Source organism: Trachurus japonicus, chromosome 3, assembly GCF_045865225.1.
Source record: "Trachurus japonicus isolate A0001 chromosome 3, Traja_1.0".
Classification (NCBI taxonomy): domain Eukaryota; kingdom Metazoa; phylum Chordata; class Actinopteri; order Carangiformes; family Carangidae; genus Trachurus; species Trachurus japonicus.
Window position 1 is genome coordinate 7,390,219 of NC_140909.1, and position 110,656 is coordinate 7,500,874.

At 40.5% G+C, this 110,656-nt stretch overlaps 4 protein-coding genes across 4 annotated transcripts; all 4 read right to left on the reverse strand.

The window, feature by feature from the left end:
- Positions 1–7,267: 7,267 nt before the first annotated feature.
- On the reverse strand, positions 7,268–8,315 carry LOC146989497 (BTB/POZ domain-containing protein KCTD12-like). The gene has a single exon (XM_085806136.1). It carries the CDS (start codon positions 8,219–8,221, stop codon positions 7,352–7,354), a length of 870 nt encoding a protein of 289 aa, XP_085662262.1. The 5' UTR covers positions 8,222–8,315; the 3' UTR covers positions 7,268–7,351.
- An 11,812-nt stretch (positions 8,316–20,127) lies between these two features.
- On the reverse strand, positions 20,128–26,211 carry LOC146989498 (high-affinity choline transporter 1-like). Its single transcript, XM_085806137.1, has 9 exons — positions 26,088–26,211; positions 25,218–25,443; positions 24,833–24,946; positions 24,324–24,479; positions 24,058–24,206; positions 23,801–23,944; positions 22,783–22,936; positions 21,590–21,807; positions 20,128–21,455 (listed from the first exon to the last, which is right to left on the reverse strand). Exons 2-9 carry the CDS (start codon positions 25,399–25,401, stop codon positions 20,784–20,786), a joined length of 1,791 nt encoding a protein of 596 aa, XP_085662263.1. The 5' UTR covers positions 25,402–25,443; positions 26,088–26,211; the 3' UTR covers positions 20,128–20,783.
- Positions 26,212–28,639: 2,428 nt separating this feature from the next.
- arl6 (ARF like GTPase 6) lies at positions 28,640–33,917 on the reverse strand. The gene is made up of 8 exons (XM_085806138.1): positions 33,737–33,917; positions 32,187–32,340; positions 31,903–31,964; positions 31,708–31,776; positions 31,519–31,613; positions 31,169–31,298; positions 30,614–30,669; positions 28,640–30,141 (listed from the first exon to the last, which is right to left on the reverse strand). The coding sequence occupies exons 2-8, from the start codon at positions 32,304–32,306 to the stop codon at positions 30,116–30,118; spliced, it is 558 nt and encodes a 185-aa protein (XP_085662264.1). The 5' UTR covers positions 32,307–32,340; positions 33,737–33,917; the 3' UTR covers positions 28,640–30,115.
- Positions 33,918–34,838: 921 nt separating this feature from the next.
- LOC146989500 (ephrin type-A receptor 6-like) lies at positions 34,839–90,353 on the reverse strand. Its single transcript, XM_085806139.1, has 20 exons — positions 89,708–90,353; positions 78,645–78,709; positions 68,705–68,833; positions 67,947–68,096; positions 67,687–67,848; positions 67,354–67,582; positions 57,235–57,390; positions 55,503–55,853; positions 45,311–45,435; positions 44,452–44,614; positions 43,020–43,125; positions 41,048–41,118; positions 39,172–39,297; positions 38,135–38,320; positions 37,959–38,020; positions 37,629–37,838; positions 37,384–37,533; positions 37,034–37,227; positions 36,322–36,471; positions 34,839–35,646 (listed from the first exon to the last, which is right to left on the reverse strand). Exons 1-20 carry the CDS (start codon positions 89,784–89,786, stop codon positions 35,532–35,534), a joined length of 2,979 nt encoding a protein of 992 aa, XP_085662265.1. The 5' UTR covers positions 89,787–90,353; the 3' UTR covers positions 34,839–35,531.
- Between the last annotated feature and the right edge of the window lie 20,303 nt (positions 90,354–110,656).

The window sequence follows — 110,656 nt, forward strand, 5'->3', positions numbered from 1 at the left end:
CAACCTGGAATCTGTTTTTACGACCCTCACTTCAGATGTAATCATGGCTGGATATCAGGCCTATAGGGCCATAACTCACGTACAGGGGCTAAACAAGGTGAACACTTGAGGACAACTTTTTTTTTTTCAGTTGCCCACACAAACAATTCCTCAACTGCTGTTTATACAGAGGGCCTGGCAAGTAGCATCACTGATGTGTAATAAAGATCTAACAAGAACCATCTAAGGCCATGCTAATGGGTCAGAGAGATGATGCCAGCACCACAGCAGGCACAGTGGCACATATTAGCAGCTTTAGCTCACTCAACAGGTGTATTGATCATTTTTATTTATGACGTGCCTTTGCAAGTGCCCAAAGACGCTTACATGAACCAAATTCAGAACAATGTACAATGTCAAAAAGAAATAGTGGTGGTCGCATGACGTCTGTCCGACTACCTATTTCTCCGACTTCCCATTTCTTTATTTTTGCATCCATTAGTCCGACCTCCCATTTCTCCGACTTAAGTAAACCTAACCCTAACCCTAACCGTAACACTGTAGAATAACTCAGGTTAATGGGTAGTCGGAGAAATGAGCGTTCGTAGCCTACTTTTGGGCGGTCGGACTGACGTATGCTCCCCAAGGGTGGTGTGGAGTTATGATTTATGTTAAAGAAGGGATAGTGTAAAAAAAAATGGATTTGCCCCTGCCATACCTTAGAATTTGTAGGCGTCAATATTGTTTCATCTGAATATTGTTATTGTTCTTACTCACCTGCCCAGGGACTACGGATGGAAAGTAGCTAGTAAATCCGGTACAAAGCATCTTCTCTCATCTCGAGACAGTTATTTTGTACATTGTCCCTGATACAAATAATCTTATTAAACTAAAACTAAACTAGTGTAGAACATGTTTGCCATGTTTACAATGTTGCATTGTTTTAGTTGTTAGCGCTGTTAGCAACTGAGGCAACAGGTATTTGGTTGTAAACCAAGGAATGTGAGGAAGACATGAATGTTGGTGCTGGAAATATCATAGATACCATTGCTGTTGAGATTTTTCACTGAAACATTTCAAGTATCCAACCCTGGCAATGGCACAGGAATCCATAGTAATTTGTTGTATTTCAGTCTGCGTCAGTTGGGGAAAGAGGAAGGCCTGTATGCTTTTTGTGTATTTCGAGGAACACCGTCACGCAACACCAGACTAACAGTGACAGACAAACTCAAATAAAAATTTACATAGAAGCTAAAAATAAAACACATCCTTCAGTGTCGGTTACTAACAGGAAATACTGTTTTGTTGTTGCACAAAAGACAAAAACTGTGAAGTGTTTAAGGTTTCATGAAGTGGTGTAACAGCTTCAATTACAGTAACCTCCGTAAGACACACTTGCAGAGAATGATAAGATGTTTCCTCCACATCTTGCCCTTTCAGACAGCCCTGATGGGTGGTGGTGGTGGGGTGCGGGGGCAGTGGGGGGGGGGGCTGCACCTCTTGGGAAAGGAAGCCATGCTGCAGACACAGCAGGGGGAGGAGGATGCTCCCTCTCTTCCTCTCTGCTCCCTGCAGCTGATTGATGCTGGCAGCCTTTTACCTTTCAGTTTCCCGGCACAGTTGCACGACTCGGCTTTGTCACTGGGAGCCGCACCAGTCTCCGGTGTACCGCTGGGTGCTGAGAGCAGCTCAGCGGAGACTGGCAACATTTTGAACTCCCTGCACCCCCGCCTACTCCCCCACTCACCCCCCCCCACCCCCGCACACACACACACCCCGACCCAACAAAACTACACAGAGCAGACAGGGAGAGGGGGGGGAAAAAAAAGGTTTCTGGGCAGAGACACTGAGTTGAAGTCCTTGAAGGAGGCGGTGAACACGGCCGCTGGAGGATCACACACTTTCATGTCTCTCTGCAGCTGCTGGAGGATGAAGGAGGATAAATCCCAGGTGCAGCTGCAGTTTCCAAGGCATTGTATTTTTCTACGTGCAGTCGTGCACCTTTTTATGTGTTTCAGAAGTTAATTTTGAAGATTATTTCACAACTACTTTATCCACTCAAACCTACTGGACTGTGTATAATTTCAAGCAGCTGAAGTTTAACTCATATTTGTGAACTTATTTCACTTTTATTAAGGTCCTCTTTAAAGATAAATCCATTCAACCGAAACACAACATTGTGCTTCTTATACTTTTTAAGCAGAGATTGAATCATATTTGTCCTCTTCCATGCAGCTGGTAGAGATGGTCTTTGGTCTTTTCTGGATAGATTCAGTTTCAGATGTGCCAGTTTAACGGAGGGTCCGGGTGCACTCACTCACCCATAAAAGGACATGCAAAGTGGTCGCTGACCTCTTGGCAAAACGGTTTGCATCGTTGCGGGAGACCAGGGTTTGAATCCCACCTGGGGCAGTCCGTACCAAAACACAACGCAGAGGGCCAGACAACATCGGCTACACCAGTGTGATTTGACAGTATTGGCTGTTTTATACCAGGAAGTTCCTTCAGTTAATTGATTAAGTATGTTGTAGTATGAAGGTTTAATGTGATGCATGTTGTCGTGCATGTGTTCAGCAGCAGAAGAACCACAACTTGTTGCTTTCAAGTTTGTATGTCGTCTCTTATTGCTGGGATTCAGTCAGATGAATCAGGTTTATCTCAGGTGGTCCCTAACATAAAAAAAAAAGTTATGCCTGGAATGTATTATTTCTTTCATTTCCTGTATCTTTTCCTTTTTCTGGGGGCAGTGATTGAATTTCATCCTCTGCTTGCACACAAACCCCCCACCCCCCCACACACACAAAAAACATTGACCATAATATGCAGTTCCTGCTAATCTATCACCTCTGGTAATTGAAGAGGAAATGAGGAAAAATGTAGCTGTAATCTATTATAACAATAACAAAACTGTCAGAGTGTAAACCTGAATGATGCTACTGAATAAAAGATATCAGCATCACATTGTTATAGATTAGAGTGTCACAATTCAGGAGCACAAGCTTAGCTCTCAAATGATGGATTGTGAGTTTAAACAGTGTTTTAGTGGCTGTTGCTGCAGGGAAGGATTTGTGAAAGAGGATGTTTGTTTTTATGTGAAGTGTTGAAGAACTTTAAAGAAACTAAAGGGTCACTCATACATCTACTGATACCACATGCTACACAAATCAACGCAGCAGCATTTCTTTTTTTAGTTTAACTAAATTCTGGGAACTGTTAATGATTCAAGGAATGTATGGATCCGTCACGGCTTTGCTGCTTGGTAACGCAAACATTTAAAAGGGCTAATTATGGTCAGCAAATAGTAACAGTCTGCAGTGATGTATGCCTGTGTTGGTCTGTTGTAATATGTGTGTTTTTATTAGCAGTCAATGGCTACGCAGCCTCTCAGGGTTTAATCAAACAAGTGTTTGCCGAGATAATTCAAGATTAAAGAGCTATGGGGAAAAAAAGCTCAAGAAGAAGTCAGTGGGTGGACTTTGAGTTGAGGTTGTTTTGTCTGTTGTTTTTTCTGTTTCCAAGGTACAAGAACGAAATGCAGAGTTCAACTTGAAAATTACTTTATGAAGGTGCTCAGTATCACCCTCATCCATGCACATGGATTTTCCCATATTTTCTTGATCAAATCAGTGGGCTAACACAGACCATGTGCCGCCGTTTGCTGTTTGCATGGTCAAGAGTCAAGCTTTGTTCTCAGGATATTTACAGACACTTAAATGGGCAGTTTGTCATTCATGAGGGTTTCGGAGACACATCACATTAAGCCAGGTTCCAGTCCTGCATTGAAAAGTTAAAAAAAAAAAACAAGAACCTTTTGCTGTATTCATAATATCATCAGTGAGGTTTACAGGGATAAGATTAACTCTCATCTGACAAAGCTAAAGTCCGGTCAGCCTGCCTTTCATTCCTAGTCTTTGTGCTGAGCTGAGTGAACCTGCAGCTGTTCGCTGTAACCCTAATGTCTGACACAAACACATGAAAGTGGAATCAGTCTTCTAAAGTCCACATTCACCAAAATGTCAAACTGCTCCTCGAAGGGAGACTTTTCATTGTTTTCAATGTTGCAGTGACAGCCTGAGGCAGTTTTACTACTCTGACATATAAATACAAATGTATCCACACTGCAAAAGAAGACAGCTTTGGATTGAAATCCGTGTTTTTAATCAATAAAGACTTACTGCTTGAGTAGATTTGAGGCGGATTGTGAAATATTGTGATGTTGGTTTGCTGGTTCTCTTTAATAACACGAGGTCCAGAACTGTAATGCCTGTACAGTAGTTTCAGCCTCTTGTTGAAAACCTCATGTGAGAAAACCATATCCTCACTTCTTTCTATGAATTTCAGTGGCTTTCGGTTCATTTTTTCTTGTTATTGTTTGTAGAAATTCTTAGCCAAGAGTTGTTTGCCAAAGGGGCTAAGCTGCATCTTTGCAATCACATTTTTCATTATGCTTCACAAGTAGTTGAGGAATCCTGCAGCACACAACAGTGATAGATGCTAATGCAGCAGCCACTGCTGTCATCGCTCGCTGTGAAGACAACATGGAAATGAACCAGGGGAAAGCGTTCTTCCACTTAGCTAGTGGCCATTCTGCTTTATTCTCTGCACTCACACCTGAACTATACAAAGAGAGACACAGTTTGAATTAATTATTCATATGTTGTTCTCTCTGTGAACAGTGTGATGTATCTAGCCTATATCAGAGGAGTGGGAGATGGGAATATAAAAAAAACAAAAGTAAACAGTGGGCCTGTTAAAGACATGCAGGTTAGGCCGAGCTGGAGGCAGACTGTGAGAGGAAAGTGTGAAAGATTTAGCGTGCAGAGGCTGATATGAAGAAAGCCAGCATGTCTGTGTTATCTCCAACTCTGCAAATGGGCTAATTTGGCTCTCTTTATCTGCCTCCCTCCTGCGCTCTGTGTGTTCCTGTGTGAATGTGTGTGTGTGTGCAAAATTTAGCATTCGGTTGACAGAGTTTTCTTGCCGGAGAAAAAAAAAGAAAGAAAGCATACATAGATTGAAATGTGTTTTGGAGGTGTTTTATCACCAAGGACATAATACACCACATGCATGCATAACAAGGTCTGTATTAGAAATAGCTGCCTGGCAGAGAATCGCATCATCACCTCACAGGGAACAAAAAAAAAATGCACTGAGGTGTTTTATGCATGACCAGTGTTTGTCCTCGTCATTACACATGCTAAATCAGTGTAATGTGATGGATGTGAAGGTACTAAAGGACATCTTTCCTGCACGGATCTAGTATTTTGATTCACCCATTTAGCTTTCTCATCATCATCCATGCAAACAAAGATATGATGATGAGGGACAAATGTGTCCGATTTCGCTGCGGCTCAGCTGCTGCGTGTTGGTCGAGGACAGCCAGTCCTACATCCTGTTTCTGAACATCACACATAGAGGAAGAGTCACCGTGGATCCTTCCTCTTTCCTGTCCAGATGGCAGCATCAGCTGACAGCAGATACGAGGTCTCTTGTTTAAAACATGCTCATCTCATGAAGCTCTTTGCTAGCAGAAGAGTGTGTGGGAGGCTGGTTTGTGTGTGTGTGTATGTGCATGTGTTTTTTTTCTTGTTTTGCAAAGGGGTTAGCACATATGTGCATGTGCATCTTTGTGTACATGTCTTTATGACTTTGTTGGCATGCAGGGACTTGAGGAGCAAATCCCACATTTATGATTCATATTGCTGTTTTGTTTTTTTGTTTTTTTCCTTCACACATTTGTATTCCAGCTCTCTATCTAACACAGCCCACACAGAGCCTTTTTTGTGTTAAAGCTGATCCTGGGATATCTTGGATTTGAGCCCCAGATCCCACAAGAGAAGAGACATTTGATTACTGTACTTGTCAGCCAAAGAGAAACCCCCTCCTCCTCTTTTGCATCCTGTCCAGGAGAGATAACAGAGCTCCTCTGTGCTGCAGACAAGGACACTCTGCTCTGCTCTGCCAGAGAGACGACAAACTTCTGCTTTTGGCCACAATACGTTGGCATTCACTGGAGTGTTTTCGCTTGAACTGGGCATCACAGTTTAGAGTGAATTACATAACTCAAATAGATAGATTTATGTTGAATATTTGCAATGAGACATGAGAAATCAAATAAATAAAGTATTAGATTTGTGAGTTTAATTTAAAAGTCTGAAAAATCACTTTGTGCAAAAAAAAGACACAGATCTTAAATAATGACAGTGAACTCAAGAGGACGATGAGGTGGTTAGTGTTAAAATGTCACACTTTATTTGTTGTTTATATTATATAAAGAAAAAAACTATGACAACAGCTCATAAATGACACTCAACAATGCAGCACAGTAACAACGTCCCAACGTGTACTCTTAAAAAGCAGTGACTCTGTGTTTGTGATCAATAAATTCAAATTCAACAACAAAAATAGAACAATTTACCGTCTCCCTTTTCCATCAGCTCCCAAAATTAAAACACTGGAAAAAGTTCAGAGGAGAATAAAGCAGGAGCTGCAGGACAGAACCAGACCCAACATTATGGGCTATTTACAGTGTGTGTGTGTGTCTGTGTGGTCAATGTGTTCAGAACAAAAATGTGACTCAGTGAGGATCAAAAGACACCATCTGCTAAAATTTCTGCCAGCCCGAGAGAGACCATCTATGTCATTTACCTCAGAACAAAGCGGTCTTTGTGGAAGCCATGAAGGTTGGGAGGCTCAGTCAGCCATGAAAACTACACACCCAGTGACATATCAGTAGTTTTTTTGTTATAGCTCCTCACTTTGTAATGTAATGGGGTAATTTGGAGAAAGTTCTCCTCTTGCAGATCAGTGGAGAGGAGGTGGCAGGAAGGCTGAGGTGTCTGCAGCCTGATCACACTGCAAAAACTCAAATATCTTAGCAAGAATATTTGTCTTATTTCTGGTCAAAATGTCATTTCTAGTCAAAACAAATCTCATTATACTTAAAATAAGACTCATTATATTAAAAAGTAGCTTGTTTTTAAGACATATTTTACTTGTTTCAAACTAATTTTCACTTGAAATAAGTAGAAAAATCTGACAGTGGAGCAAGTTTTTCTTTCTTATTACAAGCACAAAAAAACTTCCTTTCACTGACAGATTTTTCTGTTACTTTTGAGTCTTGTTTTAAGTGGAAAGAGATTAGTTTGAATAGAAATCAGACATTTTGACAAGAAATAAGACAAATATTCTTGGAAAGATTTTGAGTTTTTGCCGTGCGTAAACAGAGGAAAGTGAAACTAAATGACACTGACACTTTATGATGTTAGTTCATGTATAAAAAAATAAAGAAAAAAAACTACAGATGGTTCTTCCCAGTGTTGATGGATGTAGGCTATTCTCTCCTGCAGCCCCATGCAGGCTTCAGTCCCCTTCACCGGCTGAACACGTACTCGGTGTAGCTGGTCCACAGTTTGTCCTCCCCCTGGTCGTTCCCCCCGTACGAGCAGGTCCCGGTGGAGTTGCAGGCCACCATGTGGAAGCCCACCTCGGCCAGCCGGTCAAACGCCTGCTCCAGAAAGTTATACTTGAGGTAATACCTGGAGGTGTATTTGTCGGGGGGTCGGTCCGGGTCCCGGCTCTCGTTCAGGGTCTCTCCGAACACCTCTTTGGCCAGAGAGATTTTGCTGCACACGGTTATTCTGGCCACCCTGCGGAACTTGGCGTCCGCCTGGATGTCCCTGCCAATGGTGTAGCTGCCTCTGTATCCGATGGTGATGTAGCCGGCGCAGCCCCCGGGGGAGCGCGCTGTCCGGTCCGAGGCGGAGGTGGAGGTGGAGGAGGAGGAGGAGGTGGAGGTGGAGGTGACCGGGCTGGTGAGCGCTGCTGCTGCTGCTGCTGCTGCTGCTGCTGCTGCCTCCTCCGGATCCCCGCTGCTGTCCTCCGCGGAGGAGGAGCAGCTGTCCTTGCTGGCCGCTGTCAGGCGCCTGGAGAGCTCTGGCAGCTGGAAGAAGTCCGCCTCCTTCTGCAGCCGCCGCTTCTCCTTGAAGAACTCGGGGAGAAAAAGCTCCGAGTCCCGTAAATAATCCAAAATGTAGCGGAACAAGAAGCCGTCCCGGTCGAAGAAGAAGCGGCCCTTCCCGTCTTTTGGCAAGTCGCCCGGGGAACTCTGCGTAAACTTGGTCCACAGCAGAGACTTGGGCACCGCCGTGAGGGTCTCCAGCCGGGTCACGTACACCTGCCCACCCACGTTCAGCTCCACTATCTCCGGGAAAGTTGAACTTAAACTGTCGCTCTGTGCCATCTCTCCCTCTCTCTCCCTCTCTCTTTCTATCTCCCTCCTCTTCTTGTTAACTACAGTTGTGTTTTCTGCTGTTTCTGCCCTAACAAGGAAGGACAGTGGTGTAGTATCCTCACTGTTACAGAAATGTTTATATTGCCCTGGGTGAGTGGGAGGAGGAGGAAAAAGGACGGCCGAAAGAGACTTTTAAGTGTTCAGTGGAAAGCTCCGAGAAAATAAAATGCTGCCTTCAAGGACTCCCTGTAAGCTGCAAATTCCTTTAAAAAAAAAGACTTAAATGTTTATATTCAAGTATATTCAAGTGTTAGAATAAATATAGATTTGTTCCTATCCTGAGTACACATAAATAATACCAGTAAGAATTTACCAAGTGGTCATCTCTCCTGACAGTCTTTTTCTCCTCTGAACACAGTTAGGCTATAAAGGGCTTGTAGCTTTAAGAGTTGTTTTATTGAGTGGTATTGTTAAAAAGAAAATCAAATCAATTCTTCTCCAACCATAGCCAAAAGGGAAATAGCCTCTTCTAAATGACCATTTCTAAGTTTTCTATGTCAGTGATTGTAACTTGACTCAAGCTATGGCCATTGTTGTGTTTACAAGGGAATTGTAGCCTAATATAGGCTACCCTTTATATTTGAGCACTGCTTCTTCTCCAGGTCAGATTGTAGACTGTAGTGGTAGTGGCCATTGGGAAGTGACAGACAGGCGGGTATTAAGCATGAGAAAGTTGTGACTCATCCAGATCTTGACTCGACTGACATGTGTTTCCAGATTTTGTATTTGAGAGGGGTCATTAGGCTGCAGTGGAACGTATAGTTGTGTGTCATCAGCATAGAAATGGAACTTTATGCCGTACGTATTCAGCAATTATCCTACCCAGAGGGAGCATGTAGATACAGAACAACAGAGGGACCAGGACAGACCCCTGGGGCACACCAGATATAACTGTAGAGCATTCGGACAAAGAGTTATTAAAACTAATGCATTGGGTTCTGCTAGATAAGTAGGACTGGAACCATGAGAGCGCCGGCCCGTGAACACCAACGCAATGCTCCAGTTGGTGTAGAAGCACACAATGATCTACAGTATCGAAGGCCGAACTTAAATCAAGAATTAAAAGTAAGGAAGCTGATCCAGAGTCAGCAGTAAGGTCATCTAGTTAGGGCAGTCTCAGTAGAGTGACAGGAGCGGAAACCAGATTGTCAAAGAGATTATTGGCAGAAAGGTGGGCAGTCAGTTGATCAGCAACAATTCTCTCAAGTACTTTGGAAAATAAAGGGGAGAGTGGAGACAGGTCGATAATCAGCAAGAACCAGTGGATCGCTGTTGGGTTTCTTGAGGTGTGGTTTGATGATAGCAGATTTATAGGATAAGGGGACACACCTCGCAGAGATCAGTAAGTTAATAAGTGCTGACAGCTTAGTAAATGAATGAACATAACATTTCTCCTTAAGTAAACACCTGTTAATGCGAACACTAGGTAGCAATTAGTAAAACTTATACATATCTTCTGAGGAATAATGGTAACATTTTCAATTAAAGCCATTTAAACAATGAAATCTGTATAATGTATTAGGTTGGGCCAAGTCAGACACTTACTTATACTTTATTCTAATTTTTCATGACAGGAGCCAAAGACCTGGAAACATCATAGAGCTTTTTTGTGACCACATGTGGTAGGTTTTTACTGCCTTTAATTTAAGTATTGATTGATTGGTTGGTTGTTATCTTTAAGATATTTGTGCTTGCTGTATGTGACAGTACTGCAGCAAAGGTCAGTCATAACATATGTTAATGTAAATATTCTGTCTGGCTGCAGAAACGTTGATATATACAGCAACCAATGCACCATTCACTGACTTGAAGCAGAGCACGCTGCTGTTATGTCGACAAAATTATTATGACAACCATAACGACACTCTCCATTCGTGTTTACATGAAGTCTGTTAAAACACATTATTACCTGTCACATAGTGGAGTGATTATTAAAAGCTCTAATACTTATGGTCAATTATACATACTTTCAGTGCTGCAGGTGTTTTTGAGCTTCTGCTTTCAGAAAATCATTGATATATATATTTAAACATCTTCAGTAAATGACAACTATGGAAACTAAACTCCACCTGCAGGAAGATGTGTGTGATATGATCAAAAACTCCTGTACAGCTACTAAACAGACCTTTAGGTGAAATTTCTTGATGCATTATTCATGCACTGATATGTGCATAAGCTTCAAAGTGTTGCAAAAATGAGTGAGAGTGGCTCTTCTTGCAGAACCCACACAGTTAAGCTGCATTGTCAAAGTTCAGGGAGGTCAGGGGGAGTTTACATTATAGTTGTCATATTTGCCCTGGAGCATTGTTTTTCTACTTCCTTTGGGCCTTGCAGGAATGAAACTCATCCTCAGGCTTCCCGTGTTTCAGTTGAAGGATTTGAGCTCTTTATATGAGGTAAAGCTACACCGTGTTTGACAAGAACAATCAAACTCTGAGGCTGAAAACATCACTTTGCCTTGGAGTCAGACCTGTGTTGCAAAGATGAAATGCAAGAAGTGGAAATCCACCGGTGAAGCCTTGATTTTCCTGCACAAACTGAGAAAAGAAGAGGCATCAGAAGACTGCCTGGGGTCTTTGTGTGTACACCCCCGAACTGAACAAGAATAACAGGCAAAGTTCAGTATGCTGGGTGCACCGAGCGCCTCTGGTCTGTCTGATCTGCAGTGCCTCCAAAATCCCCTCGAAAAGAAGATGCACTCTTCTTCAACAAACCCCTGTACGTCTTAACCCAGGATTGATTTCATCTAAGCACCAGAGAGCTCTTTGATCCACTCTGGAAGTGAAGTTGTAAGCTGCGCTCATATTTAAGTCCACTCACGACATTATTATTGCACATAATCTCAACAGAGAACATAATTGGTCTTATCTCAGACGTGGTTTTTTGTTTGATTCACTCAGAGCACCCTCACAAGGCAGATTGTTGATTAAGACCCATCTGTATTATGGAAACAACTCTTGTCATAATATCACTTAGAAACAAACAAGGTTTGAGGGAACATGAGCATCACAGATACAGCTGGAGCCTGCAGAAATGGATCATTGACACAGGAAGTAATCAAGACCACTCAGAATTGTGTTGCAGCAAATTTTCTGTTGATACAGCTCCACAATAACATGTTGCAGAGACTTAGATTGATGGCAAGTGCTGATTCAAGGAAACAACACAAAACACAGTGGGAATCCTTGATTTTTGATGAAGCAGAAGGCCTAGAGTAATGTTGGTTAAATAGCCTAATCTCTGAACTTAAATAAGATAAATGCTCAAACTAAACAGGAAATAGACTTTTGAACCTCTTATGTAAATATTTTATGGCAATAAAATAAATTGGACTGAACATGCTGAAAGGAAAACACTTCTCACTTTGCTCAAACATAAATGTCATTCTGCAGATATTTCAGTCGTTGGATTAGAGTGACATCTAGTGGACAGTACATGAGGAAGCAGGTTGTTTATTTTGTGTTACAGGAGAGAACCCTCTTCTCTTTTTTCATTCATTTCTTTCCACATTTACATTGTCTTACTTTATCTTCACTGTGTCAAATAGGAGCAGCATGTTTGTTCATCAAGGATTTTGTGTTTTGTTCCCATCTTATCAACACTGAAAAATGTGTATCAGACACTTTGGTCGAGTCTCTCTCCTTCTCTCTGCCCTCGCTGTCTCATGTCTGTGTCATCGTCAGTAAAGGTTACCATTTCTCCTCACAGGCTTGTGGGAGATAATTGGATACAGGATGTTGTAAAGTTTAGTTCTCCAACATTTTTCTAGATAATATGACGGTTACCAGTAGCAGTGTGGCAGCTCATTTACTGATCATATTCTCCCTGTCGCCCTCTCTAATAGAGACCACATCCCACCAAAGACCCAGCTGATCATGTAGAATATTTATATTATACATTATACATTTATTTCTTATTTCATGTGACTCCTATTGAGTGTTGTTGACTTCATAGGTTTTATTGCGATGGGTTTAAATGTTTTGGTTGCTCAGGGACAGAGAAAAGATAAGGATGTAATTGGTGAGTTTAAAGGTCCAGTGTGTAATAATTGGCAAGGTTTATTGGCAAAATCTGAATATACTGCCCATGAATATAAGTGTATAATAAAATATAATATATAATAAAAAAAATTTCGTAGCCTTATAATTCTTCTTTTATAGCAAGGGTCTTGCTTTAGAGTGTCACCATCTTGCGCCGCCATGTTTGTACGGTTTTACACACTGGACCTTTAAGTTACAAAATAATTATATGATATAATATTCAATATTATGTAAAACAAACAGACAGATCATTTAAGAAACAAACAACAAAAATCCCATAGTAAATAATAGATAATCATTAATAAATAGACTCCTTATTTTCTGCAGAAACGTCATAAATCCACTGAAAAACAAACATGGCTCAGAGCAGCAGTCATGTGACCTCCTGATGTGACACCCAGTCAAACGCTGTCACTCTGCAGTGTACTGGAGTGTGACCCCTTCAACACTGTCTCTGTGCTCTCTACAGCAGCGAGGCCCTTCATCCACATGTTGCCCCTCCGACTCTAACCCTCACTCAGCTCCTCTCCAGTGATTCTCCCCCTGCTCCCGTCTGACACACAGACAGAGACGAGAGGCAGAAACCTTCTCTACTCATCTTTATTCATCGTCTTTTTTCTCCAAAACACACTTTGACCTATTGTGCTTGTTTTGTTCTTGGTTTGATTCTTGTCTTTGCTTTCGTCTGTGTTTTCCTTCCTCTACAGAAAACAAATAGTCATCCTATGCTACACAGTACACAAGTTATGTATGTGATTGGACAAATCAGGGAGCATGTAACTATTTTGACCACAAACTACAGTATCATAACTAAGCCAGTTAATACAGAGGATAACACTTCATAAACTATGATAGCTGTTTTATTTTAATTAGCTAGCCCCCTTTAGAGTAAATTTAAAAAAAAACCCTACAGGACCAGTGTGTAGGATGAAGAAGGATCTATTATATAATATTCAGTTGGTTTAAGTCTGAAAACTCACCACAAGATGCCACCAAATCCTTCACACTGGTCCTTTAAAGCATAACTTGATATCTGCTTGTGCTTTACTGCCCCCTCAGGCTGCAGGTTGTAAGTCAGTTTCACCTCTGACCACACTCTGGTGCACTGGTGCTCCTTCACACCTGTAGACACACTGATGTCATGGGATCCTGAACCCACCTGTGCAGCACTGTGACATAGTGAAGCGGAGTTAAATGCAGGTAATCAAAGACAGATTTCTTTAGGGGTGTTTGGTTTCTCGTTAAACTTGCAATAACTGATTTCATTGGCCACTTGGGGGCAATGGAAGCATGCGTTAAACATTATATAGCAAAGTTACATGTTCGCACACTCAAATGTAGTCATTAGTAGCCATGTTTTTGATCATATAATGAATTTAAGTGTAGTATTTTACTCTGATTTGGTTTTGTTCTGCAGGAAATATCTGTGTCTTTAGCTGCTTTGCTCAACTCTTCTTGGCTGAAACTCGCTAGCGGTGTCTGTCTGATGTTTCCTGCTTGTTCTGGTCAGCTGGTGTGCAGCTAAGTGTGGTGGTGTTGTATCATTACTCAAATGTATTTCACTTCATCCAATAGAAAGTGAATGCACCAGAGCTCAAGTGCATGATAGTACGATACTTAGAACAATAGTGAATTCATCATCCATCACACTGCTCACAATAACTTCCCTATTGTAAAGCAACTGGAAATGCATCCATCCCTTGTCAGAAAAGTCAGTGATAGCGCACGTGTCTTTGTGCATGTGCACGTGTTTACATAGTGTGTGTGTGTGTGTTCTCGTCACCTTCTCCCAGGGTGAAGTCTGCACCCTTGTGCTCCTCAATCAGCTCTAATGGATCCTCTGGCTCAGACTCAGCCAGGGGGACTGATTGTGATACTGAAGACACACACACACACACACACACACATGGACGCACACACTCACTCACTTACTCACACACACACACACACACACACACACACATAGAAGACAGGGCGGGGCTGGAGGCTCATGTGCGTCGTGACTCGTGATGAGCAAAGAGGTACGACGACCCTCCCAACATTTTCTCCCTGTCTTTGTCCTTTATTTCTTCTCTTATGCTTCACCATCACTGCTCATCAACGCTGCACCTTTTGCAGTCAACTGAATGCAACACTGAATTAAACTATGATCATAATATTTACAATTAAATTATGTAAAATTGGCAAAAATCTCTAATATTTTGTGACATTGAAAAACTTTTCTTAATTCCTTACCCATATAAAATATTAAAACATTCATAAAAAATAAAAATTTACACAGTATATTAGAGTATTTCCATTAGAAATATTGTATCTTTCCTTGTATCTTGACTCACCCACCCCCCACATCCATCCTCACCAGGACCCCTGTGTGTGCATATGTGAATGTGAATTCCCATTGGTCCTATCCGCCTCCCTCCCTCAGCTCCTTCATACGGAGAGAGAACAGGTCCCCAGGGGCTAATGTGTGCTTTTGTATGTGTGTGAGGGTGGCCACTACATTATTCTCCCCACTGACTTTCTATGGCATGAAAAAAAAGAAAAAAAAAGACTGTCCATCCAGTCTGCCCCTTGCTTCCTTTCTTTAAAAAAGAGATGGGCTGAGGGGAACATGTTGTAAAGCAGAGCAGGCCTCGTATGAATAAAGACACACACGTCAGAATATAGAGATGGAGCTGTTGCATTTGTCTCAGTTTTCAGACTTTTAACATGAAATGTTTTACTCCTAAATGTGCTCTTTATAGGAGATGATGTGAAAACATAAAAGGGAATTCATCTAACAGTAAGTTTATCAGAAATTATTAAACCAAACACCAACAAATGAACATTGAAATCAAGTCATTTCAGGTATTTTAGGTTTTTTTTTTTCTTTTGCTTAAATCAACATTGTGAAAACTTAAACTTTCATTTAATGATATTAATAAATGCTGTTTTACAGCCGTGGAACATTAAATGATGATGACTGTTATTTGGCCTGCATCAGTTCAATTTTTCATTTCTGTGTAAATGACAAAGTCAAGATGCTGCAACATGATGACAGAAGCCAAAAGAAAATGAATTGTGTTTCCTTTATTTTGCTGGTGGGTCTGTCACCAGACGAATGTGGAGAAACTTATGCTGCATTTATTGAGTGAACTGGACTGACCTTATCTGTGATCTAAACACAGCATCTTGTGTTTAAAAGTAAGTAGTAAAGCTTCTGGTGAGTGGAATCATAAAGTTTTGTGCAGCGAAACTCAAACTCAAGCAGAAATATTGAAATATACTGTATCTTTTTATAACATGGAAGAGAAAAAAAAACTAAATTAAATAAATGAATAAAAATAACCAAACACATTGTGATGCGCTGTTTCTTGTGCACTTGAACCCCACATGCCAGAGCTTTGTTTCTTTCATTCTGTGCACCACTGACTCTCCATACGTCTGAGGGAACAATTGAATTCTCATTGATCCTCTGTGGCTGTGTGTGACGGCCAGGCCTCCACCACATCCAGAATCTAGTCTGTTCTTAGTAACAGTTTGACTCACAGCTCTAATTCCTCGTCACTGAAGCTGATTCATGGCTCTGACTTATTAAGAACTGTTGCGTTTGCTGATTTCAGCACAGCGGCCTCATCATCGCTGCAGTGAGTGGTGGAGGCCCAGACAGTCCAGGTCTACCTGCAGCCGGCCCGAGTGCAACAAAGCTGCTTCTATAATTAGGTTCTCGTGCATGATTTGATTAGAGCAGCTGCTACATTCATTTTGCTAAAGATGCTCCGACCTCAGCTGCATTTGGGAGGGGGGGAGGAGGGGGTGTAATGGAGGAGATGAAGAGATACAATAAGACGTGACATCATCATATGGTGTTTTTTTTGTGTGTTTGTGCATGGGCTTTGTGTCTGTAGACATTCACACTGATACAGTATAGCACACACACATACACATACATTTCCTCCTCAAACCTGTATCACTTCTTTTTGTTCTCCACTTCTCCGTCCCTCTCCCTCTTTCCAACTTTCAATTAGCCGTCTTTCTATTACATTACAGAGGTCATTACTTAGGAAGGACATAAATAGTGGCCTGCCGACATGATGGTGGTGCCACAGCCTCAGATGAGATACGATGTGTCTTTGTGTCACGATGTCTGGAGCACAGACTGATCCAAAAACCACATCTGATCCACTACATCATGATCTGATCCACTACATCATGTCGAATCATCTAGTTAGAAACATTAAAGCCTTGGTCCTCTTAAAAAAAATATGTTTGCATATTGTTTCTATTGCTCTTGTGGTCAATTATATAACAGCACAAGTGTAATGTGGAAACTGGAAGCCTCCAACACACACATAAACTCAAAATGGACCTTTTAGCCAAGTAGGTGTCTTGTAGTTAAACTTTTAAAATGAAATATAGGCCTACTGTTATTCTCAAGACAGAAGGAGAAGATGTAAGTGTTCTTCTTCATATCTTAAATCAACTTTCACAAGAAAATGTCTTTCTTTATACAAAATATGAAATAGAACCGGCCTGTTGTTTCAACTGACACAATGTTAACAGGACAAAGTGTCAGTGTCAAACTGAGATGTAAACAAGGGTTTTCCAGATTGTTATAATTTAAACAGCTGTTGTTAATGCGTTGCTCTGGTGATTTTGTATTGAACTTTCACACAGTTGAACGAGAGATATTGTTTTAAAGAGTGGGCAAAAAAAATTAAACAAATATTGAGAGTGTTATGAGAGGTTTTTTTTGTGTGTATTTTGTGTGTCAAATAATGACTTGATATTACTAAACATATAACAGGGGTTCCCATTTATCCACTTTCTCTACAATAATATTGCTCAGTAGGCTATATTTCTTCTGCTATAAATTGATCTAAGTGTTAAACTTTTGTTGAGACAGAAAGTTGTTGACATTTCTTCGTACATTTTCCTGCTATTTTACATCTGTCCAACGATGTTCTTAAATGTGTATTATTTTTGTGAATTGAGATTTTAAAAAATCTTGTTAATTTGTGTCAGTTCGGATCTGATCATACATTAAAAATAAAGAGTAAAACAATACAACCATAAATAAATAGATAGATAATCACACGTCATTCCATATCACAAAGCATTTCCAGCAACAGTCTAATGCTGGAGAGTCACCTTGTCCCAAGTCTTTTCTCTTAAGTTATCCCTGACTGCAGCACATTAGATGTCTATCTGAATGCACCGTCTCCTCTCTGTAATCTCATCTCCTCAGGTCCGCATTGAGGGAAAGTGCTCTAGTGGGACTTAGATTCCCAGAATTCCCTTTTTTATCTGTTAAGGCTGGTGAAAGAAAAATAAGTCCAGGAAGAAATTAGAGCAGACAGCCATCACAGATAAAAATGTAGTGAGGGAAAATTGGTTTAATTTCACCTTTTTAAACATGCTGTCTGTCCATGGGCCAGAGCTCAACGTCTGCTAATTCCCCTTTTGGGATCTAATTAGGTTCTTACAGGCCGAGACGGAAAGTAAGAATACAGGTTGGGAGAGCGGTTCTCAGTCTGTATGAGCGGGTCATTAAGTCTTCTAGGGTTCTTACTTAATGCAAAAAAGTAAAGAATATATATACTGGGATCACTTACTGGTAAAAATGATATTAATATGAAACCTCATGAAAGAATTGCAGAAGATAAGAACATGTTCTTTGGAGATTTAAATAAATTCAAGATAAATAAAACTATATATTGTATATAGCCTGTATATGTCCAAGCAATGAGGCCTTGAAAGGCATCATAGGACGTTCTAAATATATCTGGTGGTTATGAATGAATGAATGAATGTGTTTTGGTTTGCATCCAAAAGGCTTTCTAGAAGAGAGTCCTACGTAAAAAACCACCACCGCCCCCCATCCCCAACCATCTCCACGTCACCCGAAAATAAATGGATTGACTTTTGGACGAGCGACAGTTTTCCTTCATAATTGTTAATTATCATGAGTGCTCTCCGTGCTACTCTCTATGAATGGAGATGGGACACTCACTCTCTCTCTTTCTCTTTCTCCACCCTCTGTTCTTTTTTATGGGATTGGTCTCAGTTCTCAAGGACGCCCAAGAGGACGACGGAGGGAGGAGGTGCAGTGGATGGGTGGGGCGCCTGCGTCACTCCTGCCTGCGCATCGTGGGGTTTATGGCTGTGGGCGCCAGGAAGCTACACCCCCCCTCTAACCCCAGCCCAGTCCATCTTCTCCTGCACTGACCAGCTGTAACCCCACCCACCTAGAAACCCACCCAGCCCCGGGTGGCTCCTCCCAGAGTCTGAGACGGAGAGAGAGAGCACTAGCACTTAAGGTAATGTAAATAACCAGGGAGGAAAGAGCTATTTTAAGATGCTGTCTTTCTCTGTGGCCAACGGACGGGGACAAAGATGCAAGCCAAGCGATTGTAATGTCAGTCACGTTTTCGGAGACGTTCTCTTTCTCCGTCGTCCATCCTGCTAGCTGAAGGGCCCGGCTCACGACAAAGAGCTAGGGCGGCCTGCAGATTCTATGACAGCCTTTTTTCTAAAGAAACATGTTTTTAAAACATATTTATATATATATTTCTTGACTGGCCGAGCAGCTGAAGGACTTTAAAAAGTGAGTCAACAAGAAAACATAAAAATGACTCAAATGTTTCTGATCTTTGAATCTAAAAATTCCTGTGAAACAAAGACCCTCCAAATGGCCGGCGAGGAAAATCGGAGGGGTCACATGATGACTAAGAGATTAGGAAACCAGGAAAACTTTGACCTTTTGACCTTTCCAATCTAGTCAAATGATAAATGTCGAACACTCTGACCATGAGAGGTCACATTTTAGTTGAACCCAGGCCAACGAGATGCAAATCAAAGTGTGTTTTAAGAAATTAAAGGCCGTAAACTTGCTACAAAACCAACACAACAGGACCTGGTTTAGAAACACTACTACGCAAACACACATCTCAAGAGTCGGCGAACAACAAACGTGAAATACAACATTTTTTATCTTCTTACAAAAGTAGAGTTTATATATTCTCCTCAAATAAGTTATTTTTTATTGTTCCATCTTTTATGACATCAAAAATAAATAAACATTTAAACAGCATCCTCTTCATCTCTGAATAATTTTTTCTGTATATATTTGGCCCCCCCTCCCTCATACGTATACAAACATACACGTCACAGAGAAAATGATCTGTACACTGCAACAAATAATGAAACCGAATTGTAAAACAGAACCTGCTGCCACATTTTTTTCCCTCCTGCAACAGTTAAAGTTTGACTTTTGCAAATCACAAACGAAAACATACACAAACATCAGTGGAAGTACACTATTTGATATAATTAGATCTTCTTTCTTTTTTTTTTTTGTATGGGTTACATTCATATTCAAGTCCTTTGCTCGCTGCAGTCTGACCTGAGTCCAGTCAGAGCTGTGGGAATAAAAGTTTCTCCTCTTATGAGCTTGATTAAGGCAGCTGAATACAAGATCATCTTAAACACTAATTTACACTGATTCAAACTGTTCTCTACACCTGACATTAAAGAGAGTATTAGCTAATGCTTCAAGTCAACTACCTTTACTACTGCTTGTATATTTTCTACTCGGCGTGATGGATGGATGTCGTTTCCTTTCTTGATTTCACAGTCATGGTCACGTGGTGTTCAGTGATCAGTGATAACTGATAATATATACGTGAGACGTGATGATTGCCTGTCTGCATCGAACAAAAGGAGTTATTTCTGGGTTAATATGTCATTTTTATGACATTAAAGTCTATTTAATGTGTTAATTAATTTATTAATCAAAACCCAATTATCTCAAATGTGAATTAGGTTCCACACTACATTAATTAATTAGCTTGATATTTCACATTAAAGCTATAAAATATCCAGTTTCCAATCGTTTTCCTTTTGTTGATCTATTTTACTTCGATTTTCTTAGAGTCATATTTTTATTATAATTGCTGTACATGTGTTTAAACTTTAAGTGTGTGTATGTGTGTGTGTTATTGCTTTAAACTACTTGGTACATACAGTATTACCTCCTTCCAAACTATGGTTGTGCTGTCAGTCACTTCTGATACAGTACCAGTCATCATCTGTTTGGTTTTTTTGCACTTTCTCTAGTATGTGGAAACTGTATGCTGCATCTCTTATCACCAATCATCTGCAATGATAAAAAATAAAATCAATTAAAATCTCTAAACCAGTTTCAAGAAAGGACACCCAACTATGTTTAGGTACTATATGAGTGTATATGTGTGTGTGTGCATGTGTGATGTACTTCACAGAAAGAGCTCTATGTCCAGACAAGCAGCAAGTTGCTACGCTATATATCTACATCCTGACATGTGGCCGTTATCCAGTCACCACAGATGGGATGTGGTCCTTTGTAGTCCCAAGGGAGGAGGATGATTTGACAGAGTAACCAGTTCTCTGACAGTTTAGTCACAAGTTTATCTTTTTTTTTTTTTTCCTTTTTGAATCACATCCTGAGTTTGTCATTCTTCGTCGTGGTGGGAGGAGTCGGGGCTGGACTCCTCCTCCTCCTCCACCGTCTCTGCCGGCAGCGTGTCGCGGCGTGTGAAGGCGGCCGCCAAGGTCACGCTGAGGCGCGGTCTGGCCGACGCCATCTCCGACAGCCCGATGTTGTTGCCGCGAGTCACGAGCGTCGTCTTATCCATAATCTCCCCGCTGTGCTTGGACACGACGGCGTCCAGAAAGTCGTATTTGTGTGAAATCTTGCCGCTTTCGAACAGGTACTTGGCCAGGTGGGAGAAAGCCACGTTGCCCAGAAAAGACGCGAGCATAGAGACGGTCTTGAACGGGAACTTCTGAATGACGAATTCCTCCATTTTTCCGGTTGTGTGGTGCTTCCGCAGCTCGGTGGTCCAGCCGGGGTAATAGATGAAAGGGGGCAGCTGCAGGTAGGGTTCGCCTCCGCCGATACGCAGCACCATGCCGAACAGGTAGCCGGCCACCGAGCCGTACGTGTTGGTGCCTTTGACAAACAGCACGCTGATCAGCTGGGGGAAGATGATGACATAAACTAGGTCTGAGCTCAGGTACCAGAGGCCGTAGACTGTCCCGGTTACCAGCGCCATCACTGTGGCGAGGCCCCCGAATACAAAGATAGTGATACGCATCACCCACACGATCTCACGGTCGGACGCCTGGAGAGAAACAGAGTAGAAAAATAGTTGTAAATATATGCAGATCAACCAAAAACCACGCATAAGAGAGAAAAACAACTGCTAGGAAATACATTTGATGCCTGATACCAGAAACACACATGTAGCCTACTCACTGACTGTCTAAAGGCGAGCTTGTAGATGTTCCTCGCGAACATGGAGCTCGCTGAGAGGATGGAAGAGTCTGCCGAGGACATGACGGCGGCCGACACCGCGCCCAGGCCGAAAAAAGAGACGAACGGCGGGCAGAGGTGTTGGAGCACGATGGGTAGAATCATGTCCGCTTCATCCCTTTCTCTGGGAGGTTTGTATCCATAACTGGTCTGGTTCCAGTCTGAGCAAAAGGAAGAAACATTTCATCTTTCATGCACACAGGACATGATATAAAAGAAGAAGAAACCGCATGTTATCCAAAGAACCTTTACTTCTGCATGTTTCTCTGAAGCTAAAGCGATTCACAATCAAACCATTTGATTTCTTCTCTGATGCTAAAGAAGATGGGAATAAAAAACGCTTGAACTTTAAAGGTGTACAGAAATGGCCGTTTGAGTTTATCCGAGTAAGGAAAACAAATTTGATTGGTCGTTATCGAGCGGACGGGATATTCAAAGCTTGGGGCGAGACCGAGCTCCGTGTGTGTGTGTGTGTCTCAGACGTTTGAATGACGGATGATGGATCCAATATCAGTGGCTGATGAAGTGTGATGAATTGTGCGCAGGCTGACGTATAATCCGTGCACCTGCATTATCCAATGCGAAAAAAAAAATACCACACTATCATCCCGGATTTACTCAAAAATATAATTTTGCACAAAGTTTGGCCTACATCGTCTGATAGATGAGTTATTACACTAATTTTATGACCCAGAGTGGGCTCAAATTCAATTTTCTTTTCTGTACAGCTTTAAGCCTGATAATAAAATATCAGTGTTTGCAGCGATATATATTTCACCTCAGTCTTTTTTAATGATGAAATGACTTCTCATTTTATAAGACGAGACGGAGCTGAGTTGTGTTCGCACTTGTTCACCAGGGAATTTGACTCCTAGAAATCTGGATCTGGAACCTCTAATTTGGTCCCTCGCCTCCCTCTAATGTAATATTTACACGACCAGCGTGGTTATTAAACGGACTGCTGCTTCATTATGGATGAGGTGAACCAGCTGCTATTTACCAGGCTATCTCAGATCTAAGGGCAACATGCCCCCTCCTCCCCTCCCACACAAATACACACACATGCACACACAGCCGGCACCTCCCGCAGAGATTATGCATATTCAAAGAAACGTGTGAGCTGTGAGCTCTCCAACCTGTGGAGGCCCCGATGGCTCCGATGAGAACGGAGGGCACGGCCATGACCAGGCACCCGAAGGCGGCCAGGAAGGAGAGGACCTGGGCGTAGGTGGCCGAGGAGGCCGACAGGACTCTCTGGAAATACACCTGCCAGGGTATTCCTCCAAGCATCTGCAGCACAATCCATTTTAGTTCATTTTCATTTCATAACCTTTATTTAAACTCAGAGATATATTGAGGAGCAACCTCATTTACAATATAGCCGAGATGAAACAGAGAACATATAAAGACAGAAGATAAAACAATTGAGACATACATAAATATTCAGACATAACAAACATACATAAGCATAACTTGAATACATAAATGTAGTTAAAAGCAGGAGCAGTTAGAGGTAAATGATATGTTAGAGGTATGATGTAATTATGGATTTAAATTGCCCTATTGGTAAAAGTGAGGTAAGTTTCAGATGAGATGAGAGTTCCAGGTTGAAGGTGCACAGTAAGAAAAACTAGTCTTTCCAAGTTCGGTGTTGACAGAGGGAACATGCAGTGTGAGCCAGTCTTTTGAGCGTGTGCAATGGGAACCTGCATTAAGAGATACAAGCGAGTTAATATAAGATGGTAAAAGACCAGTGAGAGCCTTAAAAATAAATAAAATCCAGTGTCGATCACGCCTGGTAGATAATGAGGGCCATCCAACTTTGGAATACAAGCCACAGTGATGAGTGTTGTAGCTGTCACCAGTAATGAACCTCAGGGCTGAGTGATAAACGGTGTCAAGTGGATGTAAGGTTGTAACTGATGCATGCTTATACAAGATGTCTCCATAGTCTAAGTTAAAGTTAAGTTAGTCTAAATTAAACTTGAATTAGGTTTATTCCATAATAAGCATCTTCACTTCATGAATTACTTCAATCAAAATGATCACTGATGAGTTTTGGGACTGAACAACAGCAGTCTCAGAAGGATGAAGGCTTTCAGTGCAGGGAAGTGACTGATAATGTGACAGATGAGAGAGATGAGCTGCTCGTACCAGGAGGCAGAAGTTGTCGATCCAGACCCACGTGTCGCTCCTGCGGATGCTGCCTCTCCAGGGCGCCTGATACACCTGCTTCACCGCCGTCACAGTGATGTCTGACACCGCAGGGTTGGTCAGAGCGAAGGGGACGCTGATCCACTGCAGATACAGCACACAAACACACAAATGAAACCCAACAAATCACAAACATAAACTTACAGAATTTAAATCCTGTTACTCTGTTGCTCTGCCTGAGCTCAGCGTGAACTCACCAAGCCAACGAAGATGCAGAAGAGCTGCACGACGTCGGTGTAGGCCACTGAGTACAGCCCCCCGACCAGGGTGTAAAAGATGGCAATGAGTGCAGAGATAACCACGGACATCTGGATGTTGATGTCCACGATGACGCTCAGAGTGGCACCTGAGGTCATGAAGGAAACAGATGGACAGAATAGAAACAAGGCACCATGAAGAAACAAACACTTGCAGCACATTGTGATTTGATTTGATTACTTTCTTGTAGAACATATGAACTCACCCAGAGCGGATAAGATGGCAGCAGACCAGAAGATCTCGCCCATGAGTGCAGGTATGAAGAGAAGGCCTCCCATACGTTTCCCATACAGCTGCTGGAAAGGGTCCAGCATGGTGACGTAACCTTTGGAGCGCATGGGCTTGGCGAAGAAAAGACCGCCTGAGACAATGAGAGCGCACGTAAGACTGACTGAGACATCACAGAGAAGATAAACAAGTTCTCATCTGTACATTTAATTATTGTTTTATCTTTTAATTTTATATATATATATAAAAATGGTAAAAAAATAAAAAATAAATAAATAAATAAATAAAAGTCAGTTTGAACAAACAAGGATCACAAGGATTAACAAAAGGATGAACAGAAGAACAGACACGCACACATCATTTTAAACTGAACTTAAAAAATAAGTTCAAATTTGGAAGGGTGCATTTCATCCAAAGGAGATATACGGTACATCATCTGACTTTTGAAACTATTTTAAACATGAGAAACATTTTTGCATCACTCACCCACCACCAGACTGAGGGCATATCCAAAGGGAGCTTGTGCCCAAGCCAGGCCAAAATCAGGTAGATACACATACTCAGCTGTGCCATTGATGTATCCTCCTCCAACCCAGGTGGCTGGAAAATCACAGAGGAAAAATTACAACTACAGAATATACAGAATACAGAGAATACATTTATCTATCATTTAGGCGTTCTTATAATGCTGTTTCCTCCACAGGGGAAAACCTGTGATATACTTCTGGTTGCTGGTCTTTCAAATTGCTATAAATATGCGAGACTCAAAAAAAAAAAAAAAGATCCCATGCTTAATAGAAAAAGATTTACACTTCTATTTAAAATCCATATGCAGCCGCTGAAAGTTTGGACCGATGAACACAAACTTCACCTGTCATCGTGAATCCACCGACAAATAATCCAATGTCTCTCCCGCCGACCATGATGGTTTCGCTGCGGTCGGTGCCCTCCGCCTCCCCGGAGTGTTTGTTCTTCCATGCCGCCCAGATGCCCACGAACAGGATCAGTAGGTAGAAGACCACGATAGCCAGAAGCCCCTCTATATGGAAGGTCATCGTCGCACCGGGCTTCCGCTAGGAACGGGGCGGCATGGAGACCTGCTCGGGAGGACGCACGGAGGAAAATGACAAGGTAATAAAATTACAACACTTCGGCATTCTTCGATTTTTTTTTTTTTTAATTCATTCATCTTTGCATTTGGACAAGATGGATTAAGTGACTAAACATGTTGCAATAAACGCGTAATCTGGAAAGAAACGCAGCACCACAATAAAAGAAAAAGAAAAATTCAATTGATTTAATGATTTTCATGTCCTCTTCATTATCTAAGTGAAGTGAAAACTATTTTAATGAGAAACCTTGAAGCTCGACTTGAGTGAGGTTTTTGTTCCTTTTGTGCAATAAATGCAGGCAAATACCAAACGTCCCCCTCTTACTGTAAAATAAATCATATCAATTAACAAATCTGAGAGAAAAGGTTTAAAATAATCACAGTCAATTCTCTGCGTGACTGTGGAGTTTTTGGTCAAACATGTCCTGTCCTCTCTGTCTCCTCTCTTGTCCTTCTGTCCGGACACATGTGCGTAAATTTCAAATTACGCACAGCACTCATGCTCCTAATGGGACTCTGTAGCTGGATATATAATGAATAGCTCCACTTAAGTCACACGAAAATTAAATTAAGACATCATGCAGTAAAATGCAAATCGATAACCCGTTTACAAGAACTTGCAAAACTCACCTGAAGTGTTTCTAGAGTCATGTGCTGGGGCAGCTGAGGCGGAGCAGAGCACAGAGACCAACAGTCAGGCGGTTTGTGAAGATCCGCGTCCCCACTCTGCACCGCGAGGAACCGTCAACTGGAGCTGCTGGAGGTCTCCAGGGTGACTTGCCGAGGCTTATAAGAGGACAGGTGCCGTCAGAGGACCCGACACGCACACGTCAGAGACTCAAAACGTCCCCATTAATGAGGACCGCGCATGAGAAGACGTCAGAGTGCGCGCGCTGATGTGACTGGAGGAGACTGGAAGAGATTCCTTTACTCAATAACTGCGATGGATGAGCATCATACTTTTTTTTTTTAAATGATGGATTACGTGACATGAATTTTAATATTAACTTTGCATTTTTTTTTTTACACACATCAAACAATCAATATCAACATTTAGTGGAGCCTCACGTGGCTGCTGCTCCTTCAGACTCGGTGCGTAACCGCCGCGTAAATGCGCAGCCATTCTTCATGTGGCCTTTTATCTGCTGTCACACTCACTCCAGCTGGCATTTTACCTTACAACCGCAATTAACTGTCCTCCACACCAACTGTTGGAGGACGAGAAACCATCCCGTATGACATCTTTGCTTTGTACAGAGGAAAACTCAGTCCACGGGTTTAGTGGAGGGAAAAAAAGAAACTATATACTTATATTCAATTATCCATTTTTTCCTGGCCTCCTTTGGGCTAAGTATTTAGTTTTCTCCCCCTGAAAATCAATAAATACTCCACACCTCTCATCAATTGGACTTCATTTAAATGCACTATATCTGCCACCTTCCCTTCAGGATATATATCAGTGTAGTGTAGAGTCTACTTAATGGTCTCTGCTGCCTGACGCCATTTAATCTGGCGGTGCTCCTCTTGTCAAAACTGACAGGCACCCAATTAAGGATGGATCCTGAGGAGCAGCACAGAGATTTAATGATACAGGAAGAGTCGGGGAGAAAAAAGTGGCACAAGGCGTGAAAACAGCTGTATGGAGAAGTTATCAGGCAACAGGAGAGAGAGGGACACAAGTTTATTTTAAAACACGCCCCCTGCTGGCTACGGTCCAGTTTCAGCACCATGAACAGAGACTAATAAACTGTCTGGTTATTTTATTATGCAATAAACTCATGTTTATTTCTGATATTTCATTTGGAAAGAGAATATGTTCACTGGTAGGTGTCTGAACTAAATAAAAGCTTTTCATACAGCTCCATGAGAAACATTTTCTCATTTTCTCTAATTAAGCTTTTTGTTCATTTCAAAATAACGATGACAATGAGTTCTCTTTGAACGGTTTAGTTACATGTATTGTTTCAATGGAGAAATCCTACAGCACATTTTGGAAAGTTTTCACATCTAACAAGTGATGCTGCGTGTTACTGATGCCAGAAGCTAACACACCCACGAAACAGCTGGAGATGTTTCTAACTACATGTTTGACAGATGGCTGGAACGCAACCTCAACACTTTTCCGAGCCAAAACAGTGAAGCCGAGCCACACATTCCTTAATCATGTCATTATTATCAGCGTAAAGAAAACAACCATCACACAATTTGCAAAAAATTAACAGTGTGCTGCGGTGCATGACAGCACAAGTGCTCACAACTGGTATAAATGAATGCTCATGTTTCACCAAATAAATTGTTCAGCGCCAAGGACTTGAGGTTTAATGAGCAGCTGTTCCTGGCAACGCTCAAGATGTTAGAGGGAGAGACAGAGAGAGAGAGAGAGAGAGATACAGTATAAAGGAACCATCATTGTACCACGTCCCTAAACATAATATATATATATTAGTTTTCCACTGCATCTATTCTGTAAAGTTAACACATAAGTGTGACACAGGTAGCTTGTCTGATGAGATTTGGAGGAAGAATCTATAACTTGTACTGACCTACAGGGATCTTAGTCTCAAAAGGTTCAGTGCCTGGAACCAGGACAAGAAACATGATCTCATGTGGATAATAAAAAAAAATATGAAGCAAGATGTGTGAAGGTTATGAAAGTTGACCACATGTCTCCCAGTAAATCACCACCCAGAAATGTGCTTCAGATAGGAATAGACAATATTACAAAGAGCATGTGGTGTCCAATGAGCCAAAGATTTGAATATTTTGGACTTTGGTGTCCCCCAGTGGCCGTATAAAAACACAGTGGCACACATAATAAGGACATTTATTTTGAGTAGAAATGTCTCCTTGCAGTAGAAACGTATCTCTAGCTTTTAGGATGAAAAACTTTAAAAACCACCAGACAGCTGAATTTTAGTACTTGATGATATAAAGGTTTTATTTTTAATTTGTTTTACATTCAATGTATCTGTTTGTTAAAGATGCAATATTTGCTGTACATAGCATACATGTATAGTCTTGAAGGACTGGACTGTAAAAATGCCCAAAATTCAGAAAATATCAGTGAAATACACCAACTGAAAGTCATCAATTCCTACAGTTTGTGACATTTTTAGTATTAAGAATAGGATTTACAGGTAAAACATGTCAGGATATTAGTGAATATATAAAATGAGCCACTATTATTGTGAAGTTTTTATTTAAAAAACAAACAAACATAGATCATCTATTTCCTTTTGCCTTGAAACTTCTCAAAAACCGTGAAACACTTGGCAAAACACATCAGACAAACAAGAAGCAGCCACACACTGTGATCTGTACAGTTCTAATGCAACCAGGGGTTTACATTAGAAACTCTGTGGAGACTGGGCTGATGTTTTTTTTTTTTTTTTCAGTTGTCTGCCTTTAAATAACTGAATTTACCATGAGTAAATTGTAAGAAGCATGTAGTTTAAATACAGTTTGTTTCTTTGAGCAATGGAATAAGGCAAAGATGAAAACACTAGTTGAAAATTAGCTTTGTAGATTTTAAAGTTTTGACTTTTAAACAAACTTTACAGGCTAACTGATTTGACATTCATTATAACAATCACTTTATCATCTGTTACAGCTAAGGTAACCGATATCTATATTCACTTTTACATTCATATTCACAAGTAATAATATGTACAACAGAACCTACTGGGCCCTAGAAAACACTTGATTATTTGAAATTATAATATTCAATATGCAAAATAGATTTTCACAGCTACTAAAAAAAAAAAGAGCAACATGAGCAGAGCTGCATGTAGTTATTAGCTGCAGTCAACAAAATGTAACTGTTGTTTTTAATGTGACAGTGAGATGGTGTTATTTGCAAATTAGAGAAAGGCGATGTAACCTGGAATGAATCAAACATTTTGGTAGTATTCAAATAAATACCAGTAAATTTGCCTCTGCTATTGAAGTAAATGATAATTGACTTAACTGTGTAACATAATATCCACAGAGGCCCTGAGAGACAAGAGGAAAATGTCAATAAATATTGAGAATTTGGCATATTTTAGAGTTTTGATTGTTTTAGCTCATAACACACATATAACGTGTACTTCCCATGTTAGAGTGATGGAGTATAATCAGAGTAATTTAGTTAATATCATTAATATAGTGCCACTGCCAGTCAAAACCAACCAGCTGTCACATTCAGGGAAGGCAGCACACACCGTCCAATAACAGACATCCCAGGTATTGATGCTCCTTAGTAAAACAAAGACAGCACCATCCATAACGACTTGTTTAAGAGCAGCTTGAGTTTATCATGACCTCTGGTACACAGAGATATTGAAAAATGGACAATGTAAGTGGAGGTAGACTTTCCCTCATTGATTTTTTGTGTTGTTTTTTGGAACTTATATTCACCAGTTTTAAGACGATATGGGAAATAGTTGATGTTTCTCACTGACTTAAAACTGTCAGTGGAAATGTTTTTACGGTTCTTATTGGTACCAGAGATGCTATTTTTTATACTGAACAACACACATCCAATAATAACCTAGAAACCTTATTAAAACTCCCACTATCCACTATCCCACTTTACCTCTCAAAACACAGTCAACACAACTTTCATTAACACGACTTCCATGGATGGCGTTACTTCAGGCATTTCCCTCCTCAGGCCCTCATGTTCTCATTGTTTTGATTTGATCTGGAAAAAATATGAAGAATTCAGTTAGTCAAAGCAAAAAAAAAAATGGAGCAGGTTACCCTAACAAATGAAATCCTGCACATCCAAACTGAGGATGACTGCTGTCCTCCGAGCTAGAAGACTTCATCTGGATTGTTCCCTCAGGAATTTGATATGAAGACATCAGCATGAAGATGAGAGGAAGAAGATGCTCAGGAGTTTTCCACTGACTTTAGGCTCAGAATAACACACAAGCTCACTTAGCTATAGTCACAGTGACAGAGTAAATACAGTAAGGTAAAACTAGGTTAGTTTACACCATCATCTACAGCTAGGGAGGAACACAACATTTATAAAACACCCAATACTCACTGTATAATTTGATCTAAGGAAGGATTTGAATGAGAAAATGAAAAAAAGGAAAATATTGTTGATGTAGTGGAGCAGTTTATACAGGTTCTCTCACTTTGATTCACATGAAACTCTATCATACCTTGTAACCAGTCGACTCCTTCCTGTAAACCTTCTCCTTTCAAAGCATCTGTGGCACTGAAACATAAAACAACAGTGTGTCTTCAAAATGTAGTCACATCCTGCTGCTTTTGCTGTAAAGGAAACTGCAAAAAATTGTAGCATACCGGTAAGAAAATACAAATAAATATGTTGCTGCTCTCAGTTGAGTCTCTAAACTGTAGTAAACAGTGGAGTACTTTGTCCAACAAGTCTACACCACAACTGGGCTGAAGATTCCTCTTTATTTTCTCATAGAAGCAAGCTTAGCTGCAAGACTCAATGTAAGTGGTATAATCTTTATACTAGTAGTTCAGCCTAAGTGATCAATGACTACTTTCTTAAGCAGCATATTTGTTCTCACATTCTGTTTGTTTAGAGTAATCAGCTATAGAAAAAGCAAGGCTTAATGAATAAAATAAAATGTCCACTCTAAATCAGCAGATTCTGTGTGCTGACAAACCATTGTGTGTGTGATTTGACATTTCATCCGTGATAGTAAGCTAATAAAGATGTATGGATGTATGGATGCTCATACCAAATGTGCCAGGGTTTGTCTTTGATGTTCTCCAAACAGAGCAGCTGTGAGACCTTCACTGATGACAGAGCATCCCTGACATCCATCTTGTTGGCGAAGAACAGGATGGGGATCCTCCTGTGTTTGATATCTGTTGAGACAGAAGATAAGATAGTTTTAGTGTTGTTCACTTCAAACAATAAAACAAAAACAACTTGAAAGAAAACCTGACAAAGCCTTTATGAAATAAGGTTATTTTGGGGAAAACTAAATGTATACTACTTATCACAAAGTGTAAAAACCCATCTTGACGTATTCTGTACCAAGGATAAGATCAAGAATCATGTTAAATATGTACAGTACAACTTTACCAGGATGATTTAGTAATGTGTCCAACTCTTCTTTGGCCACAACCATCCTCAATTTGTCTGCACTGTCAATGACAAATATGATTGCCTGACCTTCCCTGGGGAAAACAAAGAGATTGGAAATATTCATATGTATATCAACTGCAAATATGACAAATGAGATTACTGTTTTTGTGTCATTAGTACACTCACTTGTAATAATGTTCCCAAAGGTTTCTGTATCTGCCTTGACCAGACATGTCAAATACTGTGAACGAAAGACTAAGAGAAGAGAATAGAAGAGAAGAGAAATATAAGAATTTGCAACATAACATGACATAATTAAATTGACTTTTAATTAATTTTACATCATGTCCAACAAGCTGTCGTTTAATGATGAACAGCTACCTGGAGGTCTTGAACTTCTCTATGCTGAAGCCAATGGTTGGGACGATGTCTTGTGCCTGGGCCTGAACGACACATATTTAATGTTATCAAGTTAAGAAGTTTCTCTCTAGTTAACCATACTGTAAATATGGAAACACACGCATGGCATAATTACAAGATATGAAGGAGGAAAGTACACAACTTAAAACTCATGTAATCACAAATTAACGTGGATCATACACAAAATGACAAGTGTAGCTGTGTGAGTGAATAAATGTCTCTATGTCAGGCACAGGCAGACTTACATTGGAAGGCTTGAGCTGGTTGATGATGGTGGTTTTTCCACTGTTGTCCAGACCGAGACACAGCACGTTCACCTCCTTCTTCAACCCCAGCCATCCTGCCAACTTGTCAAACAGCCCCATTGGCTATCCAGCAACCATCAGCTGTCTGTCTGATCTTCAAGACAACATGAAAAACAAAAAAACACACTTTCAGATCCACAACATCAACACCCACAATTATACATTAAGGTATAACAAATAATAAATACATAATAAAATAGTATAGCCTAGTATAGTGATATCACTGACCACTTCTTTGTTTGATCACCTCAGATGTTTATAACTACAAGCAGGCTGTATGTACACATGCACATACAGCTCATTATGGTGGTCAAACTTTCTGTTAATGTCAACAGTTAAGCAAGTGGAAGATTAAATTATCTCTGAAATGTATAAAGTTAAATATGAAACACTCTTTTTAAAGCAATATCAGTGTATTATTTTTGTTTTCTACAATTTTTGAGGGGAAAGGGAAAACAAAGCAGCAGCCTGCAAAATAATGGGAAACCCAGGAGACTTGAGCTCTCAGATAACTTTGACCAAGGTATCAGACAAGATATTTTCTATTTACATGCTGTGATAATCTCCAAAGAAGGGCTACTAGGTACTAACTATGCAGGGTGGCCCAACCTTTTCTGTTGGCCCTTTTTCTTTTCTGTCATTTTGAAAATGTAAAAGTAAAATAATATATATATATATTTATATTGAGAATGTGTCATCTGTAACTTCATGCCTTTTGGAGATCATTTCATCTTCCACTTGCGTAACTGCTCACTTTAACAGAAATTTTAACCAGAGGTGCCCTAACTTTTGCATGCCACTGTAGATACATAATATAGGCTACTGTCTACCAGATCTATCTGGACAGCGATAATTGCACGACTTCTTTGACTACAGCAGTGAAAGAACAGTTTGGTAATGAATAATGAATAAATGAATAAGCGTGTGTTGACTGGAAAACCATTACATTTGCCTTCTCATTGCGTGTCAACTGTTGTTGACCCTGACGTAACAAGAGGCAACAGCTTCTGCAAAGACTCTGCAAGTTTGCATTGACTTCCAGCCCCTATTTAAAAGTCTTTATGTTAACCTAAAGAGGACACTTGCTGTGTGTTTATTAACATGACAGTACAGTAACATTACATTAGCATTAGCGACGACTTTTCCTCGCTATCCGTTAGCTCAATAAGCTAACATGCTAACCGGGTTCTAACGTAATTAACATTCGTTTAGTTAATCTCTTGTTGTTAATGTTGCTAGTTAGCCTTAGCTAACGTCAACGTTTAGCCACTCATCACTTCGGCTTTTTGGGGTTACACAGACAGAATCTAATGTTGGCTAAAAGCACGGTTATATTGCCATTCTTATGAGAAAGTCAGAGACATAAGACATAACGAGCGACAGCCGATTGAAAACATAACTTTTGGGTTTCAGTCACGGCTAACACGTTAGCTGCTAACGTTAGCTTGTATTATCCTTCACCGGACCGTCTTGTAGCGCTGGGGTTTTACCTGTAATTTTGACTTGGGATCTTGCTTCCAGGATGCACTCAGCGCTCAACAACAACAACAACACAAAAGGACACGGTCAGACAAGTGTTTCATTCATTTCTCCTTCACTCTCATACGCTCAGCGGTCTACAGAGGGGAGGAAAAAAACCCTGGGTTATTTACACTGTGTTGCTGGGAGACCGCTGAACCGACTCAAGCCTGCCCCCTACAGGACAAACAGAGCTACACCTCTAGCCATAGTGATAGAGTACTAACATATCTGTGCAATAACACCATCAGCTCAACCACACATGAGCACCTGGGGCTTTAATACGGCTTTAAATACAATATATATTTTATCAATTTAACTACCTTGCCAACAGTAATAAGATTTAATACTGGCCATGCATCTTTTAATTACACAGAGACAAAAAAGCTATTTTGGGGCCCTTCTAGTTCTTTTTACAGTCTATGGTCCACACACAACTACCTCCCTTGGTAAAATGTTTTACTACACCATGCAGAGTAAAGAGTAGGATGCAGAGTGCATGAAATGGATTTAAAAAATAAAAGATGAACAACAGACTGGTATCACCATGAAAAGTAAACTATTTTACTGCAAACATGTCCTTATGGTATGAGGCAAATATTTATTCTGTTGTGCAATAATCACCCAACTTATATTACCAAAAATAAAAAATAAAAATCTGCAGCTGAATTTAACTTTGCTAAATTATGCAAATTACATTGGACAAAACAACATAAAAACAAGTTGGAAAAATATTTACCTTCGTAAATGGCTAAAATACCACATTAAATATAAAATGTTTTGGACAAAAAGAATTTACCACACTTGTTGCCATTGTCTTTGGCTCATGAAGCCTGTATGTCTTTGATCTATAACCGTCCACAAACACCTGTTTGACAAACTCACCTGACAATTCTTCATGTCCAGAAAACGTGTCAGTCTCTTGAGTGACAATTAAGAGGACATCGTTATTGTGTGTGTGTGTGTGTGTTTGAGAGAGAGAGAGGGCATGCATCCATGGATACCTGCACTAATGTGCACGAGAGATAGAAGCCGGTTGCCTGGGGTGGTTAAAGTCTGAGAGAAAACGAAGTATTAAAATAGGGTTGTTTATTAAGGAACAAACATACTGAATAAAACATACAACTTTTCACAAGACTTTTTGTACAAGACATACTGCATTATCATGAGGATAGAACATACATTTCTATAAAATCTTTTGACATTCAGCGGTCTTCAGCTCAAAAAACATGATTGTATTTACCATTCTGTCAATCTTTATTTCTGGTGAGTTGATTCATAAACCAGCTGGATAGGTTGTTATTAAAGTCACACACTGTACCTTACATTACCATACCATATATTCTACCCATGTCTTCTCTGGTCATGAGGTAACAGACTTGAGACCATTCAAAGTCAATAGAGACCATTGGATTGTCACTTGGAAAGAGAAGAGGTATTGGTGAACACTTGAATAGACACTAGAGAAAAGAAGTCCTTAATTCAAGTGAATGCTAGTAATTGCTGAGATAATAAAGAGACCGCATTTGGCCAACGCTGACAGAGGTTGATCGTTGTGGAGGCTGTATTGATAATGATCCATAAGATGATGAGTGTGTGTTAACTAGACCGCATGTGGTCTCCCAGCGGATCGTTCTCTCGTGAGCAGCATGTGGTACCTGCTACACCTAACAGTCTGGTGTTTGTGCAATTAGTCGAATGACGATGCAAAGGAACTCTTCCAGCTCAGTGTGCAGCACACACACAGTCTGTCTTTGTGCAGCGGTCTCACACTTGGAAGCCGCTCTGTTGGATATGGTGAAGCTGTAGGCGCAGAGACTGTATGCTGCTTATAATTCTCCTCTGGTGACCGATCAAACAGACTCCGATACGCCTGATGTCGCTGAAGGGGGACGAGAAAAAATTCAGGCAGTTTGAAATTAATGGTTTGGTGGGAGCAGAAGATAGACATGACATAAATGCAATGAAGTTGGCCATGTCACTTTTAACTGCCACAAGCACATTCAGAAAAGTTATAGATATCAAGAACAATAACTACATTTAGCACAGCAGGATACATGCTGTAATGATAGTAGTACTAGCGAAGCTCATAACAAGACAGAGAGAAACTCTGCTACTGGGAATTACATATCTGTAGCTTTATAATGACACAGTTTAAAGCCAAGAGAAGTAGTGTTATTATATATTTATCCATCATAAAACAAACATTTAAAAGCAGTTTGAATGTTCCCCTATGTAATCTCTTCCGGCCACTCCAGCTTCCTCTCACAATCAGAAAATCCATGCTCATTAGGTTAAATCTAAACTGCCCATGTGAATTTGAGTGTGACTATTGTTCATCTCTGTATGTCCAGACTGTACTCTGCCCTCGCCAAATGTCAGCTGGGATTTCCTCTTGCCCCAACTGTGACCCTATAAGGATGAGCAGTATATACTGATGTATTATTTAATTTAACAGTGGAATCATTTCCATTACAAACATCCACAGTCCTCTGTTCCTTAGGTGCTTCTTTGTTTGCTTTAAGTGTGTGTTTGAATACTGTGTAACGTAACTCACTCTATACTCATGGTTGAAATGGAATCCAGTGTTGTGTATCCTGCAGCGAGGAAGTTGTTCTTATACTGGCTCATTTTGATGGAGTCAAGCCAGTCGCCGATGGAGATGAAAAGGGGGTAGTCTGGCATGTCCTCTGGGGAGTCGGGATAACTAGGATGACAAACAGTTAAGTTAAGCATAAGCTTACTTGTACATCATTTAAATGTTGCACGATATTTTAACAGTATTTTTCTAAATTTGTGCCTGTGAGCTGGAAACCTTGTAATAGGCCACAACCTTCTACTTTGATGCAATCTGCATCAACATGACACTTGGAAAATGATAAGACAAGTAGGGACTCAAAGTGAATATGTCATATGTTATTTTTGACAAATGTATGTAATGCTGCAGGATTATGTGAATAATGCAAGAAATATTTGTGGAAAACTTTCTGCTCCAGAAATAAGATGTACTGTACTTAAACACAAATTTGTTTTATATTCTAAAAAGTAGACTGCAAAAACTTTATGCGGTGCTATTATGCACAGGTGCTATGGTCAGCTATTCACAAGCACCTGAACACACCACCAGAGGGACTCTACTTACACTGAATTACCTATACTGACAAAAATCTAATATTCCTCACAGTGCTAAATCTCAAGTTAATACGTGCAACATGATTTTTATATCCTACTGAGACTGAAAGTATGAGTTTGTCTTAACCAGCGCTTACCTCTCAACATCATTCACCAAAGTCAGCAGACTACTGGGATTGATTATGAGTTTGTCAAGGAAGGAGAGCACGTCATTGAAGCGCGGGCGCTGGCTGGACTCCTTCTGCCAGCAGTGCAGCATCAACTGGTGCAGCGTCACAGGGCATCCCATCGGCGCCGGGAGACGGTAACCCTCTTCAATTGATAAAATAACCTGCGACAGAATTTTTTTTTTTTAACTAAAACAGAGCAATAGCAGCTCCAGTGTTAAATTGAGTTATTCTATAAATGATTGAATAAAGTATAAATGGTATACTGGGGTCACCACACTTCAGTGGTTTTAAACTTTTTAATGGGATCAGCAGCTTACGTCTTGATTGGACATCTCCCAGTAGGGCCTCTCGCCATATGACATCACTTCCCACATGACGATGGCGTAGCTCCACACGTCACTAGATGAGGAAAACTTCCCATAAGCGATAGCCTCTGGTGCCGTCCAGCGTATTGGGATCTTTCCTCCCTGACAACACAAGCAGCACATAATAAACTTGTTAAGTCGATATTAAGAATTTAGCATAAGAGCTCTCAGATAACTCCTGTTAGATCCACACTCACTGTGGCAGTGTAGGCTGCTTCAGTCTCATCCTCAAGGACTCTTGACATCCCAAAATCAGACACCTTACACACCAGGTTTTCATCCACCAAGATGTTGCGAGCAGCCAGGTCCCTGTGAACGTAACCCATTTCTGAAAGGTACGTCATGCCGACTGCAATGCCACGCAGCATGCCGACCAGCTGGAGCACGGTGAACTGACCGTCACGTGTCTGAAGTAGATGTGAGAGAGAGAATGAAACAGAGAGAGAGAAAGAGAGAGGACAAATGTGGTGTCATGAAGACATTAACTCCTCAGAAAGTGTAAATCCGGGAGCATGAACTCATCTCACCCGGAGGAACGAGTCAAGTGCTCCATTCTCCATGTACTCCACCACAATCATCACTGGTCTGCCTGAGGAAAAAGTAAAACACATGATTTAAGTGAGAAACAGAGAAAAGAGGCTGAAGTAAAGAGTTTCAGGAGAAAGAAGAATGCACACTCATAGACATACAAAGGAGAGCTTACTCTTAGTGACTACTCCCTCCAGCCTGATGATGTTGGGGTTATTGAACTGTCCCATGATTGAGGCTTCGCGCAAGAAGTCTCTCCTCTGTTGTTCCATATAACCTCCTTTAAGTGTCTTTATTGCCACAGATATGCCCATCCTTCCAGGTTTACGCAAACGACCACTGCAGACTTCTCCAAATTCACCTGCAAGAACACAATACACACATGCATGCATCAAGTCTTGCATATCATACAAGATATTCACATTCTGCAACAAATGAATATATAAAATATGCACAGTATAAATCTCATGGAAAGATTATGTTTTACATCTTTTTCTGCAGAAGTCATTGCTGCCTTTATTATGATGTTTATTGTTCTATAGTAAAGGAGTCAGTCAAGGAGTTTACATCCCTGTGTGTCCAGACTCATGTAATGCATATGGTGATGACTTTGAAGGTATTAAATAAAAAGCAATAGTATAAGTGTATTTATGAAGGAGGTCACTGTGACCAAACAAATTCATCCTTATGTCCATGTGGATAAATTCCCTCATGCCAAACCTCAAAAACATAATTCTACTGACCATGGCTGTCGCTGGTGTGGAAGAATAACAGAAGTGGACAAGTATTAAACTACGGTGTTCTGCATTTGCCGTGCAATTTTGAAAATAGGTCAGTGAACACACCCCTCCACCAGATGGAGCTTGTGTCATAAGAACCAGACAAATACAAGACAACTTCACTTTCACTCATGGGCTAAATGACAGAAACAATCTGTTCAGTTTAATGAACCATCAAACATTATTATTCACAGTCTGCTCCTCCAAGGTACCATATCATAAAATCAGCTTGCTGAGAGACTATAATAATTTTAAAGTTACTTCTTGGGATTTAATATTTCTAATAAAATAAAATTGTTTCTCAGTGTGAAGCCACTGACACAAATCAGTGTAATATCAATTTAGCACAAAATACCCAGATTAAAATAATGACATGCAGAAAATGACCTGATCTTTTGCTAGAATTTATTGGTTGGTACTGTATTGATTTTACCTGCACCAATCACCCTTTCGATGCATATGTATGTGGGGTCTATCTCTCTGGCAAATTCCTCCACAGCCTGAGTGGGGTCTTCGTACGTATCTGGATCCACATAAGTCTTTATCCCAGAAAATGGGACTGGAAAAGAAGAAGCACAAACACACAGTGTGATATTTTGCATATTATTTTGGAGCAGAACAAACAAAACAAACAAACTGCAGCGCCGCAGCAAATTTGTGAGATTTAATGACAGCATTGAATCACAACATTGGAGCATATCCAAGACACAGCATATGCTGGCTTGACCTTGGTACACAACTCTCTCTCTCTATATATATAAACAACTTCACATATATTTTTATTAAAACACAGATGCTTACCTTCATAATACCAACAAATTAACAGCATGTGTTGGCTCTTTAGAAAATATCATTCCTCTTTTAAGCTGACATTTAACTTATCTAGAAAATGTTCCCAAACATAGACTGAATCTAATTCCTATACTAGTTTTATGTTTTCTCAAATACTCGTACTATTTTAATGCATTAAACATAAAGTATTTGTCTGCAGAAAGAAGTAACTACACAGCTCTATGTCCCCTATACACACATATAACTCAGTTTTGTGGGGACTGAGCCAGAAAAGTTGATCCTTGACTCTAATACAGTATTCATTACTACAGTATGAGTCCATAAGGATTGGTGTATTTGCTCCGGTTACACTGCAAGGGTTCAGAAAGAGAGAAAGAGCAGAGAAAATGCCCCAGAGCACTGTGTATAGAAACACTGCAGGCAGCCAGACTTCAGCATCCTCCTCTCCGACTGAGGCTGAGGACGACGCTGCTGCAGTGAGCGCTGTGCATTATGACTGGCACAAATGATAACTTGAAGCAGCCCGTGGTACACCTCCAACAGACGAGCTGGGGACTAAATGTATTTTATGGCTGTGTCAGCTCATATTGCGCCGGGTTGAAGGCTTCGTCTGAGATAGATTCCATTTTGGAGTCTACACTCCAACCTCTGTCTCCAGGGTGTCTGGGCTCAGCGCTGTAATAGAACAAGACTTTTCTACCAGTTTGTTGAGCCTGCTGGCTTCTGCCCCCCCACCCCCCCTGCCTGGGGTGATGGCTCCCCAGAACACAACAACAAAGAGCAAACAACAGAAAAAGACTAACAAAGGGAAGGATTACTAACTATTCAAATAGTTTTCCTAATATTTGATAAAAAGGCTCATAAATGCAAATTTGTTCTTTGTCATTTAGCAAAATTAGACAGTCATATGCAAAATTAAAATGTATGAGCAGAGAACAGCAGCAAAACAGTTGCACACAAACAGTAATAATGGTGTAATGCTGTGTGTGAGTGTGTGTATGTATGTTACAATATTGTATTCACACAAATCAAGGCTATAAATGGTTGAATGGGAGCCACGCTGGACGCTGGTGCTCCTGCAGGCCTCGGATCGAATTCTACAAGAAATCTGTCTGCACTGTCTTTGTAAATGAGACAACACAGTTGTGTTCTCCAACAATGATACACCGCCCCCGCGGGGCAATCAATGTCCATGTTTTTATCTGTGATTGTAGCACCACAGTTGTGTCAGCTGAGAACAGCGGTTACCAGGGTGTTGTCAAAATGTATGAGAAAGTGTATGAGCTCCTGTTGTGTATGGGTGAAAACATTTAACACTACAAAGGGGCCAGTTTGTGTAATTCTGGGGCATCAAAGGATGCTTAAAATTTAAAGTTTTTAAACTTTAAAAAAAAAAAAAAAAAATGCAAAACAGAGCATTAAGTAGTGAAGCGTTGGAATAAGTAGCATGATATCTGTTGCAGCATGCATCCTACCAGTATGTAGAGCCACACACTGAGACACTAAAAATACTCTACCATGTCCACTGTGGAAGCGAGTCCTCCTCTTCTCCTCTGATTTCATCCTGGCTTTAATGTAGCCTTGACACCTGGACAGGTGGACCAGATCGCAAAATTAATTAATTCATTTATTCATTCATTCAGTCAGTCATTCATTCAGATGCTAAAAACAAGCAAAAAAGTATAATGTGTAAAGAAATTAAAGGGATAGTTCACCCCAAATTCAAAGTTCACTCATTATCTACTCACCCTCATGTCGACTAAGGGCTGGGAGAATTTTCAGAGTTATCCGTGCCTTCTCTGAGTTACGGGGGGGTCCGCGCAGCAGTATTTGTCCATGTAATGGTTGTGAATGGGGCTCACTTTTCTTCATCCAAAAAGACACACCAAAAAACATCCAAATACCTCCATAGTGCTCGTCTGTAATGTCCCTCTTGTATTGAAGCCCCGACATGAGAAATTGTTCCGCCGGTCAGGAAGAGCAGTGAACTGAGACACTGGGAGCTTCCGCTACAAACAAGCTTAAAATTTATACTTATTTAATTTTTTTTCGGAACAATTTCTCATGTCGGAGCTTCAATACAAGAGGGACATTACAGACGAGCACTATGGAGGTATTTGGATGTTTTTTGGTGTGTCTTTTTGGACGAAGAAAAGTGGTATCCATTCACAACCATTATATGGACAAATACTGCTGCGCGGACCCCCCCCCCCCCCCGTAACTCAGAGAAGGCACGGAGGACTCTGAATATTCTCACAGCCCTTAGTCGACATGAGGGTGTGTAGATAATGAGTGAAATTTGAATTTTGGGTGAACTATCCCTTTAATAAGTTTACTCCCCACAAAAGGTGGAAAAGTGAGCTTTTATTTTGAGAGTCAAAACTGCATTAGCCTCTCAGTTCCATTAGGCCTTTGTGTGTAGCGCCAAGTTACAAGTCTTTTGGTTTACAAAGATGTCTCTGCACCAAAAAAAAAACCCCCAAAACTAAACTAAACAACTCCTTTTAGAGTTTTTTTTTGTTTTTGCCTTTAAGTTTTTCTTTTTATTTTCTCACCTCCCACTTTCATCATATTTGCAGTTCCACAAATTTTTTCAAAGTTTTTCAAAGCTCAGTCTCCTTAGAGACGAAGAGTTTGGACAACAGTAGTAATCAAACACTCGTATTCCACAAAAAGAACAATATGGATCCTCCATGGGAGAAAAACACACAGGAGGATTAGAATACACTAATGCTTTGCAGCTTTTTACTTTACTAAGAGTATTTATTTATATAAAATAGTTTTTTAAGTTGCTCAAAAACCTGGGTGGAAGAGAAACAGGAGATGTGTAGAACTTCATTCATTTTTAATGGAGGGATGCAGAGGCACGCTCCCATGCAAAACCCAAACACTGAAGAATACCGTATATTCATACTGATGTAACTCACAGGTAGCCTTACTGTATGTAACAACGGTAGGTATTGATCATGCAAATGTAAATGTAATTTTATGTGAATTGATCAGATATTTTCAGCATGACATTCGCAAATTGTGTGATCAGCTTCATCTTGTATCACAATTAAGAATCCAGACAAAGTGTGCACTGATCCTGAGCCATTTTTCATTGCGCTTTAATAAATGTCTCTAATGGTGAAACGCTGTGAACCAGAGGCAGACTGAAGACAACAGTCTGAACTAACCTGGAGAAGTTAATGGAATGGAGCAAACTGCTGGTACATGCATTACAAGCTGAGTAATTAGGCAGAAAATTGGTTCAGCCATTTGGAAAATAAGAGTGTCTGCTTGCTGGCAAAAGAGAGTCCATTAACAGAGTTCTGGTTGTAGCAGCACCCTGGAGATTATGAGAAGAAGCACAGGGGTGTGTGTGTATGTGTGTGTGTGTGTGTGTGTGTGTGTGTGTGTGTGTGTGTGTGTGTGTGTGTGACAGAGAGTATGTGTGTGTGGTGTTAACGACAAAGCTGCACCAAAGAGTCACAGGGGGTGTTTTACCGTCCAGTAATGAGCAGGAAGAGCGTGAGGATGACCAACAGGGAGAAGCCTCCTACGGACGCCGTGACGACCACCAGGACTTGACCCTGATCAGCGATATCAGGATCTGAGGGAAGGAAGAGACAAAGCGGAGACTAATAAGTTCCCGTGCACATTAGCCACTCTCACCGACACAGTACCTGCTGACACCAGGCTGTCGCAATTTACTGAACACAATGAATAGAAAATGGGACTCACTTACTGTGGTGCTAAAATGAAACTTTATCCATTTTGATGCAATAGAAGACATCCTCTCATTTTACTTTGTACTGACGCTCATCCAGGTTTTCTGCCTTAACAGTGCAACCACATTTTAATCATATGAAAAAAAAGTCAATTTTAAAGTTTTGCAATTCTGCTTCTGCTCTTTATTCAGGATCTAATTCTGATAAATCAGACTGAGACTGAATATTAATCATGTTCATTGTAAAAATAAAAAAATAAAAAAAGGAGCTGCTGCTGCACGGTCAGTTGCACAGAAATCTATTAAACCAATCATTTCTTTTCACTTTCCACTGATATGTTAGAAGCTGAGTTTAGCCTGTGAGATCACATTTCCATAACATGACAGCTCCTTACCAACCAACCAACTCAGCTATGACTTGATGGCACCTCTGATGCATGATGTAAGATATGATGAGAAATATAAGCCTATGATTATATTTAGTGCTGTCAAATCTGTCTGCAGTATATGTTTGCTTTAAGTCACATTCACTGAATTGCGCACATTTACTCATCTTCCAAAGTGCCATTTAGTTTGATGAGTCATTAAACTGCATGTCCTTCCAAATGTCTGCGTAAAATTAAGGTAAAAAACTGTGTTTGCTGTGAAGCTACAGGAGAGTGTGCACTGCATGGGTTGATTGAGGTGAGAGAAAGTGGCACATACTGTATGTAGATGCACAATCCAAGTATGTAAATTGACTTAAATCAGAAGTATGGGTATATGGGGGTATGCGAATATGAAATCTACATATTCATCACCGAAAGTGTGCGTTTTGTAGGCGGCCGTGCATTCCTGCATATTTCAGGATTAGAATCAGCAGAGCGTTATGCGTTCACTCAAACTGCAGTTAGCACAATTGCACGGGCCTGAATCAAAAAACGTATAGAGCTTATAAACATTTAAATAAACGCTTCATGGCTGAAGAGGCCCTGATGAGTTTCACAGATCCTTACTGTAGCAAAGAGTGACCATAAAATGTCCCCCATGGATTTTATGGGGTTGTTGTTGGTCAACACAGATGATTCGCTCACTTCTTCCTCTGTACATTGTTTTAAAACTAAACTTCATAATCACTGGGATTTCAACACAAATCTGTGCCATTCCTTCCTCCTATATGAGCACAAATAAACCCACAGTTCCTTCATGCCAACGCCCCCACAGTCTTACCCTCAGCTGCTGTGGCAAACTCAAAGTTGGAGCTGTAAGCTGTGTAGCCAGCGGTGGTGCGAGCGCGCACGTGGAAGACATAGACAGTGGAGGGTCTGAGGCCTGTTACCACCACGCTGGGGGTTTTGGTCCGTGTCGACGAGTAGCTCAGCTGCTCTTGCTCCTAGATAAGCAGAAACAGAAACAGATTTTCCAGAGATGATAAACAAAAGTTCAGGCAAAAACTGTTTTTTGAGGGTTTTTTTTTTTTTTTGCATAAACCTGTTATCACTGCACCGTTTGTACAAAACACATCATTTATCCTATTAACTACCAGAGCAGATGGTGAACAAAGCAGAGATAGTCATTTACTTTGGATGCTGTACATTTACATTTGGGTTTCTGTAAACTAACAACGCAAACTGCCCCATGAGCATTAATAATGTGTGCATGTACTGTATGTAGATCTCACTATGCATTTATGTGCTAAAATCACTGTACTACAAATCAGTGCTAATAGCCTACTATGCAATTAACCCAGTGGTTCCCAACCTTTTTTGGCTTGTGACCTCATTTTTACATCATACATTTCTGGCGACCATCAATCAAGATGCGCCCGCTCAGATATTTTTATATGCTGCCTTTTATTTGAACTCAATTTGTATTTATGAAAGTGAAAGTATAGAATACAGTTGTTTAAGATTGTGTGTGGTGTTTTTAATAACAATTTAAAAAAGAATAATAATTAGTTTTTTTTTAATCAATTACTAGACATTTCAGGCGACCCCTTTTCAATTCGAGGCGACCCCATGTGGGGTCCCGATCCCAAGGTTGAAAAACACTGAATTAACCTTTATGGCATGAAAACGTGGGTCTTTACCTTCTCATAGTATTTGATCTCATAATCCACTATGTCTGAAGGAGGCTGTTCCACCTCTGACCAGGAGAGGGCGATGCTGTTTTGAGAGGCCCAGTCCTTCCTGACTACACCCACCAGAGCAGGACCTGAGGATGCAGCAGAGGAGGTGCAGGGATTTGAGTGCAACTGAGGGAATAAACCTTTCAGAGGAGCGGCTTGTTTGGAGGAGAGTTCAATAACAACAACACCAACAAAACTACACATCTTTCCACACCATCGATATTTCTGTGGATGCACTAGTGTGAGTCTCTTACTTCTAAAATACTTTTGTAATGGTCGACTTATTTGACTCAGTTAAAAACTGATGTGTTAAAAGACTAAAACGTAAAAGTGACTTTTGATTTGTAGGAGAAACCTGAGCAAGAAAAGTGTCATTCACACTTAAAGGGATAGTTCAACATTTGGCAAATTGCCCCATTGCCATAATCCCTATAGTCATAGCAGTAGGTTTGTTACCTTTAATTGTCGGTGCAAGCTATTTTTAGAACAGCGGAGCAGAGCTGCGAGCTGCTCAGAGCTACGCTACAGAGGCTAATGGGATTTCTTGGTTTCCCTCATCAAACTCATCAAATACACAATCCAACAACTCCAAAACGCTTTGGTGGGCAAATTGTGACCTGCACATTCACCACGCTATGGGAGTTGTTTTAGGGGTAAATGCAGAGACTGCTTGTCGGAAAACTGCCACCATCGGGGACGCACATCAGCGGTTTTGCATGAATTTACCTCGAAAACAACTCTGTCTTGTAACTGTTGTGGCAGAAAGAGGTGGAACAAAAGAGGAATCAGACGGTCGAGACACAGGTGTCAGATGGGGATCTCTTTATTCCTCTTTATTGGCAACCCAATCTTGTACTTTGGTCACGTAACTTGGCTCTTATCACTATGTGTGTGTGTGTGGTGTAGCTAACTATTTCCCAATATTTCCTGGGTTTCCTGTTGTTGTTCTCAACTTGTTCGGCGCCTGTACAGGTCATGGTGGCCTAGTTCAAATCTTGGATGACCTGGGTTTCACAATCCTAATGCCGCCCTACCAGGGACATGATGTGATGTGATATGCACTCTGTTATTCTCCTACATAATGTTCTGTTATTATCTCATAGTGTGGTGAATGTGCAGGTCACAACTTGTCTATGAGAGCGTTTTGGAGTTGTTGGATTGTGTATTTGATGAGTTTGATGAAGGAAACCAAGAATTTCCATGAGCCTCTGTTCTAAAAGCCACCGTTCTAAAAATAGCTTGCACCAACAATTAAAGGTAACGAACCTACTGCTATGACTATAGGGATTATGGAAATTAGCTAATTTGCCAAAATGTTGAACTATCCCTTTAAGTGGATCAACTGAGTTCAGACACATAACTGCAAAACAGTCTTCAGCATCACCTAAAAGACATCTATACTGACCAGAGCAGCAGATGGACACATAAAGACAGAGACAGGATAAGAAACGATCATCTTACTGTCCAGCTGCAGTGTGTCCGTTAAACAAACCACACCCACAGCAACTGTTTATCATGTTTACCATTACTGCTGAATTTGGGGGGATATTTTAAACAAGGTTGCTGAGAAGACATAAAATCATCTAGCAGAGATTCAAATATTTACCATCAATTATTCATAAAGCCAGGGCTCGAACAGATTTGACAAACTAATGGATCCAGTCCCTCTGTTGTTCGGTGTGCTGTTCGAGAGCTCATTGTTGGAATACAAATGCAGGAGCAGGTTGATGTCTTAAACTGTCCTCGTGCTCAGATAAGCAGATAACCTACTATTCACAGGAGGGCACGGAGCGGATGGGGGCACTTCAGAAAAGTGACGCGTCGCTGCATTGAGTTGGACATACTGTGGGAACAGATGCGACATTCCTGTCTTGTCAAGAAGCCAAGATTTTCTTTCAGCAGCTCAGCACCAAACACGAGGACTCAAGGTCCCGCAGCTCCATCATTTCAACTTGTCGTAAAACAAAAACAAAAGTGAACATAGGATGCACGGGCTTGATGCTGACTCCTGCAAAAATGCACACTCAAGTGTCCAACTGTCACATTAAAATGCAGTAGTCTCGACTTCAGTCTACTTGATCATGCATTTCTTCAAGGATCTAAAACTCAAAGTCATGTCCAATGAGATTTAGACACAAAAACCTGATCTCTGTATTCGTACACGTCACAACTCTGAAAAAAGTAAATAACTAAACCAAGAAATTAAAGGTACAGTATATCAAGTTAAAATCTTACAGAGTTATCAAAAGAAAACAAAAATCATCATAAGAGCATTAATAATCATAAAAGTACATCCTAAATATGCAATAGGATCCCAGTTTGGACTCTGATGTCATGTTCTTCCGGGTAACATGTGCCCTTTACTTTCTATCCAGTTAGCAGCTGGTGTCAGAGCTCCACCAAGCTCCTAAAGATGTTGTGGGAATATCTCAGACCTCTCAGTCTGGCTGCCTGCTGCCGTTATTAACGGCAAACACCAAACACACCAACAAATATATATACATGCATGTATTGACAAAACTAAATGAACCAAATGTCATCTGTCCCCACCTTAATTACTATTTTAGCATAATAATGAGCAGTTTAATGTCTGCCAAAGTCATTATTACAAGGCCCTCGATTCTTAACACAATTTACTTCCTCTAAATCTTTCAGCAGGTGAAATATAAGCAGCTGAAAGCATTTCAGATTTAACTGTGGATAAGTTATTGTTTTTTTCTGACTGATGCATAATCACTCTGCCAGTGCAACATGTTCACTGTAATCCTAGAGAAGAAAAATTAAAGGTGCACAGCAGGGCTGCAGCCAGCAACTACTCTCCCAATCAATAAATCTTGCAATTATTTTACACAATAATCAATTCATCTTTGGTGTAGAAAAGGTCAGATATTGGTCCCAGTTTCCTAAATTTCAAGTTCACGTCTTAAAGCAGTACTAAAGAACTTTCAGTTTTGCCTTTTTCACCTTGTCTCCTGCGCGTGAGTGCCTGAAGTAAGCCTTGTGCTTTTCTCGTCTCTACAAATATTTTTAACTTCAAGAGCACCCCGCAACACCTGGAGTTACCTTTGTATCCACCACGAGCACTCGTATCCCCCCCCCCCCTCCCCCCGCTTTTGAAAACTTTCAGTTTTGGTTGAGTTTGGCGGTGCCTGTGGACCAAAGCGGTAGTGTTTTGCCTGAAGAAAGACTCCATTTCCCATGAACACTAGCGTGAAGCCCTGTAATTATCCTGCATTAAAATTAACAGAAGACATCAAAACTAAGTTTCTGTTTCCAGTGGATCATTTCAAAGTGAAAACACAAACATAATCCATTGCTAAAGTGCCGTTTTGCCTGTTCCCTCCTTGTTGTGACTCGCAAAAGTGAAAGTGAAAGTAAAGTGAGAGCAGGGTTCCTACCATGCTCCTCAAAGCTGCTTAGTGCCAGAGAAAGAGATACAGACCCCCTCAGGCCATGACAGAGGTGTCATTCAACTTGTTGTAAGTCGATGTATCATCACAAAAGTTACGAAAATATTTTATGAAGGTTGAAAAGTTCCTTAGTGTTGGTTTAACTCACTTGTTTTCAGAGCAACAGCACAAAGCCAAAGATGTTCTCAACTCACCAAAACAAGAAACTAAGACTAAAAAGAAAAAAAAACAGTGTAATTTTGAATTAGTTTTCTGTAGATTGACTGTAGATCACTTAGAATACTATATTCCATCTGTTTTGCACAGAGACACATCTGTAGTTGCCCTCTGCAATAACAGTGCATCCAAGAAAAAGAAAAGACACAAACAACCTGATGCAAATATCGACTGCTCTGAAGGAGAAGCTTCAACATGCATGTGAAAGACCAGCAGACCTGTTTAGAGTCTAAGTCAAGACGCATCTTGAACAGCTGGACCATGAGCACATGTGTGTTAATGGTTCATCCTCAAAATCATTAATTAATTTTTCAAAATTAAAATGAGTAACCAAAGTAAAATTGTAACTGTGTGTTCTTGTCATTTAACTGAATGTGTGAAAATATATTTGAGAAACTACGGTGACCATAAATGTCATGTCCAAATGGGCAATGATGATATTTTGCAGTTGGCATCAACGCAACCAGGCAGATGAATATGCATAACCCACTTAAGAGTATGAGAATGTCTGTGAGAATCACATTACTGGAGGGGATTTCTGTCTCCCATACAGTTTTTTAATGTTATGTATCTATCGCCAAGCACCCATGTGTGTGTGTGTGTGTGTGTCTGTACTTCCATCTCAGTCTGAACCAAGTGAAGCTTTAAACTTTCTCTCTCTAGGTGAGGAAACTCCCTAAAAACTCTTATGCAAGAAGCTATTTCAGCCTCGGGATAAATCAATGTGCTATTTAGATACCTGCTGCCATGGATGAATGGCTCAAAGAGAACAATTATAGTCATTACAGTTTAATCACAATCCACACAGCTAAAGATAATTGAGAATCTATAAGCTGTCGTTGGTTTTATTGGCAACATGTAAAAATAGGTTAACCCTCAACTTTAACAGATAAAGAAAGGACAGAGGGGGAAAAGGAGCGAGGGAGGGAGTGAACAGGGAGAGCTGTAAAGAAATCCCATGAGGTTGCATCTCCCCAGCATCTGAGTGTATAAATAGAAGTCAGCCTTATTCCCACAGCAAGGGAGATGAAAACAGGAGAGAATCCACTGGAGGAAAGGGAGGAAAAGAGAGAAAACCTCTTGAATCAGGACACGGCCAAACACAGGGAAATGCTCACACATGGACACATTTAGCATGTGAGAACCTGCCGTGAGTTTGGTTGTTAGTGTTTTGTGATTAGATGTTTTAATGCAACCGATCGAACAACACAAAGAGGAGCAGCAGTTCACACACCTTCAAAACACCAAACCCTCCGAGTGCACTGCATGGTGCATGTATATGAGGATACTTGTCATGGGCAGCCACAGATGCCTCAGGGCCGACAGCATGTCAGATCAGGAAGATACTGTATGGGGGTGTACATTAAGCCATCCCATAATGGCATCATGATGGTGAACTTGGTGTATTGTATGTGTATAACACTATATGGTAATCCCGCTGAATTTCAAAGGCAATACATGTGGACAGATGAATGATTTAAAATTGGTTTAACTGCACTGTTGAGTTGACGATTGGAAAACATTTTTTTAATAAACATTGCAGTAAATCAGAGGATAAAGTTCCACTGAAAACAATAATCAATCAAATCAAGTCAATTATTCGATAATAAAGGCTAGAATAAGAAATTTCACCCTAGCAGTAGAGCAGTGAAGTGGGATGAAAATGGATTGAACCATGATAATCAGCTAAATGATTAACACATCATTAAATCTCACATTTTATGAATGATTTGATTGGATTAGATATGTAATTCAATTCATTTATGTTCCTCCAGGTTCCAGACTAAAAAAAACTAATCTGCCCCACCTGCCAAAAAAACAACAACACTTTAGTGCCCAATAGAAACATATTCCACTTCTGCTACAGAACACATTCTCTTTTCTATCTTTATGGTTACATCTCTTCTCTTGTTGTACTGTAGTAGCACTTCTTTTTTTTCCCTCAGTGTGGCAAAGACCCTACACAAATTTACACTGATTTCCCTGTGCCTCTTCACCGAGCACCGCAGTGAACTTAGTGGGAGGAATCTTCAGTGAGCAACGCTCTGCTGAGCAATAACGACTGTGTATGTGGAGCAGAGTGCAGTTCACTGTTCATCCTGCTCTCTTGCTACTGCTTTGCATCGCTGCCTTGAAAAGGTGTTAGGACGCCCGCTGACCTTAACCTGCATGTGTGGAGGAGTGCACGCACACACACACACACTCACACTGGCAATCAGATTGATCAAACATGTTCTCTGGTATCTGCTGAGATCTCACAATGACAAAACTGACTGATCGTGAAAACCCTCATTCTGCTCACAGACACGGCGATCATGCATCTTGCTTAAATGAGCATTACAACTTATCAATTTTAGACAAGCACGCGGGCGACGGGGGAAGAGAAATTATTAGTAATCTGATGAATAGGTTCAGCATAATCAAAAACATAATGAGGCATTAATATGCATTTGATAAACAGATAGCATGCCAACAGAAAATAAATCTTCCTCTTTCATTCTCACAAAAAATTAAATAAATCAAAATAAAAAAACCTGTTAATTGCTAATTCTGCTTTTGGTTGGCTATTATTCCATCACTGACATTACATGAATCACCTCACAGCATCTGTGTTAATTGGCAGCGAGTCCATCCACACTCAGATCTACAATGAGCGTTTCCCTCAGCCTGAATGAATATTCAACCGTATTTGAATGTAAAGTAAGTTTTTCAAGTGCTTGAGGAATGTTTTGCATTTAACAGAGATATAGAGCTTTGAAGTTTTTAAATTGATTTTTCCTTTTCATTAAGAAGCTTCCTGGAAGATTTTTCCTCTCTGCGCTTGAATATATATACATATATATATATATCAAACACCACATATGTTTCTTGTTCATTTACCTTTTTGAGAGTTATGCCTGATGCTGTCAATTAGTACCTGTGGGCTCATACAGTATATCCAAACATTTCAAGTTTTAAAAGAGTGGAGATTATGAGCCTTGGAAAACTGCAGATAAAGAGCATGAATAGCAAACTTACAGAACAGTGCCTTTCTTTTCATACCATCTCTCATATAAAATGTGCAGCACAGTTACATAACGGCAAAGGATCACAATCATCAAAGTGCAAACAGAAGTATGTGTTCTTATATACTCTCTCTGATGGATGTAGTTATACATATATAGGTTTCTAGACACAATTCTGAAGCTTGATCAAAGAAAGGTGTTATCTCTTGGAGAAGACAGAGAAGCAAAAACACATACAGTACGTGTGTGGGAGAGAGAAAAACAACAGAGAGCACAACGCAGAGCTGGGAAATGACTACACAGGACCATATGTAGAGCTGCTGTAGGTGGTACATGGGTGAAGCAAATAAGTGTGTAAATGTCATGTGTGTATGGATTTGTTTGCCTGCTTGTTTGCATGCATGCCTAGCTGCGTGTGCATACAGTGTGAGTCTACAGAGGAGAGTCAGTTTGACAAGTTAATCCACTCTAAACATCCTTAGGGAAACATCCCCACAGGCTGTTTCTCCTTCTCTGCAGAGATTAGTTTGCATTCCAGCTTCCTCCCATCAGTCTCGCTGTCTTTTTTTCGCCAGAGAGACGGGTGACACGTGTACACCTGACATCTGCTTTCCGTGGCGTAATGACAGCCTATCAGCGCAACATTTCATTTAGCAAAATCACAACTTTAATACAATATTCCGCCGTCTGCAGGGAGACAATGAGCCCCAATAAATGACTGCTGAAGTTATTATCACTCTTGAATGATTCAAGACCATTATGTTGGTGTTATGATAATTGAGAGCACTCACTCACCAACCGTGAGCTCTGTGTTGCCTGAAAGACTCAGTGAAGCTGAGACGCAACTAAAACTAAATGGTTATGGGAAGCCAATAACTGCACAACGGTTGGTAGAGAACTATGATAAATCAATATGAAAATTGTAATATTTATGAATTACTCTTCAAAGTCTGTCATTTACAAACACAGCCAGAGCATTTGCGCAGTCTGAATATTTGACAGTTTTATCCCCACTCAGTTTTTGGTTGCTTATTGCCGCTTAAACCATCAACTCGACCGTTAGTGCTGCTTCATTCTCGTCTATTATCTAACTGCTGGAGTCTACCTTCCTCTTTTGTGCTTGTTTTTTTTTTAAAATCTGAGTCTAGCTCACAGCTAAACAGACTGATAATCTTCTATTCATCAATTGGCTTGTTCACCGCTTCAAGTCTAGACCATGAAGAGGGAGACTTGGGAATTTCAGACCAGGCGTCTTTAAGAGACTTTGTTTCTGCCATCTGTTGTACAAGTAGTCAGACAAACAGGCCATCTGTAAGCCCACAGCTTGGCTTTCAGACAACGTGGTGTTGTCTCCAAACCTGAAAAAAGTGAAAAACATGAAATGTGTTTGTGTTGTATGATATGTATATACATTGTTTACGCTCCCCAAATCTTTTAATCTCACCGTAACGTTTCAGATCTGTTTCTGGTGGAGCTATACTGTACATGTTCTGTGTTGCACAGTGACAGTTTTAGTGCTGATACAATTATGGCAGCCTATCATTGCACATAAAGATGATTGAGCACAGATATACCCACAATTCTCTCTGTTTTTGTCTGTTACATCTGAGCCATGATGACTAACTAGCGTCAGTCTTGTTCTCATCTGAATTTCATCTCACTACTGACTTGCTGCGCATGCTGAAAGGGGAGAAAATGTGCACATACATCACGGCATAATTTATTAATCTGCTCTCTTTCCTTTCCTTCATCTCAACCTTCCCCATCAATTATTCCATCAACATTTCTGCCCCTTAAAATATAAGGGTCAGGTTTCAGTCCCTGAACTTTAGATCTCTTATTTTTCCTAATGCAGAAGCGGAGACAATGCTGCCTGGAGGACTGTTCACAGCGGTTGACCCCAGGTCAGCTGGGCTCTGCTAATTAGGACTAGGCTCGGGTCACAGTGGCTCTGTCAGATATTCGAGGGTCAGAAATATGCTTCACCCACTGACACATTAAGCTGGATGGAGAGGCAGAGACTGTGAAAGGAGAGATGGGGTGTTCAGAAAGGAGGAGAGCAAATCCAGCTGCAGAATAAATAAATCCCTGTCAGTTACTGTTGCATAGTTATCTTCATCTGCTCACAAGCTGGAACACAAATACAGGGCTCCCGATCTATCTGTCAGGTATTGTGAAAGTACTGCGTGTGCATATGCCAGGAATAAGCATGTAAAATTAATCTTAATGAATATTTTAGAGCCAAATATGCCGAGCTGCACGTTAACCCTCAACAATCAGTCCAACAAACAGAGAACAAGTAGAATACATCAACTGCAGATGTCCTATCAACTAAAATATGACTTTTTTGTTTTGGAACAACTACAGTCACTTCAGAGCTGAACAGCCACTGTGCATCAAGATTATGTCATTTATCTCTAAGTCTTGTTTATCAAATACAGAGGACAGGCACGTTGTTATTACCATTTGTCTAAAACTTGTCCCTCACATGTACATACACACCAGCAGTGTCCTGAAAGCTACACAGAACAGAAACTACAGAGATACAGACAGCTGGTCCGCATGGTTTCTCATCCTAGTTTGTTGTTTTCACTGAAGTTAGACAGTTTAGATGAGACGGGTGTTTCTGGTCAGTGACCAAAACTTCTGTGTGTGTAAACATCAAGAATTTTTTATTTTTTTATTTTAAAGTTTACAAACATTTTTTTTATCAGTTTTGCTTGGCTCTCTGCCATCACATGGACAGAATGGTCAGCTGGGAAAATTCCCACCATTCCAGATGGCCATTCGCTCATGCCAGCAGAATTTAAATGATGAACGTGTCACAACTTACTGTGCACTGTTTCAGCAAAAATGTTTTGAAATTGATTTATGTAATTATGATGTAATTCGTGGCTACAACAACAACAATAACTAACAAAACTTCTGAATATTTTTGGAAAATATTGTCAGTAGATACAAGCACAAATCTGAGGCTGAAAGTTTTGGTCAACACCACAAACTAAAAACTGCACTTAGATGCACACACAGATGGCTGGCTCATAGACTTTCATAAATAAAATGCTCAAGTTTACAGCAGGAATAAATGTCCAGCCTGGTACAAAAAAACTTTTTCCTGACCTCTACAGCTGATGTCCTCCTTGATAACAACAAGTTCTGCATAATTAAGCATTGACTGAAGTAGGGGCATCACACATAGACCTTCTCTTTGCCTATTTATGGATTAGCCAGGAGTTTGGTGGTGCGATCGCAACAAATCATCCCTCAGAAAGCTATGGATGACACCAGGGACAATAAATCTAACCACAGATTATGTCCATAGATGGGGAATAACATGCTGCTCATTTTTTTAATGGACCAATCAATTAATATCATCCATCTGCTACAATACCCAGGAGATCAGTTATTCATAAGTCTTATCCAAGAAACCCTCAGTTAGTCCGTGGGAGGTTCTTTTAAAAAACACTAAAACTAACACAATTGAAAAGTTGAAGTGAAGTGAACAAGAGCTCTGCGACTCACCAGCTTGGTACGTGTTGACGGTGATATTCGCCAGCGAGCGTGTGGCCACACCCAGCCCGGTCACACCGTTCACCGCCTCCACATGGAAAGTGTAGTTGGTGTGCATCGCAAAATCTAGTATTGCCACCGAGGTACCGGTCAGAGCGAGCGGCCGCGGGATGAACCGCAGGTCTGGCCCGCACGGCTCACACTGGGTCACGCCGCCGTCGCCCTCACTGGCGCCACAACGCTGGCACAGGATGTTGTAGGTGATGTCCTTCCTGCCTCCCGTGTCGCTTGGAGGCATCCACTGCAAGAAGAGCGCCGTGTCATTGATCAGTGAGACCAGGTTCCTGGGAGCGGATGGAGGCCCTGAGGAGGAGTAGAAAGAGAGAGAGGAAGAGAGATGACTCATTGATAATCCACTGATCACTTTATAACAGGGCCGTTCATTTACAATAGGCCAGATTTCCAAACTAAGACATTTCAGCAGCTGATGAGCAGCACACTAACACAGGTGCACAATAAACTAATGTTTATTCATTGTTTCCCTTTAAAGTTTGGTCATATTTGACACAGGCACAAAAAAATGTTAATAAAACAATAAAATAATCAACTGAAAAGAGTAGAAGCTATACTTAACTCTACTTTTGAAATCAAAAAATAAACATTCTGGTCATATTTGAACCCAGACACACGTAAAGGTGCATAAAAAACAAAATATCGCCCAGTATTAGCAATAACTTGATTCCCTTATGAATTAAAATGAACATACCTAAACCTAGTCACACCTCAAAGTGCATTAAAGGAGAATTCCAGCCATTTTTTTTTACCCCTAAATCGTAGCTATGGTGTAACTCCGGTTTGCCTGCATCAATTTTAGTCACTTTTTTGCTCCCCCCAATACTGGGTGACCATCAGGAAAACGATTTAGGGGTCAAAAATGGCTGGTATTCTCCTTTAAGAACAAAATAATATTCACAGTCCTGTACAACTATTTCTTAATCCTTATGCCATCCTTTTTCAAATATGTTTGTTCAAATGGGGATCAACACAAGGGCTTGATTATTATGTGACTGGCAAAAAAAGTGCACAAGACACATGGTTTTAAATTTTGATGTGGGCCTCCAACAGTTTACCAAAAATGATGAAATGAGCAGCAAATGCTCATTTGGAAAATTGTCTGGTTATTAGAAAGCATCACGAGTGAGTGTAACAGTTACATGCAAAAACAGCAGCTCAGATCCCACCACTCATCTGACCTTGAGGATAAAGCGAGCTCGGGCAAATGACATTAATTGGCCTTTTTAGCAGTGAACATAATTCAGAATCTGCAATATGTGTTCTCCATTTGTACAGTAGGCGTGTGGGTGGTTTGGCTTTCAATGCATCTTGCAGTATTTCATTCCAACAGCTTGTGTCAGTTTCTTGGATAAAACTGTGGCGGTTCAGGTTTTTTTTTTTTTTTTTTTTTTTCCAGTTTTCACAACTGTACAAAGTAATCAGAGCTAAAAAGTTGTGTGAGTGTGTGTCTTTGAATATGTGTGTGTAGGTGTGTGGGTGGTGAGCTTTCAGAGTGCCCCGAGTGTTTTATTCCAGCGTGCAGCTTGTCAGTTTCATGGACACAGCTCCATGTCAAAATATTTTATATCCATGGATAGGGAACATCACAAGCGATGACTTTTTTCTCACAGTTGAGATAAACAAATAACACAAGAAAAAAAAAGGAGACTAAAAATATAAATATACTTACTTGTGCATGCCATGGTGGACGGGTCTTTGATAGCTCTGTAGAAGCCTTTATCGCAGTGGCAGATAGTGGCGGCCTGGTCATGGCTGGAGCTGTGTGGTGGACACTTGGAGCATTTCGTGTTCCCGGCATATGCCTTGAAGAAGCCGGGCCGACAGGCTGGAGACACAGAGAGGCAGAGGAAAGCGGGGAGTTGCACACAAGGTTAATGTTCCTCATGCAACGGCATTTCCATCAACAAACATTTCCATCAGCATTTAATTCAGAGCTCCAGCTGCTCCTCTCCTCACCTGTGGTCTGACCTTATTTCCCAAGGAGCTATGGATCACTGTCGCCCGCTTATTAGCTCCCTAAGCCACATGCTTATGGGCCTGCTCATTGTTCAGTCTAATAAATGGTGTGCACCTGTAATGCACCTTTTTAGAATAAAGAGTGGTGAAGCTCAAACATACACAAATATGTTTTAAATAGACTCATTATAAACAGGTCTCACATCAACGAGGGCTTAGGCTAGCTTGACTTAGCATTGTTGGCGTCCTAAACTACCTGAGGTTAACAGTAAATTAGATATTTTAACATGTTAAAATAGGATGTGACAGGTTTAAATTTTGAACTTGTCATGATGATAACAAACAATGATTATTAAAGCTTCATAAATGTCAGCAAAAAACATATCCACCTACTGCAGTAAAATATCAAGATATTTTCCTCTCAAGTGTTTTCAGTTGCACAGCACCAGAATTATGTAACTGGATAACTTTATAATGACTGAAATCACTTCAGTGACATGCTGCTGAAATAAGAATACTACAGCTATGGGTTTTAGGAGTTTAGAGAGTATAAAAAGTACAATAAAAATAAATTCTTATCTCTTAATATTTGTTGAAAGGTAATCTGGTCCCCACTTTAAAATTCCCTTATTTATATTGCACTTTTCAAGAGCATTAAAGTCACAAAGTGCTTGAAAAGAAAGGAAAATATAAATAGGCTACAATAAACATATAGCCTAAACAGCGAGGGACAACAAAAAGACAGAAGCAAGCAAAATGTACAAAAGAAACATCATTACAAGCAGGGGAGAGTTTGTATTTTTGTTAGGCAGGTACAAAATGAGATATTTACAAAGAAATAATGAATTGTGAAATGCAGTTAAGCTATACCCTACTTTCAGTATAAAACCTCCATCCACTTAAATGGTCCATTCTGCCAACCTAAGTATTCTTCAGTATTTTATCCTTTTACCCGATTCACTTTCCTACCTCATTACTTCCTCCAGTTCTCTCCCATTTTACCTTCCCATTTCTGTTTTTCCCTCCTTCAATTCAACCAACTCTCCTGTCCTTATCACTCCAGCCTTCTCTGACTGTTCAGCACCGCCACAAATTTCAACTTTTCTTGATTTTTTCATCTTTCTCCCAATATTTTTTCCTTTTCCTATCTTTCCTCCTGCTTTCCTCTCATTCGCTCTTTCCCTTAACGCTTATCAGATGATGGCAAAACCACTGCAGATTGCCCCCTTCTCCTTCTCAGCAGAGAAAAAAATAAAGCACTAATAGTGCGGTTATTTAATATTCTGGAAATCCCAGGATAACTTTATTGCAGGGTAATTTATATGAGAATATATAGTGTGGGTGGTGTAATGATTTTGAAAATTAGCAAATAAATATGCTGGCTATAAGGCATACAATGCAATGATAAGGGAAAAAAGTAATACACTGGGAAATTTAATCAAGACTTCATGGCAGAAAGGATTTTAATTTTAGCATTTCAATATTTTCCTTACAGTTCCTATACTGTAAGAAGGAACCACAAAGATGCAATAATGAGGCACAGTTTTTATCCCTCACATCATCAGTAGACCACATTACAAGTCTTTTGTTGTCTGATACATTATTGCCTCCACTGAGAAACGTTACGTTAATCAATCTATTTGGATTAGGTATTAAACAGTGGGAAGTTTCATAATGTGCCACATGAATGATGTCCAGCTGCTACCAATATCCAGCGCTGCACTCAGGACTCCTTGTAAAGGATTATTGTTACTGAGTGGATTATCCTGCTGAAATTAGCAAATTGAATTAAACTGCTCCTGGTGTGTATATTCGTGCAGTAATGGATATTCTGATTAAATAAGTTGTTGATACACTAAGTCCCTGTAGACTGTGATGCAGACCGACTCATACTATCTCTCGTCTTTACCTCTTTACCTCTGCTGGATTGTTGTTTCTAATTGTTTCAGTGTTGATAATCAACAGCGTGAATGTATGAGTGTGAGGAGATATTTCACAAGACATTTCAGGAAAATACCAGTTTTTTAGATAAAAAGGCAAAAGTGCAGTCAGTTTACTACATAATTAAACTCTAAAACCTATCATCGATGGGCTCTGTCAGAGATACTGGTCGGTTTAACTAATTATTGATATTTCATTAATATTCAACATTGGTTATCTGTCGCGTCTGAGATGTTACACAGTCTGCAACGCTTGTAAACAAGCAAGACAGAAAGTGGGACAGACGACATATCCAGCAAGTTTGGCAGCACTTTGATCTAGAAAAAGTTGTATGTAGGCTGTGTCAGAAAAAAATGGCAGAAAACCACTCAACTGGAGCAATATGTGACCACATTCAACACAGGTATGTAGATTTACCCTGTCAGGAAACAAGGCCGCCAGTGCTAGCAATGCTAACATTAGTCATTGTAACTGTGAAAACCAATATGACATTCTTGAACGCCATTTTTCAGTTAAAATGAGCTTTCTCGATTGCTATTTATTCTCTTTGTTTCCATTTTCAATAGCATTGTATTGTGTGAAATGCAGAGTTGTAATTTCTAATTGAAAAAGAGAATGGCAACTTGAACGAGAGGTGACACGCGAGGTGGAGAGAAAATCAAATATGCATGAAGGAAAGAGTAGAAGACTAAAAAAAAACAATCTGCATAAACAGGTGGACATAGTTATCTATAAAGATATGTAAAATGGATTCGATGAGACGAAAGATAAATACACAGTCAGGAAGCATCTCTAAAATCACGTCGCTGGTTAGCTCCTAATGAGAAGAGTAATTTGTCACCCAGCTTCCAATTTTTTGAGGCACCTCATTCACTTGGATATTACTCCTTTGCTGAGCTACTGCCAAAGGCAACAAACACGCATTCATTTGAATTTCCAGCTGCTCCCTAGCTCTCCGTTATGAGCCGGGAAGATCACCACCAAAAAAGCAATTACAATACTCATACCACTATTTCCATCAAAAAGAAAAAAAAAAAACTTTTGAGACTATCCACACACAAACATGCGCACACAGACAGATAATGAGATCCAATTTGTTCACTATCAGTTGTTGGGGTTTTGTCATGGAAGGCATTCTTATTCATGAAAGTAACAATATTGGCACAAAATATATATTCTCACTCTGGGCAATATGAAACAAACGGCAGACATACAGACACAGTATGTTTCACAGCTTTACAGTTTAAATGGAAGAGTTATCAGTTCAGTATCAATTATTCCACTGGTTATTTTGTTAATTAATGAATTTGTAGTTTGGCCTGAGGTTGAGTCCTGGGCCAGGGGACTTTCTGTGTGGACGTGGGTTTTCTGGCTTCCTCCCACAGTCCAAAGACGTGAACATAAGGTTAACTGCCGACTGTAAAGTGCCAATATACTGTAGGTGAGCGTGAGTGTGTTTGCCTATATGTCAGCCCTCTGATAAGTTGGCCATCTGTCCATGGTGTACCCTGCCCATTGGCTCCAGCTTTCTGTGACCCTACAAGGAGAAGTGGTATAGTTAAAGGTTATAGCTAAGTTTTTCATCATAACGATTAATTTTTCAAAAATAATAGGCTACATCCACAGAAAGTCTAGAGGGGTGCAGAATAAAATGATTAATTTTACAGATTTTTTTTATAGCCTATATAAATAATTGTTTTATAAATTTTGACACGTCCAAAATATATAAATATTTACATCTTGTTACGTTGGCAACGTCAGTATGATCTCTGCGCCAACAGCATTAGTACGTTGATGTCACGTGAGGCGGAGCTCAGGGGAGCCAGATTGTGATAGCTCTATGGAGGAAACGGCATCGTGCTAATGCTAATGCTAACTAATGGTCAGCCGGTACTGTCACGTTTACGGTTTGTCTGCAGGTCAGTTAGTGTGAAATGATTCACATGTGTTTGCAGCTCCGCTGTCAACACCGGAGCTGCCGCTCGTTAAATACGGTTAGCGTTATAAGCTACTATAGGCATACATGGCAACCAGTACAATTGAAGGTTGGAGCGAGAGCGGGCGAGTGTGAGTGCAACACTTAGGCTACTGGCTGGGAGGAATTAAACTTGTAGCTAACACCTTTAAAGGGATAGTTCACCCTAGAATGATATTTCGCTCATTATCTACTCACCCTCATGTTGACTAAGGGCTGGAAGAATTTTCCTCTTCCTGGTCCGTCCAAATCTCGCGTGATTCGCAGTAACCGCACTGACGCCGGCGCAAATCACGCAAGATTTGGACGGATTCAATAGAAGAAGAGTCCCCGAGAAGCTTCCGCTACAAACAAGCTTAAAATATAGACTTATTTAATTTTTTTCGGGACAATTACGCAATTTGGGGCTTCAGCACAAGACGGACATTACATACGAGCATCATGGAGGTATTTGGATGTTTTTTTGTGTGTGTTTTTTTACGAAGAGCTCTGGTGTCCCTTTGCAACCGTTGCATTGAAATGCACTGCTATGCCGAGACCCCCTGTAACTCAGAGAAGGGACGGTGGACTCTGAAAATTCTTCCAGCCCTTAGTCAACATGAGGGTGAGTAGATAATGAGCGAAATATCATTCTAGGGTGAACTATCCCTTTAATGAATGGATGGAAAATGGTGAAAATGTCTATTATCATTAAGGAAATGTGGTCAGACGTCTTCTTTTAATCTTCTAATAGTCAAAAACCTAAAGTGATTCAATATACGTCAAAGAAAATCAGCATAAATTCATACTGAGCAGGAAGCTGAAATATATGCTTGGCATTTTTGCTTGAAAAATGTTCATCATCAGTTTAATAGCCTTTAGCAGAAAGTAGAGTGTTACATAAAAAGCTAGGCCTACAGGAAAAGTAGAGGACAAAAAGTAAACTCTTATTATTTAAACCCAAGCTTTTTTGAGCCACTTGGTGGCAGAACAATGAACCATTAGGCTACGTAAAAAACTTTTGTTATGTGTCAAACTTGCTGCACATACACAGGTAGCCTACTGAGTTGCATTAGTAACTTTTCATTTGGAAGTGTGTTTGCGAACACCAATCAAAGGACAAAATAAAAGCTTCACTCAGACTCTGTATTGATCTCCACCAGGTCCTCGGTTACTGTAAGTACTAACTTAGTTTGTCTGCTCTTTGGTGCTATGCAGGTAGTGAGTCATTAGAACAATTTGTCTCCTCCCCACTGAAAACACAGACTGAAAAGTTCATCACCACAAGCAATCGCACATGGTAATCATAGATTCATAAAAAAATATTGATCAGAGATAGAAACTTTGGCCTCGGGTTAGGGCTTAAGATTTGAATTTCAATACATAACCTGCAGGGGGTTTGGGCTGAGAAATCCAACACCATGTGTACATTTCTAGGAATGTAATGACATGCCAGCTAAGAGATTCTGAGTTGTTTGGGTGTGCAGAGTTGGAAATTTTCTCATGGCTTTACGTTGTCAGAAACAGATGGAGCCAGAGACTATGTTTACCTTGGTCTCTCAGCTTTGATATGCAGATGGGAAGTTCACAGAGAATGAGTGATGCTCTAGTCTGGCTGAGCTGCGTTAAAAGCAAGAGCAAACACAGTCCATAATGGACACAAGGGGAGCACAGTGACTCAGGTACAATTCAGACAATGTATTGATTTGCTCATTTCTTATTCCACTTTACCTGAATTTAAGGTCACAAGTTTGCACCTTGCCTCGCCTGATCAATCCTGTGTCTGGGCGCAGCGGAGGCGATCAGTGGGCAATTATTGCCAATTTCTGGAGAATTGTGACATTGATTGTCACGGAGAAAAGAGAAAAGAGGAAAGACTAATGGACTGTATCTTTAAAATGTATATAGTTTTAGTTTTTCCTTCCCCGCTACTCTATTCATCCGTGCAGAAAGAAAAGAAACTAAGCTGAGTTGCTGTCAACTTTAGGAAAACGATGCAAGGGAGGTGTTAGCGGCAACGCTTGCCAGTCAAAAGGTTTTTACTGAAAAACAAAATATTTGAATACAGAGGGGTTTTTTAAAGTTATTAAATGCAACCACTTGGCCTACTGGTGGGTTTTGGGTCTCGTCTGCGGATCTGTTCTGGTTCAAATGAAATTCAAAAAGACATCTCTGTTAGCTTCCCCCACAATTCACCGCCTCTTGAATATGATGCTGTGACGAAAGGATGTGGAACAAATAGCATTAGTGCTATGATGTTGCCTTATCTAGGTCATGATATAACCAGCCTATCTCTGAGTAATCCTCTTGTGGTTGACACTGTATGAAAGGAATAGCATAATAAAGCGCTCGATTGAGATGTCAAAACAGTCTGGCAGAATGCTATTGGGGTGGAAAGCAGTGTTTGATAAGCGCTGACGCCTTTGTTTAGGCAGCTGGGAGGGAGAGAGGGACGTGTTAGCGCAGAGCTCTGCTTATATTTTTGAGTGTTGGGGTTTTCCCTATTCTCTCTCACTCTCTCTCTCTTTCTCTCTCTCCCTCTCTCTCCGTTTCCCGCTCTCTCTCCCTCTTTTGCTCTTTCCCCATGCTGCCTCTCAGACAGCTTTGATCACAGTACCCTTTGAAGCAGTGTTCCAAAATGAAAACGAGGAGAAAGCAGAAGTCATCGCAAGTTCATGCCTAAACTTCCTGCAACTACTTGCAAAGTGCACATCTTCATCACGGCACAAGCTCCGCGAGCCCTATGGAAATTATTGATGAGGAAAAATAATTGGTCATAACTAATGAAAGCCATAAATCATTAATAACAAGGCCATAAGGTGTTGTTAGAACTGATCACTTCTTCTAACCCTAATGAGTTTAAAGATGCCACGAAGTCCACAGAAGAGCTGTAACCTGACATTACAACACTAACTACTGCACAGAAGAGCAATACAGCTTCGCTCTGGCTCTGGCTTCAGTTGCTCACGATACTCCAGGAATATTTCAGAGGGGGGTGAATCTTACAGAAGCAGCCATTCCTATGAGACTCACGGTCAGATGTTAAGATCAATATTAGTTACATGTCTGTCAGTGGCGTTTTCTCCCAGAGGCCAAGGGAAAAGAAAGGCTTCCTGGTTTTACAGACTCTATTGTCATTTTAATAAAGGCACCGTGACTCAGTAAATATTGTGTCCTGTAGCTGCCACCCGTCCTCCTCTACAGTCTCATTTTGGTAAACATAGTCCTTCTAACTGATGTATGAATGACTTATAAAATAAGATGGCAGACTAATGTCATGTCTCACAGGAGGCCAGGTTAAAGTTGAATAAGAATGATTAATTAACCAATCAGACAAAGCTACTGTTATGCCACTGCCAAACTGTGATTAGTCAGGACTGCCAAGAGGCTTCATCAGTTCATGTTCGCATCTGACCAGGCTAGGAAGTTAAGTTTAAGTTTAAGTTTAAGTTTAAGTTTAAGTTTAAGTTTAAGTTTAAGTTAAAGCAGAAGTAAGCGATCCGGTCGTTTTGGCTAATCAGGCTTTTGAAATCGTAAATTACAGCTTCAAGCCACAACTTACGACTTTGTAGCGTTCCAGGCAACCCACTCGTGTTTTTCCGACCTGTTTTACCTGTGAAAGTCACTATAACGGCCACTCGTAACTTCCGACCCGTGAACTCGTACCAGATCGAACTGGTACGACTTCACAGGTCGGAAAAACATGAGTTACGGGTTGCCTTGAACGCACCATAACGTCTTGTCAGCCGACGGAGTTAGCAGCCCCCGCCCTCGTCCCTACGTCACCACATTCAGGCGCATCCCTTGGCTGCACCAGACTGGCTCTGGCTGCACACACAGCCCTTCATGCCGTTCTCTCTCATCATTGGATAAAACTTGTAGGATACAAAGAAAGAGCAGAGGGACTGACAGACCCGTGTTTCGGTCCAAACACTCACACTATAAGTGATTGCTGTCGGAAGATATAACTATTTAAGACTTATATTAACACAAAAATATCGCTTACTTCTGCTTTAAGTTAAGTTAAGTTATGTTGCGCATTGAGTTTGTCTTTGCACATAAGACATAGTTCATGAGGTACGTGTTTGATGCATGTAACCTGTTGTTACTTTATGATGTACACTGTATAAGACATAAACTTTAACATCATAGAATCTGAACCTGCAGCTGCCCTTTTAATCTCATTGTGCTGTAAATCAGGAGCAAGTCTGGTTTAAGGCTATCAGATTTGCATATGATTTGTTCATCAGTGCAAATAGATACATTGATTTCTTAGTTGTTTAATGTAAAAGATTAGCTGAAAAGAGGTATTTATGTCTTATTATTTTACCCATCAGAGGTTTCTCATTTGATTTTGAGGGATTGTAGAAAATTTTATGTGTCGATACTACAGTAGATATGACTGAACAGACAAACACACTGTGACAACATCACTCTCCCAGTGCAAAGTCGGTCAATGCTGCACGAGTTACTGACCCATTCATTGTAGGGACTGCCAAGATCCCCTTGATACTGTTGCAGCAACATTACAATGTAAAGAAGTGACTATCATCAGCTGAGAGGGATCAATAGGAAGAAAGATGCAGGACACGACGAGAGCGCTTCTGCTAAGCTGCCGTCACATCAGTAATCGCTCCTGACGTCTGTGTTGTTCAACCATGTCTTTGATTTGATTGAGAGCGATAGAGAGAAAAGATAAATAAAAAGCAGATAAAAGCGAAGAAGATAAAAAGGAAAATTACACCCGAGGAGCAAATACGGGAGATATTACAGGCTGTCCTACATATCAGTGATACTAATGACCGTTGGAGTTCTCTCTGTAATAACCCGAGTAACCACATCACCACAGGGGTACTACATGAATTTCACCCCCGACCAGCTGAGACTTGGGTAGTTCTGCAAAAATGTGGAGAATAACACCCTTTAATCGTATGCAGCGTGGCTCAATTTAGCTCCTGCCTTAATTACAACGGTAAATCTGAGCCTCATAAAAGAAAAAAGAGGGTTGGAGGAGTTTTAGAAAAGACTAGGTGTGAGCTAAATTAGCTGTGAAACTAACAAATGAAGGCAATTAGCCAGCTAGCCCCCAGTCTGTCTGCACAGTCTAATTGAGAAACCAGGCCAATGACTATCTGGAACAGCTCAACAGTTACTTTTTCTTAATCTGCTCTGCTGACAATGGGACACATTTAGGCAATGCTGATTTGACATATTAAAGTGGAGGCATCGCTTAAAAGCCTTTTGTGGTATTTATCTAATTTTTTAGATTTTGAGAGCTTTTATGTAAATGTTACGTAAGTGGCTGGATATCTACCAAAGGATGACATTTATCAGGGTAACATCATCAACAGCACAAATCCAGAAAGCGCTCAAATTACTTTCTCATTTGAACCACATGATTGATACTTCGTGAGAGCAATAATGATGATTCTGAAACACTAGAAATCTGCCGGTGACACGCGCACTAATGTATTCACATTCACATTGTTTGGGTTCTCATACAGTAGTAGAGCAAGAGTAATAATAGTGAGAGTGGGAATAAGAAGGGAGAGAAATGAAACAAAAGAGGGAGATGGAAAAAGAGGCCGAGAGGATGAACGAAGGGGAATGAATGAAGAGCAAACCGAGTGGACAAGAGAGGAGACGAGATGACAAGAGGAGGTGGAGCTGGAAAGAAATGAAGAGAGATGTGGATGGAAAGGATCAGACAAGGATGCAGGATCTTAGAGGGGGAGGAGGGAAAAGCAGCTCTGTAAACTCCTGCAGACAACTGGGGAGGCCTTGGAGATTTGTTAATGTGATGCAACGCCTTCTCTTCCCTTCTCTTCCCTTCTCTTCTCTTCTCTTCTCTTCTGCTCTCTATTTGTTTCCTTCTCTACTCTAAATTTAGCACAAAAACACGCTCACAAAAAAATCCCATCCAAAACAACTCCTCACCCCGGCAGTAGCCATCCATCTCCTCGTGGCCGATGCTACAGACACAGCGGCCCAGCGGTACCAGCCAGTCTCCATCAGCACCACAGTACAGCTTGGGTGTGTCCCTCTCTTCTGCATTCTCCACACACGCACCTCTCACTTCCACCAGGGAGGACGAGTCCATGTGTGGCACTGTGTCAGGAAACGCTGCCAGGTTCCTCAGAGTGGACGGGCAGCGCTTGTAGAAGACCTTATGTGAAAGTGGTGAAAAAAAAAACGAAAAGTTCAAGTGCTGCTGACAACTTCATAGCTGTAGTTGGTGCAAACATAATTCCTACCGCCATGTTCACTGACCTTGACAGACACAAGAGCAATACAAGCTCCCACGTCCTGGAAGGCCAAGTAGAAGCCCTTATGTGTCACCGGCCCGACCTCCCTGACCTCTGTATTGAGGCGAAGCACACGGTCTCCGAGATCTGTCTGTGTAAAGCTCTCATCTGCAGCTATGGTGTCCACCTACAAGCCAACAACAAACACAGTTCATCGCTACTGGATGATAGCAGCAGTGCAAAGGAGAAGAGTGTTTTCCTCATGATTCAGATCCGATAACTAACCTTGGCATAGTCAATAGGCCGAAACCTTGTCGCTGCGGGAAGTGGTTCGTCTGTCTGCAGATAGAAGAGGTTGAAGGTTTCCTTACAGGTGCCGGACACCCATGGAATAGAGTTGCAGTCTCTCAGAGTGAAACGAAGCTCCACATATACCTGAGTTACAGAACAGATGAATAAATTCACACAAGCTCATTAGACATTACAGTCACAGCATTAAACATTTTCCTGTTTGCCTGACCATAAAAAAATGATTTTTAGATCACAAAAAAGGAGAATAAAAAACAAGATGGGTAAAGAAAAAATATCAATGAAAAACAGTAAAGGCTTTTGCTATTTCAAACTACACAGGCAGGTTATTTTATAATGTGGTGGCCCTGGCGGTGTCAGCCCAGCCAGGCTCACGGGGGTTTCAGCAGTTTGCAGTAGAGCTCGTTAGGAGCAGCGCTTAGATCACAGCGTACAAAAAAAAAGCAATCCTACACCCTCTTTGATTTATCATGGATGTGCTGTTTTGATTTGAATGGAAATCAGCCCCTCTCTATCAGAGTGAAGTATTGCTTTTTGTCACCACTAAAATACATCCGCCTGCCGTTTCTGTCCTCCCAGCATGCTGCACAAAAGTTTGCATTCCCTCCAGTCACTTCTACAACCTTGAGGCAAAGACACGGAAACTTCTTCATCTGAGCCAAGTTTCAGGCAAAGATTATTTCTGATTCATATTACAGTACGTGTCTGAGGAAGTGTTATAACGTGGTCCAGACCCTCTGTGCAGCCTGACGCTGGATCCATCCGGACCGTAACCAGTTGTTCTGGTTTGGCTCCATCACGTGGCAAACCTGGAAGGTGTGTATAGGTCTGTTCTGCTCATCCATCTCTGTGATCGCATCCCACTGTGAAAACATAGGAACAGTTGTCACATATCAAGTACAAATTGTCTTTGTCTTTACCACCCACAGCATTGTTGACAGTAAAAGTGTACTGTACTGTAAGTAGATTATAAAAAAGTCTGATTGGTCTGATTTTATTTGTTTGCAGAACAATAGCAGTTTTAATCTACTGTACATTTAATTTCTGCATAGAAAGGTTTCCATCGAATATAATGTGTTCCTGTTACATATGGAGCCATTATGCAAAAATTAGGACTATCATTGCTAGCTAGCTATCACTGTTATTTGGGCGAACTGGCCCTTTAAGAAAACTGTAATTTTGTATTGGTGTGAGAAATAGGCTGATATGCAATAGTGCTGTGCACAAACTTATTTATGGGTATTTATTCTATTGGGCTTATGCACTGCAGCACTAGTTTACAAATGAATAGCAAATATACTAATTAGGACATCATGTTCAGACATGAAGACACGACAGTGCGTTCACCCATGAATGAACTGTCTGTTACCAAAAAAGTGTCCAACCTGTGCACCTTCTATTGCATGGGGTGAAACTTCATTTCTATAGAAACATGACATTTTAGAGACACCATGTTAGTTTTACCAATGTTTTCAAGCTGTTGCATCAGCCAGACTCTCATTTGTCTGCTCCGCTTTAACAGTGTGATGATCAGAACTTCAAAAGCATTAATGTTTATTGGCAGAACTTCTCCTGTGGCACTGAATGAGCAGCTGAGATAGTGTCAGAGTCAGTGGACATGTAATTATGTCTCCAGAGCATAAGATGCATGGGTATTGTAGCAGTTCTGCTTGATTCTGTCCTGGAAAGACCATGGTAGGGAAATGAAGAGCATGTTAAATATCGTGAAACGATTACTGAATAATGTATGTATGTACTTATGACTATAAATTATTCTGCTGTTTTTGTCAGTTACGAAACAAACTAGATTCAATTTAAAATGGGTGCAAAACTGTGAAGGTTGAGATGCTATTAGCCTCAGAAAAAGAACACACACTCACACTGGTCCTCAACCTGGGGGTCAGGACCCCGTGCAGGGTCACACAATCATTTCCAAGGGTTTTCAATGCATAAAGAAATTCATAAATATTTTTTAAGGATGATTTTTTTCCCATTAAATCTCTCATACCGATATCATAAAACAGATATGAGCCAGCGAGTGATATAATCATGCAACAATCTGCGAGGGAGAAGTTTTCTCCTCCAGCTGGAGTGACAGACTTGACCATGACACTGCAGCACTGTGGCAGGTGCTAAATGTTAGCTAACGGCTGCAGAGAGGCTGAATAAGTGCCTGAGAAACAGCCAGCGCTATGGGAACAAGACAAAATGTGAAGGTGGGCCAACTGAAAGTAACAATGCAATGTCAAGTTCAACTGAAAAACGTAAGGTGCTGACAGTTCCGACAGATTTGGCCTCCTACAAGCATCGCAAGGTCAGTACACAAGGTAACGCATACGTCTGGTAGCTGTCGTGTGTGTGATAGTATCTGCTGGGAGGAATCCAGCAGAGACGTGTGTTTGCAGCAAAGAGTTGTTCAGTCTTTCTCTGCTATGAAGTCAGTGTCCTGTACGTCAATATGCAAATATACATACAGAGGGCTGGGCACCGAAGTGAAACGAGTCAAGTGTGTGTTTCAAGTGTGAGTCGAGAGGGAAGAAGTCATGAACCTCAAATTATATAAGTTGGAGGGTGTCACAAAGAGGTTGGAACCAGTGTCCTATGGTTAGAGGGAAACATGAATAACAGTTGTTGTGATCTGCGACTTAAAGCTCCAGTTGGTAAATTGACTAAAGTGAAAGTAAACTCCGCTATTTGGTCGGAAATTTCAAGACAATACTCCGTCAGGTCCCTTTTCACTTTCGTCATCTTACTACGACGTGTACGAGCTGCGATTGGCTGCTCCTCCTGCACCCTCTACCTGACTGGTGGAGAATCGTCGGTCGCGGTGGATTTTGGCAAAAACGATTAGGCTACAGGCTGTAGGTGGAGCCAGAGGAGTTAGATTTTGTCCTAAATTACTCATTTAATGTCCAACTATCAGAATATTGTGACAGTTCCAGCAAATATGACTGAATAATTGTTAACAACTGAAGCTTTAAAGTTATCTCCCCTACATAGACTGGTGGTCAGTTGTACACAAGATAAGTGACAAATTGTTGTGTCATAAATGAAAAAAAGAATTAGGGAGCAGCAAACCCTGACTCCTTTCTCACCTTGGCGCAGTCTGCCACAGCGTGAAGTGGGTGTGAATAACGGATTGTCGGGTTCATACAGCCACAGAAATGGGGGCGAGGGGTTTCCAAAGCTATTTGACTGGCTGACACGCACTTCTGAAGAAGCCTAAGAGAATGTGTGGGTGCTTTTAATTTCGCTAATGCGCTATCATTTCCATTGTTCAATGGAACCTAATGTAGAATTAATTACCAAGAGACTACCCTCTATTGAACCTTTAATATAATCAAAGTTTGAACCAGCCATTGAAATACTGAAAGGTGTGTTTTGGCTGTCTATTGCAATGACATTAATGCAATACTAATGATTTGCCACAAAAGCACTCTCTCCAATCAGATCGCCATGTCTCTGTTCAGTCGATGGATTATCCAAACAGAGTCGTAGAGTCAGAGGGTCTGTGCACCTGTGCCTCCTGGCGGTGCATTAGTGTCATCTTCATCAACTAGTTCATTAGCTCCAGAGAAGTTGCATAAAGGAACTTATACTTATAAGCTACTAAGAACAAAAACATGATTTATGCACATTTTCCATTATTTACAGTATAGGGTGCCTCTTTCACTGGTTTACCAATGTAATGAGGGCCAGCTGAGAGAGACAAGTTATATTCCTTTTTGACATTGGCAGTCCACTTCAGAGGTCTATAGACATATGATAGGCTACTGCACAAGGAACTGTTAAATACTGAGGGTGTCATTGGTTTTGTCCTATTGTGGGTAAGAGACAACTCAAGGCTTCATGTCTGAGTCTCAATTACACCATGATATAACTGTATAAAGTGTTACAGTGAGTTTGGTCTGGTGAAACTTTCTTATCAGGATTCATCCACTGAATTTGGACAACTAACTGATTTTCACTAACAAGGGGTGTGTGTCAGCCACAGTGGATGAACCTGTGTATCTTTTCTCTGGAAGCTGTGGTTCTCTGCAAGACGCACCAGACTGAACCTTCTTCCATGATTGCACGACCATTATTTCCAGGTCACAGACTGGAGCTGGAAGATGTGAGGGAGCTAAGTAGCTAAACCGAAAGCACTTTGCGACAATTCTGTACCTGTAATAGCTGTAAAATGATGGGGGGGGGGGGGGGCAATTATACAGGGCTGTTGTGTTGAATACGACATGCACGTATACACAGGCGCGCATATACACCCACTGTTGCTGCCCAGCCCTTAATGGTGGATTTATTGAATGCACTGCACGAAGTCAGAGAGCCAATAAAAGTAGGTGACAGACAGAATGAGTTGAGCAATGGAGGAAATTGAAACAACTGAGGTAGAGTGTTCTCAAATGTAAAATATTAAATAACACTTTAACCTTGACGGCTGTGCGCAAAAGCAATTAATCTTATATTAATTAAGCTATCTAAATTAGCTCTATGTGACACCCAAGGGCTAAATGATTAATCAATCATAATCACTGCCTCTTTCATCTGGAACTCCAGCCACCCAATAATGCTGTGCCCGTGCCTTTATGATGTTAAGTGGACTCTAAGGTAGTATGTAATCATGCATACATCATCGCTGTCAATGCTGTGTGGAATATTCAAGTTAAATGAGCTCCATCTAAAAATGGAAAGAAAAAAAAACATCTGGATATAGGATTTCATTAAAACCAAATTGCTAATTTAATTAACTATGTATGCATACCTACCATTATTGTAATACAGGCACAACAAAGTGCATATAATATTAGTAACCAGTCAACTCCTCAACCCTCGAATATACAGCATGCGACACTACACTAGCGTGACTAAAATCTAAAATTCAAACATTCGGTCAGTTTTGAAGTGAGAAGCCGACTGTTGTTGTAAACTTCTGCAATGCAAAACATGCCCTGCAGTGTTTTTGCCACATGCCATTCAGCCTGTCACTTCAAAGATGTTCTGCTATACTGTACTGAAGTGGAAATGCTGTAGTAGTCACGGATGGGAAATTTAAGATAAGAGGAATTTCTTCAACATATATACCATCAATATATTTCAGTGCCCTGTTTACAGACCTTGAAACTTAAACTCAGTATTTCTTTTTCTTTTTTTTCTCCTTTTTTTTCAAGAAACAGGCCTTCTGGTTTGCATAAGATCAGCATTAAGTAATTGGCATTCCATTATGCATGCAAACAAGAGAAAATGGTGATTTGTCACTCTGTGTGCCTCAGTGTACTAAAATGCACCCTTGGGATGTGGCATGGTTCAGAGCAGAGAAAACAAATGCAAACCCACAGTTTGAAAGATGAGCTGCAGCCCATGTTCTCTGAGGCAATCAGATATGCACCTACTAATCGCTCTGCCTATTTGCCCCGAGCCTAGCAGACTGCAGCAGACACAAACCAGGTTTTGAGCACAAGGTGTAGAACTAATTAATGTATTAAAAACTGCACAAATATTGCAAAAATGATAGAGGCTTTCTGGAGTTAGCTTGTAAAAAAACACTCACAGTTGACTTTTTTGAGACTGACCCTATGATGATGGATCGACAGAAGACAAATTTTGGTTCCTCTACTCATCTACTCATCCATCCATTCATCCATCCATCCAGACATTCATCCTCCATCATCTATATCGCTTGTCAGTGCAGGAGTCATGATGGGGGCTGGAGCCAATCACAGCTAACACAGGGTGACAGCGGGATACACCCTGGACAGGTCTCACGTAGAGATACTGACACATAGAGACAAACAACCTCACATTAACACCTATGGACAATTAAGACCACTCCAGGAATCGAACCTTCTCGCTGTGAGGTAACCTAATGCCTTTAACACTTTAACCCTTGAAAACAGCCCTTTCCTTTGTGTACTACAACTGCTGCACACAGCTAAGCCAATCAGAAAGCAGCGTAATAACGATTGCACGTCCTCGACCATCAACTCTTCTAACCGCGAGCTGGCTGATCTGAATCTACTGCAGCTAATGTACCGACGATATGTGACTACCTCACATCACCGCACTTGAAACAAAAAAAAAACTCCCAACCTCTCTCTTTAAGTTTCTTCACTTACTTCACAAAGCAATTAAAAAATTTCAATCAACACAATTACACGCAATTACTACAATTAGACTTAGCCCTATTATGTGTTGTAATAACCGTGGCCTGTTCGGGTGCACTTTAACAAAGTTTCCGACACAACAGTTAATGACTGAGGTGGTGATTTGAAAGGGAAGGCTGGAGCACCGTGGAAGACTTCATCATTATTACATAGCGCCTGAGAGTCCCAGTCCCTCCTCACAGTTGGAGCACTTGCTCAGTTAACATGAATTTCTTATGACAGCCATGTATGCATGTATTGATGATCCTGAGTGGCTGTACTGGTGTATAACATCTTTAAGAGTGAAAAGCCCTCATGTGGACACAGTATAAAAACAAACAGTAGCTACACGTGTGTTACTTCTACTTATATGGACTAGTCTCTGCATTTTGAAATCTATATCTTTACAGTGCATTGTCAGTGTATAGGATATGTTTTTACTCCACTTTGATCATCACTTATAACTGAATAGTCAGTTTGATGAGTCAAATAATGACATTATAATTGGGATAAAAGTAAATTAATAAACAGTTATAATATCTGGGAATACAACAGCATTGCATAGAGAACACATTCATCTACAAAACTAAATCATTGATATAGGTTTTGTAGATAATAATGGAAGTGGATGGTCTAATATTGAGTAATATATTCATGTCTCTGTTACATTAAAGTTCATTTAACTGATCCAATGATTTTTTTAAACACAAATGTGAAGTGCATTTATAAAAAAAGTTGTAGTACACAGTGTTGGACTTGAATGCTGTTGCTTTGGCTGTCAGAGCACATGTTACCTCCTGTTTCTGTCCCAGTAATGAGCGATAAAACTGGACAGATATTTATTTTTATTCTGTATCTCCCCTTCAGAGGGGGAATCCTGCCTCTCAGGTAAACTATATTCTGCATCCTGCTTTCAATGTGTTTTTCTCAATTGGTGATCCTGCAGCTTGCATCAGCCCCTCACCGACTCCACAGATACACACCTGAGCCTTCTGAGAAGCTGCAAACTCCCATCAGTGTGCAACCACGTTCGAATACTGCAAAGTGTGCAGCAAGTTTCTAACTATGCTTTATTATGACGTGTCTTTTTTTTTTCCCCTCCATGGCTCCCGGCAGCTTAAGGTCTATAGTCAGCTCCTGACAAGAATTTTTGACAGCTAAGAAACTCAAAGTTGCTGAAAAGACGTTTGATGGAACTTTTGATAAAGAGATCATCTTTCAAATCAGTGACGGCCGCACAGAGACCGGGCTCACTCACAGCAGCAGAAGTCTCTCCTTTCACTATAGCACTGAGGTGACATGGCTTCAGTTGAGTATTTAATTGAGCACCCCCTCATCACTAAATATTTCTTGACAATATAGTTCTCTGAGAATTTTTATATCCTCTGCAGGAAGTAGAGCAGAAATTACAACCAGAACTTAAGATGCATTTCTTAATTCAATACAGGTTTTCAGGTGCATTTACTTATTTACATACTGTCCTTTCTTTACCTATACTCATGGTTTATGTATGTTATTTAGAAAACTACACTGGCAATGGAAGGGCAGTGAGAATGAAAAGAGCAGGATGAAGGGATCTCTTTTTCTAACGCTAATGTAATGCTAATTTTGTTCTTTATTGCAGAACAACGATTAGACCCTTCAGCAGAGCTTTTACATTTGTCCACAACCTGTGAACTACAGTAAGTGATCATTTGAATAAATTCTACTCATATACTGACATTAGACAACTGCTTGTTCAATCTCCCCAAAAAAACCACAATATGTCAGAGGGACAAATTGCACCTGAATGTTTTTCATTATTGTAGGAATGTCTAAACTTAAACTACAAAATCAGCGGATCATCAAGTTTGACAATGCTCCAAATCTCACATTAATCCTTTATCAGTCCATTAACCTTTAATCACCCACTGTCTTCCAAGCACAAGAGCTGTACTGTAGACTTCTGGTAAAGCTACTTTGATGATAACATAAAATTAAAACAGGAACATGTCGGGGATTTATCAAGAAATTATTATTTTTTCTTTCTTTTCAAAAGAAGACTTTAACCTTAAATTATAAAAGCTTGCAAATTTGATTTTGGTAAATTAATGGGTGTGAGATAACAAACACTGTATATGCTGTGTTTGAAATAATGCTTTTAATTGCTATGTAATTGTGAAAAATCTTAATTAAAAGTCGATGGAATTAAAAATTGATGAAAAAAAATCAGCTCTTACTGACGGACAGCTGCAGCATCAATGCATCCCCATCATGGAGGGGAATGTTCTCACAACCTCAAGTCCACAGAAGACAAGAGGAGAATAAGTGAACAATATTACAAAGTTAGTGTTTCTGAAGGTGATGACAGACCCATGCACCACATACAGCCAGTTTTAGCTCATTTTAGTCATTATATTCTCTGTGGATCCAACGTGGGTTGGATTGGTCATCGCATCTTCAGAGCTGAGTCGGGGGTAAAATTTATAGAATTTGGCTTTAGGGACCTTTAAAGTCCAAAGAGATGCATGCAAGCTAGTCTTATTATGTCCAGCAAGAAGAATTCATGTGGTGAAAATCTTCACAGGTATGATTGGTTTGTGTCTGTAGGTGCTGAAAAGGACCATAGGCACTCGACAAAACCCACACACATGGACACCTACTTACATTGCACAGGTCCTGCAGTATAAACAACAGCGGTGGATTCACTCAAACTGGTTTTAGAGGTGCGAGGTTTGGATTAATACAAGACAATTTGTCACTGTCAGACGAAAGGGAAGCGAGAGAGAGATGGGTGTTATGAAAATATCATTAAATCTCTGTAGTTGTGATGAATTATTGATTTGATGTGAATCTGGGTGGTGGTGTTTTTGTTCAACCAATTAATGGTATTGTCGTTGCTCCCCGTAGGAAAAAAAACAACTGTTTAGGCTGTGTGCAAAGGAGAAGAAGCTGTTTCAATATTGGTCTGTGGCCTTGAAAATATCTCAGTATTTGGTTTCTATTTATTGGTTTTGCTCCAAAGGATTTATTACACTTTTAATAATAGCCTGAAAGCACAGCTTCGCTACCACCTCGTGTCTCAAATTAGACACAACATCATTGAAAAATTATTGTTGCTGCTGATGGTTGCATAGTCCCAGCTGAAACATTTGTCAGAGTGAAATCAACAGCATTTCCCCCTCCAGACCACAGCCTTGTAAGAATTATATACTACAATTCAATTAGTTTATTCCCTAGATACTTTAAAGGCTCGATCAAATCTGAATTCATTTCACATAAACATTGTTGCTAGTGTTCTATAATAAAAGCAAACAGGGAAAATTGAGCGAGGGTGTTTGGATTTAAGAATTTTTTTTCCAACCTTCACGTTTAAGAAATGGTCTCACTTCTTATTCATATTAAATTCACATTGGGTTCGTATGGAGAAGTCTGGTCTCATAAAATCAATTCTGGTTTGAGATGGCAGCTCCAATAGCTTCCATGGCTGCAGATAAGTTATGTGGTTCTGGTTTAATGCTGGATATCAGTGATAACAGTGATTTTCCTATCAATATTTTTAACTCGACGTTCTCCAGACTTCTGCAAGCTGACTCGATGCTGAAGGTCAAAAGGTCGTCGTGTCTTGGTTAGACAGCTTTTTCATTAAATGAAGTGACACCTGTAAGCTAGTTAGCTCTGTCAACTCACACGCTTTACTCCTTTAACTGTGGTTAAGCTGTCAGAGCTCTTCTCATTCTCGTGCTGCCTGACAGCTGTCACACTGTTCACCTGAAAGCTATGCTGCCACCTCCACCTCTGCATCTACCTGTAGGCTCAGAGTCTATACCTGCCCCTCAGGGTGAAGTCTGTGCTGTGTTGTGTTTGCTTTTGCCCTGGGTTGGTAAGTTCAGAACCCAGATGCCAAAGACCAGCGCACACATGCACACATATCCTGCAGACACATAATAATCCTATTCCACCTGTCTCGGGCCAAATGAACTGTATTTCTATTAGAAGAAGGTACAACATGATTTGCATTAAAGTAAATATATGTAATTTAGACATTAAAAGAGACATTCACTTTTCAACCAAATTCAGCCCATTTTACCCACACATACAAACTCACATGTTTCTTCACCTGCAAATCACCAAGTTCGAGCTCGCTGGGTGACACACAGGTCTGACTCCTGTCAGGAAGGTCGAACTTTAAAATATGTCACTTTTCGCTTGTATGATTTTTAATGAGACCCGAGGTCCTGTCTCCCGTCTGTATCTGACTCAAGCACAAGACAACACTTGACTAATGTGGCCCAAGAATTCAGTTTTTGGCAAGAAAGGGTAGAAGGTCAAGTTTATGACAGTACAGTTTGGATGTTTTGGTCTGAACTATCCTCTTCTAAACCAATAAAAATGGGACTTCAGAGTATTTTATATCATTTATGGCGTGTTTTATTCATTCAGCTCTTTTGTGTGATTGGTTATATTCAGCAAATTAATGTGTGTTCAAAATAAAAATAGACTTAAACACTAAATATTCTTACTGTATAGTATTTGAAGCAGTGTCAGTACCACTCACCCCATTGACAGGATAGGTCTTCCAGTCCAGTTCTCCCAGTACTGTCGTAGTGTCCAACAGAACCACTGTAGAGAGAACGACAGAGAGAAGTTGAGATGAGCAAAAGAGCGACAGTATGAGCACAAAGGGCGACAGAAGACAGCAGAGAGAGGGGAGCGTGAGAGTGCCAGAGAGGCTGGACAGTGAATTTAAAAAGAAGAGAAATGGAGGTGACAAAATAGGAAGAGAGCAGACAATAGTTATCAAGCTGTCAATGAGGCGCTGACAGAGCTCTAAAGCCCTTATCAGATTCAACCACCTATGAAATAACAGCTCTTAGGAAAGTCCAGGACAACACAGATCCGCCCTCCATCTGAGCTGAAGTCTGGAAGATTAGTGCTCTCCTTCTCAGAGGTCAGGAGTGTTCTGCTACTTCACATCAAAAATAAGGCAAAGATAAATAAAAGAAAGATGGAAGGACACGGAAAACTTAAAATATTATAGGTGAACAAAATGTGACTTACTTAGAACTCATGTAAAAGAAACGCAATGATTGCCAACAATTCTGAATGAACACAAATTGCCAATTGAGTCTATTGATACTGCATCATTTTCTCAAACCTCCTGCAGTTATGCCTGTGTTGGATGATTCTGCAGTAGTTCAGATCAAATTACAGGAACTAGCGTGTCGTTCATGCAGGAAAATGATGATGTAACAGTGAAATTTGTGAATTTTCACTGAAAGTAACACAGGATATATTATCTTGTGGTTAGACATTCAAAAGTGGCTAAGACCCAAAAAGATACATTTTTAATTTACACCACTAAGTACTGGATGCAAAATGCCCGCAGATTGTAAACACGATCATTCTTTTGGGGAAAATATTTATATTTAAGACCCAAACAAAAAAAATCTTGAATTTGTATTTTTTTAGAAATAAAGTGCGACGACAATTTCTTTTGGATAAAAATATTGCAACAAGTCAAGATAAGGTAGAAATGCATAACAGAAATATGGGAAAAACTTACGTTTGAGTAAATGTATATTAAGTAGTTACTGTTAATTTAATTTTAGTAGTTTCACATCCCTTTTTTTGTCTTTCTTTTTTACTTTTCTGTCCTGTTTTGTTCCTGTTTTTATTATGTCGTCAGGTTTGTTCTATCCTTTGTTTTCTGTTTGTCTGTTTTTGGTGAGTGTTTTGTTAGTTTATAAATTGTGTATGTTATTGCCTGTTTCCATTAAATGACATTAAAAAAATAAAAGAAAGATGGAAGGACATGGAAAACTTTATAACCAAACAAAATGTGACTTACTTAGAACTCATGTAAAAGAAACGCAATGATTGCCAACAATTCTGAATGAACACAAATTGCCAGTTGAGCCTATTGATACTGCATCATTTTCTCAAACCTCCAACCTTGGATGATTCTGCAGTAGCTCAGGTCAGATTACAGGAACTAGTGTGTCGTTCATGCAGGAAAATGATGATGTAATAGTGGAATTTGCGAATTTTCACTGAAAGTAACACAGGATATTGATATTGTAGTTTGCTATAAGTGTTGGATAAGTGTGAAACAGATTTCATCATGTGTTATCTCAAGCACCGTATGGATCAGACACATGTGATGCGTGATGTTCTTGGCCTCGACGCTCTGCAAATGCAAAATCGCCGTGGGGAGACACTCTGCTGAAAGTAAACAAGTAAACACATGTTGAAGCGCACCCACCCAGTGTGACCCGCATCATTCCGGTTGTTTGAGAATCTCAACAGTTTCACGACTGTGCAGGTAAATAGACTGACTGACAAAGACCGGGTGGATAAGAGGATCTCTCTCACACTCACACTCCAACTGTACTTGGATTCTGGGTTAAGTGTGTGTTCACATCTGTCAGCTTTATGTCAGATATCCGTCCAGCAGTGTCTGACCTGTCACACTGTGCTTTGCTCATTTTATTTAGTGCAGCGTGTATTAAAGGAAAGTAACCGACAGTGCCTTCCTTTGCCTAGTTTGAGAGCTTCTATGATGTGTTCAATTGATGTTGACCCATAGCAGCACAGAGTGCCCCTTTGTTGTACAAATAGAGACATGTGGAGAAACGTCTCAGAAGATAAGAAGCAGAAGAATCAACAAACACCAAGAGAACATCAAACACAGGCTGACAAAAGCCTAAAGACCGTTCAGGAAAGAAAAGAACGGGCGAGGAGTCATTTCTGTAAAGACCCCTGCTAATGCTGTGAAGTCTCTCCTCACCAAGACGAAGGGAGGGACAGACTCTGAGGACTTCGACGCAGGCTGCAGAGGAGCATCTGGAAAAAACACACCCCGATGAGACGCAGACAGATTGTGATTCTGTTTGACAGACCACCCATCGAGCAGCCAGACCACCAGATGGATGTGAGCCCTCCAGAGTGGAATCAAAGTGGGGAAACACAGTAAGGTGGGCAACAGCTTCAGCTCCTAATAGCGTCCCATACAGGGCGCATGAAAATGCCCCGATGTTTTCTGCTTTCTGCTGAAGCTAATGAGAACATCAGCCGGTTCTGCTCGGTCAGGCTGCTCGATGTCAGTGGCAAGATCTTCCTGAAAAACAAGCAACGTGGTGAACAATGGTTCAAAAAAACAAGAGTGAGAGGAGAGACCTCTGTTTCATCTTCCATGATCTTGTTAATGCATTCAGCTCGATTCCTCACAGCGCTCTCCTCCACTGATCACGACTGGTCAGGTGGAGAGAGAGCCAGACACTGGAATAATACTGGCTGATACAGGCCAGTGGCTTACAGTCCCATCAGAAAATGTCACCACCAAGACCAGACTCACCTGGACCCCGAGGTGTTAATAAGGACACACAAAGGTGAGATCAGTCTGTGAAGTGTCCAACTCAGCAGAGGGTGTCATGTGATTAAAATGCCAACACAGCGATGCTGAACAAAGAAGATACACGACTGATAACATGTCGCCAACATCAGCTGGTGATCCCTGGCATCCGCTGGAAACTGGCAAATGTATCACCAGTCACCATTTTTAACTATGTTTTTTAAAAATGGGGAATACTGTACTTTCTGCAAACTTAAAGGGATAGTTTAACATTTTTGGAAAATTGGCCCATTGCTATAATCCCTATAGTCTTAGGAGTAGGTTCGTGCTTTATTTGTCGGTGCAAGCTATTTTTAGAACCGCTGAGCCGAGCGACGAGCTGCAGAGCTACGCTACGGAGGCTCATGGGATTTCTTGGTTTCCCTCATCAAATTCATCAAATACACAATCCAACAACTCCAAAATGCTCTTGTGGACAAGTTGTGACCTGCACATTCACCACACTATGAGATAATAACAGAACGTTACCAGACAGAGTTGTTTTAGAGGTAAATTCATGCAATTCAATTTTTCAGCAAGCAGTCTCTGTATTTACCTCTAAAACAACTCTGTCTCGTAACTTACCGTTATTATCTCATAGCGTGGTGAATGTGCAGGTCACAACTTGTCCACCAGAGTGTTTTGGAGTTATTGGATTGTGTATTTGATGAGTTTGATGAGGGAAACCATGGGAATCCCATTAGCCTCCGTAGCGTAGCTCTGCAGCTCGCCGCTCGGCTCGGCCATTCTAAAAATATCTTGCACCAACAATTAAAGGTAACGAACCTACTGCTGTGACTACATGGGGATTATGGCAATGGGCCAATTTGCCAAAATGTTGAACTATCCCTTTAAAACAATTTGACATTATTACAGTTTAGGCATCACTTCAGCCACTTCAAGGCAACACCATCCTGTGGGTTTGCAGACTTCAACGTGTCTCTACAGACTGGTGTTAAAAAGGACAGAGCCACTCTGGAGTGCAGATCACAGATGAAGACGTGAACACCGACACGTTTGATGGTGTTTTGCTGGTGAGCATGTTAACCTTGTTTCTTGGTGCGCGTCGTCCATGACCGCATTGCGCACATACAGGTGTAACAATCTTCAGCTGTCTGCCCTCTGGTCACGGCTCAGGCATGAAGAGAGCCATTATCTGGCCCTTGCTAAGCCCCCCCCCCTGAGCCAATTTGATGTGATGAATGTGCAATTTCCTTTGTCTCCACACAGCCAGTTAATTACAATCTCTATCAATAAAATGTGTCCCACTTCAGTGGTCGACATTATAGAGCAAAGAGTCACATCGTCAGACGACCTGTCACTTCAGCGCACAGCGAGACTTTGCCAAATCTGGACTAATTTAATGGGGTTGCTACTGTTTTAAGAACAAGTTAGATAACCAGAGAAGATACACTTTGGTCGGACTAAATGAACCGCTTCAGTATTTACAGAGACTTCATTTTGTCCTTGATCCCCTGCTGGTAATTAAGAGCTGAATTATAATAAGGTGGCCTTGCTTCTGTTCAAAGGAGTACATCAGAGTGAGGGGCGGGAGAGAGACTGAGACAGACAAAGAGACGGAGAGATATTGATTTTTGACAAAATTAGAAAAACAATCTTTCATTACCATGAGCAATGTTCCATACCATGTTTGATAGCAGCACATTTTTTTCCCCCTCAAACTGCCCCCACCCCTGTTTGTGTCTTTGTCTCTTTCACACATACACACACAGACACCCAAACATACGTACACACAGTAATGCAGTCATAAAATAATTAAATTCCTGCAACTATCTTTGGAGACAGGAAATAATAGATGACCCAAGACCACGGTGCTGAATTTGATACACAGATTTTCTCACTCGAAGTACACACACACACACACACACACACACACACACACACACACACATACTGAAAACCGACCAGCATTTATCAGGAGGCCAAATCACATTACTCTTGTCTGGGTATTGTGTGTGGAAACATAATAATCTGCAACTGTCCTCTCTGAAGTTTCATGACCACAGGAAGATTGTCACATTTTAGAAAATAAGGTGCACACAGCTCATCTATATTGCAGTAAATTGCCAGTCTTTTTTGAGATATGTCACTGATACTGTTATATACAGCAACAGATCAGGTTGAGGCAATAAGTATGTGCCTGAACAAGCCTTTAACACTGAACTGAGTGCACTGGATCGTTAGTTACCAAGAGAATAAGGAGCTTTTAGCATCGAGGCTTTCAAACCAAACCCCAAAATACAGACAATGACTCAGAATGTGAGCAGACCGTATATTTTGTTTACACAGTGAATGTTCTGCATATTTTGAGCTGTGTTTTTTTTTTTTAAATCATCATCATCTCACAGGAGTTCCACTTGTCGTCTGGCAAACTCACTGTGACAACAAGACTCTCAGAAGTTATTACACCCAGCTGTTCATCAGGGAACTCTGTGAAATACTCAACTTTTTTTGCATTAGTTTGTGTACAGATTAAACAAATTATATATATATATATATATATACGTGAGGTTTTGGAGTGCATGCACAGATGAAAAAAAAATCACCCTGTGTGCACAAGAACCAACAAAAAACAAGCTTCAACCATTAGCCCACGCTAGCATGAGCGTCATTCACCGTCAGTATCAATTACAATCACCGCAAACACAGCAAAGCCCGTTAGTGATGGCTATAGTTAGTGATCGGCCTAAGTAACGGCAAGTTAGCTAAGTTTCCTACTAATGGAAACAGACATGTGACATTATGTAGCCATCAAATTGCTCACACACTGAAGAGACAAGGAGCCAGTTTTGAGTCAAGCTGAAGTGTAAGGGTCTCCATCTCAGTAAAACCAGACCAGCACTGGCTCTACATTTGGCCTGGGAAAGAAATTAAGCCTTGGATTCATCTGCTACACAATGGACTCTGTTTACTGGCTCTGTTAGCGCCGTTAAAGACAGTGTCAGAGCCAGCAGACATTTAAACTGCTTAGAAAACTTTATGGATGCTTTGGCAGCCCACCAGGCCGAACGGGATTTGAGTCAGTCGTCCCACTGGCCAGTCTGTCTGTGCTCTGGTCTGATTTCTCTCATTGTCTGACGCACTTTTTAGCCAAAAACATTGTTTCTTCCTGGAGGAAATTCTGGGAGGTCACTTTCACCTGAACTCTGCATTGCCGACTGCCCAGCGCCATCCCACATGTGGGTGGTCCTTTTGTTATTTATGAATGTAGCCAATGGCAACGGTTTCACAGGAGGGACTCAAGTGCACGGACACGAAAACATACATGCACATCATGCAACCAGACAACAGGGAACAGAAAAGCTGAGATCACGACATTTACAGTTGGATATCTTGCTGCCATATTATTGTTTAAAATCACCTTTACAGACCCTTTATCCTACAATGCCCATTGCTATTTTTAAAAACAAAACAAAATCATCTTGTGGAGTCAACCAACTGCACAGTGTGTGGCTTTCTCAGAAACAAAACACAAGAACTAATCTACTGTTCGGTCACACATACATCACATAGACGTTTCATTGACAACAACACTGAAAACAACAAAGAGTATTTACCAAACAGTGGTTTGCAGAAGATTGGCCTGTGTAGTGGGTGACACCTCACCGAAACCTTGGTTTTAGCTGAATGGAAAAGCTAGACATGAAGTCAGAATGCTCAATTATATAAGTATTTGGCTGAGTATATTCAAGTAGACAAGCACTTGGCTGAGATCTCCCAGAGAGACAGACATTTCTGTAAGGGCCCTTGGGTTTTTTTTTCCTTTTTTCTTTTGCAGTTTCCATCAGAAAGCCACTGGTAGAGGAAGAATCGTTATTTTCTATATAGGCTCATAATAAAAGTCGACAGCAGCATCTAATTCACCTGATCATGACACAGATGATGCTGCATCATTGTCCTGAAATTGGAAGTCAATTCAGAACGTGTATAAATGCTACAGCTGTGCTGGGGTGAAGTGGTTGGTAAAAATGGGAACAATGCAAGTCTGGTCACCTTTTCACTGTTTTGCTGCTAACCCTCCTCCCTCCTCCCTAGCCAAGTGCATTTGTTTTCAACAAAGTCGACGAGAAGGCAATCCATGGAGCAGTGGATAACGTTATTTATCATTTTACGATGTAGTCTAATCTGTCATAAACAAGAGATTACGGATTAAGGGGCGTGTTTGTGTCAAGGTGCCGATAAAACGAGAGCTGGGACACCGGGTCGGAGGAGCTGATCATGCAAGGTTGGTTTTCGGCCAAGAGGCGCTAGGTGGAAGGCAAAGAGCCGCCATTCTTCCCGTAACAAGTCATTACACCTTCACAATAACTCTGAAGCTGTTAAAGTAATGTAAACATCTTGCATAGTTCCCTTTTAAAAGACACACAAGAGGATGACAAAGAAATTATTGAGTATTTAAACTGATTAGGAGCTAAATTGATTAGCAGGACATTTACTAATGATAGATTCAGTAACTAATTTCTATATGAACATCATGTATATGTTCAAGTGTCTCAGATGTGAGCATTTGTTTGCCTGAAATCTAAAAAAAAAAATAAAGTTAACTTGACGTCTGAGTCTGAACTTCTGCAACTCAGTCATTCAAAACTCATTCAGCATTTCTTTTATCTGTCTTTCACAAAAAAAAATTAGAGTGCTTCTGGGTTTCTCTTCACATACACTGAGACAAACCTGCATCCACTTCAAAGGTGACTAGAGCTGAGGAATTGAAACTTTGATGATTTTAACAAATTTCTCTTTTTATTTAATTGTGAACACACAGTTCCCGTGAAACAAAAACAAATGCAGGAGGCATGTAGCAGTCTACACTTGGTGCAACTTGTTATAACTTCATTTGTGCATATCCATGGTTCAATTAGCATCCCTAATCCTAAAAATAGGAGGGAATTTGTTCCATCAGATGCACATGTTAGAGTCAACTGAAGGCATATGACTACCTCTGTCCTACAATAAAACAATAAAGCTGCTTCTTTATTTCCATGCTATCATATTTAACACCTGAATTGAATTAGTAGCTGTGGCATCAGCCAATAAAATCCACCAGAGACAATACTCACTTCAAAATCAAATCAGTCACCAAGTAGAAAAAAATAATTAATCTAATTAATAATTACTGAGAATTTCAAAGGTAGATCTGCCTGCTAGGTTGTCCCATTGTAAATTGCATGTATAGGCTACTGTGGAAAATTTGGGAAATTGTGATTAGAGCGATAGTATCTAAAGGGACATGAGTCCAGAGAACAGATACATTTAAGACAAAAGCTTTAAATGAGAATTTGCCATTATTAAAGTTGCCTATTAAAGTTGCCTTTATTTTGACCCCAAACAACAAACAACCAATAAGGAAGCTATTATAGGAAGATTACACTTCATCTCTCTCACTTTCTCTTAGTCTCAGAGGACATACACTGGTGATTCACATTCATTACAAACCTCACTCAGATAAATTGCATATTTTTTGCTTGTTCTCAGTATATCATAAACACACACACACACACACACACACACACACACACACACACATAAAAAAATACACACACGTGAAGAAGACTTTGACATTTGGCTAGTGAGAGGGCCGCTGCCGTCTTTGAGAACGTGTATCCGAAGCATTAAACATTCAGGAGGGAAAATTAAACTGACCTCAGGAAATGTGCAAAGTGGTTTATGTCAAGAACAGGTTACATTATGGTGACCATTTATCCATGTGATTTATGAAGGAAGATAATATTATCATGTCCATAAATATGCAACTGCACACACTGCCCAAGCAAGTGGAAATGGATGCTAAAAAAAAAAAAATCGGTGATTAGGACTACAGGTATTTGTTCAGTAAACAGCCAGCAAGTTGATATTTTTCATGCATTTTTAACCCATCACAACCAAAAGTGACATTTCTGGATTCAGGCAGCAAATTCACATTTAAGCATGGATTTTGTACAGCATATGCATAAATGTGTATTATTTGATAAATTCAGATTAAGAATGATATCATGTTCTGGAAAAAAAAAATCAGGACCCTAATTATGGATTATAAGTAAAATCAAGCAAGGACTCACTGGGACTGGCACAGGTTTGAGAAAGGCATTATAACTGGCTGCAAAATGGTCCTTTCTGATCTCACTATGTACGTGGTTGTTGGATGAACAAAGGTAAACCGCAGGGGGCCTGTGACCATGACTGGAGAGTGACAGCCCCCAGGAAGAACATTCATAGAAAACCTGACTACCGGCACCACATGTGGCAGCAGACAAGGCTAAAGAGGCTAATCAGGAAGGGGGAATGTAGAGGATAAGCTCCGGTTCTCACTGCCAGCAGACGCCATCACACAGATTATGCAGCCAGTCAGTGGCCTCACTCAGAAAGATCTTCGACCTGCGCTTCTTGCTCCTCAAGGTCTGGCTTATCAAGGTGGACAGGTTCAAAGGCTGGATTGACCAGAGTTCTGCCCCGGATCCTGTGGCCTCAGCTGGAGTATCCCAAGGTTGAGCACCCCGCCGTCTGATCAGTGCTGTAACATCCTGTAGCTCTCAATCAGTGGTCGTATTGAAAAATTCATGTTGTCACAGACACAGGAAAGCTTTCCAGTAACAAGAATCTAGGGATCCATATGTGGCACCTGCCAGCATCCAGACAAATCTCTAGAAGTGGATAAGTCCTGTTTAAGGCAGAAAGCACTGGTGGGGTGTATTGCAACAGGACAAACAGGCTCATGATACTTCACAGAGACCAGGGGCAGAAGTATCTGGTAGAACTATGAGCCAGTAGGATGGTAGGAATCAGACAGGACAAGATCGGAAAAAAAAGCAATGTAACGAAAGATCACCTTCTCATAAGTATACTGCCATTGCATTGTGTTCTTAGTCTAAGCTGTCAATGATGTCCTGTCAAGTCCAGCAAACCTTCACATCTAGGACAAAACTGACACACAATCCTGCCCTTGTTGTTCAGTAAGAGGGTCTATGGAGCATCTCTTTAGCTCAGCTATAAGCACTAGCACCACCAAGCCAAAGGACAAGTTCCTAAGAGCTGGAGGCTAGGCTTCCAACCTAGAACCAAGTCCAGTCTCCTCACCACTGCCATCAGGAGAACATGGGCCAACAGCTGAAATTCCTTATTTCTGAAGACACCAAGCAACGAGGAGTCTGGGTCAAGGTCAATGAGAGGAAGCACCACAAAGTACAATCATCATGGGGGTCACAGAGAGCAAGGCTGGTGAACTCACTATGAGCCTCTGGAGCTGCACTGTCTTGATTAGCAGGGCAATCACACGTAAAATGTTGTGCTACTGGGCATCAACGAGGAGACCATCAGAGATACAACTGAACCCGTGTAGAAAGCCACTAGGAGGCTTCAGAAGAAGATACACGGGCAACTGTGACTGAATTGCATCCTGTGGTAAAGAGCTGAATTATGATCACTTGTCCATATTGCAATTTTGATAATATATTGATTACTTTTTCAGCCTTGTACTGGGGTCTACCCCCTACTGGGGTCCCTGTCTGGATGTCTGATGTTGAAAGACATGAAATAGTCGATGACCCCAGGTTACATCACTGATGACGCATTGCTGCGCATCTGCAGGATGTATCTTTCATCTGTATTTTGAGACAGAGTGGGAAAAAAAGTACAAAAAACATGGTTTCCAAGGATGTGTGTTTTAAATTATACATTGTTGTTGATTAATATGGGAGACAGATCAGTTGTAAACAACAGATGTTGAACAATTTAGAGCCAATAATGCATTTTAAGAGTTGTAAAAAGTCATTATGATCACTGTTCAGTCTTTCAGAGCTGTGTTTTGTAAGCTGTAAAGGAGCAGTCAATGTGACAACAGATAAATCTACTGATACTGGTCCAAAGTGACATTTTGAGGATGTACAGTACATGCATGTTTAAATGTTTTCTCTGTTGTTGTTTGACAGTGTCCAGACTGATCCTGAATCATGTGATGCCCTATAAACTGTGAAGGAAAAGGCAAAACACCTGAGGCAAAAACACCCACTTCAAACAATAATTCTATGATTGATTCTGATTCTGATACACAAATGAGACTGACCTAAAACATGAAGTTGTGTTTTAAGTGTGAAGTGCATGTGTGTACTGACTAATCCATTCTGTTAGAGAATATTTTAATATGGTGAGTTTGTAAGTGCACACACCCTTGCTCTAAATCAGTGGTGAGATGCAGTGACGCCCTTTACACTCACCTTGGTTTGTGGTTCCCGGGTCCGACAGAACACTTTTAAGCAAGAAGAGAAACACACAGTATTTCCCACCGGAGCTCATCGTTGAGTCAGACACAAGTGCGCTATGGACTAAAATGTTGCACAGAGTCCTAAATAGATCCCCAAAATGCAAAGGTAAAGACCTTTCATGAAAAAGGTTAGTCAGAAATCTTCCAAGTGTCCAGATTCAGAATGTCACAGTCGGATCCACGGGACTTATACATATATAGGTATATATTTCTTTGTTTTGTTTTTTTTAATTATTATTTTTTCTCAGCCAAGCATCCCGGATCGGTCCATGTGGAGACGGGGAGACAGACGATGTGAAGGACCAGCCATGGCGCACTAAACCCCGGCGACTCGAGCTGTGTGGCAAGTTAAGAAATAAATAAATCGCGGAGTAGTTGTCTGTGAAGCGCAAAACACGACGTCGACAGACGCAGAGTCTCCTAAAAGTGTCCAAAAGAGAACTTCCTCGATGTGCTTTCGCGCCGGAGTCAGTCTTTTTTTGACGTTTGACGTTTTAATCCCAGACCGGGAGAGAACAGGGACAATCCCAGACTTCCCGCCTCACTTTCAGCCGGAGCATCCCTCACTGTCTGTGTATGTCTCTCTCTCCCTCTCTCTCACACACTCTCTCCCTCCCTCCCTCCCTCTCTGTCTCTCTCCCAGGATAGGAGGAGGGATGCTCTGGCGCAGACAGAGGTTCAGGAGCCAACTCCATGCGTGCAAATCTAACTTGGTCTTTGTGACATTTCACTTCATTTTTTTTTTTTTTTTTTTTTTAACTTTACATCACGTGAAACGCGCGGTTCAGTCGTTTCTGTGTGGGCTCCCGCTCTGTTATTGATTCCAGAGGGGGTGGAGGAGGGGAGGGGGAGAGGAGGGAAATATGAATCTATTATTAGACTACTGTATCACTTCTGTGCCATGATGTAGGCTCTACCTGCATCGGATTATGTTGTGGGAATAGTAATGTGTCTGGGGCAGTTCCTATTTATGGTGGCAGGGGAGGAAGGGGAGCAGACAAATAGTATAACTTGATACGGGGCATGGTGGTTGACGTGCACGCGCGCACACGCACGCACGCATACACACATTCATTTACATCTTATGAGTCACTTCACTGCATTGTTGCTCTGGAGCCCGTTCATGTACAGTAGCTACTGTAACTGAATGTTACACTCTGCTATATGAGATCAGCTCAGCATTCATTTATGTCATTTACTTTCTGAAGACTTTTTGAAGCTGCAAGTGAAACCAAGCTAAAAAAAAAAAAAATCTGTCTAAATGAGACCTCAGTTAAGTGTTATAATGCAAATAGGCTACACATGTCATCTGAGCACAGGTGGTGTGTGCTTGTGTTTTCATGTTTCATAATTATTTCGCTGTATTTGATCTGTCTCTGCAGTGGGTCTCTGCTCATCAGAAATGAACCCAGCTCAACTTTTACTGTGTAAATGAGCTTCGTAACTTTTTTAAGCACTTCTTGATAGAGTGAGTGTCATCCTTCAAACACTGCTACCTGCCCCGACTAATGGCCTGTGAGCTTTAATCTGTAACACAATATTGGAGATGACTGTTAATGGCAGTCCACTGGGATCCACAGGCAGGGACATGATATATAATGACTCTTAGGCCTCCAATCAAAGCTCAGCTCTTGGAGGATGAAGGTGCTGATTTTGGCTTATGGGTCAAGTTCACATGCTAACTAATGTGGTTTGCTGATAAGGACAAGTGCCTATGTTGTTTATGACCTTCCACAGCAAACAAATGGTGCATCAGCTAGCCTGCCTAGCCTTAGCTCATGCACAGATCAGCCAGTTTTAATTAAAATGGTGAAATGTTAATTTTCAAAAGTCTTACCTCATAGTCTTGTATTTTCAAAAGAAACCAGTCCAACTCTCCAGTGCAATTATAATTCACTGGAAAACAGTTTTAGACGCAGAAAGACATAGAAAGAGTTGGTGCCGTGTCTGTCCATCATTTCAGCACCATGGACAGTGACACCAGGCTGCAGAGGGGGTTAGTCTCTGTGATAACTTACTTTCTCAGATATTCACTTAAATCATAAGCATTTCTGTGCCATCTGCAAAGCACAGAGAGAATCAGCCAAAATGAAACTGAAACAATTTTCCCCCTTATTTCCATATATTTAATTTAGCTAACTAATTCAAAGAGCTCTGCTATTGCTGATTCTAGTTTCCAGGGTCTCTTCCCTTTCCTACATTACAATTTCTACCCTTTGCAAGAACTGGCTGGATGAAATAGTGGCAGATAAAATGAAGGGAATGGAGTTTGGATTATGTCCTTACAACATTATCATGTTTGAATTACAGTGCAAGATCACAGAACTACTGAAAATACTTGTTTGTCTGATTCCTTTAGTTGTAAAACCTTTGCAGTGACGGACTTTCATCACTAAGTCCCTTTGTTTTATTTACTTTTTTTTTTACGGTCTGCTCTTTCTCTCCTCGCTTTCTACCTGCTGTTGAAACACTTCAGGCATGTGGCTTTTCAATCTAATGCTCAATTTTAAACCATTTACTTCTTGCAGAGTAAAAGAAACATAACTGCTGTTCCTGTTTTCATGATTCTATTTTTCCATATAAGCATTGCTGCTAAAGAGAGGCAACTGTATTTGTTGGTCCAGGCAACATTTGAATTAGAGCATGACATGTCACCAAAGCACATTCCACATTTTGATTGGGGAGTCATAATTTTCTAGAAGATGGTTTTCTATTTTTGTTTGCTGCTATTATTCAACTTTTTGCATCCAAATAAGTAAATCTGAATCAATAATATGCAGCTCTTGGCAGCACTCTAGGTGACTGAACGAGTTAATGGTTAGTCCTGGGTAATACATTATTACAAGTGCAAATCATCTTTGATTCATGCTGAGGAGCGATGAACGGGGAAGGTTAATAGGGATGGTGCACAGCAGCTGCAATTTTTTGGTGGACTATCCACCAGTTATTTTAATGAATGCTAATGTTATAAAGTCTGTTAAACCTTGAAAACTGGGTGGACGATTTTCACTTCCTGTGGGCTCTGACCTTGCACTATATATTATAAAATGATATATAACATAAATAATGTAAACCAGAATCGCAAAATCTTTCCATTCCTTTTTATTTTATACTTAAATTGATTTTACTTTCTTTGTATTGTTTATATTGTGTCTCGTCTTCATAATTGTTTTCCTTGAAAATGAATAAGTCAAGTAAAGTTGTGTCAAAAGTGCAAGAAGTAAACTCTGAAAAGTGACGCTAATGCAAAAAAACAAAAATTGCACTTCTTTAAATGGCCACTTGAGGTCGGCTCCCAAAGCGAGTCAGTCCCCATAGACTCCCATGTTAAACTGCCCAACTTTACAACAGTAAACATGTTTACAGCCTTGCACAAAAACGGTTTTGGTCTCAGTTAATTTCCACTTCATATAGCAGCAGGGGTGTGTGTGATCTTTTTTATATAATTTGCTAATTTAATTTCATTAAGGCCTAAAATGTAGCATAATTGCAGCGTGCCACTTTGAGTGACAGCTGAGAGATCTTATGTTTGCACCAAAAGTCTCAGCCGCACACCTGCCTCTCCGCTTTTAGATAAGCTAGGAGGTCAGAGGCAAGGCAAGATGGTGATTATTGCATTGCGTTTTCCCTGTGGGTAATGTCATGGAGGCTACATCTATCTTCATCAACAGTCTGGCATTTTTCATTGCTCATGCTTACAGAAAACACCTCAACCAGCACATCTTACAGTAAAGAAATAAAAAAAAACAATAAACTGAGGCTGCAGCATGCAGAGAACCTGACAATTAACATTACCATTAAATCATTAATCTCTTTATTTGTAGCTGCAATCTTTAATCTGCTAAATTGATTCTTTAATTGAAATTTAACATTAAAATCTTTAATCTGCATTTGTTGATTCCTGTAACTGCAAATCACTTTCATTTTAAAGTTAAGGATGTGCCTTTGACACACACACAAACACAAACACAAAAGTACTCATTTGGGATAAAGACACAAATAACTCAGCTGACATAGAACAGATGTATAGAGTGAAAAGGTTCATGCTCTCTTCACAAGCAGCAATATCTCAGCACTGTGCGATCGATTTTTCCATTTTTCCAGTGGCTAACAATCACTTTAAATCCACCCACCAGAGCGCCTTCACTTCTTGTGCATCTTTGAATTGAAAAACCAGCACAGATGCTGCTTTCCCCCCTGTGTAATGAGGATTTTAGAGTGATTTTCCATTTCCGCATTTCATTTACCAAAACTACACAAGCTCATTCCAGGACGACAGTAGTCAAAAGAGGGAGAAAGCTGTTGTTATTACCTTTCACTTAAGATGGAAATAATCATATTTTCCACATACTGCACACAATAAAGTGATTGTTTACAGACAACTTTACTGTAGATCAATTCAATATGTAGCTGTATGTGAGATGCCTCTGCCTTTAGTATGAGAAAAAGAAACAAATGGAGGGAGAAAGTGTCAGATGGGGCCCTGCTGCCGGACTATAGAGAGATGCAGGATAATTGTTCAAACAGAGACAACCATGCAGATTTACTTGAGATAATTGGTGATGCTGCACTTGTTTGTATGTGCGAAAAATTGGGAAAGCTTTGTAACAAGAAAGAAAAATAAAAGCTTGAGAGAGAAATCCTGCTAATTTCCTCATCACCACACATCTGGTGAATAATTGTCAGATGCAGGTGTGAATGTTAGATTGTCAGTCTGGAAATAAGTTTGAAGTAAAGTTGAAGTTTCTCTACAAAAATATTTGAATATGTAAAAATAAACTGCTATGATCTAAGTTTTTAAGCATAAGTTTCCTATGTAAAGGTTGACAAGTGAAAGACCACTGTGCATTAAGAAACTAGGTGGAGACCGAGTCACATGATGAGCTTCAGTTAGAGAAGTTATTAAGTTTGTTAAGGAGTGAGGGGGGTTTGGTGACTGCTTCAGAACAGTGTGTCTCAAGGTGGTTAACACTGAAGACACTGGAGCCTCAGTCAGGACCAGACTCACTTGTTGTTCATCAAAAATGTGTGACTAATAGATGTATAAGAATGTTAGCTGGCTTAGTAAGCATCTTTTTTCTTTGTGTTGTTTGTAAGCTTTGTTAACATATACCTCCAATCCAGCCAGTTTGCATTACCACAACTTGATGCATGAATTCCTGACTGTTCAAATCTCCAAGGTGAAAATATCTTGCTATGGTATTGACTGCTTATTCAACACATGATCTTCTTAAAACACTATAGCCTATAGACATGTTAAAGGGGCTACGAGGAGTTTCGGAAAGCTAAGTGTTTTCACACTACAGTACATTTCCCATGAGCCTCCCTGCACAATGTGAAATTCTTGGACCGGTGCACGATGGACGAAAGGAAAACATTTGCCAAGAATGTTTTCCTTAATCAAGAAATCAAGAATGAAAGTCGGAGGTTCGAAGACGATCAGATACCATCGTAGTTCCGACCATAAACGGCGATCTGGCGGCGTTATTCCCATGAACCGCCGGGCAGCGTCCGGGAAACCAAAACTTGGAAATGCTGGGCGAGTCGACCACTAAATAATACGTAATATCAAAATAATCATAAAGACAAAACGATATATTTATCGAAAATGGACCCATTAACAAATGTTTGTAACGTAGATTCATCCACGAGACTCTTGCAAACTCCTCGGGGTCTCTTTAAAAAAGATTCAAAACTTGTTTTCATTGGAGGCGGTCTTTGAATAAAACACAATAAGGAGGCTATTTGAAACGTGGGGAAAAATATAAAAGTGTAAAAATTATCCTTTAAAGAGGACATATTATGGAAGTATCACTTTTTGAAGGCTCTTTAACATATTATATAGGTGTTTGTCCCGAAAATGTGAGTATTGACAACAAAATCTGTAATGTGCAGGCTCCCTAGGTTGAAATCCATGTGGTTTTACAAGCTGTTCCCTCAGTTGTCTTCCAGTGATGTAACTAGGTTTTGAATTTGCATAACCCCACCCCTACCTGGGACCGGTAGAAGGGGCGGGGCAAGCAGTGGCTAATAAAGGGACAGGCACGGAAACCAGCTGTTCTGAACAGGGCTGTTTGGAGAGGATGAAAAGAGCTGTGATGTTTGATCCTTGGGGTATTTTGTCCAAAGCATGTCAAAGATATATTTTTAAGACCACCTGGGAACTGTTTTAATTTGTGGAAAGGGAGAATAATATGTCTCCTTTAAAGTCACAAAACGAGCAAAGTGGAGCAGCTCCAGCAGTAAAGACGCCAGGACAAAGGGACCTGTGACAGAATAAACCCTCATTAAGTCCTGGATGGGGATTATCGCTCTCCAGCTGCAGACTGACTGGGCCCATGAAGAGCTTGAGTGTATCATTTCCTCCTATACCCATTTACTCTTACACATCTCCTCTGCTGTGGGACACCACACATTGTGCCACCTGATTATTCCTGATTTCGTCTGCCTGTCAGTCTACATCTTCATTTGTCCTCCTCCATCTTTCCTCCCTCTCTACGTTGTTTTGCCATCATTTGGCCCTGTCACAATCTTCAACCTCTCACCTGTCATTTTCTGCCTCATTTTCTCTCTTTCTTTCCCATTCTCTCTTTCTCCAGCCTTGTTGTTCATTCCCTCTGCCTCCCTGAACACCTCCTTTGCTTCTCTTTTCACATACAAGCCGTTCTTTCCCTTCAGATCTTCTGCTGTAGCGCAGCCACTTACCCACGCACTTCTTTCCCCTCCGTCCATCTTATTCTGTTATGTGTGACCTCACTCTTTCTCTCCCTCTTTTTTTTTTAAAACCCTCTCACTCTCACACTCTCATTCTCTCCTCTCCCCTCCTCCCATCTCTCTGAATATTTCATGATTTGGTGGCACAGTGCTGAGGTGAGGAGCCTTCCACTGTCTAGAGCTTGCACAGCACAAATATTTACTCCCCGAGCTGAGCGTACTTGAGTGTTAGGCGAAACTAACAGTGTGTGTGTGTATGTGTGTGTTTGTCTTCTATGTAACAGTGATTACATGTGGCATGGGCCCCAGAGGGGAAAGGAGGTCTCATCCTACATCGATGTTACTGCTCCATTACACACTCTCTGAAGCCTTCTTAGATAGATAGATAGATAGATAGATAGATAGATAGATAGATAGATAGATAGATAGATAGATAGATAGATAGATAGATAGATAGATAGATAGATAGATAGATAGATAGATAGATAGATAGATAGATAGATAAAAGTAGAAGAAAAGAGGAAAATGGAGATGAAAAGGAGATGTGAAACAGAGGTGAACAGCAGAAAATGCAGGACAGAGAGAGTGGGCAATCTCATGGTGCCTGTGCATTGACAAATGTCTGTTCTGTTTTGGCTGGCGAGAATGGAGCTCAATTGCAGGTCTGGAGGAACATCAAAACACAATTAAGGACTGACATGGAACTGGTCATGCAGAAGAGTGAGGACAGGGGAAGAAGAAGAAGCGGAGCGACAGGGATGGGGAGAGCTCGGTAAAGAGAGAAGGACGAGAATGTGAGATGTTTGGGAAGCAGACACTTAATTGTATTATATTGGCAATTATTAGAGGAAAAGAGGGAGGGAAAGTGATAGAAAATAAACTGTATTGTCACTTATAGACAGTGTGTGTGTGAGCGTAAGTGGCAGGAAAGAGGCTCATCACATGAATAACCATTTCTTGTGTACAGGAATTATAATGCATTTAGAGAGGCTAATTTAATTTTCAACTAAGTGATTCTGAAATTTTCTATGCATGAACTTGTTCAAAGTCAGTGTGGAGACACCACCGTCAATTCCAATTCCAGATTATGAAGAGTGGCTGCGAGTCCATATGAAGTCAGTTAGCTATGTGGATCCTCTACAGACCAGATATGTCCTGCTTCTACAGTCAGCAGATGTATGGATGTGAGCTACCGGGTGCGGTGTCATGCACAATGGAGCTCCCCAAAGGAAGAGCTTTCCAACTTTTCATTCAGTGCCACCAAATGCTCAAAATTTGATTTTGCCCAATTTTCAGTTTTTATGGACAGATGTTTGCAAAAGTGATGATGTTCTCATCGAGCCACAGCTGTAATTATATATGACAATGTCATACTTTGCAGAGTGCCTATTGACTTGAGTAGCAACGATCTCAAATTCTTATGTTGGGGACTAGTGGGATTCGTCTGACTATCTGAGTCAAAGAGCTATCTTTCGAAATAAAAGGGATAGTTCAACATTTTGGCAAATTGGCGAATTGCCATAATCCCTATAGTCATAGCAGTAGGTTCATTACCTTTGTTGGTCGGTGCTATCTATTTTTAGAATGGTAGAGCCGAGCCACAAGCTGCTCAAAGCTACACTACGGAGGGAGGCTCATGGGATTTCACCACGCTATGAAATAATAACGGACCGTTACGAGACGGAGTTGTTCTTGAGCCAAACAGACTGCTTGTGGAAAAACTGCCTCCGACAGAAATGAAGAGCGTAGCTCTGAGCAGCTCACGGCTCTGCTTCGCCGTTCTAAAAATAGCTCACACCGACAATGGTAACGAACCTACTACTAAGGCCCCGTCCACATGAATACGCGGCTTCACCGAATCCGATCTTTTTCTTAATCGTTTTGAAAAAAATCTCCGTAAACACGGCATCGTTTTCAGAAATATCTGCGTCCACACGGATCCAGTGAAAACGACCGAAAACGCTGTAGTACATAGGCCAGGTGTGTGTGGAGCGGGTGGAGCGTGTGCGCTGTTGCGCTGCCACACACAAACACTTAAGACAGAGAAGAAGACGGGAAGTCCCCGCTGTAATTCAATAGAAGAAGAAGTCCCCCGCTGTCTTCAAACTCAAACATGGGATTAAATGTTGACAGGGAGTCGTGTCAGAGTAAATATGACGATCAGTGATGATTACACAGACACGATTCAGCTGCAGCGTCTGAGCGACCTGACGGTAGTCGGTCGTTGTTGTTGTTACGTCCATATAGACTGTGTAGCAGCTGCTGCAGCGGTGTGTGTCTCAGGTTACAGGTAGAGCGGTGGGGGGCATGACATCATTGTTTCAGAAAAAAATCTGTTTTGGCCGTCCAGACGAAAACGCTGTGGTGGCGTTTTCAAATTTTCCCACTCTGGGACCCGTTTTCAAAAAATACCGTTTTCACCCCCCGAAAACGCAGGATCCGTGTGGACGCGAGGCCAATCCGATAAAGTATTTATCCGGATTCGAAAAAAACGGTTTCGTGTGGACGGGGCCTAAGACTATATGGAATGGGCTAATTTGACAAAATGTTGAACTATCCCTTTAACAAATGTTAGCATGCTATCCCTCTGAACTAATGGTGTGTTAAATATAAACATGTTAGCATTCTTATTGTAAATACATTAGAATGCATGAGCATTTAGCTGAAAACACTGCAGCACCTATAAGTGCGGCCTCATATTGGATATTTTTTATTTGTCAGAGTATAATCTTGAGTTGGGAAACATTATCTTAGCTTAATTGGTAACACAGTTGAGATGGTCTTGAAACTGGCCTGGCTGACTGATGCCATAGTGGATAAAATATGTCCAATATTCTCATTGTCCCTGTACAGAGGACAAAACCTGAGCTCACTTACTGTAACACTGCAGTCAGAGATACTGTGTCTACAGAGATTGTGTACAGACTGATAAACCATTACATGACTCAAAATGAACTAAGTGAACTAAGCCACTTTTGAAAGAAAAAGCTGCACATGGATTTGAACTCATTTTCTTCAACTCCAGACACCTTTAGTTTATTGGGACAAAACAAGTCTTAGTCACAACAGAATCCAAAGGATAGGTTATAATTTTCCATTAGCATGCATTCATTTGAGAATTAAAAATGATATGCTTGAAAAAGCTGCATTTGAACTGTCAAGTGTCTGAGTGGTAAAAGTGAGAATGTTATCTACCTAAAGGCACAACAGCTTCAAGGCTGTGAAGTCAGCAGTAAGAATACTAACTTTCACATCACAGTTGAGTGGACTAAGCCAATACCTTGACTGTAACCATAACTTCATTGCTATTAAATGGAACAGAGGGCACTGAGTGCAGCTGAGAGCTGAAAGAAAATGGGCCATATGAAAATGAAGTGTATAGGCCTATGTTAAGTTTATTATCCATTCTGGGCCTGTTCTGCCCTTTAACAAGCATGTAGTGTTTGATTGATAAGCTTTACTTCCCCTCGGGGAGAAGTTTCACTCTAGTCAAAAGCAAAAAGGTCACAATTAACATTTCGCTAATGTTTTTTGTGATCTCCAGGAAGAGTAGTAATAACTGTGGAAATAAATAGATACTAGATATCACACTTCATTACCGTTTACATTTTCATAAACAGAACACTCCTCGTAAAATCATCAGCCACCATCTTCTGAAAAAAGGACTATCACAAAGCTTGAGTTAATATGGTTTCCTTTGCTTTGCTTTGAGTCAATCAATCAAATAGATAGATAGATAGATAGATAGATAGATAGATAGATAGATAGATAGATAGATAGATAGATAGATAGATAGATAGATAGATAGATAGATAGATAGATAGATAGATAGATAGATAGATAGATAGATCATTGAAAGTTAAATAAACTTGAGTAAACAAGTGGTATCTGTATTTTCTTACCTTTTCCAAGGCAAGTAAAAACAACTTTGTGTTGTTAGTCAGTGATTTTTTTTTACAGTGTAAAACACTACATCCTTCATACACATCACAGGGCATTTTAGGTATTCAACGCTACATCTCTGGTGCAAAGAGAAGGTGACATATCAAACATCTAGAGGACATCACATAAACTGCGATCCTCCCTCTCCTGCTGCCTACCGAGCTGATTTCCTTTGTTCTGAAGCTCAGAAAGGCTTTCAGTCAATGTGTGACCACATTTGAACACCTGTGAACACCTGTTGTTATAAGATCGATCGCAGTGGCAGGAGGAGAGGCCCAGATTTGTGGTTTAGGAATTGGATTGAAGCTGTGTCTAAGAGGCCCAGTGGGACGTTGAATCCTTTGAGTGATTAACCGATGTGAAAGGCTTTTGTGCCCTTCAAAAGTGTTTTAGAGCGACACGATTGCACACATCATTATTCGAAAAGAACCATAGATATTCATACATTAAATCACAACATCATAATATGATGACAAAACTGCATTACAAACAGATTGAAGAAGTGATCTGTGTGTAAATTCTTGGATTAAAGGCATTTTTGTGGGATGGCTCAGCTGCCAGCGCCGTGCTGTATAACAATATATAACAACTTGTGTTTATTCAAGTCCAAATAGCTGCGCCAGAAAAAACAATAAAAACCTGACACTTATGAACAGCTCCCATGCCAGCTCTTTCTCTCTCTGCCTCTCTCTCTCTCTCTCTGTACAGCAGAAGTGTCCTGATGAGGATTAGGCTCAGGCCCAGTTTGATAAGATGAGTCAGTGAGACCCATGTGTGACTCCTCCAGGGGAGATTTTAAAGACGTGACACCGGGCCGCTGCCCTCGCTCTGACCACGAAAGACAGCAAGCACAGCAACTCTCAGCAAGCAAGACTCTCCCATCATGTAAGCAGGAGGCTTCACACCTGATTTCACCTGAAGAATGGTTTCACCCGGCTTTGAAAAGCATGGATGCGTGTTTGATTGTTTGTCTAAAGACATGTAGAAGATGGTTTTATGGATGGCAATAACATCTATTGTCTGTCAATTGTTTTTTTGTTCACCAGAATAAAATATATATTGAAAAACTATTGAATGAACTGCATTTAGTGTGATGATCTTTTACTTTTTCTGGTTTCATTTGTGTCTCAAAAGCTATTGGATGGATTGTGATTAAACTGGCCAGAGTGTGAATTATATATATATAAAAAAAAAAAGTTAGGGGGGGAAGAAAGCAAACCCAGTGAAGTGCAGGCCCATGCTTCAGTGAACTGAAGTATTACAGTGATTACAGTATCTTGCTTGTACAGTCCTTAGAGGGGCCTATATGTACTTAATTACTTCCCACCACTGCTAATACAAGTACTTAGCCTTCAGTACATGTTTTTTTTTTAATATTCTTCAATTCCCCAACCAGGTAAAATTGCTGAATCCTTATAAGAGAAACCTATAACCGCAAATTTGGCACAGACACGTTACATCCAAAAAAAAAGTAAAAGCTTGAGGGTGGCTTTAACTTTTCTTGTAGCACCATCATTAATTCAGGGTTTTAGTTTGTCCAATATCTTTTGCATTCCCATAAGTTTCAGCTCTTCTCTGTATACAATCGACAGAGCAGCAGATTTTTGTTCACAGCTCTGCGCTGTCTGTTCTCCAGATTGTCAAACAAGACATCTTGGTCTTGTTCCAAAGAAAGAAAGAAAAAAGGAAAAGAACTTCTCTTTCATCATGCACCCGTCCTCTCACCTGCCATTCTTTGTCTTATGGCTCATTGATCCCATTAAAGGTTAGAGACTCATTTGACCTGCTGTGTCTTTCTACTTCCTGCCAGCTATTTCATCTCAACTAGATCTTCCACCTCATTACCTTTCAGTTAACATAATTAACCTTGTCCTCAAATTGTCTTCAGCAAGTGTCATAATGTCAGAATATCACTACAGTAAACACATTCAGTTGTTCAATTATTTCAAGTTGGATTAATTTCTGGTTGTTGACTTAGTATTTTTGCCTTGTGGGAAATATAATGACTTGAATTTTTCAAGGAAAGAAATTACTTGCACTTCTCTTTTTATTTTGAAGACTTTGGCTTTTCATATTTCATTATAATTTTTATTATAATAAGGTGTTTTTTTCTTCCACCTGTGCAATTCGCAGCAGGTCCAATCTGGTAGTTTCTCAAAGAAATCATGCTAATGTGGGTTTAGCTGAAACTAAAAAAATGTGTTTATAGCAGCAACACTGGCTCAAAGCTGATGAGTTATGGACAGGGAAGTGGTTTAAAATGGCTTAGAAATGGACCTAAAAGGTGTTGGAGATTCAATTTAATGTGAGCTTTTAATTAGGACATGAATGGAAAAGAAACATAATTTCTAAGAGAACTCTAGTGATTATTGTTTCCAGTTTATTTCTGACATGCCGACGATGTCTCACATTCTTCACAGTTATGTCACGTTTTGTTCCTGAGCTTATTCAAGCTACTATTGACTAATGAGCTCAGGCTCATCAGTTAAGTGTGATTTTACTTTTCTTGTACAAATTACAAACTTGTAATCACGGCTGTGCAAGTGCTTGTCTCTGTCTGAGAACAGATATTTTGGTGTGTTTGTGACTCGTAGGTCACGTTGAAGAGGAGCTCCTATGACACACACGTCTGGCAAAGTGATTATCCACTGCCTAACTGTGTGACTAAAATCTCCAAGCACCTTTTAATAATAAATTGATTATTCATGATGATAATTGAACTACTTCTGTAGAACAATTTAGGTACCTGCATTATTCATGCAAACTAGCTGTGCATAATGAATGTGGCAAAGCAGCAACAACACAAAAGGCTGTCTGTTTATGTTTTCACACTTGCTCCAATGTTGTTGCCCTTAAGGCTTTGACATTCATGTTTCTTCGCCTGTTGATATTTCTTCTGGCATAAATTAAAAAAATATATATGTGAGGAAAATAAATTATAGAATATGTAATTTTTTTTAAATAAATCAGTTTAGGAAATTATAAAAACAAGCAAAGGGTTGGTGATGTTGCTCCTGCTCCATATAAATCATTACATCATCTGGAACCTGCATGTATGTGCACTTACAGCCAGCCGTGTTCCTGCAGAGCTGTTGCAACAGAACTGTTCTCTATGTCTATGTATTTCTTTCTCTTTCTCGCTTTCTTTCTCTGTGTGTGTGTGTGTGTGTGTGTGTGTGTTTGAGTGTTGCATGAAATTAGACACAACAGTTCAAAGAACAAGACCCTCTGAGACATGAGAAAATTAAACATTAATTCCTAGTCCACGGTCTGTAGTTCAGTTAATGTTCAGCCATGACTCTTCTTATTGGCCCAACCAGCTAGAGTCTCCTGGTGCTTGTTAACAAGGAAACAGTGCGCACGCAGGACATGAACGAATCAGCCATTTCGCCTCTCCAATCACTCATCTATGCTTTGATTTACATATAAAATGCGCAATGTTAATAGCTTTATTGGATTCCAAAGGACCCATTTAAAATACTTAGCTCCTCTGCAAGACTTATTAAATATAACTTCAGTATATTGAATTCTCAGAGACTTATTCACCAAATATAGGACTTATTGATTTCAGGGATGAAAAAAAAGGGCCTCATTCAGTCCAGCTTTGAAATTCTAGCCCACAGCTACCTGTAACATCGATATGATCCACCCCCCACCCCTGGAAAGAGATATATGAACACAAAAGCAGCATTGCCCTGTCTTACTACAGACTCTACACAAACTGTGTTGTGTACAAATAATGTGTTTCAGAGAGAAAACACTTTGTTTGGCTATGAATGTGAAGGTTCTTAGTAAAAATACATAAGTGCAGTGAAATTCATAAAGATTATAGTCGACTTTTATTTTGGTTTAAAAAATTCACTCTTTTGTTTGAATTGGTTTAGATAATCACTGTTATTAGAGACCAATGCCAATAATGGGCAAATGGCATCAAGACAGACGACAGGACAGATTTGTTTATAAATATGCTTTAAAGGGTATTAATACAATATTTAACAACATTTAATGCAATAATGACATGCATTAGAAAAAAGTCAAAGTCCCCGTTTTGTGCAAAAAAATCAAGTCGATACCTTCCAAAGTATTCATAATGCAGAATATCCTCTTTGTGTTATTGCCCCTTTGTCGTGTCTCAGCAACAAAATTTATTTGTGCACAGAGGGAATTTTGTATCAAACAGACTGTAACTGTGGCAGATATCCACTTGATTTGTGTGAGCAGGGATCTCTGTTTGAGCAGAGGAAAGAGCGCAGCGACTGATGAATGAATGATGTGAGTGAATAAACCTAAGGTAGATTTTTTTTTGTTGTATTAATAATCCTTGTGAACACTCATCTTCATAATCCAAGACCTTCACTCAAAATTTAACATGTAAGACCACGTTAATGCTTAATGCCACCTATGGTTGCTTGGCAGCCATGCATCACAGGCCGTGTTCACTGAAGACATGTCACACATAAATAATAAAACAAATGATTATATATAGTTAAAAGGGGAAGGAATCTTGTAAAATTACAGTTTTCAGTGCAGGGCACTCGGGCCATGATTCAGTTCCTAAAAAGTCAAAGATTAAGGGATTTACAAATGCTCTCTCACATGGTAAAGTTGCCTTAACGCAGGGATTTGTGTGCATTTATGCAGCTGTGAGTGTGTACACTACACTAACGGCAGTAATAGTGAATACTCTCCCCTTCTCCAACGTCACTTTTCCTCTGGGTGAACGGTCTTGAAAATGTATGTTATGGGTCTTGAGTGCTGAGTGCACTTGTAAGTTTCACAAGAACATCAAAACACAATCAAGTCGTGTGGATCCCTGAGGCTCAAGACCAGGAGCTAGCACTTAGGGAAGGAGAGGACGGAGAGAGGAGGGTAAGAGAGATGTCAGAAACAGGGGGATTGTGGGGTATAAAGGGAAACAGGAGAAGGATGTGGAGTTAGAAAATAGATGAGTGGAGAGGCTGGTATAAATGACTTTCCATCATTTCATATTGTTGGAGCCAGATGATAAGGTATTTTAATACAAAAATCTAGATTGGATGATATTGCAGTGTTCATATCAGTTTTTATGGGAAGCAGAGATTATGACTAACTGACTCCCTCATACATTCATTCAGAGGTTTTTACCCTTCTCCGCTGTTATGCACCGAGTTCACTGAATCGATCAGGAGCTTCGCTGAAACCCAGAAACCTCTTACATTACTGGTGTCACAATTCACCGCTGAGCTGTGTGAACTCTGACTGCCAGAGGAGAGGCAGAAAGGGAAAATTAAAAGCCTTCTTCTTCATCTTCATCTTTTTTTTTTGACTTGGTTAAAAAATCCTGCTTCATTTTGCTCTTTTTTTTTTTAGGCCATGTGTGCGTGGTGAATGATAATTGAGCCATCACTGCAAGAAAGAGAGGAAGATGAATAGACAGCATGGAGAGAAAGAAGAGAGGACTGAGAGTGACATATAACTGTCTCAGAGAGGGAGATTAGAGTGAAGAGAGGTTGTCTTTTTTTTTTCGTTTGAATTTAGCTGATGTAAAAACTATATTTGCCAACAAAACGTGATTTTGTCATGGTAACTAGAGTGACTAAAGCAAATCTAATTACTTGATGGTTAACAAGTGGATAATTAAGACGCCAAAGGTTGTCAGGGACATTAAACAGGAACATGACATACACAAAAATCTATCTAATCTGACAGCCGCACTGTGTTTAGAAAAGAGGCATGCTGACAACATAAACATGCTAAATGAAGCCACATATTTTAACTTTAGTTTAACAAAATCTATCACTATCGTGTGTTTCTGAATATTCACCAAGGGAACCAGGGTGATGCCAACTCCTCAGCAACATCCCTCTGGGACTTTATTCTGCTTTATATTAAAGGTAAATCCATTCATGTGCATGTCCATATGCACGCACAACCATGAAACAGGATATGACTGATATATACGGTGTAAAGAGAATTTAATTGCAATTAGCTAAGAATGTCCTCCATAAAGGTTCATTATCCATTTTATCAGTCGGCTGGTTGCTTTACCTGAGCAAGAAAGGAAGTAGGCTACATGCGTTATGACCATAGACTGTATAGTTATGAGTCATACATTGGCTGCGTTCTGATAGTTTTATCCTCAAGCACCTCTCAAAGTTGAGTCTCGATGGTAAATCAGTGTATTTACCTCTTAATGAAATGATTTTAAAAGCCGTTACCTGGAGTACGTCCATGTTTGTATGGAGCACCACATTTTAAAGGTGTTTTTGTTTGTGTCAGGTTTGACTTTGCTTTTTGAATACAGCCACCGCGAGGGTAAACATGTCAGTGTGGCTAAGCATCATTTCAGAGCTGATTCAATAAATCTTCCACTCCTTAATTTATTTCTTCCTTTTTCAGAGGGTTGTGCTCTCTTTATGGTTTTTTTTCTATCCCTGTGACACCAGAAAAAGCAATCTCGGTGCCTTCTCTAATGGATATTTATCTTAATTTACCCGTTTGCTTTATTGCAACCAGGAGATGTTTTCTCACTATTTTCCTTGAAAGATAATGATTGAAAATATAGAATCTCAGAAAAGGTGCAATGATGATTTAAGGTGATATATATTGATGCTTTTATATCTTCATTGTTCCCATACAGTAATAAAAAGACCTCGGTGTGTGAGGTTATTATTCAATCCCTCAGTGTTTTTTCTGTGTCACTATATTTTCATGGTATCACATATTATTTATCCATCTTATGCAACAAGACGATTATTTGCATCAGACTGGAACTGGCTAGTGTGCTGTGTGTTATGGAAACAGACAGCCGGCTGTAGTTCGGTGCTGTCACCACATTTATTTTCAGTTTATCAGAATTTCAAACCTGTTCCTCACCTCATTTGAATTTACCTTGCTCCTCACACACACACACACACACACAGTATGCTTGAGATTAATGGTGTCCAGGCCTGTCATTAGAGCCGGCCGTGTGGGGGGAAATGATGTCTCAGTAGACCTCCTGCAAAAGGCAGAGCAAGAGTTAAGACATTAATAGGCAGAGAAAAGCCATACAGCATCACTGTCTACCTCTGTGCTAGGACTGGCAAGATCAAAGGCTGACTCTGAGAGTAAGAGAGAGAGGGGGAGGGAGGGGTGGAGGAAGACAGCCAAATACACAGGCACAGAGGAAGGCAGAGAGAAAGTCATCCAGTGAGTCGGAGACAGAGAGAATAGCAAGTTCTGAAAGCACAGAAGGGACAAGGAGGCAGGTAAAGAAAAAATCGACAGGGAGGATAAATAGAAGACATTTCCCTTCTGCCACCTGCCTTGTTGCTGACTCCCGATTATGCGCTGCATTGGCCTCAGTGTCACCTTCTGTAGGCTCGGTGAAATGCTCGGAACAAGGCAGACGTTGCACTTGTCTGGTCAGCACAATGACGGTGAGACATGCCAACTGTAAAAAAAAAGAATAAAAAAATAAAAATACATGTCTTCATTGAGGAATGATGCAGCACCCATTGTGCACCAGAGATGACCTTTTTTTTTTAGCCAGGTCGGTCCAACACTTTGGACCAGGCTGAAACATCTCAATAAGTTGTTGGATAGATTGGTATGAACGTTTCTACACACTTGATTCCTGATGCGGGAAAGATTTTGTTGATCGTCTGATGTCACAATGAGGTCAGCATTTCATAGGCTGGTGTTTAACTAACTGACATATCAACCTGGATCGTCCTAAACTCTACTTTCTACTTTCTGACGCACTAAACTAAGAAAGTGAACATTGCACCTGCATAACGTCAGCCTGTTGGCATTGTTATTGTGAGCCTGTGAAGATGAAAACTTTTGGAAAGACAACTATTTGTGAGAAGACAAAAAAACAAACACCAACCTGAATCATAATCAGCTGAAGTAGCACAATCAGTTTATTACTTTAGGTACTCAATTTAATTTTATTTTTGGCAGATATTGAAGGCAATCTGCCCAAACTATATCAAAGGGAGAAAAAAAAAGAAACAAAGGGCAGAGATGACATCCTGCAACGGTTTACCACTGCACACATTCCACTGTGACCACAAATAATAAATAGATTATATGTAAGTGCTTAAGTGCTTGCATAAGTATAATGAATAGACAATTAAATATACCATCTAAGCATTTTAAAAGATTCCCCATTCCAGAACTGTTCAGTGAATATGGTCTTAATTTGATGAAGTGACACCCATTTGTCATTAATGTTTCTATGACCTTTTAACCTCCAAGTATTCTGGTATGAAATCACTCCATGTTAATCAGCTCCTTCATTCCGCTCCCCTCTGACTTCCTCTTACCTTTTCTTTGGGTGAAGAATCTATTATCCGTGCTTTCCGTTCGCTCAGGGAGTGACCACCTCTACGGGGTTTGAAGTCTGGAAGTTTCAACAGAAGTGAAGTGGAAATTGAGATGAGGCAACTCTGTCTGGGTGCACCTTTTTCTGGATGAACATTTTATTCTCGGGCATGTATATTGCAGGAATCCGTGCAGGGGTCAAATAAGTGTTAACACGGGGATTCGTTGTGACCTGCAGCTGTGGAGCTGGTTAACGTGAGAAGTATTGGAATGAGAGAGAGAGATTTGAATTGATACTGAAACATGGACTTAGCTGAACTAGACCTGCAGCAGAGTGGAGGTATATTTCAGTTTTTGGTCTCAAGTCAAGCTTTCAGCAAAGTGCAAGATTTTTTAGGTATTTAAATGGCAATAATTAAAATATTGTGTGAATATTTTGCTTTCAAATCCATGTGAAAAAAATTATAATTGGGTGGGTATACATAGGAGACAAGCATCTAAGTGTAGTTCATTCTGAAACTTCAGTCAGATTTCAATCAAGTCTGTCAGATGGAGATGAAAATTTAATATACATTTGATTTTATTCTGTTGAAAAAGCTGCATGAGTGCACTTTCCCCTTTCAAACACAATATAAATCTATCTCACATAAGATCATGGCGATAAATAAAAGACTTAGTGATCAATTGTAAATATTAGAGGTCTGCTCCTTGATCATTATGGGATAGTCATGAGATTTGAGGCTATTCAATGACATGTAAAGGAGATGTTCATGTACAGTAGATATAATCTATGCAATTTAACTTATGTCTGATATTTTTTCTAGTTTTCTAATTACTTTCATCTTAAATTGGTATAATTTGTTTCCATTTCTCGGCTGCCAACTGTTCAAAGTAGAATTTCATTTGTGTATTAATGACGACTCGATAGTTAAAACTGAAAAGGTCTGGTGGTTTTCTCTCAAATCTCATTCCTCTGCAAAACCGTCCAAGGCTTTAGTTTTATATCTTCTGATCAATTCTGTCTTTCCCCTCAAAGGATGAATGGATGTCTGCGTCGGGGGTAATCTGTCCTGCCTTCACTCTGTTAACCCTGTGCTTTGTCTCCTCCTGCAGCTGTTATGGATGCCTTCTTCCCTGCAGCAGCTGAGACCCACAGAGGTCTACAGGTCCAGCTAACAACAACACACTACTTCCTGGTGTAGTTTATCAGGGGCCAGGCTGCAGCTGGTTGAAGTCCTCTTGAATTATTTTGTTCTGGCTCTTTTTTTCTCTCTCTTTTCTTTTTTTCCAATTTCTTTTGCCCACAAATCCCTTTTGATTTAAAACTGTGGACAACTTTTAAAAAACAAAATGTTAAACTTGGAAACTTGGACAGAACTTTTGGATATTGCCCAACTACAATTCAACTATATTTATCCAAGTTTTGCTGTCATCTATAAAAAAAAACCTGTCACTCAGAATGAAAAGAGCTGGATCACCAACACGCCTTTACTGAATCTGAGAAATAAAGCAACAAACCCAATTTTATTTCTCTATGCACTAGAGTTTATTTTGCATTTGGAGTGTTTTTGTGTGTGAGAGAGAGACAGGTGAACAGTAGAAGAAAGGATGCATTCCTTTCCTTGAGCTTAAGTTTTTCACTCACCCTCTCACTTTCCTCCCTGTCCCATTAATTTCCCTCTGTTTGTGCTGACGGGTCACAAAACACACATGCAAAAATCTGTCTCTGTATCCAGTCGACTTAATTGTTTCACTGTGTGATGTATTGCATTTGGATTATACAGAAGCTTTAATTAATTTGTGCTCTCTTTCTCTGAGAGAGAGGGAGAAGCCAGCTGTAAGTGCTGAAGATACTAGCAACAACAGGAAATTAGACAATACGCCCAGCAATAGAGAAAAAATAATGCAGCAATAAAAGCCTTGAATCTGTTCACCAAAGCCCAAGAGGGTTTTAAAT

What these genes read in the sequence shown, in the direction of transcription:
- arl6 (XM_085806138.1), bottom strand. Translation starts at nt 32,306, where the DNA reads ATGGGGCTGTTTGACAAGTTGGCAGGATGGCTGGGGTTGAAGAAGGAG. An exon ending in GAGAAGTTCAAGACCTCCAG is followed by an intron (nt 31,777 to 31,902) that starts GTAGCTGTTCAT and finishes CTCTTCTCTTAG; the next exon opens with TCTTTCGTTCACAGTATTTG. An exon ending in GACAAACCCTGGCACATTTG is followed by an intron (nt 30,670 to 31,168) that starts GTATGAGCATCC and finishes TTTATGTTTCAG; the next exon opens with TGCCACAGATGCTTTGAAAG.
- LOC146989500 (XM_085806139.1), bottom strand. Translation starts at nt 89,786, where the DNA reads ATGAGCTCCGGTGGGAAATACTGTGTGTTTCTCTTCTTGCTTAAAAGT. An exon ending in CCCGGGAACCACAAACCAAG is followed by an intron (nt 78,710 to 89,707) that starts GTGAGTGTAAAG and finishes TTCTCTCTACAG; the next exon opens with TGGTTCTGTTGGACACTACG. An exon ending in AGACCTATCCTGTCAATGGG is followed by an intron (nt 68,834 to 78,644) that starts GTGAGTGGTACT and finishes ATGTTTTCACAG; the next exon opens with TGGGATGCGATCACAGAGAT.
- LOC146989498 (XM_085806137.1), bottom strand. Translation starts at nt 25,401, where the DNA reads ATGACCTTCCATATAGAGGGGCTTCTGGCTATCGTGGTCTTCTACCTA. An exon ending in CGGTGGATTCACGATGACAG is followed by an intron (nt 24,947 to 25,217) that starts GTGAAGTTTGTG and finishes GTGATTTTCCAG; the next exon opens with CCACCTGGGTTGGAGGAGGA. An exon ending in AGCCATCGGGGCCTCCACAG is followed by an intron (nt 21,808 to 22,782) that starts GTTGGAGAGCTC and finishes CCTTTTGCTCAG; the next exon opens with ACTGGAACCAGACCAGTTAT.
- LOC146989497 (XM_085806136.1), bottom strand. Translation starts at nt 8,221, where the DNA reads ATGGCACAGAGCGACAGTTTAAGTTCAACTTTCCCGGAGATAGTGGAG.